The 144179-nt window shown below is 38.8% G+C and overlaps 1 protein-coding gene across 1 annotated transcript; it reads right to left on the reverse strand.

Moving 5' to 3' along the window:
• Positions 1–871: 871 nt before the first annotated feature.
• On the reverse strand, positions 872–96705 carry RAPH1 (Ras association (RalGDS/AF-6) and pleckstrin homology domains 1). The gene is given in 15 exon segments (XM_047773283.1): positions 872–8107; positions 8109–8492; positions 11084–11226; positions 13748–13868; positions 15160–15258; positions 21252–21362; positions 22195–22338; positions 24289–24354; positions 26138–26259; positions 28603–28762; positions 29205–29282; positions 55513–56021; positions 56814–56919; positions 60756–60875; positions 96246–96705. Coding segments are annotated over 14 exon segments (3795 nt in total). The 5' UTR covers positions 96246–96705; the 3' UTR covers positions 872–6475.
• Positions 96706–144179: the final 47474 nt, after the last annotated feature.

The raw sequence follows: 144179 nt of genomic DNA on the forward strand, positions 1-144179 counted from the left end.
TAAAATGGAACCGTCTTTTGCAACTTCAGACTTCTATGGAAAAGCAGTTTTTATCATATTTTGTGTCCATGCATCTTTTTCTTAACAACAGAATGGTTTACAAAAAAGGATGTAAACAATTTGTGATCTGGCCAGGTGTACTTTTAGCTCCTGGAGGGAGAGTTGATATTATGACTTGAGTAGAAACCATGTAGGAAAACTCGAGGGAGCAATCTGTTGCCAGTGATGTTGCTTGTGTGTGCCATTAAACCACCTCCAGATGAGTGGGGAACACTGACATTTTAATTTTGAAATTGTATTTGGAATTAATTGTTGCTGTGTACTAAGAACCTGACCTAAATAAAATCCTACAAAGTACAGCCAAGTGCCTCGTGAATGTATTCCTGCAAGTAACCTCTTTTCTAAGGTGATAAGTTTTAAGTGTCAGAATCCTTCCCTTTTGCTCTAAATAATTAGTTTCTATCCCCGTTTTTGCTGTAAGCGAACCCAAGGTTTGGATCACTTTCCACTAAATATATACAGTTCTCATGTAAAAAGAGCTTCTGTTCTTTTTTGCCCTAGTTTGGTCAATAACAGTTTGTAGATACATTTGAATCCACATTTGTACAGACCCTGACCTAGCACCACAACACATGATTATGATACCAAGGCCTTGTACCAGAAAGTTTCCATTTTTTTTCCATTTTTGTCCTAGTTTGTACCTAGCTGTATTTTTAAAGAAAAAAAAGGTTAACCAGTTGAACACATTAACTTGTAATTTACCTTCACACTTCATGTGCGTGTTGCACAGTCTGCTTTGCGTTACCCCAACATAAGACCAGGTTCTTTCTTAGTGGTGCCGATTCACAAACAGTCAAGTACAGCCCCAGTGTTTAAATGAAATCTATGTATTTTTATTAAGGACTGTGTAAGCTGACATAATGAAAACACGTAGCTGAAAAATTACACTGACTGGTATGACTACTGTCCTAAGCCATTACAATAGTTTACTGACAGTAACTGGCAAGAGTAACTTGGAAAATAACTTAATCCAGCAGTAGAACAAAAACATCAGTAGTACTGAATATATCTCTCGTATATATATATCTATATATATATATGTTTGCACAATCAGGGAGCAAGGCACATAATGAAATGAGAGTACATTTAAGCAGAAGAAAACAGCAACAAAACTGAAAGAAAAACCATTAACTTCATCTTTACCGAGCTGTGCATAATCATTTGAATAATTGTCCTCTATCCAGTACTTTAAAATGCAGTTCATTTTGCTTTCTTTTCCATGCTTTAAAAAGGTATATCCTACATTGTATCTATTTATTTATGGCAAAGCTCCCATAGCCTAGATGTCAATGTGAGCCTTTGCTCCATTTTTTTAAGAACTAGGAAGAGCAGGAGCAATCCCAGTTAAGTATAGTGTGCAATTTTTCTTTAAAACAGTAAACAATGTTTTTACAACATTGAGCACAAGCTAATATTTCAAATGTACATTTCTATAAAAGGAGTTTACTAGTGGCTGATAATACACAAAATCATTTGAAACATTCCAGTTAATGCTTATTTTCTAGGAGGGATTATTTACAAGTAGAGACAGAAATACAGGAGGTGATAATCAAGAAAAATGGCAGTTTTTGGTATTAGGTTACAATAAACTTAAACAATGGACAAGTCCCAAAATGCAGATCTTTTAAGTGCCGCAAGCATGTTCTGCCTAAGAGGTTGAGGCTTCAACAACTATGAGCTTGGTATTAATAGCCATCCATGATCCACACACTCACTTCTGAACCTGACCATCTTTTAAATAAGCAGTATGCACCATCACCCTGACTAGACTCACTTCCCTAAATGTCTTTGGTAGAAAGCAGCCTAACCTCGTTTAGGTAGATGAAGCCATCTCTTGTGAGACAGTCACTTTATCTTTTTCTGCACAAACTAAAACCACCTTCCTTCTCTTTCATTAGCACCTCAAAGTTTGCTTGTTGGATTTTTTTTCTTTATGCTATTCCTCCAAAAGAGTTCAAGGCACTGGGGATTATAGCAGATATTGTTTTCTCTTCTAAATGGGCTATTACTTTAACAAGCAAAGAGCAAACCAATTGGAGATTATTTCCTTCAAGTGCTTATCAAGTATATGGTGTTTCGCTTATTTTTATTCAGCAAGTTAATTCTGCAGCTAAATTTCAGATTTCTTTTATATATAAACCTTCCAAGGGCACAATTAAGAACACTTGTTTAGTGTGAGGGAGACTGGTAAAAGGGGTAGCAGTGTTCTTTGAATAATTTCCTATTTATTTAAAGGAAAATAAATCTTAAAAGATACCGAGATACTTAATTTTGTACTACTTATATCTCTCCGAGGTTCAAATCTCAACTTTGTGGGTGGTCACATATTCCTAACAATATGAATAACCTACTTATTCATGTTCAGGGATAACCTACTTTATGCAAATGATCTAAAGTGTATAAAACAAAACTCCAAGTGTATTTGCAAACCTAAAGTGATTTTTTTAGAGATAGAGGTCCTCTTCTTATCAAGTGTATAAATTCAAGTTACCAAACCTGTTTTATTTAAAGCAAGTCATTATATCTCTAATCACACTGGGTCATACAAACTTAACTGGTCTAAACTTAAGTCTGTGAGGTGACATCAGTTATAATTTGTTAGCTCTGAAGCTAACTATATGAGAACTATATGGAAAAGTTTGGTTATAATAATGTACAAAACTAGACAAAGGAAAAATAAGTGACAAAGGGTTCTGTTGGTGGCCTGTTAGTGAAATCAAAGCAATCACACCATTACCTGAAGGTTTTTTCAGGCTACTCATAACCTTATACTCTTTACATAAGCTTATTAGCCACTGTAGTCTCCCAGCTCCTGAAACTCTTAGTTGGATGCACAGTTCCTAGTAACTTTGACCTTAGAGTTGTCACTCTGTTGGAGTTACTATTCATGATCCTCCAATTCTGTTTAGACTGACTGTCTTGATAAACTCAGGATTATTTTCAGTGGCAAGTAAACTTACATAGAGGACTTCCAAGACAGTTCACAGCCCTCACCTAACAGGATATGCTGTCAGTGGGCAGGAGCACCTTGATTTTAGAGACTGAAAACATCAGCCCGTCTGCATTACTTTGAGATGGGTTCTGATGAAAACTGTTTCATCTAACTTTTCTGAAGAGTCAGTAAATTTTCTCACCTTAAAAAGCCCCAGAAATAATAATTTTAAAAAACCAATTTACAGTTCAGTGGGTACCTGTAAACCTTAAGAATATTCACTTTTTCCGAGAGAACTATAGCAGCTAAGGGGGAAAAAGTGTATTTGACCAGTGAAAGCCAAGCTTTAATACAGAAAGATCTAACATTCATATTATGAACCAGGTAGACTGTATTATTAAAAGAATAGGCTCTGCTGCCCTTCAGAATTGGTGCCAAAACTTTTAAGCATACGTTGATTCAATTTTGAAATTGTGTGGTAAAAATTAAGGTTTTAGCTAATTAACAAGTCACTAGCTCTAACAGGCACCTGTTTGCACTGCCCTCGATAGCAGGATGAGCTCATCCATGCTGTTCAGTTTTTGGTAAAGCCAAGCCAACTAACAGGGTTTTCTTCTGTGACCTGAAGAAGCACTGCTGAGTTAGGACTGCTGAGCAGAAGGCAGTGAAAGAAGGCACAGTACTAGTGTCGTCTGGCAGGAAGTGTTTTCCTTGAACACACCAGAGAAGAACAACAGTACAAAAATAAGGGTAGTCTCCAAAAATCCCCACCCCCAAAACCACATCCCAACAAAAATCCAAATTAAAAAACCCATTAGACAGTAAAACACTAGAAGTGTATCTGAAGTATCATTTTAGTTCTTTAGATTCAGTTGTTTCACATGAAGGGGAAAAAAGTTGATTTTTAGCCTTTTCTGTCTTTGGAGAAATAGAAAGGCAAACAGGTTGCTGTCAGTCAAGCCCCTGGATTCTGATAAAAATGATATTCTTCCTCTGGCCCTGCCCTCTCCTTGGTGTCCCTGGTGTTCTAAAGGATGTCTGCTCTTTCAGGAAAATGAGACAGTAGAAGCATCAGTGCAGGATGGTTACCACTGGAACTGATGGCTATCACTGGAACTAACATAAGCCAAAAGCCTTGGGAAATCCCACGCTGGAGAAAAAAAAAAGCTACATCTTAGGGCTCAAATCAGGAATGAAGGAAGATTGAGGGCACATTACTGTGTTTTTTCCCTCAGGGAAAGTTGAAGTCGTCCACCTTCATATAAAAAAGACTACCACCACAACAAAAAAAAAAAACCTAGTGATGAATTCTTTTTTATCATTGGATTCATAGTAATAACTCTTTACCCAACAAATAAGGGTGATCCTTAGACTAGAAAGCTGCAGGCAGAAAAGACTGGGAAAGCACTTCACTTGTGAGTCACAATGGAGCTTGGCAATCTGTACTCAAATGTTATCCAAACTGCTGTTATGCATGCTTAAATTAACAATGCAGATGTGTTAAAAGGTCACTTCATAAGCATAAAAATACCAAGCACACAAAACTTTGTGAACTGAAAAAAATCCAAAAGTATCTTTTAAAGAAGCAGGACTTTAACAAATGCACTATGGTGTATGTTCTTACTGCTCTATAACATGAGTATGTTGTCACATCCTAGAGATGTGTCAGTGGGGGTAGGGCTTACTCTGTTGGAGAGTGGGTTACAGGGAAATCCTGTGTACATTGTACAACCTCTGCTTATTCTTGAATTATATACTATCTCTGCCCCATTGTATTGGCATCAATTTTTCCTTATGAGGCAGTGTCAAAGATTTCTGCAGTTTGCACCAGTGATTCCTATTCACAACAGGCACAGGCATGTCACAAGGTGTGCTCATTTATCCCTGCTGGGGAGGCTAGTTTTCTCTGGTTTAAGAGCAGCTCTGAGGTTGGATTCTATTCCTAATGATAAATTTATCACCACAAATTGATGAGACAGTAGACATTTCTCTCATATACCAAGGAAAATTCACAGGGAAAAAAAAAAAAAGCGTGTAAGTATAGTGTGTCCATTAGCGCTAAGACTGCATGTTATACCAAACTCTGTATGTGTCATGTCACTTACAGTACTTGGACTACACAGCTCCATCAGAACACCTGGTAACCTGGACACATCTCTACACCAGGCTACAACAAGCAGGACCCTGGTGTGCTCCAGTAAGCTATGGATGAAGTCATCAAAAAATTAATTTTTTTCCCCTTCCTCCCTCCCTGACAGTCCTGCACTTAAAAATGAATTCTTGGTATTTCACATTACTAGCCACATACAAGCTGATTAATGACAGCTGCGCAGGGGCCAGTTTTGTTCTCTTTTCTAATCACCCATCCTTCTAGAGAGCAATACACAAAAAAGATGCATTTCAGAAGGTGATATTGTTTTTCATAACGATGCAACATACTGGACAAGGGATGTGTGTATTTGATGTAGCAATTGTCTACAGGTAGCTAATAACATCTACCTAGAGTGCACGCTTTAAGGAGGTAACTGGTGACCCAAAGACACTGGGACAGAGCATTCCAAGGGTATCATGTTGGATATTCTCTTACAATAAATCAAAGCAAGAATCATGAAGTCAAACTTGGTGAAAAGGATTCCAACAGTACAAAAAGAACTATCCAAGATTATAGTACTAAATTATCCATGTATCATAGGCGAAGAGCTTACCTGTGACAGAACACAGCCTAGATTTGGGTGGGATCATTGCAACAGGACTGCAATTAGAATGGTTTAGTTACACCATATATTTACTTTCTATGCACAACCACATACAGATAGTGTCCGTGAAAATTTCCCCATACTGTACTATTACCCGTTCAATGAAGCTGAGAGGTTTTCCTGATTTAAAGTGCCCCTTTATATATAGTAATGAAATGTCAGTCAAGCAATTCCAACTTCAGCCAACTGGGGAAAAAAACAAACACAAAATCCCGTAGATATACCAAACATTCTGGTTGTCTTCTCAAACTGAGAAATAGCACATTTATACAACTATCCTTAATATATAATACACAACATGCACAGATAGGCCGCACATGGACATTTATAAAACATCTTCTGAAGTCAGAAGTTTTTGGTCCAATCCACATGATAGACAACAGAAATCAAAAGGGACAGGACACACACCCCCTTCCATGCCTCTGTGCCCCAAATACACAAAACCCATTTTCGGATCAGGAGAGAAAAAGAATAAATAGAATCACTTTCAGCGATATATATACATATACATATGTACATATATGTATACATATATATACGTACACACACTACCTATCTATATATGTGTAGATATGTGTGTGCCCACTCATGTACACACACACATACAACTGAACACTACCTGAATAACATTACACCAGGAGGCTCTAAACACCTGAATTCATAAATGAGCAAGTGAGCTGATTGTAGAACTGATTACAGATCCCATGAAAATAAAGACCTATGGTGGCTACCAATCTCTTGAGAGCTTGGTGTTCTGGTCTCTCTTGGGGGGAGCGGGAGGCGGGCCTCTCCGCAACGTTGCATAGCCTGATATATGGCTGCCTCCGTAACCAGCTTTCTGTTGGTCAGAAAGCAGTTCGGGGGGCGGCGGGGGCAAGGCCATATCATCCATGGTGGCTGTGGGTTCTGCTCTGGACACGCGCGAGGAGGAGAGCGAGCCGTGCCGGGTGATGGACTTCCGCTGCAGGGTCCTGTTGAGGTCAGCCAGGAATCCAGGCTGGACACTAAGGCTGGATTTAGGAGAGGTGGGCACTTGTGGCACAACCGTGGCCGTCGCTGGCTGCTCTGAGACCTCGGCTTGCGTGAGGCGGGTGCTATCGTTCCGTTTGGGTCGTGTGGGCGGAGGGGCCTTCTTCACCGATGTTTTGGACCAGGGCTGCGGTTGCGGGTTAACCACAGCCACCTTCGGGGAAGTGCCTCCCGAGAACACTGCTGGGATCTCCACCGGGGGCATAGGCAGCTCTATTTCAGGAGGCGGCGGTGGGAAGTCAGAATCCGAGGGAGGAGAGGGAAATTCGACCACAGAGTCCTTGCCACGCCCACTCAGAACCGAAGCTCTTGCAGACACACACCCTGGCTGGAGAACTCCTGGAAGGTGAACTCCGGCAAGATTGAGTTTTCCGGGTTTGGGGGGCGCTGCAGGAGGCGATGGAGTCTCCTTGCTGGGAGATCCCGAGGGTTCTGCTGGCGATGCAAACTTGCTCACTAGGCTGTCTACCGAGGGTCTCTTGGGCTCAGGGTGCTCGGCACAACTGCTGGACTTAATGCTGGAGTTGCGCTGTGGGGTCGGGGGCGGTTTCTTTCCCCCGGGGCTGGAGGTCTTACTGGTCTTTTTGCCCGGAGATCCGCTTTTGTCAGGGGCAGGAGCAGCTGCGGGTGTGGGTGTGGCCGGCGGTGGCGGCGGCGGTGGCGGGGCCGGGGCCGCAGGCGGCGGCGGAGGAAACCCCAAGCTGCTCTCGGGAGGAGGTGGGGGAAAGTCCGGAGACGGGGCAGGGAGAGAGCTGGGCTGCCACTTGGGTTTTGCTTTGACAGCAGGGGGGGACTGTGGGGCGCCAGCCGCGGCAGAGGCGGGCTTTAAGGGCGGCGCCTCCGCGGGTGGAGGGGTGGGAGGGGGCGGAAACTGGCTGGCTATCTGCTTCACCACCGAGGGCACGGGAGACAGCGGAGAGGGAGGTGGCTTTACACAGAGGCTCTGCTGCTTGGGTAAGGTGGGTGGGGGAACTGGACCAGGAGGAGCAGGGGGAGAGGGTGGAATGTGAGCAACGGGAAAAGCTGACTGCTTTTTTGCTGGGGGTAGTGGAGGAGTAGGCGTAGGTGGCAGAGCTTGTGTCACAGCGGGTGGCACAGTCTTGGTGCTGGCTGGTGGGGGTAAGGTCACAAGCGGTTTGGGGGGTGCCTGAGGAGGGAGGGGTGCAGGGACCGGAGGAGGTGGGGGGGGCGCTGGAGGCGCTGCTTGTGTGACATGCTGAACGTGATGGATCTTCAGTGGAGGAGGTGGGGGGCTGAACTGCGGAAGGGAGGGGGGGCAGGGGGCGGGTTTGAGCTGGGCCATAGCTGAGCCGGGGGTGGGAGGGGGGGGGAGGGGGAGGCGGTGGGGGAACGACTCCATTAGGGGGCACCAGGATTTGAGGCTTTCCTGACTGTGAGGTCGAAGACAGAGGCTGCATCACTGATGATGGGGGAGGTTTAAAAAGGGGTCCTGAATGCTGGGAGGCGTTCTGCAGCCTAGTTATTGTGCTGTACTTAACAAACATTGTGGCTGCAGAGCCCGCAGAAGGTGCAGACTGGCTGGGCAAGGGAGGGGGTGGAGGCGGGGGAGGAGGGGGGGGAGGTGGTGGGGGCGGGGGCGGGGGCGGCAGAGGCGGGGAAGGCTGTGAGGCAGTGTAGGGGGTGACCAGCTTAGGCTGTGGGGATAAAGGGGGCATGAGTGAAGTGTAAGGTCGATTCATAGATTCCATTCTGGCCTAAAAGGAGTATAAAAGAGGTTGGGAGAGAGAAAACACAACAAACAGTTACAGAGGTAAGCTTTGACTGTCAAACTAAAAGCAAGGAATCAGAGACATGCATGAAAGGATGCAGCAGTTGGTGATCATTAAGACGGACAGTGTCAGGAAGGCTAAAATCTAACTCCCTCGGCAATAAGGGCAGAGGAAATTTTTACTTAATTCTCTCAAATGGCTAGACTGCCTAACAACCTGGGGAGAATTTCCTGCTGCAAAAGCTGTCTGAGTGGTGACGGGCTGTCTGATTTCTGACCCTGGGTTTCACACACCCTGCTCCCAATGGGAGCCCTTGGTGACAGGGACTCTGGCAATGGGAGATGTGATGGCTGGAGTTCACCTTCAGTCCAGGACTGCACCCACATCAAGCAGATGCCATAGCGGGGTTTAGGAGTGCTGGTGGAGGGCCTCTTGAAGAATGAGGATGGCTTTTTGATGCTAGTGAGCGGACACGTGAGAGTATGAGAATGTTCAGCAGGCGTGCACAGTCACACAGGAATGAATGAGCTTGACACACACACTCGTGTTCGTGTGAGACACTTGCATCCAACATGCACAGAAGTCCAGCAATGCAGGTAAAGGGGGGATATTCTTTACATTTGTTTTACTGGAAAATACATAAAGAAATGCTTTATAAACATTACAGCAAAAGATCATAAAAATATCATACAGAAAAAGCCAGAAGAAAATGAGAGGAAACTAGAGCAAAGGAAATGTATCAAGTAATAAGAGCTAGAGTTTGCCCACAACTTGCTGACCAGCCACCTGGGCACCTCTTGGCACTGCCCAAATGACATTTGGTCATTCATTTCATGGAAGACTCATGCATGAATGTGGTCTGAGTATTTCTGAAAGAGCAAAGGAAGGACCCTTCTCGAAATAACTTTGGGTACATCTTGTAGGCTCTTCGAAAGAACTGCTAGGATCTAAGGTAAACCATTTGTTTCCAATTCTGAATGACAGCTAATCAGCATTGAGAATAAGCTGGTTAGTAGACTAGAAGGCTCATTACATGGCTGAGTTCTAATGCCCATCAGAACACTCACATATTCCTTTAATAACTGCACTTCAAAGTAAAAGCATTAGTTTGCAAGATTTGGTTACAGAGAGTCACCCAGGTTAATGTGTTTCCAAAGAACAGCCCCCGACCTTAACTTGACCCTGTCTTGGCTGCTGCAGGGGTGCAGACCTTAGCTGTGCTGGCCTTCTCATTTGGCACCTGAGACTGAGGTAACAGGAGAAGAAACACACACGGGATCAAGACTCAAACACATTGTCACTGCTGTATGGCAGGGTTTGTGCTCTTGCTGAAACTATGTGCTGTGACGGACTACGCTGCTTTGACACAGACCATTTGGACCTCGGCTTTCCTTGGCCTTCCTTGTAATATTTGGGTAGTTATACAATTTAAAATGCACATGGGTAACACCATTAAAAGTTTAGAAAGGTAAAGGACTTTTCTTTAGATATCTGAGTTGTATAAACCTTGCTTCTCCACAACACTTCTCCAAAACTATGGAATATCAGAACCAGAGAGCGCTACTCCATTCAAACTGATTAACTATAGGAAGGGAAAAGGAGTATTTCTTAAAAGTTTGAGCCTCTGTTAAGGGAGTTAAACTGTGTCTCGAGAAGTTAGGTCATTAGAACCAATTGTCAAATATTTCTCAGAAAAAAGTGTTCCACCCTCACATGGGGCTCCTTTTGCCTCCTCCACCTTCCTCAAGTCTAGTTACTTAACCAATTTGCAAATAAAGGAATAAAGTGAGGGAAAATACCCTTTAATTCTCATTGGTGAATATACTTGTATAAGGCCTTCAAACCAAAAGAACAACAACAAAAAAATTAAATAACAATGGGTGAAAACAAAATGGCCAGGCCAGGTGTGCCCTCGCCTGCTGAGAGGGTGAGCACAGCTGGGACACATTCTCACCCACAGGACATCAGAGGCAGTTTGATACGGTGACTTTCAACCAGGCTAAAGAACCTCTCTTTTTTTCTAAACAGTCCCCCAATAATTATTCTTGTCCTTCAGTGTCAATGAACAATTTTCTATGCAAGGCCCAGGGATCCAAAAATCTCAAGGGGAGTAATTGGAATTTAGTCTTCCACATAAACTTTAATTTGAGAAAATTCATCGATGTACAGAGAGATGCCATAAAAGAAAAGATGATAAAGTAATGAGTCGAATAAATTACATTAATGACAAATAAGGAATCAACCATGAGCGGCTTCTCTGGAACAAAATTAGGGCATTGGCACTGGAGGGTGTTGTTGCTCCACCCAAACTGATTAAGGGTAGAAAGGAGGAAATTGTTATTTCTTAGAATTCTGATCCACCAAAGAAATTGCTAATTTTTTAGAGATCTCAAATCATCCAAGCCAATTTCCATTTCTAAGGAAAATGGAAATCATCCATATCCATTTGTGAGGAAAAGTCAAAGAAAGAATACTGAAATAAGGCCAGGAAAGATTCCTAATAAAAGAGTAAAAGAGCGACAAGCCACAGGCCCGAGCACTCCAGATTTCCCCTCCGCCCTGACCGAGCGCGTTACCTTGCTGGACTCTTCTAGCTGCGTGCCGCGCTTCCAGGCCTCGGAGAAGATAGAGCTCACGATGCTCTGGGAGCGGACATGTCCTGCCGGCTGAGTGTCAGACACTCCACTGTCGGACTGATTGGAGTGATTGGACTGAGACTCTGTTTAAAACAGATGTTCAAAAGTCAGACTAGATCAGTAGTGTGACAATATGAAATGTGTACGTTTAGATAATCTTTCACTCAGGACCACAGGCAATGAATGCAGAATGGCAGCAAATTACTCTCACTGGACTTATTTCACACAAACACAGCCCGTGTTTTCCAGCAGAAAACTTGTCTTGTGCTGGGGTGAATAGGAAATCTCGATTCTTTTTCAACAGTTCACCATGAGAGACTGACCATTACAATAAAAGGTTCCTATGACATTATTGGTATCCTAACAATCTGTCTTATAAGAACTCCTAGCAAGTAAGAGAATTAATGAACCATCAATCTGAGTGAATTTTTGTCAATCATATCTTCATTACATTAACAATCAATCTTTTTATATACCCCTGGCTCTAGGCCATCTCAGAGACTTCTCACTTACAAATTCAGATCTATACATGAGGATCAATTCCCTTTTCCCAGCAATAAATAATACTGAGAATTTGACCTCCAAGCAAAAGGTATGTTTCCTAGGGATTCAGGTACTGGCACCACAAGGCATCAGCTGTTCTATGGCCTGGTTTCCAGAAGGGCATAAAGACATCTTCAAGGCAGCTGGGAATGGCCAAGGATATCAGTGTAATCTGACTGATATCCATGTGAGGGAACTGGAAAGATTATTTCACTGGACTCCAGGTCAGGTGAGATAACCTTGCAGAAGCACCTAGCCCAATGCCTAGCATGTGGTGGAGACTCAAATGTTCAAGCTAATCTCATCCAATTATTCTGTGAGAAGTGGAAATTGTTAGATTACAGTATTAGGCAAGTCCAGCCAAGTTAATCAAAGTTTGCAAAGATAACAGCCACAAACTCCTTTGGATAAAGTTAAGACAATATCCTCAGAGTAAAAATAAAAGCAAATATAGGATAAACCTACTTCCTTCGTCTACTAATTCGTATCTAGAACAACAGTCTGTAAGACAGGAGGCTAGATCACGTGACTTCTTGAGCTCTCTTCAGCATGAATGAATTTTACAATTTACATTAAAAAAGTCTAATACTTAACAAAATGTATACAAATGGATGATGCTGGAGTAGGAAAAGGCACTATATACCACTTCATAAAATAACATGTGGAAGCATGTGAATTGTTAAGTGCTATATAATTTTTTTAAGGTTTTTTTTTTTGGCTTTTTAGGGCAGCACCAGCGATATATGGGGATTCCCAGGCTAAGGGTCCAACTGGAGCTGGCCACAGCCACATCAGATCTGAGCCGCATCTGCAATGCCAGGTTCTTAACCCACTGATCGAGGCCAGGGATCGAACCCACATCCTCATGGATACTAGTCAGGTTCATTAACCACTGAGCCACGATAGGAACTCCTATGTTCACATTCTAAATGTACTTTCATTTACTTATTTAGGGATGAGATCTAGTTGTACAGCTTTTAAATCAAGTACTTTTTTTAAAAAAGATTTTAATTTTTTCCATAACAGTTGACTTACAGTGTTCTGTCAATTTCTACTGTACAACAGTGACCCCGTCATACATATACATATTCTTTTTCTCACATTATCCTCCATTATGTTCTCTCACCAGTGACTAGATATAGTTCCCTGTGATATACAGCAGGATCTCGTATCCACTCCAAATGCAATAGTTTGCATCTATAAACCCCCAACTCCCAGTCCATCCCACTCCCTCCCCCTCCCCCTCGGGAACCACAAATCTGTTCTCTGAATCCATGAGTTTCTTTTCTGTGGAAAGGTTCATTTGTGCTGTATATTAGATTCCAGATATGAGAGATATCATATGGTATTTGTCTTTTTCTTACTTCACTTAGTAAATCAAGTACTTCTTAAAGTAATTATTTCATAACACAGGATGTTAGAACAAAGAAAAGTATGCTTTTAGATGACACAGGTATCATTTATGGAACTTTTAAAGGGAAAGAAGCATTTATCTTAAGATGCGATCAAGCATCCTTGTTTAAAGGATATAGGAATCTCAAAATAAGCACTTCTTGAGTATCACTGGATTGCCTCTGAAAACTTTAGAAAGTCTAATGACTTAAACAGCTTCATAATAACTATGATACTGAACTAATTCCAGGTGTTTCCACTCTATTGAAATGTCAGGAAACCCTTGGGGAAGGAGGGCAGTTTCATCTTGATGGCTAGTACTCTTCTCCAAGCCACTTTCTATCCTCAATTATGTGTCAAGCATTGTTTTTCAGCAAAATGATTTGAGTTTTAAATAAACTTTATAGATATATAACAAACCCCCCAGCTTTACCCCTCTATATACTGGTTTTTCCATTTTAAACACCTTTGTGAATTAGTCCATAATGTTATCTCCTCTAACAATTAAAAAAAAAATTATAAAAGCATATATACCTATTGATTGTAATTTAGAAATCAGGTATGGCTCTAGTTTTTAAAAAGTCACGCTGAGAAAACCAGGTCTACTATCAGTCTCTAGAGAGACACCTTCCCGTTACAGCAAAGAGTTCTTAGGGCATTTCAAACTACCTGGGATGCTGGAAGAACTGGATCCTGATTTAATGCTAGAGCTGGATAAGGAAGTCCAATCATAAGCCGATTCTGTTCTCTTTAAGGCTTCTTGATAGTTCATGTAGAGGTGCTTCCCATACTGAACAGAAAGCAGTAAAGGATGACATGTGAATTTTACTGAATATGATATGGATAGATGGGGTAGGAAAAGGGATGCATCTCTGTTTACTTACTCAGTTTGTATTAAAATTAATACCTAAATACTCTGAAAATTCTTTTAATACCAGTAAATTATAATCTACTCTCATATTTGTCTTCCTTTTTAGAAGAGGCAGCAAGAAGTTAACACTTGATTCTGATGGTGTTCATTATCAATATAAAGATTTTTCTCAGTTATTTTTAAAGTCACTTTGATGTTCTATCTACAATAAATTTTATTTTCAGTTACTTAACTTGAAAATAACTGATTATTCTTTCAATCATCTTTTTTTTTTCCTTTTTGCTATTTCTTTGGGCCGCTCCCGCGGCATACGGAGGTTCCCAGGCTAGGGGTCTAATCGGAGCTGTAGCCACCGGCCTACGCCAGAGCCACAGCAACATGGGATCCGAGCCGCGTCTGCAACCTATACCACAGCTCTCGGCAACGCCGGATCGTTAACCCACTGAGCAAGGCCAGGGACCGACCCCGCAACCTCATGGTTCTTAGTCAATTCGTTAACCACTGCGCCACGACGGGAACTCCATGTATAAGATGGTGTTAAAAAGAAACTTTTAAGGACTTTCTTTTTTAGAGCAGTTTTAGGCTCATGACAAAACTGAGGAAGGCAGAGATTCCCCATACCCTTGCACAGCCCCTAAACACTCACGGCCTCTCTCTCCCGTTATCAGCAACCCCCCCGCACCCAAGAGTGGGACAATGGTTACAGTGGGACAATGGTTACAGTGGATGAACCTACACTGACACATCGTCATCAAAGGCTCACTCTTGGTGTTTTTACATTCTATGGGTTTAGACAAATGTATAATGACATGTACCCACCACTATCGATATTTTCACACCCTAAAAATCCTCCATGTTCCACTTATGCTTTCCTCCCCCAACCCCAAGGCAGTTTAATTTTCAAAAAATTTATTTGGTTTAGGCTAAACTCTCCTATATAAGAATCATATAGTGCATGCTCAAAAACCAAAATAAATCACTTTGATGCTATATAACTTTTTACCAGCAGTATTATTCCTTGGATACCAACTGTTAAAAGTTTATCCCTATCACCAGTAAAAAAAAGACATTTAAAACATGAAACTTTGCCCTGAGAAAACTAGACAGTGGCCACGTTGTGAACATGAAACAAACAGAATAACTGTCATGATAACCCAAACCGTATCATTAAACACCCATCACTCCACTATCAAACCCAAGGAAAACCTACCTTTGCGATGCGAATACCATTGACCCACTGGTGCAGGGTCCTCGCATCATCACAACAAAGATATTTGATGTACTGAGATTTCTTCTGGATCTGTGGGTGCTGTAAAATAAAGGCAATATCCAACTAAGTCTGAAGAACTAAACTAAATCAACAAACACTATCAAAGTTTAAACATACCCTGACAAGGTAGAGTCATTGGAATAATCAATAATTTATAACTCTTAAACAGTCACTAGGCCAAATAAAATGGCCTTAAGTACTTTTACAAAATAGAGTGAAACCTGTGTTTAATTTTAGGTCAAGATGTTTAAGTTAAAAAAAAAAAAAAAACCTTCACATTATGGGAAACTCCAAAATATCTCTTCCACATTTCAAAGAAACAATATCTATCAAATTTAACAAAGTCAGTGGAATTCTTAATCTTTAAGACTTTAAAAAGGGAAGAGAATGTTTATTTCACTTTGAATTCACTGAATCATGGGATCAAAAGATTCCAAATGAGAGAGTTCTGGTGAAAGTTTTAGTGCTTCTCTGGAGGTGGACACCTGGGCAGGGGGAACAGGGACAGGAAGCACAGGGCACTGCACCTAGAATGCAAGTGGGCGCTCACACCTGCTTTGGTGCTGCTCCCCCTTGTGGACTGAGCACTGCTTTGCAGGCCGCTCTACCTGCAGCACCTGCTCTCCTGACAACAAGCAGCTTTTCAACAGCAACATCCGATTTAGTTTTCACAACCCAATGCACTCTTCAGTTGAGGCTTAAATGGGAACTGATCGACTTTACCTTGGCTACAAAATGCAAGTGCTAGAACAGACTTAAGGTCACAACTACTAGTTCCCCGGGAAGAAAAACCCTAAACCATACCTAGTTATGGATATAGTGATAATTACTACCCCACCTCTCTTTTCTGTTGAAAAATTTAAAAGACTATATTTTACCTGGAGAAATATTTAAATTTATGTTCATTTATAAGAAAAAGGCTGTAAAATTCTCTAACCACATTTATCGTGAAAACCCATGACATCAAAAAAATAAACTTTCAATGCAGCAGGAATAGATGGCCACCAATATGTTATCTATCTGAATTATTAAAAAGTCAATCCCGCTGGTCTACAAAGAGAGAAATGTAAATCCATTTGTTCTATTCATTGTGTTACAGAGCTCAGCTCCTATGATAAAACAGTTAATATCAAAGCCAATTTAGTTATTGAAGGCTACAGTCAAAAATTTACACAATAAACCTTCAACAATGGGAGGTTAACAAAACAATACCTAACAGTTTTCTCCCCTGATAATTCAGGCTCCACAGCCTTCTCTTTGAATATATTCCCTTGTGCTTATTTAAGTCACATTATAGTAAACCACCACAGCAATCTTGAAGGAGCAAAGAAGGACAGGTTGAGGTGTCTGTATTCTATAAAAGAAGGAAGGGGAATTTTTTTTTTTTTTTTTCTTTTTAGGGCTACACTCGTGGCATATGGAAGTTCCCAGGCTAGGGGTCAAATTGGAGCTACAGCTGCTGGCCTATGCCACAGCCACAGCCACACGGGATCCAAGCAGTGTCTGTGACCTACACCACAGCAATGCCAGATCCTCAGCCCACTGAGAGAGGCCAGGGATCGAACCTGCCTCCTCATGGATCCTGGTTGGGTTCGTTAACTGCTGAGCCACGAAGGGAACTCCGGGAAGGGGAATTTTATTTCATCCACTCATTCAACGAGTATTTCTTGGGCAAGAACTATTTGCCAGATGCTTTAAGTAGGTCTTGGGCTACAGAGAAACAAAACGTAAGAATCCACAGTTTGTGCTGAAGATAAAGTGCGATGACCGAAAAAGCTTTCTTCATTGAGGTCAATTAGGGCTTAAAGAGCTGTTCTCCATCACCTGCTTTCTTACAGCACAAGGTTCAGAGCTCAGAACAATGGCTCTCAGCCTTTATCACCATCCTCTCCCCTGTAAATGGTGATTTACAAATCATTCTCAGCTGATTCCTTCCATTTCCTGAGAGCAGGGCTACCACAAGGAGTGTCACCTACAGCAGTTGCCCTGCCTTGGGAGCATGTGTGTGTTCTAATTATTTTGCACACAGTGTTTTTATCCACACATCATCAGAGTAAATCAAAGAGAAACGATCCTCTATCCTTCTGTCTTCATCCTCTAACCTGGGAATCCAAATAATACCCTGAGGAGTACTGTGATATGACTATCAGCAGATTACCTGCTAGTTTAAAATTCATTTTAGGGCATCAAAAATTATTTTTTCAACTACCCTGTAAGAGCCTTCCAAAGCCTTCATTTTGATCATCCAGGCTCTGCACCAATACCTCAGGAGGTAACTTGTTCTGCTAAAACATTGCTATTTTATTAGAAGTGGAATTTATTGAGCACTTGGTATGTACCAAGCATTATGCTGAGTATTTCACATATATTAGCTTGTTCCACCTTAATGAAAACCCTATGAATTACATATTATCTCCATCAGAGGAAAAAAAACTGAGGCACAGAAAGGTTAAGATAGCACTCATAGTTGCTCACCAACAAGTGAAAGAACCAGGATTTGAAACCATGCCACCTCATTCCAAAGCCCACACTCCTAATTATTATGTCATACTACTGCCTTATCAGGGGTGAAACTGTTTTTTAAATGTGTTGCCTGGCTCTTCATTTTCCCACAATATTATTCTACCACTTTAACAATCACATAAGAGCTCAGAGTGAGTACAGAGGAGACATTTTTTGCTAAAAACCAGAAGCTCAACATTTAGATCCTTAAAGACTCCGAAGAGAATACATGCATACCTCATTTTATTGCACTTGGCTTTGGGACACTGTGCTTTTTACAAAATGAAGGCTCGTGGCAACCCTGTGTCAACCCTGTGTCAACGAAGTCTACTGGTGCCATTTTCCAAAGGCATTTGCTCACTTCATGCCTCTGCATCACATCTGAGTAATTCTCACAATACTTCTGCATTATTATTGTATGTGTTATGGTGATCTGTCACCAGTGATTTTTAATATCACTACCATGACTTGGAAAGGCTCAGATGAGTTAGCATTTTTTAGTAACAAAGTATTTTAAAATTAAGGTATGTACATTTTTTTCAGACACGCAGTATAGTGTAAACATAACTTTATATGCACCGGGAAACCAAAAAATTCATACGATTTGCTTTATTGGAATATTCACTTTGTTGCAGTGGTCTGGAACCAAACCCTCAGTATCTTTGAAGTATGCTTGTATATAATGAAATTGCTCCCTAAGACAAATGAACAGCTATTAAGAAAGAAAGGTTATCATCTGATTTTTAAAATTACGCTTGATTTGGAAAGTTTTCTTCTCTGATAAAAGGTAGAAAAATTGACAATTAAAAAAAATTTAAGAATACAATAAGCAATTTTAGATTACTATCATGCTATCAGATTATTTTTCTCTATTTATGCCAAAAATTAGATTGAGATAGTTCCTAAAACTCTGTAATTAGAAGTGATACTCCAAACAAGTCAGTCCAAGTGCCAAAAGAAACTACTGAGTATATATAACCCACTTATTACTCTGGAAACACAGAGAGACCTGAAAATCAATTCTCTTAACTAACACGAAAAAGCTTAAAAATAAGCCTACAACACTCCCCCCATTACTTCCATGATCATCGTGTATAGTATCTTTCTATTAATAACGGTGTTTGAGAAGTACATGTTCACATTCCATCCCTAAATCCTAACCATTTTCCTTCCCACCTAACATATTAAATTACTTTGCCTCATTTCTTAAGGAATGATAATTGAAATCTGGCTAGGCCGAGCTCTAGTCCAACAATTATAGTATATATATATATATATATATATTTTTAAAAGCATAGATTTTCTTTACAAATCTTAGTTACACACGCATACATGTGTCCCAAGTGTGTACCTCTTTCAGATAATAGGTCTATTCTATTCTATTTCTATTTATTTCTACATTGTCAAAGTTCATGAATAAGCTCTTCCCATTGTTATTATTTTTATTGCCTTAAAAAAACTCTAATTACCAAATGATGTGTTTTACTACTTCCTACACATGTATCCTACAAACCTATTTCCTGTATCCTGCATTTCACTGGAAGGACTCAGACTCAGTCATAGAGCTCAAACTGAGGAAAGTGATCAGTTTCTACCAATATTCACATTTGCATTTGTATAGATCCTGTGTGGCAGCATTTTTTTTGTTTCATTTGTCAGAACTCATATGCTCATGTGTCAATTTGTATGGATGTCTACACCTCACCTCAGAGAGTGAATTCTAGTCTAAGCCAAAAATGGTAGCTTTGGTTCTTGCTAATGATTGGTATAGAAGTGGGCATGTACTCTGGGCCAATGACCCTTAAGGGGGAGGGCTGTTGGTAGTTTCTGGGAAATATTTCTCTCCTCTTGAAAGAAGACAAACACAGGGAGAGATGGTTCCTCTTCCTCTGCTGGGTCTACATGCCAGGCAGTGGTCATTAGTGACTGATGTGTGCTGGCCTGAAAATAAGCTAATATACAGAAGATGGAACACGGAAAAGTGGAAAGAATTCAGGTTCTCACTGATAACCTTGAGCCACTAAAATAACCAATTCTTAACTGTCTCCATGTTATTATGGGGCCCCCAAATAACTTTGATTCATATTGATATCTACCTTATAGGAAATTAAAGCTGAGAAAAATTTAAATACAAGAATATACAAACACACATTCTGCTACCCAGGGAGCTAAGACATCATCACATGTCACATGTAACCTCTTGGGAAACTCCATTATACACTTGGAGAGAATGAGGGTATACAGGGCAAATAACATCTTAGCATTATTAGGAGAGTAACTTTGACATCATGGGTCCCTTGGCGGGGTCTCAGGGACTCCAGGGGACCCTGGACTTCATTTTGAAAACTGCTGGTCTAAGCTACTTTATATTGACTTTTTAAGAATTATAGAGCTATTCTCCAAGAAAAGTTACTCAATAGAAGGTTACCATGACAATACACCTGATTTTATCAAAGCAATCAAAACTTTACCCCCAAGCCCTAAACACACACTACCTCCCCAAACCCAACTAACAAGTATCAGAGAAAAGCAAAATCAAATGATGATATAAACATGCAGACCTAAGTACTTAACAGGATACTGAGATGGAACCAATAGGAAAAACTTAATCATGTCCATAATTATCCTGAACTTTTTTTTCTTTTTGCTTTTTAGGGCCACACCCATGGCATATGGAGGTTCTCAGGCTAGAGGCAGAATTGGAGCTGTAGCCACAAGCCTACACCACAGCCACAGCAATGCCAGATCCGACCTACACCACAGCTCACGGCAACACCGGATCCTTAACCCACTGAGTGAGGCCAGGGATAGAACCTACAATCTCCTGGTTCCTAGTTGGATTTGTTTCTGCTGCGCCACGATGGGAACTACTCCTGAACTTTCTTTAATGTTACCTTTTCCTAATGTTCCAAAAGATATCTAAAAATTCTCAAAAGTCAATTCTTAAAAGTACAGATATGGTGAGTGTGAGAAACTCAAAAGTTTGGATAAAGAAAAAAATAATCACTAAAAACAGCTTAGACTGGTCATAATACATGCATGAACTCTCAGGGCTATGGTTCAGGAGAGAAGAGAGACAAAAATTATTTTTGGACCAAATGAGAGCCAGTCTACTTTGAACTCAGGCACAGTGCCCTTTGATGCTTCTGCTGAGTTAGGACAGGAAAAGAACTAAAACACAAAATACCTATGTTCCCCCTACATTTGGCTCTAAGTTTTCCTAAAATAAGGCTGCTATTGAAAGTCTCATATTTATAATCTAATCCATTTCATATATTATGACTCAAATCTTCACAATCAAGTATCCATTTCTCAGTATCACCAATCTAATTAGGGCTACTTAGCTAAGAGTCAGCTGTGGAATAGCACATGCTTCTCTTCCTTACCATCCTCCACCATTCCTTTAAAAACCTACAGAGAAAAGCAAAATAGTACACTTGATGGAGATCCAAACTATTCTTTCTAAGATGGCCAATACCCCATTCTATGTCTAACATCAACCGAAATTCCTAAAAAAGATACATGTTTACCTTGAGCACCAGGCAATAGTCTGTAGGTGCTTTGTACTTGTTCCGATAATCCTGTCCATAGTAAACATTGACGTGATCCAGCTGGAGAAAGCACACCAGATCCCGGGAGACCTAAGATAAAAACACCCCAAAGACTGAATTAACAGTAATGAGTAAACAAGAAAATATCATTGGTAACAGCTTCTGAGAATCAAAATTTACCAAGTAGAAATTATCGCTCTTTCACAGAAGACAAGATAGTGAGATTCTCTATAAATGTTTCTTCTCTAATCCATAATGCAACAAAAAAGGCAGTCCATTTATATGTCTCACCATTCACAATGAACACTGACTAGCTTGGAAAGGCATTTTAAAGAGACTTTAAATATAGAATAGTACATTAAATACCATCTGGTCTAATGAGCTCGCTGGAAAGAACAACAGCTATCACATACTTCAGTGCCTCTAGTGCATATCTCAAGTACAGCAATTCTCAAGTCAGGGTTTTCTCATTGTTAAATAGGAGTGACATCATGGATCTCTCAGGATGGTGGAAAAGACTGAATGAAATGACCCTGTAAAGAGCTTTAAAAAGTGCTGGGCCCCGAGTAAGCGCAGAAGTGACAACTACCATGGGGCCCTCAGCAGAAGCAAGTTACCTAAGCAAGGCTGAAACACCTGTAATCCTAGAAAGCTATTCTCCCCAAACAATAACCAAAACCAAAATAATAAAAGCATGATTTCAAGTTTGCCAGGAAAATTGAGATGAGCCCAACTAATGAGCTGAGAGCAAACACTTTCAATTTTTCTCTTCCTTATAACAGATCAATAAAGAAAGCAATATTTTGTGTGTCCTACATAAGCTGAAACAAATCAGAGCCTGAATCACCTTGTCAGCATGCTCACTACAAATTAAAATCAATCAGCATAAAGAGGAAGCTAAAAGTCGGCAGACGGGACAAACCTTTGCTTTTCCTTTAGGGACATAGTAGATTCCAGAGGCTCGCAAGAGAAAGTAACGCTTTTTCCAGGACTTCTTGCCATCATCTTTCAACCAGAGGACTCCTTCAATTTCTGGTACAGTTACAGAACTTCCACAAAAACACTCCTAAAATAAGAAAATTATTTGGAAAGAGCCTTGTATTCTCAGAACAAGGTTGTGTTTACTTTCATGAAATGCATGACACTGTGATTAAACCAAAATGCTTTTGTGTAAAAACCATGCTGCTAATTTTAGCTCAGCAGAACTTTTTTTTTTAAATCAATGTATAGTTGATTTACAATGTGGTATTAAATCTCTTCTGCACAGCAAAGTGATTCAGTTATACATATATATATATATATATATATATATATATATATATATATTCTTTTTCTTTATAGTCTTTTCCATTATGGTTTATCATAGGACACTGAATATAGTTCGCTGTGCTATACAGAACTTTTTTTTTTTTTTGTCTTTTTTAGAGCTGCACCTGAGGCATATGGAGGTTCCCAGACTAGGGGTCCAATCGGAGATACAGCTCCCAGCCTACGCCACAGCTGCAGCAACGCCAGATCCGAGCCACCTCTGTGACCTACACCACAGCTCACGGCAACGCCAGATCCTTAACCCATTGAGCGAGTCCAGGGATCGAACCTACATCCTCATGGATGCTAGTCCAGTTCTTTAACCACTGATCCAGGACAGGAACTCCTAGAACTTTCTATTCTAAACATACCATGGCTTCATTTTGGAATACTATGGCAATCCCTATTAACTTATACCTAACACTGTTTTGGAGAAACTAAGTTGAAATGTCAGCTGAATTGCATATAACAGTACTAAAAGGCATCTGTAAACAGCATAGTTATACTAAATGTAATAAAAGCATCAGAGCTGACATAAGCATTAGACTTTATTCTTTTCCAAATAAACAACACATCTAGATTAGCTGAATGTTAAATAGGAATGTATTTTAAAAGCAACATGCTGAATGAATGATTATACTTTCACAATTTAAAACCTATCAATGTATATGATCCTAAAACAGAGCATTTATTCTTTAAATATTTAACACTAGGTTGGAAGGAATGTGAACAAACTCAAAATTTTTGATTCTTTTTTTTTTTTTTTCCAGGCTAGGGCTGATCAGAGCTGCAGCTGCCAGTCTACACCACAGCTACAGAAATGCCAGATCTGAGCCACATCCATGACCTACACTTTAGCCCATGTCAACGCTAGATCCTTAACCCACTGAGTGAGGCCAGGGATTGAACCTGCATCTTCATGGATACTACTCAGGTTTGTTCATAACCCACTGAGCCACAAGGAGAACTCCTAAAATTTTCAATTCTAATGTCTATACTTAGATAAAAATTTAATTTAAAAAACTAATCATTGTATTTGATAAAGGAAAGACAGAAATCTTCACTAAACAAGAACACTTGGATATGGGAATTAATTTTTCTCTCCCTAAAACAGAAAAATTAGGAAAGAGGATTTTTCTTAATTATAACTAGCATCCCTTTGAAAAGCTGAGTGCTGATCTTCATCTTCCTAATATCCTTGTTGTAAAATAAGAGTTTATTCAGATTTTCAAACATACATCTTTAACCTTAGTTCCCTAATAATAGCAAAAAGCAACAATTATGTTTTATTACTCTTCAAATAAGGAGATGTATATATATTTTAAAAATAATCATACGTTTTTAAAGATTACAAGATTGAGGCTAAGGCTTGAAATATATTCAAATTTCTCTCTGAGTACGCAGATAAAACAGCACCATCATATCCTTCATTGACCAGCCTTTTCTCCCACTCATCAGCTACTAAAAGCTCCTAACAATTTTTAATACAGTAGTACGCTGCTTGATAAAGTAACAGTTTTTATAGGGTTCTTCAGTGGTCCAACTTCACACAACTGAATTCTGTCAGGCTATGGAAGAATATAGGCTTCCCTAGATACGGCTATAATTATAAATACAGAGCACTGACACACAGGACTTCAGAAAAGGTGCTTAATATTTTAACATTACAATGTGCAGGAAAAGGAGAAGGGGCAGCAAAGAACCATACCTCCAATAGCACTTCTTTATTTCTATCTGCCATCTCAGCTGTTTCCTTTTTCCCCAGCAGATAATTCTGGAAAAATGAATATATGAAAGTTAGAGGCTAACTCACTAGTCCCTTGGCACAGGTGCATATATGATTTCTTCTAGAGACATAGCAACTTTGTCTATTTCTGCCTATGTAGAGCGAGGGGGAACACTGCTTGGAAAAGCAACCTATTCATGGCATCTTTATGGAAATGCTTAAATTGGCTTCCTTCTTCCTCTTTACCTTAATCCATTCTTTTTTTTTTTTTTTGGTCTTTTTAGGCCACAGTCACATCATATGGAAGTTCCCAGCTAGGGGTGGAATGGGAGCTACAGCTGCCCAGCCTACGCCACAGCAATGCTAGACAGGAGCCACGTCTATGACCTACGCCACCGCTTGTGGCAACACGGGATCCTTAACCCACTGATTGACGCCAGGGATGAAACCTGCATCCTCATGGATACTAGTGAGGTTCTCAACCTGCTGAGCCACAACAGGAACTCCACCATATCTATTTATCTTTAATTATTCCATAAACTACCCTCTCCAAAATCCCTAAGGTGATATTGCACTTAATAGCCAGCAAATATATTTCTGTGTATCTACTGAAAGCTATACTTACAGGACCTGAAAAGTTTATAAATTATAAAGTACAAGTATGGCAAATTTCCTAAGGTATGTTGAGCTTAACCGATTCAGATGAAGAAATCAGTTAATCTATGTTACGGCTTTTAAAGAAGAAATCCCAATTCTCTGAGACTTCCATGATCTCATTTTCTCAACTAAAATCTGAATTCTAATTAATAGCCTTATGAAACATTTTTTCACAATCATGTATAAAAAAAAAAAATCTGTTGGTATTCCCAAATGTGTATTCACTAAAAAGAGTAAAGACAGGTCATGATTACGCCATCTGGGGAGTTCTCATCACGGTTCAGTGGAAACGAAACTGACTAGTATCCATGAAGATGAGGGTTTGATCCCTGGCCTTGTTCAGTGGGTTAAGGATCCGGTGTTGCCACAAGCTGCGGTGTAGGTCATAGGCAGGGCTCGGATCTGGCGTTGCTGTGGCTGTGGTGTAGGCTGGCAGCTGTAGCTCCGATTTGACCCCTAGCCTGGGAATGAAAGTTTTAGGCTGCCAGTGTGACTCTAAAAAACAGCACTGGATTCTTAAAAAAAAAAAAAAAAGCCATCTGAAGAATAACTATTCAGTAACTTTAACAACACTACTATCCTTCCTCATTACTAACTTTTTATAGCGGGTTTTTTTCCCCCTCACCTACTGATTTCTATAAGATATTTAGGTATTAGGAAGGATTATCTCAAACATTATCTTGGAATAAGCAAAGATACCAAATAAATCAAGGGAACATATATTTAGAATGTGGAACCATTTTAATCAAGATTACTCAGATAGTCAAAATAATTCAAAAAAGAAATCAAAGTGTCAAGTAGATAAATGACTCTAGTAGGGAAAGTTAAATATATAAGTACTTTTCTTTGATGGATGAGAAATTCACCAAATAAACAGCTGGGCACAAAACAGCTCTGCATTAGACCAGAAACCTGGTGAGCCCTGGAGGTAATCCTGCTTCTCCAGGGGCTCACTAACCCCATCTGCCTCTAGGAGACTGGCAACCTCTTTGAGGCCTGACACCTGGGCCTCAGCAGACTTTCTACCTTAGCAGTAGTGATTACTTCTAAGGGGTTTTGCAGCCACAGTGCTCCAACTGGATGGTTGTCAGTCTTTTAACTATGAACTTAGCAGTAATAGGATTATATATTATACACATTTAAGAATTTTACCTCTGTTAAGCTATAGTCTCACCTGTGGGTTTTTGAAAAGTGCGTATTTTTCTATACGTTCCATAAATATAAGCTTGTTTTGGCTATCTCTCGTCCAATTAAGAAGATTTTCAACCAAGTTTTCATGGTCTTCAAAGATTCTCTCTGTTCCAAAATAAAATATCAGAATTTTGTTAGTATTTGTCAGAATTGCATACAAGACAAGGAATCTTGCAAAGTAACTCACAGCAGAATTGTAGAGTCTTAACTGACTTAGAGATTATCTAGTCTTCCCTCTATTTTCAAATAAGGACACACGCCCCAGGCACACTTCCTTCAAATAAGGAAGTCACACCTTCAGCAAGGTAACACAGCTGCTACATGAAGAATTAAGACTAGAATCTAAGTCTCCTGACTTGTAGGTCTTCTTCAGCCTTTTCCTATCCCACCCTTAAAAAAAAACCCTAACATGTTAGCTGCATTTCATAAATCCTCGGTATGAAGTACTTCTAAGAGTATTCAGTTCTTGTCACTTAAAAAATTTTCAAGACGGTTTCTTCTTTATGAGTTTTAATTTTAATTAATTATTTATTTCCTAATTTCCAAATTAAGAATCAAAGAACATGTCCTGTATATTGACCATATATATATTCAAAGAACATATTCTAGAGATACTGATTTTTTGAAATTTCTTGAGAGCTGCTTATGGTCTCATACTGGAATCAACTTTTGGAAATACACCATTTCTGCCTGGGAAGAATGTATATTTTCCTGTTAGTAGTATCCTAAATACATCTATATTCATTTTTGTCTTGATTACATTGATCACTTTAAAGGTTCTTAGATAAAAAGGTTCTACTATGAAGGCTGACTTGTGAATTTCTCCTGGTAGTTCTGTCAACTTTTGCTTTATACACTTTAATGCTATTATTAAAATTTAAAATGATATATCTTCTGGGTGAAAGTGTGTGTTCTCTTAATCTCTAGTAATGCATTTTGCTTAAAGTCTATTTTGTTTGATATTAACATTGTTAATATTATCTTTTGGTTAGTGTCTTTCCACATTCCTTTTCCTTTCCACCTTTTTGTATCTTTAGGTAAAAGGTCTTCTGTAAACAGCAAACAGATGCATTTTGTTTCTTCATCCTAATAATCTTTGTTGTCTATTGAATGATTTACACTTGTCATAGTTTGTTTCCACCATCTTTGGGCTCTTAGTCTCTTGTTTTCTTTTATTCATTTTTCAAATACTGAATGACCACGTATTATATTTGAATCACTGCGCTATGCATGATTAAGTGATAATTATTTAAGGCGGTCTAGTCAATTATATATAAAGTAACAGAGAAACATTTCAAATATGGATCTTTAACCCATGGCCATGGAAAAGGTCCAAAAACTAGCACCCAAACATTTTCTGTGTATGATAGTATTACATCTATTAATGTGAACCTTTCTAATTTCTCTAAGAATACAGATAATTATTATTAGAATATATGTTTATATATGTTAATAAACTTCTAACTTATGGTTTGGTTTTAGGGTTGCGTATGTGTGTTCTGAGAGGGGTTAATAATTAAATTTTTCTCTGGAAATTGCTGTGAAATATTTAAAGACATATAGGTAGTAAGAGCAATGCAAATACATTTTTTAAACAAACTAGCAAGCTGAAATTGATTAATGATCTAATAAAGTCTAATGAAATAATTATGGCAAAGTTTCTATAATCACACAGCCAATATTACAAGAAGAAAACTCTTTTTTTTTTATTATTTAATTTTGGGGGTGTTGTTGGGTAAGGGACTTGGGAATGGATGTCAAAAAGAAAACTTTTTAAAAGAGTAAAAGATGGCATAAAAAAATGAAGAACTTTTAAAATTTAGAAAAAATCATACCAAACTACAAAATATTGGAAACTAAGGCTTAGTACCTCTAGCTAAAAATAAAAAAGATGTGCTTTTTGTTTCCCCTGAAAGTCAGATGTTGTTACAAATGTGAATAAATATGAGTCATTAGCAAATGTGTCATATAGAGTTTTTATTTGAAGGGAAAAGCATTTTGTTACATTAAACACAACTTTGTTCTGGCCATAAGAAAATCTAAAGTGAACTAGAGTTTCCACTATGGCACAGTGGATTATGATTCTGACTGCAACAGCTCAGGGGTTCGAACTGTGGCCCAGTGCAATGTGTTAAAGAATCCAGTGTTGCTGCAGCTGTGGCTTAGGTTGCAGCCATGGCTCCAATTTGATCCCTGGCCTGGGAATTTGCATATGCCGCAGGTCAGCCATTAAAAAAAATTTAAAAAGAAAATCTAGAGTGAACTGGAAATGATATTCAAAGAAATCTCAAAATACTTGGGGGGCGGGGGGAGAAGATAATGTAAAAAAGCCATGGTTATATTATAGAAAAAAAAATATAAAGTTGTCTTCAAGTTGCTTTTATCAGCATGAAAACTGTTCAAATTACAGAGAAATTAAAAAGTAATTGTAGCAATGATATTACTAACCCATTTGTAACTCGGAGATGGTTTCCACCAGAGACCAGTCTAAACTATACCCACAGTGGGATTTGTCCATCAGGTTATCCAGAACTTGCCTCACTGTTTGCCTCTCGTCCACCATCATCGTTTTAGAACTATCATCAGCCATGTGGACTCTAATCACCAGCTAGAACAGGTAAGAAGGAAATTAAATATGAAGCAAAAAACTGGCATTGTAGAAAGTTCTTCCAGTATTGAGTAATGTTCTGAGTAATGTCCTTGGCTAAATATAAATTAAAGCACAAACAATGACTTCATTATGCAAGAAAAATATTCTAAAATTAGGTATTAAATAAACAAATTTGAAGCATTTTAAAAATTAAAATAACAAACAGGTAAGATTATAATGAGACTATTTTGTTTCACTCTTTTAGGAGAATTTAAAACCAGAAAGTTACTTTTTTAATAATGCACTTTATCCACAAAAATTAATGTGAAAAATGTATTAGAAAGAAAAAAACCCTCTATAGCTCTCTACATCTTAGAGCTATGTTATATAAACAAGGTAATTCTTCATAAATCTATAAAATGGATAAAAATCCCAAACTAGGACAAAGCTCAAATATCACCTTTTTCACTTGTGCCTCTTTAATTTTCTCTAGGGCAACTCTGATCTTCTCAGCTTTCAATTTTGCTGCCTGTTCCTCCTGCGAACACAAAGCATTTTAGATAAACTAATGCTAAAATAATGAGAATTTTTTGAGAAGTCTTTTATTCTTAAAGATACTGCTAGCATTGAATTTCAGGAAGAATATAACTTCACACACAGCGAACATTTTAAAAATAGCCTTGTTCACAAAGCAAGAACAGACATATTATAAAGGAACATTTTTAAGATGCAGACTTAAACATCTCTTATAATAAAACTAGATTTTCATATTCTAGTAATGTAGTAAATTGATTTAATTGTAATTTAATTCAACAGATTCTGTCAAGGTGAAGCAGATGAATTTCAGGTTTTGAGATAAGGGAAACTTGAAGGTATCTATGGACCTGCTGGTCACTCTGAATTTACACCCCCTCCAAAGTATTAGCAATATTATGCATAATTATGTTTTGTCCTGTTATACTGAAGATGTTATCACCATCATCAAAAAGCAAAAAGTATCAATTTGTTTCTTTGCAACCATGTAAAAATACTTAATAAAAAATGTACTTTGTTCTCATTAATATAAACCAATACGAGCAGGACACTGCATTATGTTCTAGGTTTTACTCTGCTTTGGGGAAAAAAAAAAAATCACACAATATATCAATGCCTCATGTCACTAAACTCAATTTTGTTTTTTACTAATTCATGGATTTTTTAAATACCAAATATAATTTTACAAATAATTAACATACAGTAATTTCTACTTTATAAAATCTAGATTACAAGTAGTAATAAAACCATACTTAAAACATTTGCCTATTTTCTCCTAAAATAACATGCAGTATTGTAATATTGGTACTTACTTGTACTTTCCAGCAATAGGCCATAGTACACCGCAGTATTAATCTCCAGTTGAAAAACTCATGTAAATAAATCTTTACTTATAATCACGGATTACTTTTTAATGCTAAGCTTTTGATTACACTAGAAAATATCTAAGAAATATATAAAATGCCATATTATATATTCCTTTATTTAATGTGACTTTTTAAAAAAGGGAGAAATCTATTTGTATCAGCCAAACTATCTGCTCTGGATTGTGATTAAAAACCACAATCCATGCATTATTCTTCATTAAAAGCTAAAATTTCCAGGGCAAACCCCCCAAAACTCAATTTATTTAATTTTATTCCCTGTTCTCCTAAATTTCGTTGGCTTTCTTATTTCTGAACTGCTTCTTTTTCCATTTCAAACTTTAGGCTGTCTTCCCTCGTTTCAAGCTTAGTATTTACTACTCTGTGGAACAGAGGAGAAAACAGTTTGCCAGAAATCTGATCCATTTCAATGGAAGCAGTCAGTAAATTAACATAATAACCAAGGTCTGGAAATACTATCTCACTGTAAACCCAATCAGATAGAGAACAAAGAACTGCATTTTAACAATGAAGAGGAGTAAGATAAGACCTGATTCTTTGGCTTTTATAGATATACTCCTTTGATTTAAACATTAAATCATCCTATTTTCTTTATGCAAATACACAAATTACAGAATTATAAAATATGCTGACTGTGTAAAAATATACAGTAGGCATAAAATATAAAATTTAGAAAACTAAACTGTCATTAGAACTCTCAGTTTCTCGAACTCTGTGTTGTAGAGAAATGAAATCTTATTAGTTAAATTACCAAACTATGTGTTTCTGATGAGTAACACACTACTCTACAGAAGAATTTCAAGAACTAGTATTTTCCAGTGGTTTTTATGAAATCAGACATTTGACCAATTGTTTTGGAAGAAAAAGGGAAGCAGTTTTATGAGTGTTTTCTCAATGGGATAATGACTATATGTTCTTCATGGCTCATTTGTCACATACTGGTATGAATGGCTGCTACAAAGAAGAAAAATTTACCAAGGCATAATTTCAAGTTCCACTCCATTATTTCTGAAATACAAATTTAAATCTCAAAGTCTGATAAGGAAAATCTGACAGAATCAATGCTTTGCGTATTTGGAATATAACATGAACTTCTAAAAGGCCATATTTTTATGATATTATAATTAATCTGCAGAAGTTAAAAAAAAGTTTAGAAGATGTCCTCAAAGCCAACAAGCATTTTTTAAGAAAAAAAGAATATTCAAGAGAATGAGAAGATAAGCCATTGACTAGGAGAAAATATTTGTAAAATATTTAACAGACATATCTGATAAAGGACTATTATCCAAAATATACAATAAACTCTTAAAACTCAACAAGAAAATGAACAACTCAATTTAAAAACCGGGTGAAAAACCTGAATACAACTCACCAAAGAAGATTACCCAGATGACAAATAGCCTGTGAAAAGATGCTCAGTATCATGTCATTAGGGAATTGCAAATTAAAACAAGGATATATCACCACACATATTAGAATGACCAAAATCCAAAACACCAAATCCTGGTGAGGATGTGGAGCAACAGGAATTCTCATTCATTGCTGGTGGGAATGCAAAATGGTTTAGAAGCCACTTTAGAAGACAGTTTGGTGATTTCTTACAAAGCTAAACCTACTTTTATGATATGATCCAGTAATTGTAATCATGCTCCTTAGCATCTATCCAAATGAGCTGAAAACTTACCTCCACCCAAAAACCTCACACAGATGCTCAGAACAGTTTTCTTTTTAATTGCCAAAACTTAGAAGCAACCAAGATATCCTTCAGTAGGTTAAGTGGATAAACTGTACTACTTCCAGCTCATATTAATACTGAATTTAAAAATACTGAGTTAATTGGTATTTTTTAAAAATGAGCTTTCAAGCCATAAAAAGACTTGAAGGAAACTTAAATGCACATTATTAAGTGAAAGAAACCAATCTGAAAAGGCCACATACTATATGCTTTCAACTAAGTGACACTTTGAAAAAGTAAAACCATGGAGACAATGAAAAGATTAATGGTTGTCAGAGGTTAGGGAGAGGGAGGGATGAAGAGATGGAGCACAGAGAATTTCTGTGGGAGTGAAACTACTCGGTATGAAACTATAATGATAGATACACATCATTTTACATTTGTCCAAACCCACAAATGTACAACACCAAGAGTGAAACCTAATGTAAACTATGGACTCTGGGTGATAATGATGTGTCAACATCTGTTGATTAATTTTAACAAATGTACCATTCTGGCGGGGGATTATAATAATGGGGAAGCTATGCATGTGTGAGGGCAGGTGGTATATGGAAAATCTCTGTGCTTCCTTTCAATTTTATTGTGAAACTAAAACCGCTCTAAAAAATGAAGTCTATTCAAAAAGGGAATATAAGAATTTAAATATGACATTCTGATATTGGTTAAAAACAATCTTTCCATAATCCTGTTTTAGTACAGTATTATTTACCAAATACAAAAGAACACAACCATTTGAAGCACTGACCAAAAAAAAAAAAAAAAAATCAGTCAATAAGATTAATTTAAACTCCCAGATCAGTTTCTGTTTCAGACTAAAAAGCTGACGCATAGGAAGAAAGGATTAAAGAAATAAAAGAAACCATCAATTAACATACATTAGACCAATTAGAGTTCCTAGCCATAAGAAACCATTTTTACAGAGAGCAGCCAGGTGGGGCCATTTTAACATCCAAATTCAGCTATTCTTCCATTTGCTGAAAATACTACTTACTCTCAATAACGACATAAACTGGTCTGTGTTACAGCTGTCTCAAATTCAAATTTAAGAGCTGAGTCCTTAATTTCAACCTAGGCAAATTTTAGTTTATTCTTCCCCTGTTTATTAGTAAGGATAATCAATCCTTTCCAAGCAGCTTTTTGAAGAAACACTTGCTCAAAATACCACTAACTTTTATAGTCTGAATATCACTAGAGCAAAATTGGAAATAAAAATATTTGTATCAAATTGTAAGATTCATAGTATTTTATACTTCCCGTGGATAATAAGCTCTTCCTCACAAAGTTTGGTTTCATCTACTATACCTAAAGCCAGAATCATTTTTTAACCATAACAACCAAGAAAAGGAAGAAAATGTTTTAAGCTCAGAGTGCCGTGCAAGAAAGCAAAGGTTAATACATCTTTGCTAATGTGTTTAGATTATATACTTAGAAGACATCTAATGGTTTATTTATTCAGGCAATGCAAATCTGTGTTCAATGTCTGCAGGCCAAGTTTAATACAAATAACAAAGCTTCATTCATCTCATGTTCTTTTCCGTTAGTTAAAGTTGACAAACTCAGGTCTTAAGTTTTCTGCCCCTTATCTTTGGACTATCGCTTTCTTCAGGCTGTGTGTCCCACAACTGCCCTAAACAGAAGTAAAAACACCTCACACATAATACAACTTAACTTCCTCTCCTACCCCTCCCCTCAAAAGGGCAGAAGACAGCCCATTTTCTACCTGAAACACTCCTGTGTGGCTATCAATAACCATCAAATGCCAAGTCTTCTCAAATTTACATAAAGGACAAAAACTTGGTGAAGATCTTATGATTAAACGAAAGCCAATGCTGTGGTTACAAAGTGTCATAGCATTCTCTTCAGTGTAAAAATTGGAATACTTAACAGAGAGAGTTACGACTGCAAAGAACTGGCTGGTGAATTCCTTCAACTAAGAAATTAAGGCCTTGTCGGTTCAAAACAAATCAGACTGAAACTAAGGGGCTTAAGAGTAGTTAGCAGTTTCTTTGTGATCAAGTTTATTTCAGATTACAACAGCAATAAAGTTATGCAAATGAAAATGATTCAAAGAAAACTTGGAGTGATAAAGTTAAATGCCCATGAAATGTTCTAGTCTATAAAACTACTTAGAACCAAAATAATAATAGTAACAACTAGTTTACTTCTCCTCTGAAGAAATCATGAAACTGTTACTCTGAGAACTAACATTAACTGAACACCTACTTGCCTCACACCAGGAGGCATGTTACACATGGTATCTCTTTTAATTGTCAATAATGCAGGGCTAACACTATTATCATATCCACTGTACTGATTAAGGCCCCAAGAAACTTACCTTTAAAGACCATACTGGCAGCTACCAAGTGACTACCTACTTGCTCTTCCCATTATAATGTCATAAACCCTTTTGTCCTTAAGGATTATAGCATAAACTTATGGAACAGCACTAAATAAAAAGTGCTTGTCAAAAATAAAAGACGTGCAGTAATACTACTATATTACATTTTCGTAACTTCTCTGAAGCAAAGAAAATGGTGGTTAAAGTACTACAATCTTTGAAACCTTGATGGTCACTAAAGAATCATTCTTTTATATACCAGATGCTTGTCTAGACTGTGCACACTTGGGTTTAAGTGCAGGGGATATGAAGTCCCTGCTCTCATGGAGCTTACATTTAACGAGAGATAAGAAAGAAGTGATAAGTCAGTTAGTGGTAAGTTCTACGGAAAAAAAATAAATAAACCAGGTTAAACGAGCAAGGAGCGACAAAGACGCATTATTAGGTCAGGACGTCAGGGAAAGCCTTTGAATGGTACCCAGAAACTTTCTCTCTCTTGTGCCCTTTTAAGGGGAGGGGTAGGACAGAAAGTTTCTTAAAGGGCATCAGATCAGCAGTGTGTCCTTTGCCCACCTACTCCTATTTATGGCAAAGCAGTCCTGTGCTGGCATTAACGCTGCTCCTAGAAGAAACAGTTTGGCATTGTTTTTGCAGAGGCTCCTGGCTTAGAACTGCACATGGGGTGGTTACTTCATTAACACTGGTATAATGCCAAGTGGATTGGTGGTGGGAAAAGAACAAAACATAAGCATTCAGTTTGCACCCTTGGCCTAAGCAGTCTTACTGCATTCATTTTACTGTGCACTAACTACATGGCATTACAAAGTCCTAGTTGCAAAAGTGCAGATCAGAGGTGGGTCAGTCGGTAACTGTGACACAATGCTTTTTGGTTAAGAAGAACCAGACTGCCACACAGGTGGTATGAAAGACATATAAATTCAATTTAGTTTCAAAACAGCCATGAGCTCTGCTACAGAAGGCACTGACATGGAGAGGCCCCTGTGGCTCTGATTATCTAGGAAATTCTGCCACCTCATCCTTGAATCCATACCCAACTCCACCCTAAATGTTTAGGTTCTATGCTACTGAGTCACCTTCCTGATCAAACTCCTGTTGAATATAATAAGCAGGGCAGCACACTTGAGGCAGCTAGAGTCAGTTGTTGGCTACATAAACCAGTAACGCCACCACTCGGCAACGGCTCTGATGCTGCAATGGGTATCAACATCTCCTGGGCATAAGGAGATGTTGCATTTATCCCAAACTTGCAAACAACTACTCTCCCTTTGGCAGGAACTCTGTTCTGTTCACTGCCATATCTCAGGGTTGTAAACAGTGCTGGCACATAATAGGTATTCGGTAAATATCTGTCGAATGGATGAAGTTATTCTCTTCAGTAGTCTCCCACTGTGTTTAGGGGGAAAAAAACAAACACAACTCCTTAGCATGCCTTCAATGACCTGGTTCCTGTCTGCCTCTCCAAATCCAAATCAAGTCACTCATATCTTCATTCAACTACTGTGGCTCCAGCAACATAGTCTTTCTTCAGCTTCTCTAACATGCCAGGTTCTTTCCTCCCTGGGCCTCTCTACTTGGAACATTACCCTTCACCATCAATCTGGCTTCTTTTTATCCTTCACACTTTAGATTAAATGCTACCCCTTTAGAGGGGCCTCTTCTAATCTTACCATCTAAAGGAAATATACCCCAGTCCTCCCTGACAACTGTTTTCTACTGCTTACCTTGTTTCCTTTATAGCACTTGACATGATTTAGAATCTGTTTACATGCCTGCTTGTAAACATTTACTCTCTATCTTCCTAAGCAGACTGTGAGCTGCTGAGGGCAGGGAGGTTGTCCACTTTATAAAATGCTGTATTCCAGCACCTAACTCAGTATATGATTGAACAAATATCTGTTGCATAAATAGGCAATGGAAACCGTAAAATGTTTTACTTCATCTGAGAGCAGGGTGCAAAATGGACTGGAGGAGGGACAGGCAAAAATATGGAGACAAGTGCAGTGGCTCTAAGAGATATGAGGCTGTTTCTGAGTGGAAATGAAATGGGTGGGTGAACTAAATCAATCCTTCAGATTCTGACAAACTTATTGGAGCGCTGAGACAGTAAGTGAGAAGAAGAAAGGCACCACAGACAGCAGAGGGCTTGAAACTGGCTAACTGGGAGAATGGCAGCATTCTAAACAAAGACAGAAGTGTCAAACAAGAAGATATAAATTGTGAGGCCCCAGGGAGAGTGTGATTAAGAAATCTGAAGACCTGCAGAACTGGAGGCACAGGTCATCTTCTAGGAATTGTCTGACAGCGATCTGGAAAGTGCCTGGCTCTCAGGGAGAGAGATCTGACCTAGAACAGAGATCCTAGCTGAAGCTGTAAGTGTGGATTTCAGGGGGAGAGTAAACAGAGAAGAAGAGCTAAGAAGAATGAAAGAACTTTGCTACGGTTATAATACATGGCTATTGCCTGTTAGATTTCTACATTGCCCTGATCTTTAAGCTACTTCCACCCTATTCCTCGATCTCCTTTAAGGAGAGAAACGAGAAAGCGTTTCATTGTTGACTTGGGTCTTCTCTTTGAGCTGCTACTCCGGGAGATTTTATTTTAGCTTTACTATCTTCTTTTGCAAGTTTATAAATTTAAGAAGTAATAATTTCTTAAAAAAAAAAAAAAACTCCACAAAACCTCAAATACAATAACCACTTAGAGACATCAACCGTAATTACTCTGTATCTTCTTCAGAAACCATCCTAGCCAAGCCTGACATACTTGAATTTAACATTATTTAAATAAAATAACTAAAGACATGACTTGAAAAGAGATAGAAAGCTATTCATCTTCTCTATTCTGTTCTTCCTGTTAATGGTAACAATGGCTAAATTATTTTAAATTGCTGTAAAATACTAGCCCAATGACAATTCAGCTGGACTGATTCAAAGCATTTTGAGGGCACAGAACTGAGAAATTTAAATTGTAGCCTTTTCTTCCAATTTGATTAAACTAATGTAAAGTAAGATTCTGTTTATATCAATACATGTTTGATTAAATGAGGCATTGATAATATAAACAAGAACTAGAAAACAAAGTCTGCTAAAGAAACTCACAGCATGGATGACCACTAGTAGTAAAAATTAAAATTAAAGCAATGATTTTTAGACTTTAAAATGAAATACAACATTAAACTAGAAAAGTACAACACACTTATTAGGCAGACTGTCAAATATTTACAAAAGTTAAATTAGTGAAAATCACTGAAAATATTTCCTACTCTCAGTATTTTCTGATAGTCACTAAGATCATTAAATAATTATCTTCAATGAGAAAAAAAATACCTCCATTAAGAACAAAGGGTCTGAAATAACAAAGCACATCTGAGAAATCTGAGAGCACAATCAAAAACAGAAATTACATTCTACCTACAAGGCAATAAATATTTACATGCAGGTGGAAGAAGTAGTATCACCTTGGTCAGCAAATGAGAAGGTTTTCCTGCAATGTTTCTCAGAAGAAGGGAGGTTTCCCTGTCCAGATAGGAGTGCTTGAGCAGAAAAAGAGAGAGAGAAACAAAAAAAGGCAAGAGAAGTCAGTGGGGGTTTTATGTGTTAAAAATATAAAGTAGACAAAACAAGAATAATTCTCTACCATTAACCTCATATTTTCCCTAAACTCAGTGAAATGTGTTCAAATTAAAGAGGGAAAAAAAAAAGAAAGAAGAAAAGGAGACGGGGGGAAAGACACCATCTATGCCAGTAGGCATGTCCTAGTCCACATCTGCAGATCCCTCACTCTGGGAAAATGGATCACACTCCACAAAGACAACAGAGTGATCTGTCCTCTAGGGCTTGTGGCACAGATAAATAAGTGTCAAAGACCAATGAGTAACCATAGTTCTTCCTCTTATTAAAGCCTATGTAAGACACCACAGCTTTAAATAGCACAATCTTATAGAAAGAAAAAAAAAAAAAGACTGCCTCACTTTTAAATTTCTCCAAATATTTCTCACCAAATCAATGACAGCCACATCGAGAAGAAAAATATCCATAAATATTTTGCTTAATAGACACTTGTTTTCAGTAAAATTTCATTAATTCATTTATATAAGAATACTAATAGTACTGTATTACTCAAGTAAAGCATTTGTATAGCAAATGAGTAATATAAACAAAATATTATGAAGTGTTTCCCTTAAATTGATTAATTCAAGCAATTAGTTTATTTTCATAAAAATGGTTTGTGAATAACATAGTCGCTAACTATCATTTTTCCCCTTAAAATATTTTTAATAATACAGTGTAAGGTATATTTATGTAACTGTATTTCAACTAATATAGTATAAACTGCAGCTGTTTTGTTATATGTGTCATATAGAACTTGCCTGTCCCTAAGTAATTCTAAGTCAGTATTTTTTAATGCTATGTAGTTAACTAACCACCATTTAAAACAATGCTTGGCACAGCTGAGTGGGGTTACAGAAAATATTCTATACTACTATATTTTAGAAATCTAAGTGTGTATCAAGTTATTCTTGAGAAATAAATTTGAGAGAAACATAAATACCAAAACAGCACCTATTCTCATAAAGATCATTGTCACAGATAATAAAACACATTACTTCAAGATTAAAATACTGTTACAGAAAATAGTATTAACTTAACCTTTGCTCATATCTATACTAGGTTGAGTTGGGTTTGCTATGTTGTATGTTACTGTCTGCATTTTTTAGCTTTGTTTTAGTTCAAGATGACCCTTACAAGTACTCCTGCCCCCTTCACTCACTCCTGTGGGTAAAAACACAAAAAACCCTAAGGTTTATAACAAAAATTGGGCATATTCATCAATATTAACACTAACAAGGTCAAAAAGTAACAAGAACAGAGAAAATTATCCCTAGGTCTTCATTTACCTAGATGGTATAATCCCCTGAAGGTAAAGATTAGTTGGCTCATCTATAAAGGTGCAAGGTAAACAGAACTTTCTGAAAATTTCAGTTTGAGATTAATAATCAGCTAAGACCAGGGAAAAAATTGAGATGGACAATTAAAAGAGCAACTGTAACTTTCATTGCTCTTATTCTCATTCATTTTTTGCCATTCACATATAACAGGGAAAATGTATTCTTACATAATTAGGTAAAATATATAGAAAAATGATCCTCCAAATGAGAATACCTATATTCAGATAATTATATTTCAAATTTTTAAAAAATATGCTTGAGGCCATCAAAACAAATTATTCTTTGGTAAATATAATTCTAGACATTAAATTCAAGTTTAAAGAAGAACTTAAAAATTTTACTTCCAATTCAAATCACCTCAAGACTTCAAATCACTAAAAACAAAAAAACAAAAACCAAAAAAAAAACAACTAAATCTCATCAGTAAGAAACGTTATCTAACTGTATTTGTTTAAAGACTCAAAAGTAGAAGTTACCCATTTCGACATACTGAAAAGTTTAAATAAATTAAAAGGGGATAATCATCATGGTTGGTGACCCAAAAATATGCCACATCTAAAAAATGAGACAATAAATAAATTAATTAATAATGAGAGCACAAACAGTAGTTGAACAAGTTCATAAATCACTTTGTGTTTGGGGCAGTCAGGCAGCCATGCACTGCTTAATCACTGGCAGGAAGGGAGGCTGGGTCTCCACGTTCCCTCTAAGCTACAAGTATTTGTAGCAATAAAACCAAAAATCTAGAAACCAGAAGTAGCAACTCCTTCCTTCAATAAATGCCTTAATTTATTTATCTTCCCCTACTGGCGCCAGTCACACATAGCTCTGTAATTCCTCAGAATGCAGGTGGGCATGCGGGAGAACTGGTTACTGGAGAAAGATGTAAGAGGGATGAGGAGAGTGGTGTGCAGGTGGAGGACTGAAAAAAATGAAAGACAGTGGTTTTGAGCATATCGTTAAATCTGCCTCAGGTGTGGCATATGTTACTGGTAACAAAAATGCACATGGCCTCTTCTAAATAGGTTTTTCTTATATTTTCTTTCATTCACCACTAATGACACAAAGTCAGCCTATTTTTAATCCATTTCCCTGGTTTATCAGCCCATTTTCTTTCTTTTTTTGTTTTTTTAGGGCCACACCCGCAGGATATGGAGGTTCCCAGGCTAGGTGTCGAATCGGAGATGTAGCCGCCAGCCTATGCCACAGCAACTCAGGATCTGAGCCACATCTGTGACCTGCGCCACAGCTCACAGCAACACCAGCTCTGTAACCCACCAAGTGAATCCAGGGATTGAACCTGCGTGCTCATGGATACTAGTCAGGTTTGTTTCCGCTGAGCCACGAAGGGAACTCCCAGGGTCCCCACTCCCACGCCCGTTTTTCATTTATTCAACTATTTATTCAACTTTGAGCCTGGAACCATGCCACGCAGTAGAGATGCAAAGGTGACCAAGACAGGCCTTCCCTGCTTTCACAGAATAGGGAGATAACTAACAACAAAAATACTGTGTTAGGTGGTACAGGAGCAAGCAGGAGGTAGACACAGTATCTCTCCCAAAGTTAGGGGCTCAGCAAAGTATTTCTGAAAAAGTCTGGAGTCTTGGAGGATGAGAGAGGGGGAGCTGTGGGTGGGGTGGAGAGCAGAGACAGAGAGCAGATGGAGATTTTAATGGTTCTCAAAGCAGGTGGTGCTTCCCTCAAGGAGGCATTTCAAGAAAATTATGGGGATATTCACAGAAGAGGAGGGGGCATTACTGGTATTTATCAGTAGGTAAGTCAGAAATGCTAGATGCCCTGTAAGCATGGAACAATGTCACATAATAACAACCAAAGTCCCACATCATACATAAATCTTTAATGTCTTTATATGGAAAACCATATAAGATGGGAATTCTGGTTTATAGCAATCTGAGTTTAGAACTCAGTAACTCCATTTTACATATAAGCACGAAGTATTTCTGTGCTTTACTACTTAATATTCAATGACTTCTAGGAATGCTATCTACCATGTAAAATAAGTTGAGGGAAGTTTGCACTTAATTTTGTTCAACATTTACCAAGAATTATTTGTTATGTTGGAAAATCATTTCACCAATGGAAAGTCAGCTTGAAGTAAGACTTTTCAATACAAAAAATGGCAGTATGCGTGTGTACTCTACCACATGCAAGAAATGACAGAAGAGATCTGAAATTCCTTTTAATAGAATTAAGAACTAAAAACTATTAAAAAATAATGAAAAGACATGAAAGGCAGGAATTTCACTGTTTCATTAATAAAAATTATTTTAAAATATTTCACTGTCTTTAAGTTATTTAAAATAGAGCACAAGAAGTCTCTTAAATTTAGTAAAAAAAAAAAAACATAAAAATCATTTCATCACTATCTCATCCCATACTACAAGGCAGGGAATGATTTTGTCACTGCAACTATGAAAAGACTCATCTTATTTGCAAGAATCTTTTACTTCCCCATTTTCTTTTCTTTGGCAACCTATAAATTGTCTCAGTACATAATCCCTACTTCAGTTAAGATTATTTTCCTTTTCTTTTTGTCTTTTTGCCATTTCTTGGGCCGCTCCTGCGCATATGAAGGTTCCCAGGCTAGGGATCCAATCAGAGCTGTAGCCGCTGGCCTGCCCCAGAACCACAGCAATGCAGGATCCAAGCCGCATCTGCGACCTACACCACAGCTCACGGCAACACCGGATCCTTAACCCACTGAGCAAGGGCAGGGATCGAACCACAACCTCATGGTTCCTAGTTGGATTCCTTAACCACTGAGCCACGACGGGAACTCCTTATTTTCCATTTCTTATTACAATATTCGGTTATGTTCTGTCTGCTATTTGTCATAACATGTTTTAATTCTGCTTTTTCCTATAAAAACGAATTCTGATTTTCTCACTTTTCTTTCTTTTTCCTTTTTTTGGTCTTTTTAGGGCCACGCTGGCAGCATATGAAGGTTCCCGGGCTAGGGGTTGAATCGGAACTGTAGCTACTGGCCTGTGCCACAGCCACTCCAGATCCGAGCCACATCTGCGACCTACACCACAGTTCACAGCAATGCCGAATCCTTAATCCACTGAGCAAGGCCAGGGATAGAACCCGCGTCCTCATGGATACTAGTTGGGTTCATTAACTGCTAGGCCATGATGGGAATTCCATTCTCACTTTTCTAAATCCAAAGTTCTTATTATAAGCAGGTGTAGGATTTGACTATATTTTACTGTATCTTTTAATATAGTTTTTAAATGGCTAATCATTTAAAAACTGAAATAGATGTTATAATATAAATTATTTTTGGCTATTTCTCCTTTCTAACAGGTATTGGGGCATGAATTTCATTTTAAAAATAGGTATGGGAGTTCCCGTCGTGGCGCAGTGGTTAACGAATCCGACTAGGAACCATGAGGTTGTGGGTTCGGTCCCTGCCCTTGCTCAGTGGGTTAACGATCTGGCGTTGCCGTGAGCTGTGGTGTAGGTTGCAGACGCGGCTCGGATCCCGCATTGCTGTGGCTCTGGCGTAGGCCGGTGGCTACAGCTCCGATTCAACCCCTAGCCTGGGAACCTCCATATGCCTCAGGAGCGGCCCAAGAAATAGCAACAACAACAACAACAACAACAACAACAACAACAAAAAGACAAAAGACAAAAAAAAATAGGTATGTAGGTAGGTTATATTATCTATGGATTTCATTTGGGATAGTAAGTAAGTGTTATAAATTATTTGTTACAAAATGGGGTATTTGTTACAAAAGGTTTGAGAACTGCTGCCTGGGCAGAAAAGACAGGTAGATGACAATGCAAATATTACACTAAGTGTGGCTGATGCTTAAAAGCGCAGGGGAGAGGCCAGAGATAAGGGTGGAGAAGTGATTTTCTCTAAGCAGGATATAATACATTAGCGGGTTGTGAAATCAATCCACTGGGTTACTACCAATGTTTTTAAAGGATAGGAAGGGAGGGAGGTAGGGGAGGAAAGGAAAAAAAAGGGCTGGGGGGAAGTCTGATTCAGTTGGGTGGGTGAGCTGGGATTTTTTTTTTTTTTTTAAGCTTCATAGATGACAATGAAGCAGAACTGTCCAAAGGAATTTTTTCTTTTTTAATAGCCATACCTGCAGCACATGCAAGTTCCTGCTTGGGCTAGGGGTTGAATCAGAGCTGCAGCGGCCAACCTACACCACAGCCACAGCAATGTGGAATCTGAGCCACATTTGCAACCTACTCCACATCTTGCAGCAATACCAGATCCTTAACCCAGTGAGCAGACCAGGGATGGAACCCACATACTCATGGATACTGGTCAGGTTCTTAACCCACTAAGCCACAATGGGAACTCCTCCAATGGAAATTGAATATGAGACAGAAATGTACAGTTTTCTAGTAACCACATTTTTAAAAAAAGTAAAAAGAAAATGGTGAAATAAACTAATATTAGTGTCTTTTATTTAACTAAAAATATCTAAAATATTATAATTTCAAAAAGTAATCAACAAAAACATTAGTGAAATATTTTATATTCTTTTTTTCATACTAAGTCTTTGAGATTAGGTATATATTTTTATCTTTATAGCACATCTCAATTTGCATTAACATTTGAAATACTTAATAGCCACACAAAGCTAGTGGCTACTGTATGGAACAGTGCAGCTTTGAAGCATCCACCTTTGTCCACCACTGACCAGAGGATACACTTTTGAAGAAATTAGGTTTTCAGCTAAGATGAGTGCAAAAGAGGCATTACACCTGATATCCCCATTCTGAAGAACAGCTTCATTTTTTAACATCTTAAGAAATTTACAGAAGCCCTTAATTTCAGAATTAAAAAAAAAAGTGTATGGTTTCAGGTTCCAACATAAAATTTCTCTGTATCAGATAAGCCACCACCAAGATAATCTTACCATAAGTACTAGTATTCAATGGTACTGTATCATACAGTTGCTCATTTGTTTTTTTGCTCATCTATTTTTTAAACTTGGTTTAATTTTTATTCAAAAATTGAGATACATGACAAGGTTTCACCATCAGGAGTTCTAAAGAATGCATTTCTCCTCATGGATATTTAAGTTTAGTCCCATGGACATGTTTATAGAACTTACAGGTGTCAGCTCAGCCTGTTCTTCTGTGAAGTCAATGTGACGCTTGGCCTGCTTGCTGGGACATCTCAGAGAAATAGCATGCTGTGAAAAATGCAGGAAGGAAGAAAATGATAGGTAAAGGAGGTGGAAAAGGGCAGTTCTCATTATCAGGCAGGAAGAGAAAAAGATCACTGAAATGAATCATTGAAAACAAAACAGTAATGAAAAGTTGCATGCACCTCATATTATGCAAAAACGGAAAAGGTAAGAACCCGATAATCCTAACCCTTGATAAGTGAAGGATAACCTTCTTCTAGTTCTGGACAGTAGAGTACTATGAGAGAACTATGCAGAAAAATTGTCCAGGACCAATTCATGCTTTGAACCTCAGCTGGGCCTTAACTGCTTTTTGGCAGTACTTAATCTTTTCTTCTAAATCATTCCCTCTAAGCTTGTTCTACGTAGTTTCCAAGCAGTTCAAGTTTCTAGTTTCACCCTTCCGCCTCTTAATCTGAGCTTATTTCCCTCCATTACTAAGAAATCATATCTTATCGTGAAGATTTTCATCCTTAAACTGCATCCTATAACTTCATCCGTATTCTCACCCTTCTCTCCAGTCCTATACGAATAAATTCTCCCTTTTCCCTGCCAGAGTTAACCATGTCCTAGAGCCCATGTACTCTCCCTCTAACATCTATTTCTGATACTCAACTGGTCCAGCTTATTGGGGATGGAAGGACAGAAAAATATGCAATTCTTCTGGGTACTCTCCTTTTCTTAAACTATCATTTTCTACTTTTCACTGCCAAGTTCCCTGAATTCAGCTACAGTGTACCTCTTACACTTACCCTTTAATTCCCTGCAATCTAGCATGCACCTTTCTTCCCCAAAGTCTTCATCCTTTGAGTTGTAATGCATTCTGTAATTAATTCTCAAAGTTATCAATGACCTTTTAACTAAGGTTTCTGTCTTTCCTACTATAGTACTTCTTTCCCTGTACTAAAGTTGCTTCTTTGGTTGTCTGTACTGAAACCCTTCTCCTCATATGATAAATTATAACCTCATGAGGACATTGTGTATTATGGTCACAGTTTTTTTTTTTTTTTTTACCCCTTATGACCCAACACAATGCCTAGGTGCCCAAATACTTATGGAATGTATGAATAACTATTTCTTCCTGGCCTTCATGCCACTTGCCCAGCCAGATCAAGACTGTTTTTGCTTTTCTTTCTCTACATTTTCTCATTCAACATATTCTACAGCACTGTGTCAATCACTGCACCCATGGGAAGACTACTATATCTGTATTGCCAGTATCCTCATGCTTAGGAAATAAAGACTTAAATATTAAGGGCTAAAAGGGCAGGATAAAGGCAACCAACTCTCAAATAGTCCAGGAAAAAAAATGTATACTTAGAAAAATAATAAAGTAAATGTGGCAAAACATTAAAAACTAGTGGATCTAAGTAGTGAGTTCTTTGTGCTACTCATTCAAATTTTTGTAAATTGACATTTCAAAATAAAAAGGTGTTAAAAATCTATTCTCTCTAGATTTAATCTCACACAATCTTCCATCATATTTCCAAATGCTTATTTTTTTTGTAAGTCAAAATCCAAAGTGTTCAACAAGAGATGGCTGCCTTTGTGTCATGCTAAACAGTATGATGGCACATTTTATTAAAATTCAATACATTCTTACCAAAGAATGAATACATGCATGTGAAATAACAAAAACAGGAAAAGTGCATATGCAAAGATCAAATATTACCTTAATAAAGATGAAAAGGGATTATGAAAATGATAGAAAGTTTATTTAATGTTAAATAGGTTCCATTTCCATAAAATATTTAAATACAACAAAAAAGTTACCTCCTTTTCTTCATCACTACTTTCATAAATGTCAAAACTGTGCTCAAAACACTTAAGAAAAGCAAATGTAAAGGTCAATTCTGCACATAAGTTTTGCTCCACACCTTCTCAGATCCAAAAACTTTCATTTGTTATAAATCTATCAAGTTCTCCATCAATCTCTCAAAAGCTCTCCACAAACCTCTGCAAAGTAAGTCATGGGTCACTACTTTCTTGAATTGAATCTGTAATGTGTCAAAATATAACTACCATTTATGAGTGAGAATCTTGTGGAGGAGGGGGTATAGAAAAGCACTGATCTGAATATGGGAGCCAAACCATAATCAAGAAATAGCCCTGTGCCAAAGTGGTGGTTATAAAATAAAACTCTTCCTTTTGATAGTTAACACCTTAGATTACAACTGCAAGAAACTGGAAGTTTGTGAGCACACATTAATGTTTCAATAAAACAGATTCACATCCATGTCTTACTGACAAGTATATGTGCTCTTCACAAATACTGCAAATAAGCAGAGCATGATGGTTAAGAATCCAGACCCTGGGGCCTGAGTGCCTGCGTTCAAGCCCCAGCTCAGCCATTTACTGTCAATGTGACTCCAGGCTTACATTTAACCTGTTTCTTCATGTGTAAAATGGTGTAACGGTAGCATTTATTTTCAAGGGCTGCTAAAATAATTAAATGAGTAATAAGAACATTACTATTATGACACGAGTGGGAAACCACCAGCCCTCATCTGAATTTTTAAGCCTCAATTCATTTAGATTAGAGCTAGTTTATAGTTGTTAAATTTTAACAATATATTCGGGATTACACTAACACACCACAAGGTGGAGATGTTACTGCATAAATCTCTTTGCCTTCTTAATACCATCCAGTTCTGCCTCTAGGTCTGGATCTGAGAAGTACTGGTCGGTCTATTCTTGCCTTACTTCCTCAATTCTGTGATGAAGCAGCAGGTACTGCTGTATGAACTCTACAATCAGACTGTCTGGGTTTAAATCATCGGGAAAGTTATCTTTCACTGTAAAATAGAGATAATGGTACCTATTCCACTATGCACTGTACAGATTCAGGGGGTTAAGTCATGTAAAGCAAAATGCCCCAAACAGACTAAGCACTCAGTAGAGCAGTTGATATTATTTTCTATTCCCCCTTCTCTTCTTTAAGACCTAAAACCAAATAAAGACGCTTTTTTTTTACTTCCTCATGGAAATATTGCACAAATTTCTAAGAAATCCACACACTAAGGAACAGGGCACACATGCCAGTATTCTCTAGGTTTTGTGTTCTGAGTGAGAACCAGGCTTTTCCTTTGGCTTTCACTGAATTCAGATCTTCTTTCATAGGATACCCATTCCTTCTATAAATCTCACTAGGCCAGTGAAATCTAGAACTAAACACCAAGTTGGTACATGTGAATAAATTTAAGTGAGATACTGCAACATGACCCTTAGAATTTTTGAATAAATGTCGCTGTAATAACTAATAGCTCCGATCTTTTAGCCCTGTAAGCCTCTTAAAGTTTCAGAAAGCCCCATGCCCCCCTCCCCAAACCTGGTTAATAGTTCAGCGCAAAAGGTTGTTTGCTAAGAATAATTTGGGACTTCAGTGCCAGTGCCACCTGATGTTACAATAAACACAATCGCCATTTTCTTTCCAATACTTCAGAATTTCTGCACACCTTAATTCTGTAACAGTTCTGAAGAGTGAAAGAAGCAAAGAAATTACACTGAAGCTATGATATGCTGTGTTGCCTACATCACAAGTTATAATGTGTGTCCATGAAAGATTTCATTAAAACAAAACAAAACAAACATGAGGGGGAAATATACAACACTGAAAAGTTTTAGTAGCTCATATACTCAGGAATATTTTCCTATTAAAAATTTATAATACAATCATCAAGTGTCCTTATAGACTCAGCAAAACTTTTTGAATCCACCATCAACTTCAGGCAAAGCATCTAAAAGCATTTTCTTTCATTGGGAAAATACAGTTTCATGTATAAAGTTCCAAATTCAGAAGAATCATTAGTTTATACCCTATGAGAAAATAAAGGTCTGTTTTGCCATTAACCTTGTAACAGTAAATTCTACTTTATATGAAGTTATAACATGAAATTACTACTTAAATTTGCAAACTGCTGTCTTATTGAAAAGTACTGTTTTATCAGTTACTGTGACTAAAGTACCAGAAAGTCAGCTGCAGCATATACCTCACTTTGCTTTAGATAATAAAGAGCCCTTATTAGAATTTACTTCAACTACAATGAATTCTAATTTTAAAAACTTGGCAAATGAACATTACTGGTGGATTTCAAAAGAATATTAACTAAAATCATTCTATAATTCATTTTTATGTTTATCCATGGAAAATATTTTTCTGCTAAAGCCTTCTTTAATATTTAGGAAATAATCATTCTTGATAATCTGCTTCAGTTTATTTTTTTTTTTTAAGATACTGATAAAAGTTGGGAGACAGATGTTGCAGTTTTGGAATTCAAACACAGACTTACCAGTTTTTTGACCTACTTAATGTCTTTTTTGGAATAATGCCCCTACCAAAGGGATAGTGGGAGGCTTAAATGAGATAACACATGTCAAGTGCCTGGAAGCAGAGTATTTCAACAAAAATCAAGGAAAAAAAGCCCAAGGGAAAAAGACATACTCTTTCTGTTGTGCAATTATACTTCTGGCTTCAGAGAGCAAGGAGGCAGAAAGATAAGCTACAGAGCTACTTTATTTTTAGATAGTTTACATATCCACATCCCCAAGATGAAATAGTACCAACCTCAAACTGATTTTTCTAATTGGTATTTCTGTCACTGAAATTTAGTGAAAGTTACTATTCTGTCCTGGGTTTCTTTAAAACAGGTATAATTATTGCCTCAAAAGAACTTAGTTGTTAAGAAAAAAAAATTTACTATCAGAGTTTTCACGTGTTACTTCATTTGTAGCACTCCATCCACCATCTTGAAAGAAAATAATTGATGATAATTTTAAAGTACAAGACTTCTAGACAAAGATGTATGGCACACATGCATATATTTAAATGTTAATTCAAATAATCTGATTGCTTCCTATGAGCCAAATAATGTTCTAGATGCTAAGGATACATTAAGAATCAAAGAAATGTTTTAAAAAACTCCTCTCCCCATGGAGCTAACATTCAAGTGGGAGAAGACAGATGAGCAGAATTTTAAAAAAGTAAAATATATAATATTTTAAAAGGTGACAAAAGTAGTAATATAAAGCAGAAAAGGTAGATAAAAAGTAAACACAGGGCAGAGGAAGAAGAGCTCAGCTTTAAAATAGGGTAATTACAGAGGCCTCGCTGGGCACATGACATTTGAGCAATCCCTAAAGGCAATTAGGGGGTCTATCCTGGGGAAGGGCATCCAGGCCAAGAGACAAGTGCAAAGGCTCCGAGGTGGGCTCTGACTTGTGGCAAAGAACAACTGAAAGGCAGTATGGCTGACAAGGTAAAGGAGGGAGAGAAGAAAGACACAGAGGGGCAGGGAATAGGAAGGTAGATTTGGTAAGGTCCTGCAGGCCACTGTAGGGATTTTGGCTTTATACCGAGTAGGATATAAAGCCTTTGGATATGAAAAGAGGAGAGGCAAGATCTGACTTATCTATAATAGGACCCCTCTGGCTGTCATGTGGATAAGAGATTGCTAATGGAATGGTAAACACAGAAAACTAAACACAGAAAACTAGCTGGAAGGCTATTGCAAAAATCTATACCAAGGTGATGTTGGATTGAAGGTAGTAAAGGCAGTGAAAAGTGATCAAATTCTGGATATAGTCTGAAGTTAAGACCGTAGAATTTGCTGCTGGATTGGAAGCAGGGTGGAAAAAGGAATAAAGACACTAGGGATTTTTGCCTGATGAACTGGAAGGACGGAATAGCCATTAACTAAGATGGAGAAGACTGTGGGAGGAATAAGTTTGGGAGAAAAGATCAGGGCTTCCATTTCAGACCAGTTAAATCTGAGCTATCTATTAAACAAGCAAATGGAGATACTGATTAGATGTATGAGCGTGGAATTCAGGGGGAGGGACACTGGCTAAAGAAACCTGTATTTCCTTGAATCTAAGATGATTTAATAGTACTTTCTTGATCTTTATCAGAAACTGTCAACGACAGCTTCATACAACACAGTATCACTGCCATTTACTAACTGTGAGTGACAGGTGCCACCTGGTTTTAGAACATGGCTTCTCAATCTTGGCACTATTTTGGGTCAGATAATTTTTTGTTATGGGGGCTGTCAGATTTTAGGATTGTAGAAGCTACCCCTGGCCTCTACCCACCAGATACCAATAGCACCCTTCTATCACTGTCAGCCAAAAATGTCTCCAGAGTGACCTCTGGGAGGCAAAAATAACTCCTAGTTGAGCACCCTGGTTTTAAAGGGACTAAAATGTAGGAGGGAAAGTATGACTTAAATGAAGTATTAAAATTTGGGAGTTGTCAGTGCGTAAGATCACAAAAGGAGTAGATGCAGACAGAAAGGTTTTCTGAGGACTGCAGCTTCAGGGCACTCCAAGGTCAAGAGATTGTAGGAGACTGAGAACAGCCAATGAGGTAGGTCCACTCCCTCTTCAAATCGCACCCAAAGACGAAGAATTTTGTTGCTGTGGTTTTAAAGACAAACTCAAGAGAAGACCTGTCAAAACTTTGGAAGCTAGACAGCATATAGTCACCTGAGTGGTAAACACTCAGAAGGCACAAGGAAAGCTGAATGCTAAGTAAGCTAGCACTGGAGAAAAGCAGAGGAGCACGCCAATTTACATTATTTGTAACCTCAAATGTCTCTAGAAGCAGCAGAAGTGAAGGTGCAACTAAAAGCAGGAGGGTTGGTTGAAAACATACTTAAGAAAGCAGTTAATTCCCAGATTTCCTCCTTTCCTGCCACCTGCAGTGATCGCAGGTTCAGACCTAGATTCATTTATAGGACCCAACAGACCAGAGCTTGGCACCAGCTTCACTTAGTTCTGCAGAAAGACAAAGACAGCCTGCTAGTATGTGACATGCTATCTTCAGAAGGGATTTATACTGCCCACCAGGGACTTTTTTTGGACTCGCCATTGTAAAAGAAAGATCATGTAACTAAGTACTGAAATCACCTGGGCTTAGGGAAACTTCACAGGAACCAGTAGTACAGTTTAACAACCAATAAATGTAAGTTCAGGGCCTTTCAATGGATATGTTCACACTCATTACAAGAGTCACACGTTGCAAAGCAGGAAGTCAAATTCAGTGTCTTTTCCTAGGCTTCTATATTGCCCACTCCCTCTTCCTGGTCCATATGCACTCATCAATCAGAGTCAATTCACAAATAAACAATATTACCAGGACACATTCTATATTAGTCAAGTTTCTAGTAAAAGAATGCCAGGAGAGGGAAAATCCACGGCCATTCCTCATGAAAAAAAAAAGGGGGGGGGGGTGTCTCAGATCTACTATTAACCCTTTCGACTTAACACAGTGATTCTCAAATGGGGGCATTTGGCCTCAGAGGGAACATGCAGCAATGTTTGGAGACAGGCCTTGTTGTTACAAGTGGAGGGGTATACACAGTACTGGCACCTAGTGTGTAGAGGCCAGGGATGCTGTTAAACATCCTATAATGCAAGGATAGTCCCCTACAAAGAATTATCTAACCCAGAATGTCAATAGTGTTGATGGGTGAGGAATCCTGATGCTGAAGGATTAAAGGAAAGATCACATTGAGGATCATTCCTTATCCCAAGTGGGCTGCTAAGCATATGCCCTCCATGCAGAAGACTGGAAGAATCTTCTCTGGAGAAGCTCGACCATCTGAGAGAAAAGACCTAAGAATGATACTAGAATAAAGACTACAAAAGACAAAGAAGAATTGTAAGAAGATGAAATCATGGAACACCAATTTTGCTTGAACCAAGAAAGAGATTTAATCAACTGAGGGAAAGTTTGGGCTTGAAACAGTGATAAAATATACAAAGAGCTATTTTAAAATCTAAAGACAAATTAATTCCAGGAAAGGCAAAATGTAATGTCCCAAAAAGGAAATGTAATAAAAATATATACAATTAGCAGTAAACTGCATGTAATACAATCATGATAATATAAACACTGAATAGTAATGCAACCAAAATATTTTGGAAGGATGGGGAACAGGAGGGGAGAAAAGAGGGGAGTTGTCTAAGGAGCACTATATCCTAATTTTCCAGAGTGAGAAGTCAGGAGATAATAGAGACAACTGGAAAAAAAAAAAATCAAGGAATAGCAATATAACTATAGATTTAATAATAAAGAGCTAAATACACTAAGTAAGAATCAGCTAAAAGAGTAGGAAGCGCTTACCTCTGGGAACAGAATACAGTGTGTATCAGTTTGTGTGTGTGCATATTCACCAGAGTTTATTTTTATAACAAGTCTCTTTAGAACTATTAACTCTATGCCTGCAAAACTATTTAAAACAGTTTTAAGAAATTGTATTTGTGTCTAAGAGCAATTTGATACATGGGTTTAGGATCTAGTAAGCCTCCTTCAGTTTTCTTGGTTTGAATCCTAACAGACTAGATCCAGAAAAAAATATATTGAAACAAGTTTTAGGTTTGTTAAACCATTTTTCTTTCCTTCTTTATTTTTCTAGGGCTGCACTTGCAGCATATGGAAGTTCCCAGGCTAGGGGACAAATTGGACCTACAGCTGCTGGCTTACACCACAACCACAGCCAGCCACAACAGATCCTTAACCCAGAGTGATGCCAGGGATTAAACCATCATGGATACTAGTTGGGTTCATTACCACTGAGCCACAACAAGAGTGCTCTGTTAAACCATTTCTCTACCCAACTGAGCGAAGCAAAAGAACAGAGTGGACAGAGAAGAGTTTATAACCCCTTTCCCTGCTTTTTTTCTGGGTTTACTTACCAAACTTTATACTGAAGTCACATTAAACATTATACCACTGAACATGGTATCCTTGCCCATGGCTATTACTAGATACCATGTGAAGTGTTCGCTGGGAGAAGACTTTTCGCTATTTACTTCATTTGCTTTTCTACCATTTAAACTTATATAATGAGTGAACTTTACAGAGTGAACTTTACAACTAGCATATTTTACAAATGGAAACACACACCTACAGCTTCTTAACTAGTTCACTGCCTGTCCTGCACCCTAACCCAACTCAAAATAATCTGATTGGAAAGAAGGATATCAACATACAAAACACAAAATAATCCAGAAAGCACATCCCTCATAAAATATTTCTCATATCCCAACAGACGAGTCTAAAAGACATTTTGATGCATGCTAAGTAACTGATAATGCTCAAGTATCACAGGGTGGAAATCAGTTTTCAAGTTCTCTATAGAATATATAGCACTTAAGTTTCATTTTAAATAAATGAAAGCTTATTCTTTGATATAATCTTTTTTCTTTCTTTTTTTTTTTTTGTCTTTTTGCTATTTCTTGGGCCGCTCCTGCAGCATATGGAGGTTCCCAGGCTAGGGGTCTAATCGGAGCTGTAGCTGCCAGCCTAGGCCAGAGCCACAGCAACGCGGGATCTGAGCTGCATCTGCAACCTACACCACAGCTCACGGCACCGGATCGTTAACCCACTGAGCAAGGGTAGGGACCGAACCCGCAACCTCATGGTTCCTAGTCGGATTCGTTAACCACTGCGCCACGATGGAAACTCCTGATATAATCTTTCTTTACAAGCAATAAAACTCAAATTTATCTCCAAACTACCATGATTCATGCATCTTTTGTAATCCATGGTGCTCAGAATGAAGCTACATACATGAGTGGATACCAAGAGTTACTGTCTGATGGAAATTAATCTAGTGAATTAAATCAATAATGTCAAGCAACAGGTCTAAATTTTAAATTTTTCTGCAATTCCTTGAACAACATTTTATAAGATTTAACCTTAGTATTAACATAAACTATTTTACTCTGTATTAGGGAACACTGTAGATACAAACTGAATGGAAGACTGGCTTTATTTTGCCCCCACTGGCTTTCTTCTTTCTTGCTTCTACCCCCTTTTTTTCCTTCCTTTTTAGGGCCACACCTGGGGCATATGGAAGTTCCCAGGCTAGGGGCAGAATCAGAGTTGCAGCTAAGACCTATGCCACAGCTATAGTAACTTGGGATCTGAGCCACATATGCAACCTATGCTGCAGCTTGCAGCAATGCCAGATTCTTAGCTCACTGAGCAAGGCCAGAGACCAAACCCACATCCTCATGGACACTAGTCGGGTTCTTAACCCACTGAGCCACAAGGGCAACTCCTCTTGCTGCCACCTTGTAACAAAATTTCCTTTTACTTGATGAAAAAAAAAATCAGTAAAGAATTCACCTTCATCAAACTCAGCTTGTGCTAAATTTTATCACAAATCCATTCCGTATCCTAATCACATCCAGAAAAATTTCATCTTTTAAAAAATGATGTACATCATTTTTGATTCTCTGAACCACAGTACAAGGAAGGTAGACCATGTACTATTAGCTCCATTTTACTTATAAGGAATTGATTGTCACAAAGACTGAATAACTCATTTAAGGTCTGGTGGGTAGTGAGTGGTAAGGAAAACACTTGGAACCAAGTTTTCTGATTCCGAGTCCAGCAGCTCTTTTCACTATACCACACTGATTCTTTGATAATAAAATGGAGTAAACTCCAAGAACCAGAATCTTGGCAAACTACAGTGGAGATACGAGTCATTTTCTCCAGTGGTTATTTTATTTATTTTTTACAACTGCACCTGCAGCATATGGAAGTTCCCGGGCTAGGGGTTGAATCAGAGCTACAGCTGGGGGCCTATGTCACAGCCACAGCAACACGGGATCCGACCCGCATCTGGAACCTACACTGCAGTTTTTGGTAGTACCTGATCCTTAACCCACTGAGCGAGGCCAGGGATCAAACCCACATCCTCATGGAGACAACATCTGGTCCTTAACCTGCTGAGCCACAGTGGGAACTCCTCAAGTGGTTACTTCATAATTAACATTTTAGAAAGCAATTAACAGCTTTCATAACTTTGCAAAATATCATCAAATATAAACCACACTGCAAGTTTTTTAATCATGTGATACAATTTACATTAATTTAAGGACTTCAAATAATCCTAAGAATAAAACTGAAGAAACTAAATCTCTTCTTAATCATCTTTGTGACAATGTCATATCTGGTAAGATATTCTTTCTGGAGTCAGATTTTAAAACTTGGCTTAGAGGTATATTCTTAAAGAATTTTAAATGTAGAAAAAACAAGAAATTTAATTAAAACTACATTTAAAAAATATTTCCTTCTATTTTAATACTGAAATACCAGGGAAGAAAGTTTCCTTACCTCAGTAATTGGCTGCCCCTGATGTGTCAAATCCAGTTCTTGAGGGCGTGTTACTTTATCAATATCCAAAGAGTCCATGCTGGAGGCTGCAGAAGTGATGCTTGAACGAGAGGAGTTACTAATAGAGCGTACTTCAGCATCACTCACTGTGCCTGCTGATGCTGTTCTCCTGTGCTGATTAGTCACTAAGGGCTTAGTATCTTCTAATACAGACTGCTGAGCAGCCTCATCCATGCTCAAGGAGGCCTGTTCTAACTGTGCGGTGATGTCATCCAGGGAGTAGTTGGCATGTGATGGTTTACTTATCCTATTAGACGAAGAAGAAGACAATCCTTTCGAGGTGCCATGTTTTGATGTATGTCGGCTAGGAGGTACTTTCTGAGGGGCTTTTGTTTCTGTCATTTGACGCTTACTATTTCCTGTACCGATACTGCTGAGCTCCTGCTCTATTGAGCAAAGATCGGCCATTAGAGCATCCAGATCCACAGTTTCTCCCTGATTCAGTGCCTCTGCAATGAACAATATGCAAGATGTTTGCAGAACACAATGAATGAATCTGAATTTATACATTCTATTATAAATCAGTTAATGAATGCAAAAGGAGAAGCAAAAAAATTCATCCCATTGGGCCTAAAGCCTATCAAATACAAGAATTCTAAGTTTTTTGTTTTAAATTCCAAGAGAGAGCCTAAGAGTCCATCTCTTAAGATTTGTAGTAGTAAGAGGGAAATAAAATTATGAGTTTAAAGATTTAAAAAAAAAATGCAAAAATTTTACTCTGCTGCATGGTTTTAACCACATTCCCTATGCAATTTTTTACCATAGGCTCCAAGTTGTCAATATGACAACTGCTGTGGTAGAGATGTTAATATCTAAAGAGCTGAAGGCATAAAAGGAGAAATGTTAAGGCCTAAAATATTACGGGTTGAAATGTCAGCACCAAAAACTATATTAAATAAAGGCTAGAGGGGCTGATTTTTAAATTACAAACAAGTTAATTTCACTGGACTTTATTCCACTGAAAATAAAGCAGAGCAATTAAGTTTGCTGTGGGATTCCACCTGAGTATGTACTTGATCAGTTATTAACAACTCAACCAAAAAACTATTTCAGTTATGTTCCAGTTTTTTTCCTGTGATCATCTGAATTAGTAATAAAATGCACAAATCAAGGAATATAAAACTCAGTCAAGTTATGAACATATAATTTTTATATTGCATTATTTGGAATTGTTGCTGCATTGCTTCCATATTATATAACTTTGTATACTATTTTACATTTTATTTCCAATTACATCTTACCATTCAAGTTGTATATGGAGAAGCGATAAGAAAAATTGGCCATGTTTGTTTCCTGGCGAAGAGGAGATCTTTTTATTGGTTCTGTGGGTTTGTCAGAATCCAAGCTCTTAAAAAAAAAAGTTTAGTAAATCATATTAAATTCATGCTTCAATTATATAAAAAGATGAATAAAGTTTATGATTAAGTCAACTGTTATGTAATAAAATCCAAGTTCTTCTAAGTAATAGCCTTAAGGAAAAGTACAACTGGTTTTCACAACATTTTGGTTACAGTTCTTTCAATTACTTGAAATGGTCATTGGTTCAGAGTAAATATTTTCCAAATACATTAAGTATAGTGACTGAGCTCATTTTACATAAATTCCCTATAAAATAAGCCAGGTACATTTATATGGGCATGGTAAGAAAAGAAATAGAAAGGAATGATGCAGAGAATTGTTATCTATTTCTTCAAAGGAATCTGTTTTTGGTCCAGCATAGCCTATTCTTGGAATGAAATACCCTGAAGATAAGGCACAATTCTGGACTCAGAAAGTGGCTACAACTTCAGACAGTGATTCAGACAGTGATGGAATATCTTTGTTCTTTTCAAGCTCTATCAAGGTGAGGCTCTAGAATTATACTGCATGTCAAGGTAAGGTGTCTTGTAATGTAAGTTAACTCACCACTATTTTTATTTTATTTTACTTTATATTTTATTTTATTTTATTGTCTTTTTGCTATTTCTTGGGGTGCTCCCGCAGCATATGGAGGTTCCCAGGCTAGGGATCGAATCGGAGCTGTAGCCACTGGCCTACACCAGAGCCACAGCAACGCAGGTTCCAAGCCGTGTCTGCAACCTACAGCTCACGGCAATGCTGGATCGTTAACCCACTGAGCAAGGGCAGGGACAGAACCCGCAACCTCATGGTTCTTAGTCGGATTCGTTAACCACTGTGCCACGACGGGAACTCCCTCACCACCTTTTTAAATGACACTTTTTTTCTCTCTAACCTTTCTACAATAAGGAAAATAAGATATTCACAATAGAGAAATTCAGGGAAAAGGTCATAGTTAAATAAACTTATAAATGTTTAAATTTATAAATAAATATTTATAAATATTAGGATTAGTCTTCTAAAACTTTAATTTCTCTCTACAGTTATCAAATAGATTTCAACTGAAAAAGAATGCTGAATAGCTAATTTATAGAACCATGGAATTAGATTAGAATGCAATCTTGTTTGTTTCAAGATGAATCCATTCAGATAATGCTCATCCAGTGTTTATTTATTTTATTTTATTTTTGTCTTTTTAGGGCAGCACCTGTGGCATATGGAGGTTCCCAGGCTAGGGGGCTAATCAGAGCTGTAGCCGCTGGCCTACGCCACAGCCACAGCCACGCCAGATCCGAGCCTTGTCTCCGACCTACACCACAGTTCACGGCAACGCTGGATCCTTAACCCACTGAGCGAGGCCATTGAACCCACAACCTTATGGTTCCTAGTCAGATTCGTTTCTGCTGCGCCACGATGGGAACTCCTCATCCAGTTTTTAAAGCCATCAGATAAAGGAGGTCCACAACCATTCAGTGTCTTATTCCAAAGTTTCATAAAACAGCTAGGAAATTCTCTTTAAACCTCAAACCTAAATCTTCTGCTACAATTCAAGGCCTAATCCTCAGGGAAAATGAAGAATACGTAGGTAATGTTTTCAGTAAAACTTGAATATAACTGACAACATATTTAAAGTCAACCCCATTTATCAGTCGAATAAACAAACAAAAAATCTGCTGTGTCCATGGTGCTAAGGCAACAAGGGAAAGTTAGAAATACTCCTTGATGCCAAGAAACTGGTAATCTAGTGGAGCGGTTTTTTAACTTTTTTTGTGTGTGTGTGAGGGGTGGGGTGTGGGTGGAGGTGGGCTATCACTGAGAATGTGATAAAAGCCATGGAGAATGAGACTTCTTCCAGAAAAATGCAAATACATACAAAATTTTACAATTTCAGAAGATTCAGAAAACACTTAACTACTTAAAACTGATTTAACATAAAAACCATTAACATTGTTTATATAATATAGGTACACAGAACTCTTTGTAGTGAACTAAAATAATGACATAAATAAGAAGTTTGAAATTTTAGCTACTAGCTTAGTAAAATATTTTGAAAATTTCTGAAGTGTTAAAAAGGAACTTGTCAACAGTGAGCCACCTTACGCAACAGTTTTAACCTGCTTTCTCCCTACACATTAAAAAAAGAAGAGTCACAGCATTAGTCTAGGAGCCAACATTTTTTGATGAATGGCTCTTCACATTTGCATGTCAGGGAATTTGAAATACAGGGAAGAATACAGGGTTTTCTTATATTCAATAGGAATTTAGTAGAATTCAGTCTACTCCACCCAGTCTAGTCCACAGTAGCTGGACTCACATCTACCTGGATTTTCTCTTTTTTGCCCCCTCCTCAGGTATGGACAATAAAACCCACAATCAAGGAGACCCAACATATGTCAGCTGGCCCTCACATACTTTCTTTCATGCATTACCATTTTCTATCCTCTTTGCTTTGCCTCCTTTTTCCTTTTTCCTTTTTCTCCTCAGCATAGAACTGCATACCCTAGTCATCATCTCTATGCCAAAATCCCTTTAAAAAAAAAAAGAATTAAACTGAAATGGTTTGGCAACTATATAAGAAAAGATCTTTATCACACAAATAATGTTATTCCTCCTGACTGGACATGAAGGGGAGGATTCTCATGAAATCCTAGTAGGAATGCATGCATTCTTCTCAATATTCAGTATTAATGGGCTATGGTCACAAACATGTCTGATTTTCAAAATGATCTAACAAGAATTACATGAAGAGTGGAGTTCCCTTCGTGGCACAGTGGAAATGAATCCAGCTAGTATCCATGAGGCTGCAGGTTCGATCCCTGGCCTAGCTCAGTGGGTCAGGGTTCCGACATTGCCGTGAGCTGTGGTAGAGGTTGCAGATGTGGCTCAGATCCCGCGTTGCTGTGGCTGTGGTATAGGCCAGCGGCTAGAGCTCTGATTCGAACCATAGCCTGGCAACCTCCATATGCCGTGGGTGCAGCCCTAGAAAGCAAAAAAAAAAAAAAAAAAAATTACATGAAGAGTTTCTCAGTTTCGATTCCAGACTTCCAAAGAAAGGGACAGAAACAAACCAGTACTTTGTTTCCACCTTACCACCTCTTTTTCTACTGGTTAAGGAAGCAATTTACACAAAATTTCTTCCCAGAGATATTATTTAAGGATGTGTGAAAGTAAATTTTGTTCTAATGTTCTCACTGTCATAAAATTAAAGTTGTTTTAATAAACACGGCTATCTTCATATACATTGAATATAATGCATTAACTAGAGTAGAAATATACTACATGCTTTTACTCTAAAAAGTGACTTGGTTTAGGGGATAAAGTCATTCCTGTTTTGTTTTTTTTTTTTAACCCAAGATCCAATAAAACAAAATGAAAAGGTTTTGCCATTGTTTTAAAACACAGCAGGGATGCAATTTTGTCAGTATTCTGAAACTATGCAATAGAAAATATCTGCATGTGAGGATACTATTTATGTTGTAAAATGTATTCATATTCACTAAGTTACGGGATAGGATTTACTAAAATTTAGATATTTACATTTTAGGCTTTAAAACTTTTTAGCCAGCAACTCAATTTATAAAATACATTTTAAGAAATCCCTCTAGATGCACAGAACCTCTGCCAAAAGCATTTTTAAAAAACTCCTTAAAATTACCACAGAAAATAATCAATTTCTTCTGTTCTTGAATTACTATTCACTCATTAATACTATGGATATTTCCCCTTTATAGCAGTATTTGAAAAGCCATAACCTATATCAATGTTCTTGTGAGTACACAGTCAAGTTTTAGCACACAAGTGATGCCTTAAAATCCTCAACCAAATTTTTAAGCACTACTTCTAACCTGAGTGAGTTTGTCCAGCTCTCCCAGCCAGGCTCCAAACATTTTGTCCAGGTCCTGATCTTCCTTGTCACTGTCTTCTTCAGCACCATGGTCAATTTCTTCATCTGATAGCTGCTCCATCTGAAATATAGATGTGTATAATGTGTATAATGAAGAGTTACAGGTTGAACTTGAAAAATTATGCAGTGTATGTTCTAACACATATTGCAACTCTCCGGAATCAAACCTTCAAAACTAGAGATTATATTATAAAAGGAAACTGGAAGTCATTAATGGAGACAAGGTTGACAAATGAGTAGAAATGAGTAATAAAAGAAATATCAAATTATAACCAGAATCACGATTAACAATAGTTTTTCAAGTGCAGCGCACTCCCATCAATCAGAGGATATTACAGTAGCACTGTTCTCTTCACTAATAGACCTATAACACCCCCAAACACCACAGAAAAATAATTTCAGAAGACTTTAATACAGCAAGTTATTTACTCTATAAAAATCTGTTCAGAAACATCTATATCATGAAAACTTTAGTCCAACAAGCATTTTAGAAAAAGACAAAGCAGGGAGTTCCTGTAGTGGCTCAGAGGTAATGAACCTGACTAGTATCCATGAGGACATGGGTTCAATCCCTGGCCTCACTCAGTGGGTTAAGGATCTGGCGTTGCTATGAGCTGTGGTGTGGGTTACAGACTCAGCTCAGATTTGGTGTGGCTGTGGCTGTGGTGTAGGCTGGCAGCCACAGCTCGGATTGGACCCCTACCCTGGGAACTTTCATATGCTGTGGGTATGACCCTAAAAAGACAAAATAAAATAAAGGCAAAGCAAAATTTTTAATTGAGTTTAATTTGTTGAATTAGTTCTTCCTTCTATCCTACCCTCACTTTCTACCCTATTTATCTTTTACTTCCTTCCCGATTAGTCCCTACAAAATCTAAGGAACCAGAACTAAAATAGAAAACTTTAGAAAACTAGAATTAAAGACATTAAATTCATATACAAAATTTCTTACATGTGGTGACTTTTCAAGTGTATGTCCCCTAAAGAAGAAATATTTTCTTTCTTCCCATCCATAAAATAATGTGATACCTGACATGGAACTTGCATATTATTTTGTAAGAGAGGATAAGATTACACAAAGTAAGATCAATGACTGACCAGATACTTAAACTTCTTAAAGTAAGATTAATCTGATTAATATAAAATATTTTAATAGGCTCTGAGAAATCTTCAATATATCTTAGGTTTGCTTAAACCAACATATTCCAAATTTATTTGACTACAAATTCTTCTCTTCAACTTATTACCTTTCCCTGGGACACAACAAATATCTTCACTGTACACCCCATGTTCTTGATTCACATTCATAGAAATACAAAGATATCCTTTATCCAGAATAAGAATTTGTATACATCTTATACCTCCAAAGCAGCAATCAACAAAATTATTTCTGTGATCCTTAAATGTAGTTAGGAGACAACAAGGAATTTATCTGATAAGGTGACATAAAGTTAAATTTTAAACATTATTTTACTGTATAAAATTGTGCAGGAGTTCCCACTGTGGCTCAGCAGAAACAAATCTGATTAATATCCATGAAGACTCAGATTTGATGATCCCTGGCCTCACTCAATGGGTTAAGGACCTGACATTGCTGTGTGCTGCTGTGTCAGGCTCAGATAACACGTTGCTGTGGCTGTGGTGTAGGCCAGTGGTTACAGCTCCGATTTGTCCCCTACCCTGGGAACCTCCATATACCACGGGTGCGGCCTTAAAAAAAAGGCAAAAAAAAATTTAATTAAATTGTGCAGAAGGAATCAAATAATTTTGCAAAATCAAAACTGAATTCAGTTCTAATGATGGTGAAAATCAGATCATATCCCATTTAATCACTTAAATTCTCATTTCTTAATTTCACTACTACGAGCATGTATAAATCAGCACATTCTACCTTGACAACAGGATATGAATCAATTAATTCTGCAATACATAAATTTGGCTTTTAAAGAGATTTGGTTTTTACAGTTCATTTGTATTAATACTCTAAGATTTTAATTCATTACTGAATTATTTATAGATCAATCTCAATAGAAACCTGATATCATACTTCATTATCTACCCATGAAAAACAAAAAGTGTAAAGAAAAACCTCATCTGGCCAGGTGACTAAATTACTCGAATAATAGTTACTAGTTTGAGGACATCTAAGAGTATTAATACCCAGTCTTCATAATGAAAGACAAGAAGCAAAAGAACTTGGAACATAATAGTTAATTTCCTCTTCCTCCCTCATCTTCAAAACTAAACACACTGGAATAACCCAGAAACAAAAATATTCTAGGAGGAATTCTGCTTTGAGATAAGGATACTTATTCCTGCACTTCCCTTCTTAGCACACACTGCAAATGCATACAAGGAAAATGCTACACTGGAAAAAAAATGAAACAATAATTTTATAGTGTAAACACAATACAATTCAAAACGAATGAGTATTTATTTATTTATCTATTTATTTATTTAATAGCCTCACTCATGGCATATGAAAGTTCCTGGACCAGGGACTCAATCTGAGCTGCAAGCTATGCTACAGCTGCTGCAGCTGTAGCAAAACTGGATACTTTTAACCTACTGTGTCAGGCCAGGGATTGAGCCCAAGCCTCTGCAGCAACCCAAGCCACTTCAGTTGGATTCCTAACCCACTGAGCCACAGTGGGAACTCCTGAATGAGTATTTTTTTCTTTTTAAGGTTGCACCAGTGGCATATGGAAATCCTGGGCTAGGGGGTCAAATCGGAGCTGCAGCTGCCAGTCTATACCACAGCCACTGTAGCTCAGGATCTGAGCTCCATGTGTGATCTACACTGAAGCTTTAACACTGGATCCTTAACTCACTGAGTGAGGCCAGGGAATGAACCCACATCTTCATGGATACTAGTCAGGTTCTTAACCCACTGAGCCACAACAGGATCTCCCTGAATGAGTGTTTTAAACTATCATGGATCCAAAGAGAACTAAAGGCTCCATACCAAAGTCCAGTGTGTTCCGTGAATTTTTTTCCTATTATTCAAAACCAGTAATTATTTGGACTTTTAAAAACCCTGTTTAAATATTTTGATAGTTTTGTTTTTATCTAGACTACTATTGACTCAAGTAAAGGAAAATATGGCTAAGGTACAATGACAGAGTCATAAAATAATGGAAATTTTGAAGCAACTCTTCAACTTTGGCCATTTATGTAACTATTGCCAATTTCGTCCTTTCTTGAATTTCTGTCATCACATGGGTTGTTTTATAAAAATGAACTTAAGACATTTTACTCAGAGACTTTTCCAATAAAAATTTAAGTCCTACAACATTTCTTAAAGGATCTATACTCTAAAACAGCACTCTCCACTCTCTAGAAGCTGGTGTTAATCCTTATCTCCTGGTAGTTTCAGTTTACTACCCACACCAATTGAAGAGTCCTCAGAAAGTTTTTTTTATAGGATCTGCACTGTCCAAAGTCAGCAGCTCTAGTAAGGCAATTCATTCTTTTATATATCAATCCTGTCTCCAATTAAATCACAATTCTAAACCTGAATCTTCCCAACATAATGCCCCTACTGGAAATAAAGACAGCAGAAAATGCAAATTAAATTATACAATAGTCAGTCCACTGTCCCTCCAGACAAAGGGGGGATTTTTTTTTTTTAAATAACTTACAGATTTTGTTTTAAAGATAACTTGGATTTAAATGGACAGCTTCTAATGTGGTGCCTTGCCTTAATGATGTGGAAATGGTCCAGGGAAACTATAACACATACTAGAACAAATACTATTAAATTACTCTATTAAATTAGGTACTTTAGCAGGAACATATTAAAATTTCACTCAAAATTCCCGGCTCCATTACACCTGAGGAAAACTATGTCCTGAAAGAACAAGTGCACCCTGCCACAAATGAAAAGGTTTACTCCTCCAAAGTTCAGACCTAACTGTATATAGAAAAAAACCCAAAGTCAATGGCAGGTTGAAAAGGCCGGAAGTTTTCCTGGCCTTCAGGGCTCTCTCTGACCTCTCTACCCACCCTCCCCTCCAGCCACACTGTCCTGCCTGCTGCTCTTCGAAGCAGGTTGGGGAAGAAAGGGTGTGGATTCTGTTCTGCATATAGATTGAGAGATGCCTAGCAAACATCCAACTGGAAAAATATGAGGAAGTTAGAACTCAGGTAATGAGACGTTTTAGTTAGACTGAATATTACTTCAAAATAATGTTGTTTTTGGTTTTCTAGCCGAACCCATGGCACACAGAAATTCCGAGGCCAGATCAAACTCGCACCACAGCTACAACCAGAGCCATAGCAGTGATGATGCCATATCCTTTATCCATTAAGCCATGAGGGAACTCCAAAATCATATGGTTTTAATAGGAAAATAACACATTACAGATAATGACTTAACTAATATTTTAAACTAGTTTACACTTATTTTATTCATGAGTTAAAAACAGAAATAATGGGGGCATGATCCATCATTGCTTATATGCCGGTTGGTTACATTTTACAGATAACAATGAAAATTTTTGCTTCAATTATACGTTAAAACTTGTAAATATATATAGTAAGCTCCACTACACATAAAAAAACTATCCATTTAGTATGCTTTAGTATGAAACAAATTATCCCCACTAAATTTTCCATTAATTATTTAGGCATATTTTTCCTATTAACCTTCCTCTTGGAAGATATTATGGTTTACTATTTAATTTCTTCACTATGAGATGGAATGGTGAACTTTATCAAGAAGATGGAGTTTAGATTAGGGCTTAAGGATTTCAATAAATATATTCCAGGTAGGGAAAATTATAAAGAGCAAGTAAGAAAGTCTGTTTTTGTGAGACTGTCATGAGACTGACTCAAACAGAACAAAAGAGAAGAATGAGATTTAAAAGTCAAGGACTCAGTTGTACACTTTTGGTGAGACTGTCATGAGATTGACTCAAACAGAACAAAAGGGAAGAGTGAGATTTAAAAGTCAAGGACTCAGTTGTACATTTATATAAATTAATACAACACTGTAAATCAACTGTACTTCAACTAAAAAAAAAAAAAAAGTCAAGGACTAAGGCAGGGACCTGGTCACAAAGGACCTTGAAAGCCAAACTTTTTTTTTTTTCTCTTCAGAAGGCAACTGGAAAGAACTAAATATCGAAGTGAGGGAGATGGGGGAGCAAGTGTATTCTAGTCAGAGGACATGGTGCTTATATAAGAGTTATTAGAGAAGGGGAAGACCATCGGAAGGCCACTGTAGATATCAGGTAGAATTATAGGTACAAATTAAAGTCTTGTGAGGAAAAACAACTTACATAGTCACATACAGTGGCAAGAAAAATATATGGTATATAGCCAGGGTGCCTTATTAATTACTAAATTATTTTTGTCCCTTTAATTCAAAAATAATTCAAAATACTTGCTTTTGGAAAAATAATTTTAAAACAACTGCTTTTTGTAAAAATAAGTATACTTAAAACCACATGAAAACTCTCAGAATACAGCATTTCTTTAGGTCTAGCAGGCTAAAAGTTCCAAAGAGGCAAAAGAAGCTTTATTTCATGTGCCAGACACTGGAGGACAGAGATCAACTTGACAGCCTCTGTCCTTAAGGAACACATAATCTAGTAGGGAGAGACCAGGAAACCAGCCATGATGAAGTGCTGTGTTAAGTGCAATAATAGAACTACGTATGTGAGTGTAGATTAACTTCATTTCAGGAAAGGTGAGCTGCTTTAATACAGACCTAAAGAATGAAGGTGCAAGGCAGGGGTTTGTAGGCAGAGGGACCAGCATGTGCCAGGATATATAAAGGGTTAGGGTTACAACATGTATGAATGGCTTAACGTTTCTGAAGCGAAAGATGTGTGGTGTAGACCTATGGAAAATGGGGCTGGAGAGGCAGAGAAGCAAAATTATGAGCCATATCGAAGTTTGGCCTTGATGCCATATGGCAATGTTTTTCCAATTGTGGTCTCCTGATGACCTATATCAAAATTACCTGGGGTGCTTCTTCTAAATTCAGTTTTAAAAGGGCCTGCCCAAGATCTGCTGAATACTAACTTCCAGAAGTGGGACATTTTTATTTTAATAAGTCTATTGCTTATGCCCACTGAAGTCTGAGAACTGCTATAGTCTGTTATAATTACTGGGAGGACTTCCAAGACAAAAATAATGCAGTTTTGCATAACCACAATTTAGTTAAAGGCAGAACAACTAGAATAAACATTCCCAAAGATCATAGAGAAACTAAGCAGCATCAGGATCTCCTAATTAACAAACTCCAATTACTCCTGCTCCGTGGAAGAAGTTTCACGCTGCTCCTCAGAGTTATTTAGAAATAAATTTCAGTTCATGTCCAGTTACGTTTCAGTTGCTCTATCACAAAAAGTTTTGAAAACACCTCCTATGCTGTTCTAATCTGATAAATAATTCTAAAGAAAAACAGGCACTAGAGAAGGGGGGATGTGAAGACTTTCAAGTTCAAGGAGTGCCCCCAACTGTGCAAAATACAACTCTTGCAAAATAAAAGAGGAAGGAAACCTTAATCAGACAAAAGAAATAAAGGGGGGAAAAAAAAACTCTGTTAAATTTAGTATGGCGCAAAAAGAGGAAGAGGATCCATCAAAAAGAGTGAGGAAGTAAGGGCAAAGAAGGAAAAAGCACAAAAAAGAATGTAAAATGAAGTGAGAATTGCGGGGGACAGAGGGCTATTAATTACTCATCTGAACAGGGCACCAAGAGGTAAGTTATTCTCTGGACTTAAGACTCTTAGTTCCGCTAAACAGTAGTATGTGTAGAATGTCCAAATGGAAACCGGGAATTTAAGATAAACCAAATGAATTAACATGAGCTCTTCAAAGAATTAAGATATTAAACATGCTGTGTGTAGGTTTATATTTCCCTTGGGTTTTATCTTTTGATTTTGTTAGACTTTTTAAAAAGATACTGCTAAACTTAAGTTAATCAAATGTACAAATGGCGAATAACATTCTTACACTTTTTTGTTCATTAAATTCTTCTCCACCCAGAAGTCAGGATACATATTTATGTAAATTTTTAGTTTTATTATTCATTTTTATGTAGTTACTGCATTTTACATAGGTAGCTTAAGTTTCACACATAATGTGAAAATGAGAACCTAACTGATTTTCCCCTAAATTCTAAATTTCCCATGCTTGATGTTTCTTTTTATTTATATATCTGTGTTTTATGTACATACTAGGTTCTTTTTTTGAGGATCTTTTTCCACTGTGAGCCTTTTCTTAAACAAACATCATTTTATAGTTTGTTATTTATAAAGCAAATGAGTTTTAAAAAAGAAATCAAAAGTTGCTTTCTGTATAACCATCATTTAAATTTTCTCTGGAAGTTAGTGGCCTCAACCAAAAAGGCCCAAGTTCTATTTGGGGTCCAACACTTCAAAATACCTTGCCTAGGGAATTACCTTCGTGGCTCAGCGGTTAACGAACCAGACTAGATCCATGAGGATGAGGGTTCGATCCCTGGCCTCGCTCAGTGGGTTAAGGACCTGGCGTTGCCTGAGCTGTGGTGTAGGCTGCAAACATGGCTCAGATTCCACATTGCTGTGGCTGTGGTGTAGACTGGTAGTTGTAGCTCTGATTCAACCCCTAGCCTGGGAACTTCCATGTGCCATGGGTTCAACCCTAAAAAGCAAACAAACAAACAAAACCAAACCTTGCCTACAAAAGCATTATGCCGGATACAAAGAAAATAAAAAGTATCTTCCATGACTTCAAACAACATTAACCTTACTATGGGAAAGGTGGTAAATATAGAGGTATCTTAATTAACAAATTCTCTAAGAACAAAGTTCCTTTTGTAGGCCTGTGCATAAAGGAAGCTATGGTCTCCTGAATGTTGAAAGAGACTAAGAAAGAAGCAAAGTACTGTGTTATCCAAAGGCTTTGCAGGAGCATGCCCAGGAAATTAACTGGCCATGAGGGAACTTGCATGCCCCAGTCCTCTGGGAATGAGTTGTCACCTGGAATTAAGTTTTGTAAAGTTTCCACATTGAGCTGAATCTCCCTAATAAATACAGAGGTGTACTATTCTTAGGCCAGCCACCATGAAACCCTCCTTAGCCAGAGGAAAGAGAAATACTAGGGGAGGTGATTCATACCCTTATGTCTTCTCTTCTATTTATGTCTCTGTTTTTTGACAACCCAGGATGTAACTAACACATCCTCTTCATTATCATGTACATTAACTGTGAGGTAACTAAAGATCACATAAAGAAACATAAAAACAAACAAGAACTCTTTTAACAGCTGATAGAGGTTATAATGCCTAAGAGCTAAAAGTCAAATCAAAGGGGATTTTGCTAATTTAGCGTTTATCAAGCACTTAAATACAGCCCCTAGCAAAGGAATTCTTTCAACAGGATGAACCATCTTCTTTTATTTGCACTGGATTTTCATAATACTGAATATTCTTAATCTACTAAACCCCAAACAGGAACTCCTTATCTAAAGGTGAAAAAAATCTTAGTTCAATGCTCTACAAAGAAACTCCTAACATTTCTAGAAATAAGAAGTTCTAACAATTAATTTTATAATTACTTATTACACAGTATATCATAAACCATAATCTGAAATCACAGAGCAACTAAAAATAAATGACAAAAATTGAAAAAACAAAGACAAAAAAATAGTAACTGTAAAATTGTTTTGTTTATACTCCAGTTTTTCTTTTTTTATAATGATTTTTATTTTTTCCACTATAGGTGGTTTACAGTGTTCTGTCAATTTTCTACTATACTGCAAGGTGACCCAGCTACACATACATGTATACATTTTTTTCTCACATTATCATGCTCCATCATAAGTGATGAGATATAGTTCCCAGCACTATACAGCAGGACCTCATTGTTTATCCAGTTTTTCAAGTTTATTTCAGAAACTGTGAGAAAATTAATTTCTGATTTTTTTTAAGCCACCCAGTGTGTCATGATTTGCTACAAGTCCTAGGAAATTAATGCAGTGTATCTGTGCGTATGTGTTTGCATGTCTATAATTCTGTGTCTGTGTGTATGTGCGTGCATGTGCGTGTGTGTGTGTGTGTGTGCGCGCGCGCGCGCGCGCGCGCGGGGGGGGGGCTTCTATGACTACTTCCAGAGATGTTCATCTTGCTCATTTTACTCTACACTTGAGACCTTTTGTGCTATACTACATAAGTATGTAGCTATCTTTGGTGACAGCTGATACTTAACTATTGATGCACTCTCCAGTAGATGCCACAACTTTAATTCTCTCTTGGATAGGAAGAATTGTCTTGAAATTTTTGAAAGCCTCATTAGGGTGGCAGTCAACTATTATTTTTCTCCCCTTTTGCCCTATTCTCTTAGAGCCAAATGCATGGCAGGAAATACGGACCTTCAAGGCAGCTCATACTTTAGGGGATAAGGGAGAGTGCCCAACAGCTGAAGCCTGCACCATAGAAGCCATCTGGATTGGATTTTGAATCATCAGAATGAATTCAATGTTTTAAACAGATAAAGGGAAGGGTAGAAATAAAGACAGATATTATGCTTATGTGTGTTTACAGGTATGTCCACTGAAAGGGCCTCATGGCCGTAACACTCCAGTAGCAATGAGCATACCTAGTTCCCAGCTTTTAGTTTCTAAATACATATTCTACCCCAAAGTAACCAGAGCCTCAGAAGGCTAGGGTAGAGAAAATAACAAGATGAGCCCCTAGAACATCTTGTGCCAGAAACTGCTCAATAAAGATGGGAGCATATCATAAAGGACACAGGAGCCAGCCTGAAAGGTGAGGGTGGGGGGATGGAGGGTGGGCAGCAAGGAGCCTATCCTGGGACAATTCAAGCATCAAAATAAATTATGAAAAGAAACAAAGTACAACGCATTAAATAAAACATGAATCTATACTGATATAAATAAATATGTGGAGAGGAAGCTCTTCCTTACAGTAGAATGCCAACTAATTACTGAGGAAGAAATGAGATTACTATTTTGCAACCACTGTGGTAAAAAACTAAGGCAAGAATCATCAATAGATACATAAACCAGTTGGTGAATATTTGATGAGATGATTTACATATTCTCAAAATATCACCCCAGAAATTACTAGAGGGACACAGCCTTAACCAATGATCAGAGTTAACATCACCAATACTGGGGCAACCAACATGATTTGTTTCCTATAATGCTGCACTAAGAAGATACATTGTCATTTTGTGATGTTTCTGGCAAAAATTCATTACCTTAATCACATCATAAGAGACATTTTAAAGATAACTGGCCTGTAGTTTTAAAAAATGTAAAGGCCAATAGCACAAAGAAAGGGTGAACATATGTTCCAGATTAAAGGAAACCCAGGGTCAGGACAACTAAATGTAATGTTTGATCCTGGAGCGGGCTGTGGACCCCAAGCACATATACAAGTATATACACATAGCTATAAAGGACAATACTGAGAATTCCTCCTATGGTGCAATGGGTTAAGAATCCAACTGCAGCAGCTCTGGTAACTGCAGAGGCATGGGATCAATCCCCAGTCAGGCTCAGTGGGTTAAAGGATCTGGCACTGCCATAGCTGAGGCTCAGATCTGATCCCTGGCCCAGGAACTTCCATATGCTGTAAAGTACAGCCATTAAAAAAAAAAAAAAAAAGTTCCTGTCATGGCTCAGTGGTTAACAAACTCGACTAGCATCCACGAGGACACAGGTTCAATCCCTAGCCTCGCTCAGTGGGTTAAAGATCCAGCATTGCAGTGAGCTGAGGTGTAGGTCTCAGATTTGGGTCAGATCCTATGTTGCTGAGGCTGAGCTGGCAGGTGAGCTCCAATTTGACCCCTAGCCTGGAAACTTCCATATGCTGCAGGTGCAGCCCTTTAAAAAAAAAAAAAGGACAATATTGGCACAACTGACAAAATCTGACTATGGATTATACATTAGATCATAACACTGTATCAGTTTTACATTTCCGGATCTTGATAACAGTATTGCCATTATATAAGCGTATCTTTGTTCTCAGAATTTAGTTATAAAGGGGCAAAATGTCTGCAACTTACTCTTTTTTTTTTTTTTTTGGCTTTTTAGGGCCACATTTGCGGCATATTTAAATTCCCAGGCTAGGCTCGGATCCCACGTTATGTGGCTGTGGTGCAGGCCAGCAACTACGGCTTTGATTCGACCCCTAGCCTGGGAACCTCCATGTGCTGTGGGTGCAGCCCTAGGAAGACAAAAAATAATAATTATAAAATAAACTTAAAGGAAAAAAAAAAGCATAGGCTGAAAACATTTCAACCAAATAAAATAATGCAGTTCAACCCAAGGACCTTATAAAACAATTGTGTATTTCTCCAACACACAGTTTTTATTATGTATACATATGTTACCTTTCCTAAACTACATTTACCTTGTCACTCACTTAATGAGGTTTTTTTTGGTCATCATAAAATTAGTTTCACTTAATGGAAATTAAGTAAGTATTTAATATCTTAGAAAAGAATTACTCATCAGATAACTCTTTCAGAGGCAAAAGACGATCATTTCCAACCTTCAGATGAAAAAAAACCAAGGAACTAAGTTTTAAAAAAAAGAGGTTAACATCATAAGTAGGTCAGGAAATCATAATTCAGTTCTAAATCAAAGACTAGTATTTCATCAAATAAGGCTAAAGCTAAACATAGACTTTAAGAATTTTTTTTTAAATGGTCACACCCATGGCATATAGAAGTTCCTGGTCCCAGGCCAGGGACTGTATCCAAGGTGCAGCTATGGCAAAGGTGGATCCTTTAACCACTGTGCTGGGCCCAGGATCAAACCCAAACCTCTGCAGGGACCCAGGGCACAGTGATGGGATTCTTAACCCACTGTACCTCAGCAGGAACTCCAAGATGAGGTTTTTTTTAAAGATGCTTTGATTCTTAAAATTTTGTTACTAAATATGAGAACAAAGGAAATTAAACAGTGAAACACTTGTACCACCCTGCATTATTCATTGACATTTTCCCTGACCTCCTGCCATCATCCAGAGACATGAAGTGCCAGAGTTGACCAAATATCCCCTGCCCAACAAAGCTTTTTGTTTCATCTACCTCATAAAAATCCTAGGAAAGACATTTATAACACATTACTGATAGAAGGCACATTCAACATAGTTCCTCATACAATCAACCAATCCATCTAAATAAAAGCAACATCACTAAACTGCAATCATAGGGCAATTGATCAGTGTCAGCACCAGGAGGCTCAACTATTTTTCTAACTCCTTGCCCTCCTTTTCATTTTGTTAACCACTCTCTTGGTTCAGATTCACACTGAATCATCCTCAGATTATTCTAGTACCTTCCTAACTGACCTCTCTTCTTTAATTCTTCACCATCAGACTAATCTTCCTTAAAAAACGCTTTTCATGTCACAATTCTGCTCAAACACCCACAAGGGTTCCCCATGACTCTGTGAATTAAGTAACAAACTCTTCATCAAATGATTTCAGATCCTCTCTGACATGGGCTCAACCTAATTTTTCAACCTTATTTTCTACCTTTCAATCAACCTAAACTACTTGGCATTCTCAAAAAACAAGTCATGCTTCCCTAACTTGGCCTTTGCTCATGTTTTCAATCTGACTAAAAACATCTCAACCTGTCAAGAGTGACAGAATACATTTCTCTCCCTCCCTAACATTCCACTGAAATGAAAGTAAATAACTACAAAATAAAATAATAAAGGCAATGAGAGCTAGAGATGGCAAAGGCATCAAAGGACCTGAGATTGGCAAATTTCCGGAAGACAGAAACAGGTAGAATCATAGTGGCAGATGAACCAGAGCAGGAGCCATAGTTCAAAGCAGGCATTTTCGCTCAACATTTATTCAATGAAGACTTATTAAGCATGTGCTACATGCCAAACACTGTTCTAAAAGCTCAGGATACAGTTTTACATGTGACAAGGGACTCACTAACAATGAACTTACATTTTAGTTAAGGGAGAGAATTAACAATAACAACAAACTCAGACCCACGACAACTGTGGTGATAATTAGAGTTGTGTGGAAAGTGTGCAAGTAGCTGTTTTAGATGTGATGACCCAGGAAGGCCTCTCTGAGTAGTGATATTTAAACTGAGATATGAATGACAAGACAGAATTAGACATGCAAAGATCAGAGAGAAAAGCATTCCAGGTAGAGGGTACAGGTTTGGTATTTAATGGAACAGAAAGATTAGTCTTATGAGGAGAGAGAGAGCCAGATCATGGAAGGATTTGTAAGCCAAGAAAAGAAGTTTGGATTGTATTCTACGGAAGCCCTAAAGACGGCAATAGAAGAGATTCCTCACAAGGCTTCAGCAGAGCTAGGACCCATCCTTGAAGGAGTCATAAAATAGAATGGGAAAAAGCACAGAGGTGGGGAAAGGATGCTCACCAGGAGGGTAGCCAGTATTCCCAACACCTGCACGTCCAGGGTCATGCCAGCATTTGCTGTCAGGGCTAAGGAAACTAGAAAAAACAACACCACAAGCCTGGTAGCAAACTTAAATGCCTTCAAGGATCAGGTGGCCAATGTAAATACCAGAGGCAACCAGATGTTAAACAGCAGGGAGTGGTGGGGCCTGAGAACCAGAGGACATGCCTCAGGTAAAAATATTCAAATTATTTTTAGTTTATATTCTAGAATTAGACGGTGAAGTTACACCACTTTATGAATATTAAAACCGCTGAAATTTACACTTTAAAAAAGAGGATATTATGTATTTGTATGTGTATTATATTAAAAAAAAAAAAACAAAAAACGTTTAACCGCTGTGCTAGTTCAACAAAAGAAGAATTAGATACCACTTCCTCTGAGAGCCCCATGAACTTTGTACCTCTCTATGGCATTTATCACTAATCAGTTTTGTATTGTGTGGTGGTTATTTATGCACTTGCCTTATCACCCTCCACACCCAGCTAGGTTGCTGGCTTCTAGAAAGAGACCATATGGTTCTCATTTTTCACCCCAGAGCAACTACCAAAGAGTCATATTCTTCATCTGAATTTCAATTTTCTTGTGCTAAATATTTGTAATTTAAGATGACTCTAAGCTAAAGGTACATTTCTTTTGTTTTTTTTTTTAAGTGGCTAATTTATCTGGCTCTCATTACATACTAATTTAAAGGAAACAACACATTTAAAATGAACTTCTCTATAAGAGATGAATGGTTTAGATAAAAAATTCCACAGTGCCCTTCAGTTTCAGTAGAATAGTTTTATATTATTTCTACAAGGCTATCAGTTTCTAGGGATACAAACTGATTCAACAGCGGTGTTATAATATGACTCTCATTAAAAGAGCAACAAATGACACATGACAGAAATCTAACTCAAACTAGTTCTAAGCAAAGAATTTATTCAATTCAAAATATAAGCAAGTTTTATCAATACATATATTACCATATATCTCTTCTCCCAAATACTTTTATCTCCCTTTCCTTCCAAAGTTGCAGTCCAAAATTATGTAATCCTGCAACCTATATCTCTTCAGACTCTCTTCATTCTGTTCCACCATTTCCCTCTCCCTACTCCAAATTCTTACACAGAAAATCCAAAATTCACACAGTTGCTTAAAAAAAAAAAAAAAGAGTTTAGAATTACCCAGAATTCTGAATAGAAACTCAAAGTTGGGGAGAAATCAGTTTACTAGTAAATTCCACATACAGCAATTCTTCCTCTATTTTTGCATATCTTGTTACTTTATTGTGGCATGAGTTAGAAAACCAACTAGAGATGGCCCATTATTTCTGATACTAACCAGCCACAAATAGAAATAGATAAGATTGATGGTCAAGATTTGTTTTGGATAAAAAGGATAGGGTCTATAAAGTTATTGAATTTTTAGAACAAGTTTGTGGGATGTTTAAACAATAGATGCTAAACATCCTTTAACATTTTAACACAAATTCTGGTTAACAAGAAAACTCAAGTAAATAAATCTTTCATTTTTATGCCTTAAATATGAATCAGTAAAAACAGAACCTTCATTATCTAATACCCCTGAAAGGGGGGTCCATTTAAGGAAAGCCTGAAAGATATTCCTAGCCTAAACCATCTGCAACTTAACAAGGAGTCTGGAGACTGGAAATTCTTATTCTGCCACCAAATAGCTGGAACTATGGGCTCAATCATTTAAATCCTTAGGCCTCATTTTCTTAATCTGCGGGGCGGTGGGGGGGGGGACTAGTTAAAACCAAAGGTCTCTCCCCACCCCCTCAACCCATTACTGTCTAAAGTTTTATTATTTAATTACTGACTTCATTCTAAATCCCTTCCAACTTATAAATCTTCTCTTTCTAATATTAATTCCAGAGGAAACATACCTGCCACTAGTTACTCTTTAGGGGAGCAGAGGCTTAGGGAGCTCTGCAGTCCAAACTCCCAAGGAAAAAAAAAAAAAGAAGTCTCAGCAGGAGTCTAGAAGTTGTTCAGGATGCTTGCCTTCTATTAACTTAATACTTTTAGGGTTTTCCTGGGTTTCGATTTTACCTTTCAGAATCTATTCATCTGTCCAAACAGTAGAAATGGTCACGATTACAAGAATTAAGTTTGACTTACTGTACAACAAAATATTCCAGGAAGTACAAAAGGTGGTTACCAGTGAGAGAATGAACAAGAGCTCCCCCCACCCCAGTGCCATATACCTAAAATTTATTTGAATTTAACTATCTTAATTTAAAATTTCACATTAATTTCACATTCTGCTCTATAAATTAAAATAACAAAAATGTTTTAAAATACCTATCAAGTAAATTAGAGCTCCAGGATAATGGTGACATTTATTCTGTGGCTTTGCATTCCCAATCCCTCTAACCCCTAGCCCTTACTTACAAAGACACACCCTGGGGGGGTCTGGAAGTACACAGCTCTAAATTGAAAAAGCAGGGTGTATAATAAGGGAACTGAAGTTCAAAGGAAGTCTCAGAAAGAGGAAAGATTAAAAATATTTACCTGTTCATTAATTTCTCAAAATTTAAACAAAATAAAATGTAATTAAAATTAAAGTAATTTAAACTTTTAAAAAATAAAAATAAAAACCAATAACTTCACTAATCTTCCTACAACTTTAAATAAATCAGTAATGACGCCTAACAATTTTAAGTTTTGGTTAGATAGCACGTTGGTTAAAAAAAGGTTTTCAAAATATCAGTGATTCTCATCTTGCCAAACTGGCCAAATAATGGTCAGATAGTGTTAAGTTTGGTGCCCTGTTTTTGATTATAACTACAAGGTTCACATGACTGGGGTCATACCCAAAATATACAAAAAAAGAAGACATTCTTGCTTGCAATTTGTCATTCTACAGATGGCTAAACTGATGTCCTTCCTTCTATCACTGTTTCATGTGCATTCCCAGCTGAAGAAAATGAATTTCTTCATTTGCTTAAGAGAGAGATTATCTGAGTCAAACACTGAACAACTCCATGAACTTGTACTAGCCCTCTTAAGTCCTCTAAACCTCTTTCTTCATCTGTAAAATCATCCCACATCATTATGGTGAAGGATACATGAAATGATCTATGTCTACATAGACTCAGCCCAGTGTCTGGCACATATGTAACATCTATGAAGGGCTTATTTTCATTGTGGCCCAGCTTCTATCAATGATGTTTTCTTCACTTCTCTAGTTGAGAGGGTGGTTGATGAAAACATTTTAAAGGGTTTGAACACCACTGGCAGATTTACTTAAAATCAGATTTAATAGGAATTCCCGCTGTGGCACAACAGGACCAGGAGCACTGTGATGCAGGTTCAATCCCCAGCCCAGCACACTGGGTTAAGGATCCAACGTTGCTGCAGTTGTGGCTTAGGTTACAATTATCACTCAGATCTGACCCCTGGCCTGGAAATTCCATATGCCATGGGATGGCCAAAACTGGGGAAAAAAAAAAAAAAAATCAGGAGTTCTCATTGTGGTTCAGTGGAAATGAATCTGACTAGTATCCATGAGGACGCAGGTTTGACCCCTGGCCTCGCTCACTGGGTTAAGGATCTGGTGTTGCCGTGGCAGTGGTGTGCAGCCCGGCAGCTGTAGCTCCAATTGGACCCCTAGCCTAGGAACCTCCATATGCTGTTGGTAACGGCCCTAAAAAGACCAAAAAAAAAAAATCAGATTTAGCAATTTGAACATAGAAATAAATGATACACTGCTACAGCAGTCTTTCAGAGGCTGTCACAGGAGGAATGCCTTTGACTTTGTTAAACCATGTGTGAAACAGATAAGCAAAAGAGAAACATCTACTATATGAAAAAGAGACCTCTTTTATATACTTTCCACAGTTGAGAGCAAAATGATCCACCCGAACATCTCCAAGATATTTGTTTAAATTATTAAAGACAATATTCCACAACCAATTGAGCAGAAGAGTTTCCCATCAATACAAAATGCATCTAAACTCCATCTATTTTTCAAGATCAAATTTACATTCACTTTCTCCATGAAAACTACCCTGATGACTTACAGCATTATCTTTTTTAAATCTCAGTTTTCTACTTACTGTCATATCACACAATTTAGTACTCCAGTATTACCATTATTTTCTGCTAAATCTTATATTTACAAAGAGAGGGAAGTTTTAAAATGCTAGTGAATCAATAGTAAAGTGGGTGGTGGTTAATGCATCTGAAGTATAGGTAGAGGCTTCAAACCTCTTTAATAGTTGCTGTGAAGCTTTTAAAACATATGCCTGAGATCCATCAAGTACATTCTAATTAATGAGAGATGGGGATGGAGTCTGTACATTTTAAAAAAGCTCCACAAACACTGATAGCAGGATTAATGATTATTTTAGCCTTCATTCTTAAAGGCAGTGGCATTTGAACATATCTGTAAAGTCCTCATCATCTGTAATAAAACTTTTTCAGGTAAAAAGAAAGTGGATAAAATCTGGTTCATCAGAATTTCAGATGGTGATCCGTAAGCCTAGCTGATATGGTAAGACAGTATTTTCCAAGATGACTACAACGATATCTCCAGTCTCACTTGCTCTTCTCACAATGATCTACCTTAACACTTCCTACTGAGAGGTAAAGTCTATGCTCCCTTCTCTAGAATCTGGGGGGAACCTATGAATTATAGACAAAGTGATGCTGAGTGATTTCTGGGACTAGATCATCAAAAGTACTAACAGCTTCTACCTGTTCCTCTTGAAAAGCTACTGTTGGAGCCCAAACATGCTATGAGAAGCCCAGGCCACACAGGAGGCTAAGTGTTTTAAAAGCAGCCCATAGCCCTGCTGAGGTCCCAGCTAACAACCAGCTTCAACCAGGAGACATGTAAGCGAGAGATCCTTTGATGGCTCCAGCTCCAGCTGCTCCTGACTGACTGCATGAGACACTCCCAATGAGAACCATATAAGCCTGGTCAACCCCCAGAATCATTCGAGATAGTAATAAAATGACTGCTGCTGTCTTCAGCCATTAAGTTCCAGGGTGATCCATTACATAGCAACAGACAATAATACTACAAGACAGTGCTACTTCTTGTGAAAAGTACATTGAAAGTAGAGGACTAGTACTCTGAGAAAGTTTTCATCATAGGATGAAAAAGGTGGCAGGTCTATAGCACTGGCTGGGAAAAGTAGCCACAGATGAGGTGCAGGGCTGTAAGACAGTGAAAGGCTATCTGTATACATCACAGGATTCCTCCGTGAACCTCCAAACTGTCAATAAAGTTACTACATTTATAGGACCCTTGGCTCCTCAAGGAAAGAGCTTTGTACCTACAAGGACTAGGAGGCAAAGACTTGAGCAGAGAGAGTGAGACCATTAAGGAAGTCAAGTCGGGGTCGTGGAGAGGGAACTGGACACCCACAGACCCCTAAATCATGCAGAGGCGTTTCAAGTCAAGTCTTGTATTATAAAGTTGGCTTTCCTTTTCAGTTATAAAGAATTTTAAAATAAAAAATGATTTTTTTAATTAAAAAAAACACTTTTTTTTTAATGTATCTGAATGCTGTCCCCTCAGAAGACCAGAAAGATCAAAGCTTAAATATTGCTATTGAAGAATAAATACTGACAGAGCTCCTGGTTCACAGAGAATTAACTCTGTGTTTATTTGTCCTAAGAGTACAGTTATTTTTCTCTTAAGATTATTACTTAACAAGAAAAATATTGTTCATTCAACAAATACTTAATGAAATACTTCATCAAGTTGGGCACTGTCAGATAAACACAGAGAATGTAGCTATTTAAAGGGTAGATGTGGTCCCTGCTCTTGGGCAGTTTTATTATAATCTCTAACAAGAGAATAGAACTTTCACATCTTTCATATTCTTTACTTTTAAAAGCAGTGTGCCTACATGTTACAGTATTTTAAATTGGAAATGTTTTTTATTATACACATATACACAGGAGGGGAGAGGGTTAGAGACGACATTGCAAGAATGATACCTTCAGCATTCCCAGAGTAAATCATTTCTACTCATATCATAAGCAGTCATCACACAGTTGTTGAAATGAAAAAAAAATACAGTTGGATATTACATTTTTACTTGACTGAAAAATTACATGATTGAAAAATTAAATATGTTCCCCAAAAAAGCTCATAGGAAGTAAAATCAGTCAAGGGTTCTATTAGCCAAATAATTATCTAAATTATCTACACAGATATCACAACATAAGAGTTAATGCATTTTAGGCAATTCTCCAATATCAAATAGTCTTATAGCCAGGATAGATAATACTTCTTTAGACAAAACACTTATACCCCCCTCTGAATAAATATAAACAATGTTTTTATTCAAAACTCTTTAAAAGTTTTGTGATTAGAAAACATTTCTTTTTTTTCTTTTTATGGTGCACCTGCTGCATATGGAAGTTCCCAGACTAGGAGTTGAATCAGAGCTGCAGATGCAAACCTACATCACAGCCATAGCAATGTGGGATCTGAGCCAGTCTTCGACCTACACCACAGCTCACAGCAATGCCAAATCCTTAACCCACTGAGCAAGGCGAGGGATCGAACCCATGTCCTCATGGATACTAGTTGGGTTCGTTAACCACTGCGCCATGATGGGAACTCCCAGAAAACATTTCTTTTTATATATATATTTTCTGGGGGGCCATATCCACAACATATGGAGGTTCCCAGGCTAGGGGTCAAATCGGAGCTACACCTGCTGGCCTACACCACAGCCATAGCAACGTGTGATCTGAGCTGCATCTGAGACCACGTCAGAGCCCATGGCAACACTTGATCCTTAACCCACTGAGCGAGGCCAGGGATCAAACCCTCATCCTCATGAATCCTACCTAGTCAGGTTCATTAACCAGTGAGCCACGAAGGGAACTCCCAGAAAACATTTCTTTATGGACATCTAAAAGAATACAATTTCCATGGATAAAAAGTTTCACTGAATATGCTACAGAACCTTGTACTACTATTCCCAATAAGAATATTTCTAGAAATGTACTAAAGAAAAAAAACTGTCCATTTCACATTCATCAAGTTGGCAAAGATAGTTAAGTCTGATAAAAGTTGGGGGCAGGGGCAGGATGTGGAACAATGAGAACACTGCTGGTAGGGACATATATTCAGGACTGCTTTGGAGAGCCTTTTGCAGATTATGTACTTTGAAATCCTGCAATACCACTTCCAAGGGTCCAAGCACTCAGAGAAATGTAAAAAGATATCACTGTGGCATCCTAACTATCCCTCAAGAAGAGAAGAGAAAAACTGGCTTATTCTGATAAAAAGAACGAACTGGATCTACAAGAACCAGAATGAATAGTTTCAAATCATATAGTTGAGTAAAAACTGCAAATTTAAAAAGAAGATAGTTTATTGTTTACATAAAATTCACAAGCACAGAAACAAGTAAAATTTTATGGACATATATGTATTAAATGCACTAAAATATGCACCAGAACAACTCAAAGTGTTAACTGGGCCGGAGGGATTTTTGCATTATCTGTTACTTCTTAAACAAATTATTTGAAGCAAAATATAAACAATTGATTACTCCTGATGATGAGTACATAGATGTCTATCCTATTTTACACTTTGGTTTAAAATTTTTCAAAACAATATTAAAAAGAAATTCAAAACACAAAGATTGTGAACAAGTATGCTTATCAAAGCCAACTATTAAACACACACGGAGGGGAGAAAGGTCAACTAAATATCCCACAATAAAAACTGGGTAAATTCAAATGTGTTTTATGGAGTTCCCATCATGGCTTAATGGAAACGAATCTGACTAGCATTCATGAGGACGCAGGTTCAATTCCTGGCCTCGATCAGTGGGTTAAGGATTTGGTGTTGCTGTGAGCTGTGGTGTAGGTTGCAGACACGGCTCGGATCTGATGTTGCTGTGGCTGTGGCGTAGTCTGGCAGCTGTATGTAGCTCCAATTTGATCCCTACCCCTAGTCTGGGAACCTCCATATGCAGTGGGCTTGGCCCTAAAAAAGGCAAAAAAAAATGTGTTTTATGCCCATCCTGGATTATAATGCAGATGTTGTAAATTATTCATAAAACATTTAATGCATGAAAATATACTAGTGATAAAAGCATTTAAGTGAAAAAAGCAGAAATTATGGATGCAATAATGAGCTACATAGCACATACACACATGAGAAAATATACCAAAAATTTTAACTGTAATCACTTCTGCGTGGCAGGATTATGTGTTATTTTCTTCTTTATACATTTCTAAGGATTGCATACTTCCATTAGTATTACTAATGGAAAGGGGAAGAAAAGAAGGCAAACTACAAAACGCAAACTCAAAATCCTCTGGTAAGAATTAACACACTAATTGATAAGATTCTGTTTTACTTCTGATTCTAAAAATACTAGAGTATGTTAATAAAGATAAGCCTCTTGAAATATTAATATCCATAACCATACAAGTCAAAAGAATTATGCCAATAACTATAAGTTGTAAACTTCTGCTTTAACGTTCCTGAAGATTATGTTTTAGTCTCCTCTATTTGTAGCACTGTCACATCAGAATAAATGTCTCCTCCATCTATGCATTAAAGTTATGAAATGGAAAAATTTTCACACCATATCTTTATTTGTATCATAAAAATGAGCATATACAATGTATGACTTGGTTGTAAAAAATGATACAAAGAGGACAGCATGTGGTGTTTATATAATACTGCTGATAAAAATTAGACTTAAATGGACAGATATATCATTTTAATGGGCTGGAAGATACAATATTGTTATATGCCAATTCTCCCCTTACTGAACTAGGTATTCAAAGTAAATTACATCCCATAGCCCAATATCTAATTTTAAAATTTATATGGAAAGGCAAATGACTTAAAATAGCCAAAACAATCTAGGAAAAGAATTTGAGGGATTTGCTTTACCTGAATTCATATTTACTACAACGCTAAGGTAATCAAGATAATGTAGTACTAGCAAGAAAGAACTGTATCAGCGTAACAGAATAGACAGTCCAGAAATAGACCCACATTTCTATTGCCAAATGTTTTCAACGAAGATGTCAAAGTAGGAAAGGAGGAAAGGAAAGAGTTTTTTCCCCACCTTTACTTACATAAAACTGACAAAAATGTGAAGCATTTTTAAATATATGATGCTGGAACAAATAGAGATAAAGGAGTACACGCATATAATTCAACTAACAACAAAGTTCTAGAACAGGCAAACAATGTACCTGTGATGAAGCAGGGGTGGTTGCAGTTGCAGAAGTAGAGAAGGTGGGGAAAGGTAAAGGGTAGAGTCATGGAAATGTTTTCTATCTGCTAGGGATTCAAGGAAAAAAAGGCTCACTCTGGACGTGGAAAAACTGTAAGTCTATCCACATTACTGAATTACTAAATTGTTAAATTAGTACTTTTAATTCACCTTGAGTAATTCCTAAAAGCATAATGCAAAATCCAAATTTAAGCTTCTAAGCCAATAATTTCTATTGCAGTTAAGAATAATTTTAATTTGTTTTGTATTAAAGCATAGTTGATTTACAATGTTGTGCCAATTTCTGCTGTACAGCAAAGTGACCCAGTCATATGTATATATAAATTCCCTTTTTCTTTTTAATTACTTAATGCATTTTATTACATTTATAGGTGTACAACAATCATCACAACCAAATTTTACAACATTTCCGTCCCAAACCCTCAGTGTATCCCCCCCACCCTCCAACCTGTCTCATTTGGAAACCATAAATTTTTCAAAATCTGTGAGTCAGTATCTGTTCTGCAAAGAATTCATTCCGTCCTTTTTTCAGATTCCACATGTCAGTGATAGCATTTGATGTTGGTGTCTCATTGTATGACTGACATCACTTAGCATGATAATTTCTAGGTCCATCCATGTTGCTAAAAATGCTGGTATTTTGTTCCTTTTAATGGCTGAGTAATATTCCATTGTGTATATGTACCACATCTTCTGGATCCACTCCTCTGTTGATGGGCATTTAGGTTGTTTCCATGTCTTGACTATTGCAAACAGTGCTGCAATGAACACTGGAGTACATGTGTCTTTTGAGTCATGGTTTTCTCTGGGTAGATGCCCAGGAGTGGGATTGCAGGATCAGATGGTAGTTATATTTTTAGTTTTCTGAGGAATCTCCACACTGTTTTCCACAGTGGTTGCACCAATTTACATTCCCACCAATAGTGTAATGGGGTTCCTTTTCCTCCACACCCTCTCCAGCACTCATTGTTTGTAGACTTTTTCATGATGGCCATTCTGGCTGGTGTGAGGGGGTACCTCATGGTGGTTTTGATTAGCATTTCTCTAATAATGAGTGATGTTGAACAACTTTTCATGTGTTTTTGGGCCATCTGTATGTCTTCTTTGAAGAATTGTGTTTAGATCTTCTGCCCATTTTTTGATGGGGTTTTTTGTTTTTTTGGTATGGAACTATACAATGTGTTTATAAATTTTGGAGATGAATCCCTTGTCAGTTGATTCATTTGCAAAGATTTTCTCCCATTCTATGGGTTGTCTTTTGGTTTTGTTTAGGGTTTCCTTTGCTGTGCACAAACTTTTAAGTTCTATTAATTCGCATTTGTTTTTGTTTTTACTGTCATTACTCTAAGAGGTGGATTTGAGATGTTGCTATGGTTTATGTCAGAGAGTATTTGGCCTATGCTTTCCTCTAAGAATTTTATAGTGTCTGGTCTTATATCTAGGTCTTTAAACCATTTTGAGTTTGTTTGTGTATGGTGGTAGGAAGTGTTCCAATTTCATTCTTTTACATGTGGCCGTCCAGTTTTCCCAGCACCATTTATTGAACAGGCTGTCTTTTCTCCATTGTATATTCTTGCCTCCTTTGCCATAGGTTAGTTGACCGTAGGTGTGTGGGTTTAATTCTGGGCTTTCTATCCTGTTCCACTGATCTATATTTCTGTCTTTGTGACAGTACCATGTGGTTTTGATGACTGTTGCTTTGTAGCATAGTCTGAAATCAGGGATCCTGATTCCTCCAGCTCCATTTTTCTTTTTCAGGATGTCTTTGGCTATTCCGGGCCTTTTGGGCTTCAAAACAAACTTTAAAATATTTTGTTCGAGTGAAAAATGTCCTTGGTAATTTGATAAGGATTGCCATTGAATCTGTAGATTGCCTGGGTGGTATAGTCATTTTGACAATATCGACTCTTTCAATCCAAGAGCATGGTATTGTCTTTCAACCTGTTTGTGTCATCTCTGATTTCTTTCATCAGCGTCTTATAGTTTTCAGAGTATAGGTCTTTTGTCTCTTTAGGTAGGTTTATTCCTAAGTATTTTCTTCTTTTTAATGTGACTGTAAATGGGATGCTTCCCTAATTTCTCTGTCTGATCTTTCATTGTTGGTATACAGAAATGCAGTCAATTTCTGTGTATTAATTTTGTATCCTGCAACTCTGCCAAATTCATGGATGAGCTCTAACAGTTTTCTGGTAGAGCCTTTAGGATTCTCTAGGTATAGGATCATGTCATCTGCAAATAGTGATAGTTTTACTTCCTCCTTTCCAATTTGGATTCACTTCTTTTTCTTCTCTGATTGCTGTGGCTAGGACTTCCAAAACTATGTTGATGAGTAGTGGTGAGCAGACATCCTTGTCTTGTTCCTGATCTCAGTGGGAATTCTTTCAGCTTTTCACCATTGAGAATGATGTTCGCTGTGGGTCTGTCATATATGGCCTTTATTATGTTGAGGTAGGTTCCTCTATGCCCACCTTCTGAAGGGTTTTTATCATAGGGAAAAAAAAAATAGGATCACCACAATATATAAGGCATCTGCTAACAACCTTAAAAGGAGAAATCAGGAGTTCCCATCGTGGCTCAGTGGTTAACGAATCCAACTAGGAACCATGAGGTTGTGGGTTCAGTCCCTGGCCTTGCTCAGTGGTTTAAGGATCCAGCATTACCGTGAACTGTGGTGTAGTTTGCAGAAGCGGCTCAAATCCCACGTTACTGTGGCTCTGGTGTAGGCTGGTGGCTACAGCTCTGATTGGACCCCTAGCCTGGGAACCTCCATATGCTGTGGGAGCAGCCCAAGAAATGGCAAAAAGACAAAAAAAAAAGAGAGAAATCAACAATAACACAATAATAGTGGGGGACTTTAGCACCCCACTTACAGCAATGGACAGATCATCCAGACAGAAAATTAACAGGAAACACAGGCCCTGAATGAAGCATTAGACCAGATGGACTTAATAGATATTTATAGGACATTCCATCCAAAAGCAACAGAATACACATTCTTCTCAAGTGCACATGGAACATTCTCTAAGATGGATCACATCCTGGGCTACAAATCAAGCCTTGGTAACTTTAAGAAAATTGAAATCATATCAAGCATCTTTTCCCACCACAACACTATAGGACTGGAAATCAACAACCAGAAAAAAAACTGCAAAAAACGTAAACCTATGGAGACTAAACAACCAATGGATCATTGAAAAAATCAAAGAGGAAATTTAAAAATACCTAGAAGCAAACGACAACAAAGAACACTCCAAAACCTAAGGATGCAGCAAAAGCAGTTCTAAGAGGGAAGTTTATAGCAATACAAGCCTACCTCAGGAAACAAGAAAAAGCTCAAATAAACAACCTAACTTCACATCTAAAGCAGCTAGAGAGAGAAGGACAGACAAGACCTAAAGTTAGTAGAAGGAAAGAAATCCTAAAGATCAGAGCAGAAATCAGTGAAATAGAAATGAAGAAAACCATAGAAAAGATCAATGAAACTAAAAGCTGGTTCTTTGAAAAGATAAATTCCCTTTCTTATATTATCTTCCATTATGGTGTATCCCAAGAGACTGTATATAGTAGTCTGTGCTATACAGTAGGAACTCATTGCATATCCATTCTAAACATAGTAATAGTTTGCATCTATTAACCCCAAACTCCCAGGCCATCCCACTCCCTCCCCTTTCCCTCTTGGCCACAAGTCTGTTCCCCTTGGCTGCCTATTTCTGTTTTATAGATAGGTTCATTTGTGTCATATTTAAGACTCTACATATAAGTGATATTATATATTTGGCTTTCTCTTTCTGACTTCACTTAATCTGATAATCTCTAGTTGCGTCCATATTGCTGATTATGTTCTTTTTTATGGCTGAGTCCTATTCCATTCTAAGTACCATATCTTCTTAATGCATTCATCTGCTGACAGACATGTGGATTGTTTCCATGTCTTGGCTATTGTGAATAGTGCTGCAATGAACACAGGGGTGCATGGCTCTTCATGAATTATAGTTTTGTCCAGATAGAGGCCCAGGAGTGGGATTGCTGGATCATAGGGTAGTTCTAGATTTAGTTTTCTGAGGTACCTGCAGACTGTTTCCAATAGTGGTTGTACCAGTTTACATTCCTACCAATGGTGTAGGAGGGCTCCCTTTTCCCCACATCTTCTCTAGCATTTGGTACTTGTAGACTTATTAATGATGGCCATTCTGACTGGTATGGGGTGGTACCTCATAGTAGTTTTGATTTGCATTTCTCTAATAATTAGTGATGTTAAACATTTTATGTGCCCACAAGCCATCCACATGTCTTCTTTGGAGAAATGTCTGTTTAGTTCTTCTGTTTATTTTTTGATTGACTGGGTTTTTTTTGTTGTTGTTGTCTGAGTTGTTTGTTCATTTTGGAGCTTAAGCCTTTGTCAGTTGCATCACTGCAACTATTTTCTCCCATTCTGTAGGTTTTTTCATTTTTTTAAATGGTTTCCTTTGCTTTGCAAAAGCTTTTATATTTGATTAGGTCCCATTTGCTTATTTTTGTTTTTATTTCTATTGCCTTGGGAGACTCGCCTAAGAAAACATTTGTATGGTTTATGTCAGAGAATGTTTTGCCTTTGTTCTCTTCTAGGAGTTTTATGATGTCATGTCTTATGTTTAAGTCTTTTGAGACATTTTGAGTTTATTTTTTGGTACATGGTATGAGGGTGTGTTCCAGTTTCCCTGATTTACATGCAGCTGCCCAATTTTCCCTGCACCACTTGCCAAAGAGACTGCCTTTTTCCCATTTTATACTCTTGCCTTCTTTGTCAAAGATTAATTGACTGCAGGTGTCTAGGTTTATTTCTGGGCTCTCCATTCTGTTCCATTGACCCGTACGTCTGTTTTTGGACTAGTACCACACTGTCTTGATTACTGTAGCTTTGTAATATTGTCTGAAGTCTGGGAGAGTTATGCCTCTTGCTTTATATCCATCAAGATTGCTTTGGCAATTCTGGGTCTTTTAAGAATACATTTTATTAAGATCTCATTTTTTTGAAATTTATCTATTTTTCTTCTACAAATATTTCTTTCCAATTAGTAAGAAAATCAGAATGTCTTGTCCCAAGTGCTTTCAAGATGGCTTCATATAAGATTACACACTATGAAATGGAACTTATTACAAAATGCTCATTATTAACAACACTAATTCAAGGAGATTGTACAGTGATTTCCAAAATGGAGGTGATTATAACCCAGGAAGTATGAGTGATGATCTGTTAGGGTAAAAGAACAACATATTAGGAGCTCTACTTATATTTCATCTTTATCTTAATATATATACATATTTTAAGTATGATGTAATATGATATGATATAATACATAGCTGTGATACAATATATGTAATATGATGTAATACAATATATCTTACTATACATTTTAACATATAAAATGACACTGGCTTCTTCATTATGGCCACCTGTCAGACAGTCACACATCATATATGTAAAGTAATCTAAATATTCTGGCACTGATTCTAAATACTTTGAGTGAAAAGTGATAGTATTTGCTAGATTCTTTTTCAAAAATTAAATAATGCACCTTTTGTAAACTATTACAAGAGACTGCTGTTCCAGAGAAGATACACTCTTACAATAGATGATTTCTTTAATAAAAACAATATTCTATGGAAAAACTGTATTATACAATCCTTCATAAAGCAGCTGCTTTGACCTCAACAAAAGAAAGCTGGGACAGAGGAAGCAAGGTTTAACTCAAAAGCAATTACTGCAGCAAAAGAGAAGTTGAAGCAGAAAGAGCACCAAGTGTTATAGGATGTTATTGATGTGGTTGAGGAGTGACCATAGTATTTTATACCAAACAGGTTTACTGGTTTTCTCATGCAAACGTATTTTTAAAAGGTGTTAATTTTAAAGATGAGTAAAGCATTTATCTTCTACCAAAAAAAAAGAAGGTCTAAATTTGCTCATTTTCTGTGATAAGTGACTGTTAGCAGCACAGTACCTAGCCATTGTTTTTTTAACAATCATGATTGCAATTCCCATTGTGGTGCAATGGAAACGAATCCAACTAGTATCCATGAGGACTCGAGTTCAATCCCTGGCCTCGCTCAGTGGGTTAAGGATCCAGCGTTGCTGTGGCTGTGGTGTAGGCCGGCAGCTGTAGCTCCGATTCAACTCCTAGCCTGGGAACTTTCATATGCCGTGAGTGTGGCCTTAAAAAGAAAAAAAAAAAAAAATCATGATTAACCTATGTGTACCTTAAAAGTAAATGACAAATTTCAAAATTTAGTAAGAAAATAACTACATTCCAAAAGAAATGTGTTATCATCTTGAAATACTCATACCTACACACTCTAAAAACAGAGAAACCATTTTCTAACTCTTTAAAATGTCTTCCATACATATAGAGTTTCTGTGGATTTTGAATTCATTTATTAAAAACATAAATGCAAGTCCTCACATTGGTTTGCACAGTAAGGGAAAACTTTACAAGCCAAATATGCATAATTGATGGACAGAAATTAAACAGTGAGCATCTCCATTTAGAAAGTACAGCCAAAGAGGTACTTATTCTTTTTGGGTATATGTTCCCACATGAGCTGCCTTTTAGCTAAGACAAGCATTAAAACCAAGTACCAAACTAAACAGACTTAAGATCCAAACTTTGGAATCTCTGTATCACTAAGCAGTAAAATGAAGGTTTTTTCAGACATAATGCACCATATTCATTACTCCTCCTTTTAAAAATATGTATTTATTTTAAAAACTTAAGAGTAAACAAAAAGGTTTTTGAGCCACTACCCAACATTTATAAAGCACACTATTCACAGATAATGGGGATCACTGATTCTCTTCACAAGTCTCTCAAGTCATTTGTTACATAATAAAACCAAATAAGCCAAGAAGGACTTATTCTTTATAAACACAATAAACATTATTAGATTTTGGTAGGTCCTTTCAGATGTAAGATCAACTATAAAGAATTCTTCAAACAATGGCTTTCATTAAAACCTTTTTTTTTACTTCATTTCTACTGTATTTAAGGGACTGAGAGGCATTTCAGATGAATAAAACTAGAATCAATACTTCAGAACTCAGGGATTTAAAACAGCATACAACTATCTACAACACAGGGCAAATAAAGGAAGGTCTAGAGGAATGAAATAGAAAGCAATGAATTCTACTTGGTATCAAATAGCTTTACAGAAGTGCATGGCAATGGAACTAGGTCTCAAAGGATGATTGAGAATTTGATTAGAAAAAATCTGGGAAAATAAAACATGCTTGGAACCATGTATAGAAGCATGTACCTCTGGGATACATAAAGAATATATTGTATTCTGAAGTCACACTGTTAGTTATTTTGCTGTACTGACATAGCTAACACTTTTCTTCACATATCAAACTTAGATTATTATAAAAGTCATTTCCAAAAAAGCAATCAATTTTCAAGTACAATTATAAAATTTTATTTATTATTGCAATTAATTAAATAATTCCAGACTCTTGTGTTTTATTTAGACTCTGCTCCCTAAATTACATTCTCTGATTCCTCATATCTTGCACTGAAACTGGAATTCTCTCTACTTTGAAAGGGAGAATACCTATCGCTTTGATTTCTCCATTATGCCTAGCTCTGCCTACAGCAATACACATTTTATTATAGCAGAATACATACTTTTTAAAAAGTTTATAAGTTATAAGTAAGGTGTTTTAAGACATCTGCCCCAAGATGTGGTAAATATTGTATCTTAAAATAACGGTGATAAACACACAAGATAAAACAGACATCATATATAATCTGGGGGTTTTCTATTTCACAACAGAACTATTCCAGAAGAAACCTTATACAGAATACCAAATATATATATAACCTCAAGAGCATTGCTAATACCACTTTATATTCAAATACATTACAATTTATTACAAACTCAAAGAGACTGAGGGTTTAGAGATGTTATAGTCCTGACACCTAAGCAGTCCATTTATTTCTGTAAAATTTTGTTTTTATTTCACTCAGAGAAGTAGGTAGCAGCTTTTATTTTGTTTGGTTAGTGGCTTTTAATGATGTGCTTTGCAGTCTTGGGATATGCTTCCGTTAAACTGACTGAAGAAATTTTTCAAATAGGAGTTCCCGTCGTGGCTCAGTGGTTAACGAACCTGACTAGTATCCATGATCCATGAGGACATGGGTTAGATCCCTGCCCTTGCTCAGTGGGTTAACGATCCAGCGTTGCCGTGAGCTGTGGTGTAGGTTGCAGACGCGGCTCGGATTCCGCGTTGCTGTGGCTCTGGTGTAGGCCGGCAGTGGCAGCTCCAATTGGATCCCTAGCCTAGGAACCTCCATATGCCATGGGTATAGCCCTAAAAAGACACATATGTACAGAAAAAATTTTAAAAATAAGAATGTTTTTCTTTCAAAATGAATAACACTACCTAAAAACTGTTCACAAGGCAAACAAGAAAAACACAAAACTTGCAATGAGCTATAAAAACATCTATAAGATGACAGAACTTAGTGTTATGTATTCATTTGCTACTAAACAAATGACTTACACAGGAGGAGTATACCCCTAAAGGAAAGGAATTGAGCAGTGCTTGTCATTTAAGTGAAAACAGTTTATGTGTCATAGCAACGTATTATTTAGGCAATTCCATATGAATAGACATGCGCAAGACTGTTTTTAAAAAATTTACTGCAATTTTCCTTACCCATTTAAAATTCGAAAATAAGCATAGATAGTAAAAAGAAGCTTTATTCTAAGGAATGGTTGCCGCCACCATACAAATTAGCCAAGTATAAACATGTAGCACTATTGTTTTCAATGTAATTAAATTTTATATATATGTACAAGAGGATGCCAAGACCATTCAATGGAGTGCTGGAAAAACTGAATATCCATAAGCAAAAGAATGAAGTTGGACCTTTACCTAAAACCGTATTCAAATACTAACTCAAAATGGACCAAAGACCTATATATAATAGCTAAAACTGTAAAACTCTTAGAACACACAGCAGACAAGCTTCATGATTTTGGATTTAGCAATGATTTCTTGGACACCAAAAGCACAGTCAAGAAAAAACAGATAAAGTGGCCATCATTAAAATGAAAAACTTTGTACATCAAAGGACTCTATCTACAGAGTGAAAAGGCAAACCACAGAATAAAATATTTGTAAATCATGTATCTGAGATTAGTATCTAGAGTCTATAAAGAATTTCTACAACTCAACAAAAAAACAGATTTTAAAAACTAGAAAAGGACTCCAATAGACATTTCTACAAAGATACACCAAATGGCCAATAAGCACATGAAAAGATGCTTGATATCACTAATCATTAGAAAAATGCAAATCAAAACCACAAAGAGATACGACTTCACAGTCACTAGGCTGTGGCTATCGACAAAAACACAAATGTGCTGAGGTGAGGATGGAGAAACTGGAACCCTTGTGCTGGTAGGAATGTAAAACACCACAACCGCTATAGAAAACAGCATGGCAGTTCCTCAAAAATCTAACACAATTACTGTATGATCCAGCAATTCCACCTCTGGGTATATACCCAAAAGAAGTGAAAGCAGGGACTTGATCAGCTAGGTATAACCAATGTCCGGAGCAGTTACAACACCAAAAGGTGGAAACAACCAAATGTCCATCTACAGATAAATAAACAAAATGTGGTATATACATACAATGGAATATTATTCAGCCTTTAAAAGGAATGAAATTCTGATTCATGCTACAACATGGATGACCTCTGAAGACATTATGCTAAGCAAAATAAGCCAGATACAAAACAAAAACAAACACTGAATAATCTCATTTATATGAAGTATCTAGAGTAGTCAAAATCATAAAGTAGAAAAGTGTTTTTCCAGGGGCCGGGTAGAAAGAGATGGGGAGTTACTGTTTAAGGGGTAGAGTTTCAGTTTAGTACGACAAAAAAGTTCTAGATGGTTAGTGATGATGGTTGCACAACAATGTGAATGTCTTAATACCACTTAAGTGTACACTTAAAAGTGGTTAAAATGGTAAATTTTATGCTGTATATTTTACCACAAAAAAAAAAATCTCACGTGCTATTGATTTTACTACAGTGACAATTAGGAATGTAGTTAAGAACACAAACTTAAGAGTTATGCTGCCTGCTTTCAAACCCAGCTCTGCCCCTTTATAGCTCTGTAGTCTGTGCCTGTTTTCTCAGATATTAAGAAAACCTATATCATAGGACAACAGCAAGGATGAAGTAGATTAACACATGTAAAGCACTTAAAACAGTGCATGTCATACAGTAGTTGCTTTTATCATGGGTTTAAAACATTTTAATAACATTTAAGTCAAACATCTGCAGAATCTATGAAGGTCCTCCTCAAAACTCAGTAAAACACAGATTGAAAACCAGTGATTTAACTGAAATTTCTCACTTTATAGGTAAAAGAATTTAGAGTCCAAAATAAATGACTTGCTTGAAGTCACATTTCTTATTTTGCTAATATTAGTTTCCCTAAAATAAGAGTTTGGGGTTAACAATACTAAGGTTGACATTCAACTACTTCAGAACCAAGGCAAAGCCATGAGATTCTATAAAATCTATGAATCGTGAGAGTCATCCACCATGCTAATCTAATAATTATGCATGGGGCGGAAACCAAAAGGTGGCAAAACCAAAAGAAGACAATGCCTAAAAACACCTCTTCCGAAAATGAAGTGTTAAAATATTTGTGAAAACAAATGTTGATCACGAGTTTGAGACACACCCAATTATGTGCCCACTACTGCACACCTTTCAGCCATTTACTCACTATATTATCTTAATGAGACCTCTGACTCTGAAAGATCAGTGGCATTTTCCACCAAACAGAGCTAATATTTATCACAAGGAAATATCTACAAATAATTCTTTATTAAATTCAAACAGAAGAGAAGAGCAATCCAAATAACACAAAATGTCTCATCCAAAAAAAAAAAACCATGTAATTGAGCTTTGTAGAGATTTCTGTACTTACTTGAATAGGCTAGATCTGGTTTCTGGATAATTCACAACACAGAAAGCAAAATAGCAGAGGCAATCTCTGAAGGTCAGACTCAACAAGAGCTAAAACGCTTTTGAGCGTCTCTAATTTTGCCCTTCCCCCATTGCTCTTCTCCTCAATTCCTCCCTCAAAGGACAGCACCACCTCTACTAGCAATGTCCTTCCCCTACCCATTTACATCAGCTGAAATCCTACCCATCACTAAAGGTTCCACTTAAATGCCTCAGCTTCCTTGAATTTTCCCTCAGTGCTCCCAATTTAGAATTATTTTATTCCTTCGCCTCTTCACTTCCCTATTTTGCACCTCTACTTCAACATTTTTATTATATAATGCATTGCATTACAACTACCTACATTCACTTCTCTCCCCCCTTCACCCCCACCTTCCCTCAAGTAAATCCCGGTAATTAACATTTGTTAAACACACTGGTGCCCTGCCAGGAGCTAGGTATTTTGCATACATTATCTTATTTAATCCATTAGACAAGCGTCTCCGGAGGTAAGCAGGTGGTGTTAGTTGTTCCCATTTTACTGACAGAGAACCATACAGTTGAGAGTTCAACAGCCTATCCAACATCGCACTGGTAGCCAATTCCAGTGCTTAAGGAGCTGCTGATTGCCTTGGCTGTGATGCTACAGTCTTGTTCACTCTGTCCTCCATCCTGCCTAACAGATAGGAGGTATTCCCTAAATACTTGCTGAATTTAATATTCCTATGGACTCACTACCACCCTTTCAATACCACGATCACGCCCCACTCCTAGCCCGTTACCTTAACTGTACCTTTACAGCGGACTTTACACACAGAGGCAGCCCTCCACATCTCCAAGGGAAATGGTGCAGACAACACCAACCCGTTTTGGGAGGCGAAGTGAAGAACCTTTCAATTCTCTCAGATTTTCCCAACTGCTCTTACAACAGAATATGAGATGCACACCAACAAGTCACATTTGATGCAATGCTTATAACCCTTCCCAAAAGCTTTTATTTCACGCTAAGCCACGTCTTCATGCCTACGAGCAATGACTTCTGCGGTTTCCAGCTCGCACTGCGGGGACACCCTAAGACGCTACCTGGATAAGAAAACCACATCTTTCAACCCGTCTTAAAACGAATCCTAATACTATTACACTGCCTTCCTTCTCCTCCCTCCACCCCCCGCATGAACTGCAGTTTGGATTTCCGGCGGGAATGCACACATACACAGAAAGATGAGATTGGGCTCGAGCAATGGACCGATTACTTACCCTGCTTAATTAGCAAGAAGACATAGAAGGTGCCCCGCCTTTCTAAATCTCTGCACTGAACTCATTTACGAAACATGGGGGGCGCCGAAACCCGGGGAACCCCAGACCCCGAATCACTGGTTTCTGCGGCTAGTAGGGGGAAGAGTCCTTTCCTGCCCACGGTCCCGGGCCACCAGCCCCGGTGCCGGGTCGGAGAAACCCAGGCGCACCCTCCCCAGGCGGCCCTGCATCTCATTGTCTCCCTCCGTGGCGGCCCCCAGGGGCGAAGGGTGCAGCCCAGGGCCCGCCGACGCCCACCCACCAGCCAGCCGCCTGCCGGCCGAGGTCCAACCGGCCCGGGCCCGGGCCCCGGCCCCAGCTGCGACCCCGCCCCAGGCTCAGCAGCCCGCACCGCACCCGGATGGCGGGGCCGGGCGCCGGGAAAATGGAGGCGGGAGCGACGGCAGCGCCTCAGAGCCCCGCGCCCGGCCAGCTCCCTCGGCCGGCCCCGAGGGCAAGGCTGAGTACTCACCGCGGCAGCAGCTAAGTCCTCCGGCGGGCTTGACTCCCGGAGCGGCCCCAGGCAGCGTAGCCGCCGCTCGCGCTTGTCCAGCCGCCGCTGCCGCTGCCGCCGCCGCCGCCTCCTCCGCAGGCGCGGCGCTCCCTCTCCCGAGACGCCTCGAGCGCCCGCAGCTCCGCGCCGCGCGCTCCGTGACTGACTGACTGACTGACCCACCGGGCGGCGGCGGCGGCGGGGGCGGGGCCGAGAGCGCGGCGGGAGGGACGGCCGCAGCGCCCAGCGGCGGCGGATCCGAGTGCGGCCGCGTCCGGCCGAGACGCAGAAGGCGGGGTTGCGGGCCGGGCAGCCGACGGGCGGACCGACTCGCGCCCGGCCGCTCGCTCCCCCCGCCCGCCGCCAGCCACTCACTTCCGGTGCAGGCAGCCGAGCCCGCCCCTCCCGGGCACCCGCCGTCCGCGCCCCCGGCCCGCGCCCCCTAGCCCGCCCCGCTCACCCCCCGCCCTAGGCGCCGGGCCGCACCCAGCCGGGGCCGCCAGCGCTCCGCCTTTCCTCCGCGCGTCCTTGTGAACCGCCTCCAGGAACCAGTGAATCAGAGAATGAATGAGTGAGGGAGGAAAATTCCGGTGCTGTCCCACCCCTGCTTGCCGTTCCTTGGAAGAAGGCTCAGCGGCCTCTGTCCAAGGGCTTTGGGACTCGCTGAAGCCTTGAGCACGTCCATCAAGGACCTATATGCATGCACCTTCCTGCTGGAGTATTCCAGGACTCCAGCAACCCGTCAGATGTGGTCTTAGGCGCTTAAAGGACCGTTGTCGCTGTAGTCTGTGAGGCCTTTTTTAGGAAATCCCATTTTGGCCAACAGCGCTCTCTGTGATTTCATGCACTATATTGGGAAGCTTCTAGAAATTGGACGTTTTCATTATTTTTGATCACTTTTAACTTTGAAATTTGCTTATTTTGAGTTATTGATTTCTGTCATCCTCCCGCCCTTATTGAAATAGTTTAGGAGTAAGGTGTTGCCATTTTTCCTTATCATCGAGCTCTAAATGACTCAGTACTGCTTATTTTAATGCAGGCTTGACCTAGGCTTTTCAATTTTAATTTATATCTTTATTTTGACCTTCTAATGTTGATCAAAGGAAGAAAAAAATGGAATTAAAATCATTTTTTCCTAGTTACATGCAGAGCAGATTTGTTGACAGCATTAAAACAATTGAAAAAAATCTGGAGTGTGACCTAGAATTAGTTGTAGTGAACATTCCGTTTTCATGTCTTCTCATCTGCTTGCTGAGTATCTGTATCTTGAATTTTCACAGATAAAGAATTAACTGTGAGTTTCTGAGATCCTAGCTCCCTTTCTAAGAACCAGTGTTCATTTCTCTGTCCTGGGGCCAAATCTTGGTTTGGTTAAAAACATTCCTACTTTCAGATATTCTTGAGGACTCTGAAGTGGTTTGGTGTCTTGCACAATCTGTTCCAAACTGGTACACAGTCTGTTTCAAACTGGTATTTAGAACCAAACAATACAGTTACTAGTTGCATTTCACACTTGAGCTATCTGTACTTTAGAAACATAACTGTAGTTTTGTGTTTTAAGTCTAGAAGGTGCTTAACTATTCTTGTGTGGAATAATGGTATAGGTTTTTTTTTTTTTTTGGCTGCGCCTATGGCAAATCGAAGTTCCCAGGCCAGGGACTGAATCCAAGCTGCAGCTGTGGCAACGCTGGACCCTTTAATACACTGTGCCTGGCTGGGGATGGAACCTGTGCCTCCACAGCAACCTGAGCCACTACAGTTGGATTCTTAAACCACTGCACCCCTGTGGGAACCCTAATGTTATGTCTTATAAATGAGGATGATGATGCCGACTAGTTCCTATAGCCTTCTGTTCCTTTCTTGTGGAATTCATCATTCATTACCTCTAATTATAATTATTTCAGTAAGTGATGATCTTTCCTAATGAGGGTAATGCAACAGTTTATTTGTCCTTATGTCTTCCATAATGTCTAGCACCCTACCTTTCCCAATAAATATTTTTAAATTAATAAATAGTTTAAACATTTTGATGAGTGATAATTCGTACAAATATGTCTATAGCTTCTCACCCCATGTCCCCCATGACCAGGTTTGCTGGGATTACACACACCTGAGTGCTATACCTAATAATACCCTGTTGTCATCAAATGCTATAACTAGGCTCTATGATACTGCCCAGAGAAGTTATTCACTTCATTGTAACCTCCTTTAAAAAATAGACCATTAAGTGCTTTGTAGACAGCTCCTAGCTCTTTTTCCTCTAGTGCTTAGGTGGGTCTAGGCTAATTTGAAAAGAAAACAGGGAGTTCCCGTCATAGCGCAGTGGTTAACGAATCCGACTAGGAACCATGAGGTTGCGGGTTCGGTCCCTGCCCTTGCTCAGTGGGTTAACGATCCAGCGTTGCCGAGAGCTGTGGTGTAGGTCGCAGACGCGGCTCGGATCCCACATTGCTGTGGCTCTGGCGTAGGCTGGCGGCTACAGCTCCGATTAGACCTCTAGCCTGGGAACCTCCATATGCCGAGGGAGCAGCCCAAGAAATGGCAAAAAGACAAAAAAAAAAGAAAGAAAAGAAAACAGTCATTTTTTTAGCCATCAAGAAAGGTGAGCAGGTTCTCATCCAAAAAAATCATTCAATTCAACCTGAGTTTTTTGAGCTCCAACTAAGGCCTAGAAATACAAGGACAAGAAAGACAAGACCAGGTTGTTCCTGCCCTTTAAAACACACAGTCTAGTCATAAAGGAGGCAAAGAAATCATAATTTGAATAGGGAGTCCATTCCCTGGTCAGGAAAGCCTTTCCAGGGCGGGGGGATTCTTGGACTGAACATTTAGGGACAGAGAGGAGCTAGCCAGAGGAAGGAGGAAACAGGCATTCCAGACAAGGGCAGGTATTGAGGCACCAAAGAGCACAATGACTTAGAGGCTCTGCAAGTAGTTCCATTTTGTCAGGACAAGTCCTGAGAAGAGTCTAAGAGGTGGGTGGAAAAGCTAGAAAGTTTGCATCAACAAAGGGGCTCGAGTGTTAAACTAAGGAGTACGAATTTGATACTTTGGGAAATATAGTAAGAAATGATACCCCCGAAGAGTCTTTGGAGTATTTTAATTAATAAATAAAAATAAAATCTTTGGAGTTTTTAAGCCCTGGATCAACTAAGTTTGTGTTTTGGAGATCAGGGAGACCAGACTGGAGGGAAAGAGTCAATTAGGAGATGAAGGCAACAGCCCAGAAGAGATATGTTGCAGGTCTCCATAGAAGCAGAGGCAGTGAGTTCTGCCTTGTCACAGTGGATTAAGAATCAGGCTGTGGAGTTCCTGATGTGGCTCAGTGATTAACAAACCCAACTAGCATCCATGAGGATGCAGGTTCGATCCCTGGCCTCGCTCAGTGGGTTAAGGATCTGGTGTTGCCGTCAGTGTAGGTCGTAGATACAGCTCAGATTCCATGTTGCTGTGGCTCTGGCGCAGGCCAGTGGCTACAGCTCTGATTCGACCCCTAGCCTGGGAACCTCCATATGCCGCTGATGCAGCCCTAAAAGACAAAAAAAAAAAAAAAAAAAAATCAGACTGCAACGGCACAGGTCACAGCTATGGCTTGGATTGAATCCCTGGCCCTGGAACTTCCATATGCCATGGTGTGGCCATAAAACTGGAAAAAGGTTAAAAAAAAAAAAATCAGAGGCAGTGAAATGGGAAGGACTACATGGGAGAAATATTAAGGAGGATTTGATGTATGATTGGATATGCAGGAATGAATGAGGGGGGATATTTAGGATGACCCTCAAGATTCTGGTTTGAGAGACAGACTGAGTGGTAGTGATGGCCTTCTCTGAAACAGAGACTCAGAAGGAAGAGCAGGTTTCAGGGGACTGGCTGAATACCTGTATTAGAAAGAGTAGTATCATAAATCCAGGCATCTCAAAGGATGATAGTCCATCATTTACCAATGTGTGTTCTTTAGAACTCTAGTTCCACAGGATTTTAGTAAGTGTGAGTCTGAAAAAATAAAAATTCCCTTTGCTCAAATAAGTGAGAAATGTTAAAGTTCAATGGGTTTCTAGATAGAGGGATTTTCAGTAGTTTTAATACATTAATATGTGCTGGGAATTTCTAAGAGGTAACTATCCTATACGTTTCTCAAATGTATTTGACCATGAAATGCCTTTTTTCAATGGAATGTCTCACAGGACATGTGTTCCATAGAAGGGGCCTTGGGGAAGGCTTATGTAAGCCAGATTTTTTAATTTATAGTAGAGAAAACAATAGACCCTAGAAATGAAGTGATTTGCCTAAAGTTAAATAGCCATTGCTGGAAGTTACTGGACTAGAATCCATATCTTCTGACCCCACTCACATGTTCTTTGCATTGCAAAATACTTTTTGAGCTACAAACTCATTCCAGTACTTTCAGCCAATCCCAGGGAGAAAAATATTATAGAAAAAATACTCAAATATCCTTTCATATGATGTTTCAAATCAGTCATTTTTAAAGCTATGCTGATTTTGAATGATTGCTACTTTAAGATGAAAAGATTTGTACATTGGAAAAGTGGGACCAATTATTTTCTTAGTGTGATCTATTTGATAATCCAGCAGATTCCTTGAAAAATTAAATCACCTAAATAAATAGGACATCCATCTAGCCACCCTAGCCTGAGGTAGCTTTAAGTAAAACTTTCAGGAGTGAGTAGAAATATTAAAACTCTCCCCAGAAAATTTATATTGATTTCCCCTCCTTCCTATTGAAGGAAAGAACAGGTTCCAAAATGTGCTGAGACTATGAAAATCCACACCAGGTTTTGACTTCCTCTCTGGCACAATTCCCCTGATTCCAAAGACTCCAACAGCTAATGGATGGGAAGGTTTTTATATCCTAATTTCATAGTCCTAGTCCCCAGAGGAGAAGCTTTAGTACTCCCTATTCTTAGAAAAATGAGACAAATTGTTTATTCCCAAGAGACTTCTTAGGACTATAGGACAGCTTTCATTTTAAGAGTAGTTTTTGTAGACATTACCTTTGAAATTAGTTATCATTGTCTTAATTCATGATTCAGTAATTTGTAAGGTATTTGCTTCATTTCTAAATGCCGCATTCATTTTTAGTGGGATGACCAACAACCATAACATGCAATATAATGAATAGTTTTTCACCTGAAAAAATCAGTAGTAATTAGGGGAAAGAATGCTACTGTTATTATATCAAAAATACTTCTCCAAGTTCCACTGTATCCTCAGCTCTGTCGAATCACTTTAAGGAGTACCAGAGAAATACAAGAAAGGGTCTATGATTTTCTAAAATGACCCCACCCATTGTTGGCAAGGGTGAAAAGAAATGTACTCTCATATCCTGCAGGTGGGAATATAAATTGTTGTAACCTTTTCCTGGAGGGCAGTTTAACACTAGACTAAAATACCTTAAAATGTGTGTGTCTTTGATCAAGCAGTTTCACTTCTATGGATTTATTCCAAGGAGTCAGAACAAAACATTAGCTAGAGTATTATGAATTATGGCAAATAATTGGAAACCCCTTAAATATCCAGCAATGAGTTTATGAAAATGACAATTCTAAAGATAGTATTTGATATGAAAAGGTGTTCACAAATGTGAATAATAAAAATTACAAACACTATATGTGATATGAAAAATGTATCATGAAAAATATATAGGAAAAATAAAAAAGGAAATATAACAAGACAAAAATGTATATTGCAGAGTGGTATGATTATGGTACTTTTTCTTATTCCTTTATCTTTTAATGATGAATGTTTATTCTTTAATTGGCAACTTAAAAGAATGAAGTAAATATTTATGAGGATAAAGAAATCTCTGAAATGAAATGTTGAGGAAGGTAACACACAAAGCATATACTATTTAATAAAAATAGTTAATTTTAATTTTAAAAAGGATCACTGCATTCCAGAAATTGTTGATGAGAAAAGACAAGAACATATGAAATAACCAGCGAACAAATGAATACTCAGCTCTAACATAGATGGTAAGTGTAATAGAAGTTAAGAGAAGAGAGAAATGGGAGTTCCCGTCGTGGCGCAGTGGTTAACGAATCCGACTAGGAACCATGAGGTTGCGGGTTCGATCCCTGCCTTGCTCAGTGGGTTAACGATCCGGCGTTGCCGTGAGCTGTGGTGTAGGTTGCAGACGCAGCTCAGATCCCGCGTTGCTGTGGCTCTGGCATAGGCTGGCAGCTACAGCTCCGATTAGACCCCTAGCCTGGGAAACTCCAAATGCCGCAGGAGCGGCCCAAGAAATAGCAAAAAAAAAAAAAAAAAAAAAAGAAAGAGAGAAATGACTGGGGTGTATTAAAATAAAGTGAGGCAAGAGCCTTGCCTGGCCCATCCTAGATCCATCTCACCCCTACCAGTCAATCATTAACAACTCCAGAACCCTTGATCTTTGCCTTTAAAGGTGTTTCTGCTTCTTTCATACAAGTAGGACTTACATGCCCTATATAAATATATAAGTAAATAGAGTATTACATATCCTTTATAATATATATTTTTGAAGTTACAGTAGATATTTTAAAAGAGTATCCCTTGGGGGGGAGGGGCTTTTTATCTGCAAAATCTGTAGAACTGGACATTCCCAGATATTTGCCTAGAACAAAAACCAACTATTATGCAAGAGCATTCATCATAACCTGCACCCTTGTGAGTGTTCTGATGTCTGCAATCAGACCACAGATGAATTCAACTAATTGGAACTCAGCAATTCTCTGATTATGCACGTTACAGAGTGCTATTTCTAAGCCAGCTTTTGAGCTCAATAACTAAACTATTGCTTGTAGCATAAACTACAGATATTAATTGAAAGAGTGACTGGCTTGGGTTTGGTGCCTAATCATAAACTAAAAAGTTATGCCCATCTCAAAAATGTCTGCAAGGGGAAAGAACAGGGCAGAACATGAATTTCCATCCAGTGTTCCTTTAGTCAGGATGGGGTCTAGAGTTGCCACTAGAGAGGGAAAAGAAGGCCAGATTTGGGGCAGAGGGGGGGTAACAATGTATCAAGCAGAAAGCAGCAGGTTACTTTTAGTAAAGAGTGGGGAAAATGGTTTCCCTAGAGCTGAAGAGGTCTATCTAGGAAAAATGAGATGAAAAAAAGATGGGTTGTGAAGGCTCTTGGCAACAAAGCAGTAGGTTTGGGAACCACTGGTGTAGCGGAAATGCATTCTTGAATGTGCCAGCCATTTTCCCAGCTCTGAGCCTTTGCAATACCATTCTCTCTCTCTGGAATATCTTGTCTCCATTCTCTGTCTGTCCTTCTCTTGTTCATTACAGTTCAACTGTCTCCTATTTTATCCCCAACTCCTCTGGAATAAAGTTATTTGCTGCAACTATGTGCTCCCCCAAAGCTTTGCACATTGGTATTAGAACTTTCTGTGTATGCATCCGACTCCTTCAAAAGTCATGAGTTCCTCAAAGGGCAGAGACAATGTTTTGTTCATAAGTGTATTCCTGTAGCATCTTGCATGGTGTCTTGTACATAGAAAAGGTCAGCAGTGTTTGTCAAATTAAAGGATGAAAGACACTATTAAGAAACATCAAGGAGTTCCCATCGTGGCTCAGCAGTTAACGAACCTGACTAGCATCCTGAGGACGAAGGTTCAATGCCTGGCCTCACTCAGTGGGTTAAGGATCCAGCATTGTGGTGAGCTGTGGTGTAGGTCGAAGATGTGGCATGGATCCTGCTTTGCTGTGGCTGTGGTGTAGGCCAGTGGCTACAACTCCAATTAGACCCTTAGCCTGGGAACCTCATATGCCACGGGTGCGGCCCTAAAAGACAAAAAGACAAAAAGAAACATCAAGAAATATCTGGCAACATTTTGAAAAACAGGTTGGAGTAAGAGGAAAAATTGGAGGGCTGGTCATGTTAATAATCCATGTGTGAAATGATGAGGAATGAAAAAGAGGGAAATGAAAATACATTTGAAAAAAATGACAGGCATAGGTAGCAGAGTGGACAAAGGTGTGAAGGGGAGGAAGAGTAGAAGAGGAATCTAGGGTTTCTTGGCTGGAAGATGTTGAAAACAGTGGTCCAATATCATCACTATATCCGAGGATAGAAACTGAGTGCCTCTCAAGTTCAAGGCATGATGCTGAGTGACAGAGAGGCCAGAGGGAATAGTTAGACCCTTTTGTGCCCTAGAAAGTAAAACCCGTTCCTACCAGGGAAGCCAAAGTTCTGGACAAGTGCATTTGAAATAAGAGTGAGACATTCAAGTGGATTTGTTGTTTAGGTTGCTGAAAATTGAGAACTAGATTGTCCTCAAACTAAGAACTGTAACTTTTCTATTGGCGAATATCTAGTCTCTGTCTTCTGTCACAGTATCTGAATCATAGTAGATTGCTGTATTAGTTTCCTAGGGCTACCACTACAAAGTGACCCACACTGGTCGGCTTAAACAGCAGAAATTAATTTTCTCACAGTACTGGAGGCTGGAGCTCCAAGAGGCTAAGACCAAGGTGTCAGCAGGCTTGGTTTCTTCTGAGGCCTCTCCTTGGTTTGCAGATGGCCCCCTTCTAGCTGTGCCTTCATGTGGTTCTGTCTGTCAATGACCTACTTTCCTCTTTTTACAAGGATACCATGAACGCTGGATTAAGGTCCGTTCTAAAGACCCCATTTTAACTTCATTACCTCTTTAAAGACCCTACCTCCAAAAATGACTGTCTGCAATAAGAAAGAACAGGGCAGACCCTAAACTTCCATCAAATGCTCCTTCAGTACAGGGTATTGCCAGGTCTAGAATTTCCATCATAAAGAGGGGAAAGTATTCCACATGAGAGAATGGTTAAGGCTTCAACACAGGAACTTCAGCAAGAGAGGGACACCATTGAGTCCATAGCAGCTGTCCAATAAATATCTGTTGAACTTAGGGACTGCATCAAAAATGAGACATCAAGGCTGAAGAGGTAAATACATACAGACCTTGTGGCCATAAAGATGGTAAACATAGCAAATAAAGACTGGAAACATTGGAATATATATATAATAAATGGCTTATTGATGTTATAATACATGATATGTTCAGTGGTATTCTATGATACAGTTAATGTGTTGCTCATTAGTAGGGTATAATTCAATGCACTGTGCAGAATTTCAATAAACATGGTGCATTCATGAGGTCTTTCCATTAACCCCTGCATATCCATCTGTGATTCTTTGCTTCAGATGATTTGTATTCTCAGAGGTAATCAGGGGTGTTCAATCCATAAAAAAATAAAACATTATCTAGGTTTCCAGACCTAATGGTCAAAATGTATATATGCACTGAATAGGAAAAAATGTGCTTTTATGGAACAATTAGAAGTATCAAAGTCCCATTATTTTACCAAAACCAATTTTCTATATGTATAAAATATTATGTATTTAACACTTTCTTGCTTTGATAATTTATCTAAGGAATTGATGAGTGAGTTAAGAAATGACTCTTTCCCTTTGCTGCCTCATGGTCATATTTGTATGATTCTTTGAACTGCTTGGGAAAAGTCATTTGAGAAATATGTCATGGAAAAACAAAAAGCAACCAGATGAACAGTTGATCACTAGAACATTTGTTCAGTTATGGGCTTTGAGGCAAGCCTATGCCAAAGAACATGACATCACTGAAGTGCTGTTACTGATTTTCATCACTTATGTTTTTCAAATGTCTCTAATTGTCCCTTCTTCACTGTTCTTTTTGCTACCATCTCTCTCTAGATTCTCATCATCTCAAACAAAGGTTTTGCAAAAGTTTGCGGGTTTGAGTCCCACTAGCCTCTCTATTGTCCCTTTGAAACACCCTGCCTAATCCTCCTAACCAGTCTCTGGTACTACCAGGACCGCTTTCACTATATCTTTTTTCTGTTAGCCCCCTCCCCCAATTAAAATTTTTTTATTTTGGAAAACATACAACACAAAACATCAAGTACTGCATGATTCTGATTTCATTGAAAACAAAAAACCCCTACCTATAGACACACACACACACATACACACACACAAACACACACACCACACTGTGTTACATATTTATCCATTGTAGTAGTTTCCTATTGCTGCTGGAACAAGTTACCATAAACTCAGTTGCTTAAAACAACACAAAATTATTTTCTTATAGCTCTAGAGATCAGAAGTCCAAAATCAGTTTCAGCTGGCTGAAATGAAGGTGTGGACAGAGCTTCATGCCTTCTGAAAGCTCTGGGGAGAATCTTATTTCCTAGCCTTTTCTAGCTTCTAGAGGCTGCCTGCATTCCTTGGCTTGTGGACCCATTTTCCATGTTCAAAGCTAGCAGAATAGCATCTTCTAATCTCTCTCTGCCTCTGACCCTCCTCACTCCCTCTTAAAACACCATTCTGATTACTTTGGGCCCACTCAGCTAATTCAGAATAATCTTACCATCTCAAGATCCTTAAACTAATAAAATCTGCAAATCCCTTTGCTACACAAGATAACATATTCACAAGTTCTGGGAATTAGGACCTGGATATCTTTCAGGGAGGAGGGACATTATTGTCTAACCAAACGATAACAGGTTGATTATCTCTAGACTAACTTCAAGTAATTTTAATTTTTACTTCTTTGTATTTGATCAAAATTGCCCAGTTTTCAAAATGACCTTGCATTACATTTTTATTCATAGAGAATGACAATAAAAACAGTAAATGTCACTATCTAAGACATTTACTATTTCCTGCCCTGTCCCCTTACCTTTCTTCCAGAGATACTATATTTCAACTCAATCTCCAACTCAACCGTGGGGTTCTAAGGACTGCTGCCAATCATGGTGCCTCCTTACACTGGTTAGAGGTGAGAGCATGTGATCCTACTGGGATAGCAAGAGGCATTTCTAACATTTTTTCCCTTCCTTTCTTTTAACTAGAATTGGGAGAAAAGTCAATCCTTCTCTGATGGGAATGGCAAATCAAAAAATGTTGGTGGCTATAATTCTAAGACCATGGAAACATGAGAGTAAAGCAGAGATGAGAACAGAGAGGGAGAATCTTAACAATACTTGCATTCTTGGTTGAGGTTGTCTGAGGACTGCAAGCTAAATTCCTCCCCTTACCTAGGTTTGGATAAATAAATCAATAGATTTCTCTTTCTGCCAAAACTGGCTGTTTCTATCATTTACAACTAGAGTTGGGTGAAAAGAGTTAGGAAAGGTTTTACGCCTACAATAATTCCCTGTTGCCTGTTACTATCTCAAATTAGCTCCTCTGACTGATTTCAAAGCTGTTCACCAACCCCCTCTTTCTCTGCCCCCACTTCTCAACATCGCTTCACTCTGGGGGGACTTCTCATCTTTCCTTACTCCCTTTATGGTGTTTGCTTTAGTGGCTTTGCTCTTGTTGTTCTCCTTGACTGGACTATCTTCACCGCCTCCCCCTGCCCATCCAAATCATGTCCAACCTTCCAAGCTACTTCTAGGACACTCCATAAAATACCTCCCAAATTAGCCAGAGAAGGCTTCCTTCTCTGAAAATTTATAACATGTAAGGTCTGCACTGTGCATTCAATACCTGTGTCCCCCCTCTTTTTAGGGCCATACCTGCAGCATAGGGAAGTTCCCAGAGTAGGGGTTGAAACGAAGCTGTAGCTGCCAGCCTACGCCACAGCCGCAGCAAAGGGGATAGGCGCTGTTTCTGTCACCTACACCACAGCTTGGGGCAATGCTGGGTCCTTAACCCAGTGAGCGAGGCCAGGGATCGAACCTGCATCCTCATGGGTACTAGTCAGGTTCGTTACTGCTGAGCCACAGTGGAATTTCCCTGTGCCCACTTTTTATGGCTCTGGGTTATTCCAAGTAAATGATAAACCCCATGAGGACAAGAACCATCCATGTTTTATAGGCAGAGCTAGCTGTTCATGTTGGAAGATTAAATTACATGTTAAGCAAATGCTCAGTGCTCTTAAGGTGCAGTCCTTCTTTGAAGAGAGCACAGTTGATACAATGAATATAAGTTAGAAATGGCCTGGTACATTGGAAAATAGTTTCACAACTCTAAGTTGTTGTCCTTATGTTGCATGTTTTCCCATCATTTCCACAAAGATAATTTAAGAATGGAAAGTAAGACCTGACAGAAAAAGATGAAGAAGGCACGATCATTTGGCCACAAGAGAAAAAAAAAATGGAAGTGAGCCTAACAACAATCTAAACATTTGTGAAAATTTGCCATAGAGAAGGTAAGGTTCTTCCTCTCTGGGAATTAAGATTGAGGCAGAAAATAAATATATACTCAAATGATGAAATTTAGGTGTGCCTAGATAGATTTTTCACTTCATAAGGATGTTAAACAAGGAAATGAATTCTGAACTTTGTATAATGTATTTTTATGGTAGTTCTAAAAAAAAAAAAAAAGTCTTTTGAAAAAGGCTTAAGGGTGATTTTGCCAAAATGTAGGTGAAGAGTAGAATAAGATGATCACAAAAAAATTCTTATTAACTTTTTTTTTTTTTGGTCTTTTTCTGGGGCCGCACCCGTGGCATATGGAGGTTCCCAGGCTAGTCAGAGCTACAGCTGCCGGCCTACACCACAGCCACAGCACTGCGGGGTCCGAGCTATGTTTGTGAACTACCCCACAGCTCACGGCAACACCAGTTCCTTAACCCATTGAGCAAGGCCAGGGATCGAACCTGCAACCTCATGGTTCCTAGTCGGATTCATTAACCATTTGAGCCACAACAGGAACTACTATAATGGTCTTTTTAAAAAAAATTTATTGAGGTAGTTGATTTACAATGTTGTGTTAGTTTCAGGTGTACATCACTGCAATTCATATATATATACTAAATGTTACCTGAGCTCAGGGAATGAATGCATGAGAGGAAGGAAATGATTTGAGTGAATATATATATATATACTTTTACAGATTCTTTTCCATTATAGGTTATTACAAAATATTGATTGTAGTTTCCTGTGCTATACAAGAGGTTGTTAGTGTCTATTTTATAAAACTAATTTTATACAGAGGAGAAAACAAATTGTAACAACATGTAAATATTATAGCTCTATATGCAGATACTTTTATTGTTTTCTCCATGGAAGGAGAATGTCTTGTTCCAAATTCATACAGAGGATAAGTTAAAAACCATTGCTTGATTTTATTCACCTGCTTTCTTTCAAGGGAAAACCTAACTATGATCAGATATAACTGTATTTCTGCCTTTGAAATTATTTCTGCCTTTTTTATTTTATTTTATTTTATTTTTGGCCTCAAGTGGAGGTGTAAATTTAAATTCCAAATCAGGTATTAAAAACTCTAGGAGTTCCCGTCGTGGCGCAGTGATTAACGAATCCCACTAGGAACCATGAGGTTGCGGGTTCGGTCCCTGCCCTTGTTAACGATCCGGCGTTGCCGTGAGCTGTGGTGTGGGTTGCAGACGCGGCTCGGATCCCGCGTTGCTGTGGCTCTGGCGTAGGCTGGCGGCCACAGCCCCGATTCAACCCCTAGCCTGGGAACCTCCATATGCCGCGGGAGCGGCCCAAGAAATGGCAAAAAGACAAAAAACAAAAAACAAACAAACAAGAAAAACTCTAGAAGTTCTCTACCTGACAATGACACCCTTCTCCCAACATTTCTTCTTCTTTTTTTTTTCTTTTTTGTCTTTTTGCCTTTTCTAGGGCCGCTCCCTCGGCAAATGGAGGTTCCTAGGCTAGGGGTCCAATAGGAGCTGCAGCCGCCAGCCTACACCATAGCCACAGCAATGCCAGATCCAAGCCGTGGCTGCAACCCACAGCACAGCTCAAGGCAATGCCAGATCCTTTAACCCACTGAGCAAGGCCAGGGATCGAACCCACAACCTCATGGTTCCTAGTCGGATTTGTTAACCACTGAGCCACGACGGGAACTCCGTCTCCCAACATTTCTAACATGAGTACAAAACAGCCCAGTTCCACGTAGTACTATCCATCAGCACCAGCACCAGCACCAACAATATGCCCATCATCAGGCTAAGAGGTGATTCTAGGGGGAGGGAGGGATGAGTAGGTGGAGCACAGGACATTTTTAGGGCAATACAACTATTCTGGATGATATTATAACGGTGGATACATGTCATTATACACTTGTCAAAACCCATAGGTGCGTAACACAAAGCGTCCATGCTAACATAAAACTATAGACTTTGGTTAACAATGTGGCCTCATCAACTGTAACACAAGTGCCACAGTAAGGTAAGATGCTAATAATAGGGCAATGGGCGATGGGGAGATGGTAAAGGGGAATGTATGGGAATTTGTACTTTACAGTTACATTTTATGTAAACTTAAAACACCTCTTGAAATTATCTTTATTTAAAAAAATGATTCCAACCACCTAAATTGGTCCTTAATTAGGGGGAAATAAGTAAGCATAAAATAGCTATACTGCTATCTTTTAAGAGCATTACACATATGGACATAGTCTATGTCTATAATAAATTGTCTCCTCAATCTTTTAAACACCCAGGAAAATCCTGTTGTTCTAAAGATCATTTAAAAGAGTCTCACTGAAAATAAGTTAAATTTGAAGCCATGAACATTGCTTTGCGGCTTTGCTTACTCACTATAAACCAAGATTAGGGAGAATACCCAATTGTCCTCCATAAGTAACTGAAAGTTCTAGCGACAAACTTCCCCTTTCCTTTTCTATCTCGGCAATCCATTTTGGCCTTAATTTTTTTTTGGGGGGGAAGGCATATGGGCATCAATGCTGCCCATCATGGATAGAGAGTAGTTAGTATTTTCATTCACTCTTCTAGTCCTTATACTGCATTTTATCTTGTTTTAGTTTATCTTGTTTTAGTTTATCTTGTTTTAGTTTATTTTGTTTTATTTGGGGCTGCTCATGAAGCATATGGAAGTTCCCAGGCTGGGGGCCAAATCGGAGCTGCAGCTGCTGTTCTACGCCACAGCCACAGCAACTCAGGACCAGAGCCGCTTCTGTGACCTACACTACAGCTCACAGCAATGCCAGATCCTTAACCCACTGAGTGAGGCCAGGGATTGAACCTGCATCCTCATGGATACTAGTTGGATTCATTTCCAGTGAGCCAGGATGCAAATTCCCATTACACTGCATTTTAGAAGTTGAACATACAATGGGGATACCAATCCTCCAGAAAGAATAGTTCCTTTCCAAACTCTTTCTCTTATAGACTTCATAGCCTGGACACTGAATATCATTAGGGGTAAGTAAAAGGGTATATGGGAGCACATAACAGGGTATGTATAGGAAATGAATGCTGCCTGAGCTCAGGGAATGAATGAATGAGAGGAAGGAAATGATGATTTGAGTGAATGGAGAAGCTTTGAGCAACGATAAGGACTGTATATTTAAATGTACACTGCTTTACCAAATGCTTCATATATGTTTCAAGATCACATTCTCAAAGGAACACAGCTAGTTCTTATGCATGATCCACTGCAGTAAACCAAACTAGATTTTTTCCTAAAGACTATCAGTTGTTGGTGAAAGAAACCACGGCTCTTTTTCAGTTGAGGAAGGAAGTGTCTCTTCCTTTTTGTGCTTTTTAGCAGCCATATTCAATTGTTCTGGCTATTAATCTTGATCAACACAAATGTGCAAAAATATCATGTGTCTTGGTTTTCTTGAGTTAGCTTTGACCTAGAATCTCCCCTTCCACAATGTAGGCCAGAAATTCAACCTCATTTCTTGGGGCTCCCCTCCTCTGTGCTTCCCCACCCCTGCCAAGGCAGTACAGAGGTCTCACGCCGCCTCTGAGCATGGAGAGGCCCCTTCCATCCTCAGCCCACGCTTTAGTTCTGAATCCCCCAGATTTCATTCAACCCTTGGGTACTTGAGTCTTTAGTCAGCTGGAAACGTGTGGCCACATCCTCAGGTTACTCAAAGGGGAAAACAGGGCAGTGTGCACAGACATCTCTCATTTTCCTTAAGGAAAATACCCCTTTCCCTCAGAGGCAAACCCAGTTCTCTTTTTCCCTTCAGAGAATCCAGCAGAGACTTCTAGAGGGGGTTAGGCATTTGCAAACACCAAAAGGGAAGTATCTTGCAGGCAACTTCTGCTTTTTTCCTTAAGACATGTGAATACTGCCTCGAGGCAAAGAAGCACGGGGCCTACTACCTTCCTGAATTTAGAATGCAAAAAGAGGAAAATACTTGAGGAAGCCATAAATACATATCTGGAAAGCCTCATCCTCCCACACAGTCAGATTGCCCAAGCTTGCCTGGCTGACCGAGAATTTTTTTGCCTGAAGCCTTAAAGCAAACAGGCCAATCACTAGTAAGCTGCGTGATATCTATCCTCTTTTACAAATTCAGTCAAAAACTCTGACTGAGAAGAAAAAGCCAAAGACCAGAGACATGAGGAAATGGAATGCATGGAATCCTTTCCATAGTTTGCATTTACTAATACGAGATTAATCCCAGCAGGTAAAAAGTTAGAAGGATGAGCACCTATAATGTAGGTCAATGGATAAATTTAGGAAATTTCGGTAGTGATTTATTCCTCTGAGAGCCTGATTCGCCCATAAAAAATGTTGATGAGAATGTGATTTCGATAGGGATTTGTACGAAATCCCCTCACATGGGTTTACCTTTAACTCATTCATTGATTTATTTTTCCTCCTAAAATAATTTGGTAAAGAGGGAGGCAAGTCACTGCCAGGAGTTTCTTCACTGATATGTTTGCAACCTCGGTGGTAACTTTTGTTGTATAATTACTGTTTTTCTTTTTCCTAGAAGCACATGAGTTGACAAAAGGAAACACAGGAGTTTCCATTTTGTCTGGAGATTTCATAGTCTCTGTTCCTCTGCTCCAGTCTTGGATACATTTATGCATGTGATAGCAATGCTAAGTAAAAGTTATAATTAGAATATCATGGTAATGTAGCTTGAGTAGTATACAGATACACATATATATATACTCCACAGATTTTTTGCTGTTACCACAACAAATAATGGGGAAACCACAAGTGCCTTTTACGCATTTTTCTATTTGAAGGGCTGTCCATGTAGAATATTTGTCAAAACTCTAAGTGAAACATTTTTTTCCCTAAATACTTTCATTTTACCATCTTTCCTATTTATATTTTATGCTTCTACAAAATCTTTCTTCCTTTAAGTATTGTCTATAGATCATGGCTCAGAGAATTGGAGACATTAAAACTGCATGCATGGAAGGCCAACAAAAAAACTTACTTGCTCTCAGTGTAATGTAAGGATGTGTGTGTGATTCTTTCTGTAAGTCTCTAAGCAGGAGGAGAACATTTTTTTTCCTCCAGCATTTGCTAAGCAATATAGTAACTGAAAAACAAATCTACATGTAAATTTTTATCACAGAGAAACTTGGAGTTCCTGCTTCAAGTGGGTTAAAAATCTGACTGCAGTGGCTCTGGTCACTGTGGAGGGATGGGTTTGGTCCCCAGCTGCACAGTGGGTTAAAAAAGATCCAGCGTTGCCACAGTTGCAACACGGTTGCTGCTGTGGCTCAGATTCAATCCCTGGCCCAGGAACTTCCATATGCTGCAGGTGCGGCCATAAAATTAAAAAAGAAAAAAGAAAAACAAAAACATGTACTTCTAGAGTCTCTTATATAACAAAGAATTATTGTAGATGATTACAAATGGATTTCTGGCTTTGCCTAACATTCTCTCACTCTAATCCATGTCTATCTAGACATTCATTCAGGAAAAACAAAAACAAAAACAAAAACAAACTTTTATTGAGGGCCTACCTTGTATTGGGTATATTCCTAGAAACATAAACGCAAAGTCAGTCTGAGACTGAAATGTTAAACTGTCTCTGAGGGTCAGGATGGGAGCTCAGCCCTGCCACCTAGCTGGGCTTAAGGGATGAGGAGGGTGCGGGGCTCAGACCAAGCATCTGGCATAAAGTGGGTGCTTGGAGGATGAATGAGGCGAGCTAAGGTGATGATGGGAAGCTGTTCAGTCAAACAGTCTTCTGAGAGTGACAGCCATGCAGTCACGTTGGAGTGATGAGTGGAACCCCAGGAAAACGGTCAGCGGGAGGGAGGGCTGGAAGCACATTGCACTGACCTGGTTATGGGCCTGGGCATCAAGTAACTCTTCTAGTTCTGAAGAAGAAAGGAGCAAGATGGATCCCAGGCCTGGAATAGTAATGTAGATCCCTAGAGTGGGGGCCAGAAAAGATACTGTTTCTTGCTATCCCAAACCATCCCCAGCTTCCCTCCCTGGTAGCAGGGGGTGGCTGTGTGATCCAGTTCCTAAGCAAGACACATTGTGGGGTGTCTGTTGGGAGAAAGGGGCAAGCTTTTGGGAAATATTTGGCTTTCTTGATAATTAAGGATAAGCATTACTGCCAAGAACCTTTTCTTCGTTTTGTTTTCCAGCCTTGAATACAAGCACACTGCAGGCTGCATCAGCATGCAGTGATCAAAGACAACATGCTAAGGATGGTGGAATAAGAAGTGAGACGCTGGGTCTTTGATATTGCGCAGCCACTGTCCCAGCTCTGGATACCCTGCCTCCGGATTCCTTGTAATTAAAACAAACAAAAATAGTTAAACACAAAAAAACACACTTGTTTAATTAAACCACCTTTGGGATTTCTGCTTCTTACAACTTTTGAACTGAAATACACAGAGTCAAATACATTTTGAACTGAAAAAGAAACCAAGGTGGATATTCCATGGAAAATAAGGGGTGGAGGTGGGGATTTAGCTGTTGAAGTGGGGTAAGAAATGGGAGATCGATCCCTAGACAGGAAACTAGGTCAAAACTCAGTGATTAGAAGCAGGGACAAAAAAAAAAAAAAAAAAAGGAGTTCCCGTTGTGGTGCAGTGGTTAACGAATCCGACTAGGAACCATGAGGTTGCGGGTTCGGTCCCTGCCCTTGCTCAGTGGGTTAACGATCCGGCGTTGCTGTGAGCTGTGGTGTAGGTTGCAGACGCGGCTCAGATCCCGCGTTGCTGTGGCTCTGGTGTAGGCCAGTGGCTACAGCTCCGATTCGACCCCTAGCCTGGGAACCTCCATATGCCGCGGGAGCGGCCCAAGAAATAGCAAAAAGACAAAAAAAAAAAAAAAAAGAAGCAGGGAATGTGTCCAGACAGAGCATAACTAGCTGAAGGTTGATGTTCAGGCTCTTAAATCCTCCACAGCCAAGCAGGATTGAACTCAGAACCTAGGATGGGTTTAAGGGGTCTAGATTAGGGCCTGGAGAGTTTGGAGGAGCATGGAAGACAGGAAGTATCAGAGTCTATGTCTTTCATCGTCAAATTCCTCTTAAAATTTCATCTCATTGTTTAAAAGCCCCAAGATAATGTCTCTCACATTATCTTGAACCAACCCCCCCAAAAGCCCCCCCCCCCAAAATCCACTATTTTGCTAGAGATCCTGGAAAATGACATTTATTCTCCCATCGATAAGTTTAAGATGTCTATTAAAGTGATTGATCTAAATAAATTACAAAAATAAACGTCGAGATCTACTTATGAAATCTACATTACAAGATGAACATCTATGAAGACTTTTTCTCAGTATAAAAAGTATAATAATTAGGTAAATATATCATATTAGCAAATGAAATGTCATTTAAAGACAGCTAAAACCTTGATTGTTAAGAGGTAGAAATAGTACAGAAGGTACAAGATGTAGGAAAATAAGATTTGTGGCCTAAGTATATAATTAAATTCTAACTGGAATTAGAGAAAACATTCTGGGAGTCCATGATTTATATCTGGGAGTCCTGGGAAAAAGAAAGGAAGGGGTAAATGTAGGGTCTAAAGCTGAGGACAGAGCTGTGTTGGAGGGAGCAGGGAGAAATTCTGGGAGACAGAGGGGCCCTGAGGAGAGACTTGGCTCCATCTTGGACATTAGTGGTGAAAATGAGATTCCTGCTCCTCTGATCTTATTATCTTCTGGGAACAGAATTCCAGGAGCTAAAGTCCAGCATCCTTCCCGAGGAGGGCAGAAAGCCATTCAAGGAGAAGAAAGTCATCATTGCTGACACCTCCCTATTCTCAGACTGGTAGGAAAGTGGCTAGGGAATAGTACCAGACACAGGTAGGAGCAGAGTAGTAGCATAAAAGGCCAGGAGTTGGTTGAGGCAGCAGGAGGCATAATGGTTACCTGATGTCAGGCCAGGTAGAGGTTGGGCATGGCAGTGGTTTTAGAGTTTAACTGTGGATTGGGGCAAATGTCCGCTTGCCTGACTTTGGATATTCCAGATGTCAAAGTTCCAAGTCCATCCAAAGAAAGCTCTGCTCCACTGGATAATGTAGCACATCATCCAGAAAGAGTCTGATGCACTGGATAGAGCCTAGGGTGTGAATTGTCTCTAAGAAAGTATAAAGTCCAACCGAGGTCTCTTTCCTAGAAAACCTGAGACCATTGTTGGCTTTGCACTGATGCAGAGCCATTTTGCTCTTCAAAAGACCCTACATTCCATTTCAGACATGATTCCTAAGGCTGTTCCCCTGAGAACCGAGTAATTTGGTTGAAAAGACATGTCTTCCACCTAGCAGGGGAATCCTTCTCAGTCCCAAACACTTGTTTCTTCAAGTCCGGGAAGAAGGATTCAGCCTAACAGGGACTCTGCCACACTGAACATACAGGAAAATAACCAATCCTTCATTCAGGGTGGCATAAGTGATTCCAGAGTCTTCCTGACCTCTCCAAAAATCTCTTTACCTGCTCAATTGTGCCTGAAATTCCTTTTCTTCACAAGTCCTTTTATGGACAATTAGAGATAAAGACAAATGCCTAGCTGAGGAGATACATGAATGGAAACTCATTCCTACCAGGGTAATAGACAATTAATCAACAAGACTAAGGGACTGATTTGAGGGAAACTATTGGGTCCTTGGAGTGGGTGATGAGGTGGAGAGAGGCCTGCATGGGGCAGGATGACTGAGATATGTCTTTTTAAGAAGGGGAAGATGAAGATTTTAAAGGCAAATGTCATTTATTCCATTCAAGAATATTGCTTTTGAGTTGCACAAATCACACTTCTCATTATATAGAAGGATGTGTGCGTGTGTGTGATGTAAATGTGTCCAGCTTTACTATAAAGGAATTTTGGGAGTTTCCTTTGTGGTGCAGTGGAAATGAATCTGACTAGTATCCATGAGGATGCAGGTCCAATCCCTGGCCTTGGTCAGTGAGTCAGGGATCTGGCATTGCCCTGAGCTGTGTTGTGAGTTGCATATTCGGCTCAGATTCAACCCCTAGCCTGGGAACTTCCATATGCTTCGGGTGTGGCCCTAAAAAGCAAAAACAACAAACAAACAACAACAAAAAAGCAGTTTCGTTCTAGACAAAAGAGTTTCCATAGGAAGCTATTATTTAATCATGTGAGTTACTATTTTTGTTAAGGGGGATAATAATGATGACAACACAAACATATCTGTGACCACAGGTTACTTATGATAGAAACACGCAAAATTGATGAATTCTAGTGATTCACCCAAAATGTTGGTGCAACCTCTTTCTCAGATAAGAAGCTGAAATCCTATTATCCCTCCTCATATGTATGATGTCCTGTCTCCAATTACTCACACTTCTTAGGAATGCACCTCTAACGCCAACTCAGGAGTTTTATTTTCCTTTTTAATCTCTGAGTAAATGATTTTTAAAATATCGCCTAAAGTATTTATTTCATCAGAAAATTATTGCATTATGAATATGCTTAAAGAAGTTGTACAAAATTCTGACCGAGTGTTCCATATGAATTAAATTGGAATTTGGCCGATATTATTATTTCTACTGTACATTCAACATATACTGTGGGCATGGTATAAAACACTTTTTTTTTTAATAGGGAAAAAAACTAGAAAAAACTGCTAGGCTATTTTTTTGTTAACATTGAATGTTTATTTTTAGAGTGTCTAGAAAAAAAATTCTATGATCCTTGAATCATTTTAAATCACGTTGAAAGTATGACATGTGGAAATTAAGGCATAGCAAAAGCGAAAGGAAACTATGAGAAAAGAGAGTCCTAAAATAATTTTGTTTTATTTTCCCAGTTAAAGTACATTTAGAGTCCTGAGGAGAATGACAATTTGATTTTGTGAGAGGTCTGAAACTGAGACTAAACATGTTTTTTAAAACTGTTTTCAATTGCTGTGGCAGAGATGGCCAGCTGTCTGCCAAAATTCGTTGTCCCTTTTACGGTCAGAGCTGTGGCTGGAACACGGCTGCTGAGCTGGGGTCTAGATTTCCCAGCCTCTCTGGCCTCTCGATGTGATCCTGAGATGGTTCTGGCTGATAGAATGTGAGCAGGAGTGACTTTTGTTATTTTTGGGCCAAGTCTTCAAAGAAGCAAGTGTGTCTTTCTATCTACAATTTCCTCCTCCATTTCCTCTTTGTCCTCCTCCATTTGGCTGGAGGCACCTGACAATGGGGGGCTATTGGAGGTGAAGCCACAGATGAATTGAACCTGGGTCCCCAAGTCACCACCTAGAAGAAACCTGCCTGCCAGCCAGGAGTACTACATGAGCAAGAAATAAGCCTCAACATGTGTAAGAGCAGTAAGCTAATAGCAAGTTTATTTGTTACAACAGCTAGTGATACCCCAGCCATACATGTACCCTTGCTACTGTCATTTACTGGAAATTTCCAATAAGAGATTTGCTGGATTTACTTTAATGAATAGATGAGACTCACCGGCAACTAGCAGACAGTTTGGACACAGATTTTTTTTTTTTTTGTTAAATTGTGAAAAACACATAACATGAATTGACCCTCTTAATTTTTAAGTGTACATTATAGTATTATTCACTATATAAACATTGTTGTGTACAAGATCTCTAGAACTTTTTCATCTTGCATGACTGAAACTTTGTACCCATTGAACAACAGCTGGACACCTATTTTAAAAGTCTTTAATCACAGTTTATGTTCCTTAGGAGGTAAAATATTTTCTTGGTTTTAATTTCAGTACAAGCACAGAGTATCATTTAACATGGTACAGTCATTGCTATGTGCTAGGTGCTGTTATAAATGCTTTTTTTTTTGCATTTTTTTACAATATTCCAAAATATTTGCCTATATTCCCTGTGTTGTACAATACATCCTTGTTGCCTATCTTACACCCAATAGTTTGTACCTCCCACTCTTCTACCCCTATAATGCCCCTCCCCACCTAAGTGCTTTTCATATAATATCTCAATCTGAGACTGAGATTTTTAAAAAATGTAAGACTTCTATTGGAGGAAAAGAAAAATTGTATTGAGAGGCCAAACTCTTTTTCATATATCAAACTCATCACAGATTTCAAATTAATGAATCTGAGATAATATAGTTTAGTATCAAGAAGGATATTTTAAAGAATTACAAGATGATTCACTGCAAATATGAATGTTCATTAAAATAGATACACAAACATGATGTGTTTCTTGTATTTCTGGTGTTTGCTTGTGGTGATAACTGCCCTGATTTTTCTTACTGAGATGCTTTTCTTAGCCTGGGCTGTTAATGTTAATGTTTCTGCCCTAGACCCAGGCATTCTATTAAAAGAGTTGGTGAATGGAGTGATTATAACCTAGGATCAATCCTCATCCGGAAAGCATACCAAAGGGCTGTTAATGGACCTTGAACTAGAATAGGAGTTTTATCCTTTGCTGTGTTGACTCTAGCACTACTGTCCAGAGCTACAAGTAAACATAGAAAAATACCAGGTTTGCCTCTACCTACAAGAAGTGAACCATTACCATTATTTGGAACACACGGCAAACCACACAAAAATGCTTACTCTAAATACACTACAACTGCTGTCGACTTGGTCACATTTTCCAAATCAGTTGTGTGGGATGAGGAACCTTCAACTCTGCAGTTTAAATTTAGATCAAGCTCCCCTATCAAATTCCCACACTACCTCTTTATTTTAACCTCCCAGAATAATGCTCTCTTTAATCCGTTGCTGTCCTTCCTGCTTATCTGCTTTCATTTTTCTTATATCCTAATCCACTTTATAAGATCCGTTCAGGCTCTTCTCAAGGCTAATGCTTTAGTTTCCTCCTTGCACTTAGCAATCTCCTCTCTTTTGGTCCTAACAGCTGGGATCCTGAAGCCCTCCTTCTTAGGCTCAGTCTTACATTTCTTTTTGGGAACAGCTCTGGAGCAATTTAAAGAGCCCTAGGCTAACATCTGGACAACTCAGCCTTGGATCAGTCTGTCTGATGATGTCATTTGAACATCTGCCAGTATTTATTCGACACTTACCCCCCACACCATTCATTCCTATCATGTGCCAGGCACTGTGTAAAGCAGTGGAGACCTGACAAATACTGAGACGTAGTCCTTATCTTGAGGGTCTTGCAATTTTGAAGTGAAGATGGACAAGTTCACCAGCAATCACAGTAGAGTGGTAAGTGCTGTGACAGGGTCAAGTGCAGATTGTGGTGAGATCCCCTGAGGGAGGCACCAACCTTGGGAGAAAGGGGTGGGTATGGAAAGGAGAGTCAGGAAAAAACTTCCCAGAACAGTTGATTTCTTTTCCTTTTTGTCTTTTTGCCATTTCTTGGGCCACTCCCTCGGCATATGGGAGGTTCCCAGGCTAGGGGTCTAATTGAAGCTGTAGCTGCCAGCCTAGGCCACAGCCACAGCAACGCGGGATCCCAGCCGCGTCTGCAATCTACACCACAGCTCTCGGCAATGCTGGATCGTTAACCCACTGAGCAAGGGCAGGGATCGAACCCGCAACCTCATGGTTCCTAGTCAGATTCGTTAACCACTTCGCCATGACAGGAACTCCCCAGAACAGCTGATTTCTGTATGAAGATCTGAAGGATTAGTAGGAATTACCTAGGCATGTAGAGAAGTGTGTGTTATTGATCTATCCATCTACCCACCCATCCATCTGTCTATATATTGAGAAAAGCCAGAGGATAAGCAGAGAATAGCGTGTTCCAGGGACTCTAGGTATCTGTTTGGCAGTAAAACTTGGTGGTTAAGATCATGATCTCAAAACCAGACCACATGGGTTTGAATTTTGACTGCTGCTGTGTCACCTTGGACAAGATGCTTAGTTTCGTTTTCCCTTGGTTTCCTCATCCATAAAATAGAAATAATAATCGAACCTGCCTTACAGGAATTTTGTGAGGAGTAATAAACTAAATATGTTCAGGTACTTAGAATGATTTCAGGCAGAGGACACAATAATTAGGATTTGCTATGATTTAGCTATAGTATGATATGAAATATAGGGAGTGACCAAAGAAAACCCTTCTGTGCCATGGTAAGAAGTTTGGACTTTAAAAACATTTCCTGACTCTCTGTTGCCTTCAGGGTAAACAGGGAACTTAAGCATCAGGTTGCTACTCTTAAAGATCACTCTGCTGCAGTGTAGACATCTATTTGGAGGGGTCCAGCCAGAGAGAGTCTGCTCTGCCCAAACCCCTTGCTGGGAAGGTGTGGAGCTTCTCACTGCATCCTCTGCTCCACTGAGTGGCCACTGGGAAAGGCCACTAAGGAAACAGGATGGGCTGAGAAAATAATGAGTTCACATGTAGGCTTTGAAGTGCTTGTGGAAGTAAGTGTAAATGTCTCTTGAGCAGCTGGATATTTAGTTTTGAAGACAAGATTTGAAAGCAGTCAGCACTACAAGGGTACTTACAAACCTGGAAGTAGAGTTGAGATTATCCAGGGAGGCTGAGTAGATGGAGAAAAAGAGAGGTTCCAAGAACACCGAGAAAGACCATCATTGAAGAGACGCAAGCACAAGAAGGGCCCTTGAGGGATACTGAGAAGGAATAACTGGAGAGGCAGGAGAAAATCTGTGTCTAGTTTATATAAGCAAAAGGGGAAAATCACTTCAGAAGGCAGGAGTGATCAACAAAGGCTGCTAAGAAACTTCACAAGCTAAGAAGGGAAAATAGTCCTTTTGCAATAGGGAGGACTTTGGCAAGAAGGATTTAGAGGGATGTTTGGCAGAAGCCAGGTTGCAGTGGACCAGAGGCCAATGGGAGGTGAGGAGGGTAGTTGGACTTGAGGTGGGAAGATTCAAGAGGACAGTGATATCAGGAGGCTAGTGGACTCAAGAAATTTGGAGGTAGAATGAGAGAGATGGAGCATGGTAAGTAGAGACACCTGCAAAGTTGAAGGGTGAGCTGTTGAAAGGCTGGTGGTAGGGAGCCTGCAGAGCAAGATGAAAGGAGTGATAACTGAAGAGGGAAAACAGTCCCTCGGGTGGGTGAGATAGCATCTCTGGGGAGGGGTCGACCTTGGATAGGACTTTTCCTGCAATGGGGTTGAAGAGAAAGAAACAGGGATGGATATGAAAACAGGAAGATGGGGAGACTGACATTGAGGGAATTCTGGCGGTCCTCATTGTCTTGGGAAGTAGGAGGCTTAGTCTTTGGTTCAAATGTGGGGGCAACAGAGATGGAGTAGGAAGTTGGAAGAGAGGGAGGAAACTGAAAGAGTGAGAGAGGGGTTAACTGGAGGAAACTGTAGGTTTGATTGATGTCCTGCCTTTTTTTTTTTTTTTTTTTTTGAGACCATATTTTTCCCAATGGTTTAACACAGTAGAAGCTTACTTTATGCTTATACAACTTTTCAAAAGGGCTGAGCAGGTGGAGTGCCTATATTTTAACAACATCCAGTATGCACAGCATGTCTTTCCCCCAGCAATCCCTTGTAGCTTGAATATAAGAGTAGAGAAAACAGGATTGGGATTTTATTAGACAGGCAAAATGAAAGGCAGCCGTGCCAGAGAATTGCAAGGATTGAGTGAAGTGATGAACTGTGGATGAAAATGAAGAAGGCGGAGTGCAGGAGGGATTTGCTCGGGGCAGGGAGGGGACGTGTGGCCTAATACCAAGTATGCTAGTGCCTTGTGATGGTGTCCCCCCAGACAGTGTGCAACCTACTCAGCCTTTTGTGGCAGCCCTGCGTGATAGGCCTGGTGAGATTAGCTGTCCACAAGCTCTCTAAAACAAGGGCAAGGGGCAAGAGGAGAAAAGCAGATTGTGACTTTCAGAAAAGGGCCCAGCATGACCTAGACTGATTATCTGCTAAGGGGACCCAAGATAGATTGGTTTGTTCCCAAGTCCTTTATTGTGTGTTGGCAACAGTAATTGTTCTGGGTGTCCTAGACCTTGGGATGGAGTTGGTTAATGTAGGACCTCCAAATTTTTGTCCTAGTGACTGGACGTCCCCCTTGTTAATTGCATTATATTTATAGAATAATATCATATATGTGTAATATAATAAATTGATATAAGGTAATAAATATAATACATAAAGCATGGAATGCATATAATGTAATATGATGTAAATAAGTAAATGATACTTATTGTTATTAGGCCCCAGACTGGTTCCCTTTTGTCCATGTCCTTGACTTGAGACTCAACCGTCTCTGGGGTTGGAGTCCTACCTTACTCACTAGGACTTCTGGGCCTAAACTTCTGGCCCTTGTCTCCACCCCCCTAGCAGAGATTGGTACCTGCCAAGACCACTCTCTTTCTGATGGCCATGTACCTCCAGCTCTAGCCTGCTCCTGGATTCCTTGAAGGAAAACTCACAAGCTGATACAACCTTTTGGCCATGTCCTCTGGAACTTACACTCACTAGTTCGCCTTAATGGTAACTGACCTTAAACATGTTTTACCCCTGACAGACCTCATGCAAAAATTGATATTTCTAATAATTTGAAGCAGTTTGTGTGGTGGAAAGAACACTGGAATTAGAGTTAGATGTTCTGCTTTAAGCAGCACTTACCCTCTGGGGCTTAGTTTTCTCATCTGTAAAATGGGGGTGACTCTTACCTCTTTGATGGGGTTGTGATTAGGATTAAATGAGATACATATAAAAGCTGTGTATATATATGTAAGAGTTGTTTGCAAAGGGCTATACATAATTTATTTTTCTGAATGCATAATTTAACGAGTGGCAGAAAACCATGATGGCAGCATAAAATATGTACTTAAGGCATCACAATCAGAAGTTCAAGTTTATTTTTCATTTTTTTAGACAACATTCCTTCTTTGGCAGGGAACAATAATGTTGACCCAAATTCAAATAACAAAACAATCTCACATTTTTCAAACTTAAGTTTTCAGCAGACTGTAGGGCACTATTGTGTTTCTGTTCCCTTCCTCCCAAATTACAGTTACATTTACAATCTAAATCTTGAGGAAGGCAGCAGTCAATGTCCCTCCAACTAGGCTATGCATTTACTTGTGTAAAGGGAATATTAAACAAACAATATCTTCAATGTTTATTTCAAGAGAAAGCTATTTGTAAGAATCGGATTGTTTTATATATTGGACACTAAAATGTTTACTAGAACCAATTGAATTGCCCCACATAAATCCTAATTTGAAAGTCAAATGTGATTAGAAGAAAAGAAAATGGTCAGAAGAATGTAACCCTCTGAATTAGAGAATCTGTTCTTCATTGAAAAGGAATTCACACATTCCTTCCTTCTCTGGGAAGGCAGTATTCTCACCATATATGCTGCTCTGAGTTTATTAAACCCTGGGGGCCTACTGTGGGATCTATCCTGTGACACTGCTCTACTTGAATCATTAGTTAACAAGTTTCAACACAATGGAAACTGTAAAAACAGTATAAAAAAACCTAGAAAGTTTTTCAGCTATTCTGCCTTCTGAGAGAAATGGCTTGTTATAAGGAAAAATATCTTAGTCCTATTTCCAAAGCTGCACATTAAACCACGCAGATTTTCATTTAAATCCAGGAGCTTTATTAACATGGAAAGACATGAAAGAATTACCCAGGGTAAAAGTCATATTTCCACTGATTTATTGCAATTAGCTAATTGAACTAACTCTCTTTCTTTCTCTTTTTAGGGCTGCACCCATGTCATATGGAAGTTCCCGGATAGGGGTTGAATTGGAGCTGTACCTGCTGGCCTATGCCACAGCCACAGCAATGCCACATCCAAGCAGACTCTGTACTGACACCGCAGCTCACAGCAAAGTCAGATCCTTAACCCACTGATCGGGGTCAGGGATCGAACCCACATCCTCATGTATCCTAGTCAGGTTCGTTATCACTAAGCCACGATGGCAATTCCATGGACTCTTTTTCTACTGAAGGAAGAGAGGTTCTCTGTGAGTTTGGAGAGGAACTGAGTGAGAGATCATCGTTTTACAGATGAAGAATCTTGGGTAATTTTTTTAATACAGAATTTAATTATACCTTGTTCTGAGGCATCATTCCTTACTGTAAATGTGGAAAGAGAATTTCTTTAGGTGTGCTATTGTCTAACTTAGGGAATCAACCATTTCTTTTATATAGAATTCTAGTTACAGTAAAGAACAATGTCAATATTTAGTCGTCTTTCTCCGTTTGTAAGTAGAAGAACTCTTAATCCTTTATTTACAAAAAAGAAAGATTTCCCCTGCTATGTTGGAAAATGCTAATATCCAATGTCTATTTCTTTTCTGCAGTTATTTCTTGTAACATATTTCTAAACATCTGAATTTAAAATTATATCTTTGGGAAAGGAAAATGCTTCTTTTATTTACTTTCCAAATAATGAAATGGACTCAGGAAAATAGCCGTGGCCCTAGTTGGAAACCCCACGAGTAAAAAAATCAGACATAATTTGTCCAACCTTGAAGTTTGGAGCTTCTTGTGGAAACTCCTGCCATCAACCCCTCCAACTCGATCAAATTCAAGTTTGTTAGCATCCCTGCTGGCTGTGTGACTTCAGTGAAGGCAGGCAAAGAAATGAAAGGCAGTGTTGGTCACAGGCAGCACTGTTACCTATAATTCCCATCATTTGGGATTCATGCCTTTGAAATCAAATATTTCATTCCAGGAGGGGAGTGTTAGAATTCAGAAGCCGCTGGATCAAATGCAACATTGGACTATTGTTTGCTATTAGCACTTCTTTCATTTTGGGTCACATTAGGAGACTTAAGAACAGGAGGCCACAGATGGAGTAGAACACCCGCTGCTCTAAGGACATCAAAACTCTAATTACCGCTCTGCTAATCACTAGCTGTGTGACTTTGAGCAGATCACACCCCATCCCCAGCCTCTCTCTCCACACTGGTAGAATGAGAGAGTCGTTCAGCTCCAATTTCTACAACTCTCTGAAGGCAGAGAAGGCAGAGTGAGGTAGAAACGGGTGAGGGAACAATGAATCTGTTGTCCCTGACACTTCTGTCTCTGCAAAGCTGGAGAACTTGAAGGCCCAGTCCAGAAGCAGCTTCCCAATTCTTGTTCAGCTCTGTGCTCAAGCTTGTGTTGTCTCAGGTGGACGGTGTTTCCAAACCAGGGAGCAATGGTCCAGTGGTCAGATTTGCCCCACTCCGAGCCCCACCCAGCCGGGCTTATACTCAGCTTAAAATTTTTTTTTTTAGCAGAGCTGTGAGTCCACTCTTTAGCGACAATGCTCCTCGTGTTGAGCATGAAATAACCCTAAATGACTCAATTTCTTCTTCTCTATTGAACCCTAAGTCCCTGATTTACTCTCTCCTTTCTTTTCAGAATCGGTCAGAATTGCCTTTTAAAGAGAATGCATCGAAATTTACCAAGGCTGACTCTGACTCATTCAGAATCCTTTCAATGAGAGGACCTCCCCCCTAAAAAAACCATCTAGCCTCTTACAAAATCCAGATAGTGTGTTCTTTCTAATTTTTGGAAATCATTAGGTAAATGTGAGTAACCATCTTTTCTTGTTTCCTTCTGTTCCTTCACACTGGATGTTTCTTTTCATAGGAGAAAAGAAACACATCCAGAATCTGTATTGGAATGGAGTTGTTCCTGATCAAAGCAGCAATAGGATAAAATGGACTTGGAGAGCTTGGAGAACTTGACACCCAAGCTACCCCTACTCTTTTCAAATTTAAAACCTAACAAGTGTAAATTTCTATGTCTGTTAAGATAGGGGTGGGGGAGGGATAAATTAGGAGTTTGGGGTTAACATATATATAGACTACTATCTATAAAATAGCTAACCAGCAATGACCTACTATATAGCATAGGGAACTATATTTTGTAATAACCTATAGGGGAAAAGAATCTGAAAAAAGAATACATGTATAACTGAGTTACTGTGCTGTACACCTGAAACTAACACAACATTGTAAAACAATTATACTTCAGTTAAAAAAAATAATAATATGCGACCAAAGCAAATAATACAAAATAGATAAGATCTATGAGGACCCATCTAAAGTTTTCAATGAATACAAACATACCTACAAATATTTCCCTTCTCTTTCCCTTCCCCTCCTTCCCTCGTTCTCTCTCTCTTTTTTTTTCCCCCTCAGGCCACACCGTGACACACAGAAGTTCCCAGGCTAGAGGTCTAAACAGAGCTCTAGCTGCCAGGCTACGCCACAGCCACAGCAACGTCACATCCCGAGCCATGTCTGCGACCTACACCACAGCTCATGGCAACTCTGGATCCTTAACCCACTTGAGTGAGGTCAGGGATCAAGCCCACAACCTCAAGGTTCCTAGTCAGATTTGTTTCCACTGCACCACAAGGGAACTCCATCTCTCTCTTTTTCTTTTCTTTTCCTTTTTTTTTTTTGTCTTTTTGCCATTTCTTGGGCCGCTCCCTCGGCATATGGAGGTTCCCAGGCTAGGGGTCGAATCGGAGCTGTAGCCACCGGCCTACACCAGAGCCACAGCAACTCGGGATCCGAGCCGCGTCTGCAACCTACACCACAGCTCACGGCAACGCCGGATCGTTAACCCACTGAGCAAGGGCAGGGATTGAACCCCCAACCTCATGGTTCCTAGTCGGATTCGTTAACCACTGCGCCACGACGGGAGCTCCCTCTCTCTTTTTCTTGATGGAAACCAAGAGAGATCTCTCACCAGAGCTGTTCTTATTTATTTATTTATATTTTCCCAGCTTTATTGAGATATAACTGATGTAGAACAGTGTCAGGTTGAAGGTATGCAGTGTAGTGACTTGCCATACGTGCATATTGTAAAATGATCACCACATTAAATTTAACATATTTGATATGTATGTGGTGATAACTTTTAAGAATCTCCTCTCTTCGCTTTCTATTTTCTTTCTTTCTCTCTTTCGTCTTTTCCTATGACCTCACTCTATCCATCTACTTCTGCTTTCTTTTCTATGATCATATAAAATCTCAGTATGCTGTAATACATTGAACCAGTCCACAACTGACAGACGTTTTAACTCTGCTTTTTGATTTGCTAGTTGGATAAATCAGAGAGTGTAGATAGAGACCACACTCTTTAGAGAAGTCTGCTTTGTAAGATTAATTTGGGGTAGAAAGTATGTCTTCCTCAGGACAGAGACCCCTTTGTGTGTTTCTCCATAAGTAGTAGGCACAGTCTCTACAGGCAGAGTGTTGCTAAGCTGCCACATCTACATGATACATGGACAGCTGCTTGTATTACCTGTGCCTGACATTTGTTAATTGGTGATAATTACTATTTTATTTTTTTGAATTTTTGTCTTTTTTAGGGCCGTACCTGCGGCACATGGAGGTTCTCAGGCTAGGGGTCTAATCGGAGCTGTTGCCGATGGCCTATGCCAGAGCCACAGCAATGCCAGATCCAAGCCACCTCTGTGACCTACACCACAGCTCATGGCAATGCTGGATCCTTAACCCACCGAGTGAGGCCAGAGATCGAACCCACAACCTCATGGTTCCTAGTCGGATTCATTTCTGCTGTGTCATGACGGGAACTCCCTATTTCATTTTAGAGGTAAGAAGAGAGTTCCTGAGAGATCAAGCTGCAGGACAATGGGAGTGGGCCAAGAGCCAATGCTTAACTCTAGAACTTGCTCTTCATTCATGAAGTGTTTCTCGTTATTTCAAGGACAGATATTAACACTACCATTAAAACAGCTGATTTTGAGCCAGCAGGTATAAATCCAGACAAGAAGATGATATATCTCCAGACACAAAAATGTTTAAAACACACAAGAAATCCATGTCAGAAAGTCAGAAATGAACTATTTTTTTTTGTCTTTTGTCTTTTTTTTTTTGTTGTTGTTATTGTTGTTGTTGTTGCTATTTCTTGGGCCGCTCCCATGGCATATGGAGGTTCCCAGGCTAGGGGTCGAATCGGAGCTGTAGCCACCGGCCTACACCAGAGCCACAGCAACGCGGGATCCGAGCCGCGTCTGCAACCTACACCACAGCTCACGGCAACGCCGGATCGTTAACCCACTGAGCAAGGGCAGGGACCGAACCCGCAACCTCATGGTTCCTAGTCGGATTCGTTAACCACTGCGCCACGACGGGAACTCCTTTTTTTTGTTTTGTTTTGTTTTTTTGAGAAATGAACTATTATTGTTACCGGCATTGTGATGTGAACTGAAGGGAAGTGATAAAAATTGCATTGTCCTTAATTTATATACGGAAAATGATTGGAAACTGTGCCTCACAGGATTGTTCTTCAGGATGAGCACAACTACAGTTTTATGCAGGATAATGCTCTATTCTTAAGTGCCTCTTCTGTAATTCCAGGAAGATATGATTTGCAATGCACTGAGCAATGCCAATTACCACGTTTCTCTTGTGGGCTGCAGCTAATGCTTGTCCTCACCATCCTTCTCACTAAGAGGTGCAGCAGACATCAATCATCATTACCGCACAGCCTGTCTGCATCCTTAATTAGGACAAAACACACAGCAGAACTTAGTGGCAGAGTAGGCAATATTTTGCATTTAAAACATTGTTTGTGGTAAGAGGCCATCCCCAATAAATTGCACAAGAGCTTGTGTACTGTGAGCTCAGGACACCACAAGGTCTTGGGAGCCAAAACCATTTGTCTGATAAAATTTCAAGTATCTGATTGAACATACCCTGGTTGCCTAAGCAATTTGCCATTCTGCTTTTGACTGCAAGTAGGAATATTTTCAGAGTTATTCCTTGTATTTTTATGGTAGCTTTCCAGGTTAATTTACCTTGCCATGGTTGCTTCGTGCTGTTTCCTTGGCTCTTTATTTGGCATGTGATGCAATTAGCTGTTACTACTGGATGGGAAAGCACCACGACTTAGGTCTTATCCTTGATTTACTGCTTTGTTGTTTCATCATTGCCTCATGTTTTATCTTAGGTATTATTGGGCAAGAGAAGAGTGGATGTGATATCTGATTTAAGGAAAATAAAGACATTTAAAACTGCAGCAGAGAAGGAAAAAGGAGTTAAGTATGTACTGAGTACCTACTGTGTTCTAGGCAGTGCTTCAAGAGCATTTTCTTGTTTTACCCTCACTCTACCCCGTGAGGTCTTTATTATTATCTCTACTTCACAAATGAAAAAAATTGAAATTCAGAATTCAGTCAAAAGCAGGGGAGCCAGGATTGGAATCTAAGTTTTTCTAACTCATAATTCTGCTTCTTCAAAAGATGATAATACCTTCTATTTGCATAGAACTCTATAGTTTCCAATGCACTTTCCCACATGTTATTGCCTTAATTTTCCAACAGCTCTGTGAGGTCTACACTATTACGACATTTTACAGATGGAGAGAATGAAGCTCATGGAGCCTGTGACTTGCCCAAGGTCAAACACATAATGAATAGCAGGGCTAGGACTTGGAGTCTTAGAAATGTAAGATCATCACTTTTTCTGTGACACTGCTGAAGCCCCAGAGTAAATCGATTCCTGTTTAGAAGAACGCAGGTTGTTTTGCACATGTGTGTTTATCTGTAACTCTATATATTTCTATATCCCATGCAGTTGGAAAAATAATTTGTGAGAAATCACAGCTTAAGACATAGATGTTGTTATACAATTAAAACCCAGTAGTGAATTACTGAATTAGAAAACCTAGGCTTTTGTGCACACATTTGCAGTTGTGCATAAAAGTAGAAGTTAGAACTGGGGTCATGCGCAAATGGAAGCATCTTCTCACCTTAGCATGGATGAGGCAATTAGATGCTTTTCAGTCTTATTTAATAAAGGACTCTCTTGCCGAGGAAGATGACTCATTAAAAAGTTGGAGTGAAGTGGGAAAGTAGTTGGGGGAGCAACAGGAATCTTTCTCTGTTTTCTTAGTTCAATTTTCTAATTATTTTTATTTTTAGGGCCACACCTACGGCATAAGGAGATTCCCAGGCTAGGGGTTTAATTGGAGTTACAGCTGCTGGCCTACGACACAGCCACAGCAACACCAGATCTGAGCCACATCTGCGACCTACACCACAGCTCAGGGCAATGCCAAATCCTTAACCCACTAAGTAAGACCAGGGATCAAACTCGCAACCTCATGGTTCCTAGTCAGATTCATTTCCGCTGCACCACGATGGGAACTCCTTAGTTCAATTTTCTAATTCTCCACTCCCTTCTCTTTGACCCCCCCCCCGCCCCTCCCAAAGATGTTTACCTAATAAAAGCATTGGCACCAAGATGTGAATGACTGCCATCTCACCTCTTCAAGGAGAGACCTATTAACACAATTGGACCTCCAAGATTTAGAAGGTCTCTGAAATGTTCTTTTGAGTAGGGGCAGTTTCTGTTGCTCTATGATTACCTCAGGAAGCCTCATTCCTAAATTTTTCCATACTCCCCTCAAAATACTCTTTCGTCATGCTTGTAGCAACAAATATTTATTGGGTACAATTTAAAAATATATAATCGTTATTTGTATTGAGGTGTAATTGATGTATAATATCATATGTTTCAAGTGTATAACAGAGTGATTCACAATTTTTAAAGGTTATATTCTATTTAGAGTTATTATAAAACATTGTCACTATTCCCTGAGTTGTACACTACATCCTTGAGCCTATCTTATACCCAATAGTCATACCCCTTGCTTCCCGACCCCTATATTGCCCCTCCCATTTCCCACTGATAACCTCTAGTTTGTTCTCTGTATCTGTGAGTCTGTTGCTATATTTTTGAGATTCCATATACAAGTGGTATTATACAGTACTTGTCTTTCTCTGTCTGACTTATTTCACTTAGCGTAATGCCCTCCAAGTCCATCCATGTTCCTGCAAATGACAAAATTCCATAATTTTTCATGGCTGAATACTATTCCATTGTGTGTGTGTGTGCATGTGTGCACGTGTGTGTGTGTGTGTGTGTGTGTGTGTGTGTGTTCATCTCTTCATGGATACTAGGTTGCTTCCATATCTTGGCAGTTGCAAATAATGCTGCTATGAACACTGGAGTGCATGTGAGTGCACGTGTCTTTTGGAATTAGTGTTTTCACTTTTTTTCAGATAAATAGCCAGGAATTGCTAAGGCATGTGGTAGTTCTATTGTTCAGTTTTTTGAGAAATCTCCATACTGTTTTTCATAGTGGCTACATCAATTTACATTCAATGTATGAGAGTTATATTTTCTGTACATCCTTGACAAAATTTATTATTTGTGTTCTTTTTGATGATAGTCATTCGGGACACGTGTGAGGTGATATCTTATTGTGGTTTTAATTTGCATTTGTTGATGATTAACGATGTTGAGCATATTTTCATGTGCCTGTTGGCCATCTGTATGTCTTCTTTGCAAAACATCTATCCAGGTCCTCTGTACCTTTTTAAAGTCAGGGGTTTTTTTTGGATGTTGAATTGTATGAGCTATTTATATATATTTTGGATAATAACTTCTTATCATTATCCTGTTTGCAAATATTTTGTCCAATTCAGTTGACTGTTTTTTCATTTTGTTTCCTTTGCTGCACAAAAGCTTTTAAGTTATTTAGGCCCCATTTGTTTATTTTTGCTTTGATTTCTTATGCTTTAGGAGACAGATCAAAAAATATTGCTACAGGGTGTTCCCATCATAGCTCAGTGGAAATGAATCTGACTAGCATCCATGAGGATGCAGGTTTGACCCCTGGCCTTGCTCAGTGGGTTAAGGATCTAGTGTTGCCATGAACTGTGATATAGGTCAAAGATGGATCTTGCATTGCTATGGCTGTGGTGTAGGCCAGCAGCTACAGCTCTGATTCAACCCCTAGCCTGGGAATCTCCATATGCTGCAAGTGCAGACCTAAAAAGACCAAAAAAAAAAAAAAAATCACAACAGTTTATGTAAAAGAGTATTCTGTCTATGTTTTCTTCAGGAATTTTATGGTTTGTGGTCTTACATTTAGGTCTTTAATCCATTTTGAGTTTATTTTGTGTATGATGTTAGAGAATGTTCTAACTTCATTTTTTTACATGTAGCTGTCCAGCATTCCCAGCACCACTTATTGAAGATACTATCTTTTTTTCACTGTATATTCTTGCTCCCGTTGTGGTAGGTTAATTGACTAAAAGCATGGGTTTATTTTGGGGATTTCTGTCCTGTTCCATTGATATACAGCTCTGTTTTTGTGCCAGTAGCACACTCTTTTGATTATTGTAGCTTTCTAGAATAGTCTGAAGTAAGGGAGCCCAATTTCTCTAGCTCTTTTCTTTCTCAAATTGCTTTTGTCTATTTGGGTTCTTTAGTTTCCATACAGTTTTAAAATTATTTATTCTAGTTCTCTGAAAGATGGATTGGACACAATTTGTGACAGGCTCTATGCTAAGTGCTTGGGATATGTTAATAAGAAAAAAAAGATTCACTCTCTTAAAAAATATAAGCTTCAGGAGGGCAGGGACTACATTATATAGAGTTAGCATTGTTTTGTACCAGCTGCTACTTTCTTGTCACTTTAGCAAATAACTGTGTACTCCCTTGGGCTCAGTAAAAAGAGATCTAATAACATGTAATGGGCTATCAGTTTATAGATGGAATCATTGAAACCATGAATAGAGTATCTGAAATATTATGTTGTAATACCTAATTCCTTTTTTCTCCTTCCTTCCCTTCTGTCTTCCCTTCCTTCCTCCTAGCCTCTTTTTCTTCCTTTTTCCTTCCTTCCTCCCTCCCTTCCTTCCTTCTTTTCTTCTTTCATTTTATTCTTTCTCTTATCACCACTTAAATTATTCTTGAAAACTGAGATTATAGAAATTAGATTCCAGGGAAGATCTGCATTTTGGGTCTAGCCACACAGCATAGACCTTGCCCATTTACTATCTCTGAGGTTCATTTGTTCCACCTGTCAAGTGAGGACAGTTAATCGCTACGTTAAAGAATGCACTACATGCACATAATAGGTGCTCAGTAAATGCAGCTATCATAACCGCATCTATTTAATTGTTGGAACTAATTTACTATTAGAAATCTTCATTAAGTAATGTATAGCTTTTATGATATTGGAAGCGTTTTCTTTTCTTTTTTTGTCTTTTTATTTTTTTTTAGGGGTGCACCTGTGGAATACGGAAGTTCCCAACCTAGGGGTGAAATCTGAGCCACAGCTGCTGGCTTACATCACAGCCACAGCAACACCAGATCTGAGCAGTGTCTGCGACTTACAGCTCAGCTCACAGCAATGCCAGATCCTTAACCCACTGAACACGGCCAGGGATCGAACCCATGTCCTCAGGTATACTAGTCGGGCTTATCACTGCTAAGCCACAACAGGAACTCCTGGAAGTGTTTTCTTAAGGCATTATTTATAGAAAGATGATATTTATACTAATAATTATTAACATTTCCAATTGCAATGTATTACTTGCAGGACTTTTATTTAGCATATTCATAGATTGTTTTGATCATCCTAGGTAGGTTCTTTATTTGGTAGTGGTGAGTCAGTTAAGCAGTTAAAGGGTCAAAAGGTATTTGTAACACATGTAATACTTGCAAAATACACATTTACATGACATAGAAAACTGGGTCTACTTTACTACCATTGTTCCTTGATCATTTTTCCCCCCATGATACAATATAATGTGACCAAATTGTGTGCCCAGCTGTGCTCTTTAATACCCTATGGAGTCCAATGTGCCATCTTAAAGCCCCCAAGTTCAAGTGCAGCTAAATTTCCAGTGCTTATGTACCAAGTTTGGAGAGTGTCTGCAGGGATGCATAACCTCCATGTTTGGAGGCCCTAATTCATTAAGCTTTTGGCGTGATTTAGAAAAACAGAGATCCTATAGTATCCAAACCAAATTAAGCTTTATCATAAGAAAATTAAAATTTGCAGATCATTCTCCAAAAACTACACAGTCGTGAGATGTGTTAGAAGGTTTTGTTGAGGAGTTCCTGTTGTAGCTCAGTGGTAATGAACCTGACTAGTATCAGTGAGGACATGGGTTCCATCCCTGGCCATGCTCAGTGGGTTAAGGGTCTAACGTTGCCGTGAACTGTGATGTAGGTCACAGATGCAGCTCAGCTCCTGTGTTGCTGTGGCATAGCCAGCAGCTGCAGCTCTGATTCAACCCCTAGCCTAGGAATTTACATATGCCATGGGTGTGGCTCTAAAAAGAGAAAAAAAGAGAGATCGTTTCCCTGAGTCCAATTTGGCCCTCAGACTCAAGTTTTGGTTCACACATAAATTAATTTTCACCAGAAGAATGTGTTATTAACTGAATACTTTCTTTAAAAGGTGATATGCAGAAATGCAAGGAAAAAAAATCCCAATTTCTATATGTCTTTTGTAGTTCTTTTGGGAAACATATTATGTGTGACTGTACAATAAATATGTTTAAGTACATTCTAAGTTTTTTTCCTCTTCTCAGTAAGATTATACATTTGCTCAAATAATGCTGCTTTTGTTCAAAATATGTTTAGACCAGGCTTTAAGGCCCCTAGCATTTTCTTTGAAATGTCCTTGGTTGTAGAAAATCTTCATCTTTCAAAGATGAAGGTTATTCGGAGCCAGGTCTGGTAATCAAGCTGCACAATTCCATTTGAGGTTAAAACAAAAAAAAAAGTGATAAATATGTTAAAATATGATAAGAGATTATGATAAATGTGGAAAAGCAATTGACTTTAAAAACAAATCACTTCTAAAGTGCTAAAATAATTTTAGGCAATGCCAACATCGTTGGAATTACATTGCCTTCCAAGGTGACTGCTTTAAACATCTAACTACAGATTCCTTTGTGAAAACTTAGTTTTGTAACTTATTGCTGACACTTCATGCCATTGTGGTCTGACTCAGAAGGAAATTCCAAGAACTCAGGGACTGATTTCAACCATTAAGTACCTTTTTACTCAAGTGCTTAGTATGATGCCAGACATTCTGTGGCAACTGAACAAACAGTAGACGTTGAGGATGGCTGGCTTTGATATCAATGGAGTTGATAATGTAAGAACACTTGGCAAGACTTAAGTGACCACAGCCTGGCAGCTTCAGGATGGCTGGTGTTGGCTTAGAATAGAAAGTGTAATAGTGCTACTTACTGGTAATTTTTTTTTGCTCCTTTTCATGTCAAGTTATAAAACGTGCCTCCTACTTGTGTTTAACACAGCTTATGGAAGCTGTGTCATGAAGCCTCTATTTGTTGAAAAACAGCCACTGACCATGGAAGAGCTTGAGCTTGCCACCGAACAAACATGCAGTGGCTCATTTTGAGGCCATGCTGGTCATACTGATGACTGTTAGCCCCCGGGAAGGCCTCATAGATTGATGACCCACAAAGTCAAGTCAAGCCACTAACAGCTATCCATTCGGATTTACACCTTGAAAAGTATTCGTGTTTTTACTCCAAGGTATATTAATGGACCCCTACATGTAAAAATTGTAGCATATGCTCTAAATGTTTTCCTGAGAGAGTTTACATGTTGGTAGGGGAGATCAGGATAGGCAGAAATAATTTAAAAATGCAAAGGAGGAAGTGACATGAATTATTTGAGAGGCATAGATAAAGTGAGACATTTGGAGGAAGGAGGGTCAAGGAATGCTCATGGAGGAAGTAGCATTGGAACTGAGATTTGAGAGAGATCAGAGGAGACATCAATGATGTAGAAGCAAAACTCCAGGAGCTGGTACAGGGGAGGAGTGAGGTGTTTGACTGGCTGGAATGTGGGAGTCTAAAGAAAGGGGCTGAGAACAGGTAGAAGTAGATGAGACTTAGAGTGTAGGGAGTGGGGAAAGGGAATAGATGGATGATAGGTTATGAACTTTGTTTTCTTCAAAACAATCTGGCAACACTGTTTCAGGGAGAGACCTATTTTCAGCTAATGTTCAACCATCCACTAATGTGCAAACATCAGCTTGAGATGCTGTCAACCATTGTTAGATGTGAACCAAACTTGAGTTGTAAATGCATTTTTAATTCTGTGGTTGTAGCCTTCCTGATTGATCTAGTAAATTAAACTTTTCACACATGAATGGTGTCAGTGTATGTGTGTTAGCTTTGTACTGTCCACTAGCCAGACCAAAAAAGAAAAATTAACTGTTGGATGAAGTGCTCTTGAACATGCAGGTTCAAGCATTAACTGCCTATTTTTTTTTTCTATGAAATGATGAATCTGGGAACATACTTCAGGAAGAGGTAGAACTCTGTCAGTGTGCCTGTTTATAGCCCTTTAAGTAAGAAGAGACCAGTGGAATGATTTGTTCTGATTTTCTTAAACATTTGTGTGTGTCAGAGAGCAAGTTGGTGCAAGCTTCTTTTCAGTTCCCCAGGCTATAATAAACCCAACATCCAGCCATGCATCTGGCATTGGAATGCTGGCCAGGATGTCAGAGAGCTTGACCACATTATTTTCTATTATCCTGCTTATTCTGTTATCAAACAAAACAAAACCCAGCCCCCTAAACCTAAAACTTGTGATTTCTGCTCAGTTACCACCAAACCCGGAGCTGGTGAAGTGATCAGCCAAAAGAGGATCGTGGGCATCTTTACAATGTCGAGTCACCCTCAGAGGTGCATGCTTTGACTGAATTAACGTTGCAGTGTTTTGAGTGTAGCTTTTAACAATATTGAGCTCTCATAACCAAGCGTGGGAGTAATAACAGAACAAGCAAATTATAGGGAACTGGAGAAGGGATTCCACTACCAAAGAAGCAAACCAAAGGGATAGCTTTTGTGTGCGATGTGAATTTGGTTCCCTATACATTCCAGTGTCCCTTCCAAAAATAAAAATATGTCTTTTTTTCATATGGAACCAAAGCCTGAAATTGTGGTCTGCACGCACAATCAATTCAGTACAGCAAGAACGCTGCATCTTGTGGTGTTGTTTAGCAGGTTTCTTTGATAGTTTTCCTCAGAGTACTGAGGCTAAGTATAATTTTAATTCAGTGCTCTTGCCTGTAGATGACAAAGGACAGTGGAGCATGGGAATAAAATGTATCAATGAACGCTCAGGGTTACTTTTTCAACTAAATATACCTACTGTATGCCAGACTCTGCGCTCGACTCTGCAGGGTATACAAAGTTTAGGAAAGCATGGCCTTTTTCTCAAGGAGGTTATATCTAGTAGGGGACATAAGGTAAATGTCCAACTGACCAAATTAAAAGGAAGGATATGTTAGAGGCCATAAGTGAGTTTACAAGCAATAGCCATGATGGCTTGAAGCAGAAAAATGTCCAGGAAAAGGTAAATGAAGGTTATAGGTGTGAATCTCTAAGAATCTGGGTGACTGGAAAGTGGGCCACCTCATTCATGGGAATATGGAAGTCAGGAGAAAGAGTAGGCTTGCCTGTGAATGTGTTGAGTTTGAGCGGTGGCTGGAAGCCCATCAAGAGAGAATCTGAGAGCAGGAGTGTGGGTGGACATGCAGAGATTGAAGTAAAAGTTGTGGAGGTGATCAGATCCTTAGGAAAAGCTACATTAAGAGAATAAAGAAGAGCACTGGGAGCTTTTAGGGAAAATCTGATTTTAGGAGACAGTAGGAAGAAGAGGAAGTGGTAAGATACTGAAGGAATGAGCCAGGCAGTAGATGGACCTGGGGAATGCAGGGTGATAAAATGCAAGAGAGGATTTCAGGGAGAAGTTGAGCAACTCTGAGGATGGTAAGCGGGGACTCAAGGAAGATGCAGACAAAGAAGAACTGGGATTTAGTGATTAGATGGCGATTGATGCCCTTTAAGAGAGTGGTTTCAGTAGAATGATGGGGCCAGACACCACATTAATCATTAAAAATTTGCTGAAGTATACAAAACAAATTACGCAAAGATCACAAATTTTCCTGTTAGGGCAACTTCTCGGTCCTTTAATGTCAGGGAAATAGTGCAAGAGCTAGAGGAAATTATTTCGCAATGGATTAAGCGTTAAAAAAAAAATCACCCTTTGGTGAGGTTATCTGAGTCTTCCTCACACATGCTAATGTAAACCCTTTGTTGAGATAATTGAGTGGCTTGGCTTCTGTATCATTCACACTTGTTAATACCACCAATGGAAACTACGCATATTAAGGCACTGAAGTGGGGCATGTCTGGAGTAGGTGATGGAAAATAGCAGAAAAGATTCCACTTCAAAGGGCTTAGCATGTGAAACCACTTGAGTCATTGATTTTTCCCTATCTTAGAGCACTGATTTCTCTTTACTTGTGTGCTTCCTTTTGGATCCCAGGCTTTTTTCTTTAATGGTGCTTTGAGTGTTGCAGACTAAGCAATAGGACTATGGTTACACAATTAACTGGCAAACCTCCCTTTTGCTCTCTTTAGTAGGATGAAGAGATGAGCTGATGATTATGGAAATAACAGTCAGATTGCAAACAACATCTATCATTTTTGTATTGCCATCTACCTACATACCCTATTTGCATACATGCTCCCGTTTGACCTCTGATCATTTCTCCTGGGGATAAACAAAGATCTTTTGGATGCGAATAAAGGGAGAGAGGGAATATATGATTTGTTTATTGACCATTTTCAGCACCATCGTATCTCTATTTTTGAAAAGTTATCTTCTCTGGTTAAATGGAACGTACATAGAGAGGCCATATTTCTGTATCATTATTTTTAAAAAGCTGATGGCGTTCATAGAGATTGGGTAATTGGATATAATCCCTGACATCTAAGAGAGTAAAACATCCCATATTGCTACCCTTTGTAAAAGAGTAAACAATAGAAACAGCGTTGAAATAAAATTAGGTAATATTTTTATTTATTGAAATTAATACTGAAAGTGGAAAAAACACATCCAACCGTGTATGGGGTTGGAGTAAGGTAATTTGACCTTATCTTATTCCTAAAGAATCTTCCCCCCTTTCAATTTCACAATTCTTCTACAAAACCTGTTATAGTTTATGGATAAAAGTTAGATGAGTATAGAGGTAAAGAAAGGATATTCAAGAGGATTGAGTTTAACGGGGTGGATGTTACAGAGAAGGAAAACCATTCGTTTGTGCATTCTTTCCTTCATTCAACATTTATTGATATCCCTTTACACCAGCTGTCATCCTGGGCCTGGGATGCAGTTGCTCTGCTGAAGGACATAATATTCCTTTAAGAGGTAAATTTCTCCTGAAAGCCTTAAAACGACTTGGTGTTCGAGAAGAGTTTGCTGGCAATCAGTGGCAACAGGAGTGGAGGAGGAAGGGAAGGTTGACAGTGAAATTCCTGAACAACATGAGGCTGCCACAGCCAACTTCTTTTCTTTCAATTAGGAATCTTGTTGAACCTTAGAAGAAAGGCTGGTTCCAGAAGGAGGAGACTTGGAGAACCCCCCAGACAGAGTTTTGAGTTGAGGCTCTGCTGGGCTTCAGTAAGTGGCTGAGGAACTGGGCTCTGGTTATTTTGCACCAAAGAGACTTCACAATAGGGTTGAAGATGGAAAGTCAAGAGCAGCTGCTAATTAGTAGCTATAAGAAAATTTAAGAATGAATTGTTATCTTTTTTTATCATATTCCTTTAGTGAGCATCTTTGTGTTTTCACAAAATCAAAATATGTCAGGGCTGGAGGGTCATGTTTCAACGGGTGTGTTGATTTAATTCCTACTCAGGAAAGAAAATTGCCACTTGGATCATCAACCCCGGTTTCTGTGGAATTAGATTTTTTTCCCCTCTCTTCGGGAGCTCTTACATAAGAATTGTCCAGAGTTAAATGAGGGGTGACAAGGTCATAGCCCAGAAGGAACATTGTGTCTCTGGGCTATCAAAACACTGATGGTCTGGCTTGCCATTTAGCAAGGATTCCCTGGAAAATCTTTGGCTTCTAATGAACAGTAGAAATATGTGAATGGGAAGACTAGATTTGGAAAGCCATCTATATGAGATGAAAGAGCACTGATGACAGAACACAGATGTGTACCCTGTGAGTTGGCAGAAGTGTGATTACACTGACTCTGTTGACAGTTGACAGAGTCTAGGACATAATGTCTTTGAGCAACTGCTGTGAAGGTGGGTTTTTTTGCTCCTCCTCCTGGGACAGGGAGGGATTTTGGTGGTAGCGATGGCCTATTCCATACTGATAAGAAAGACATGGCCTCTCTAGAGTTCACGACTTTGGCTAGCTCCCTCTTTGGCTGCTGAAGGAAGCTGGAATGGCTGGTCCTACTGGCAGTTATCTGAGCCAGTCTGCACAGGTCTCCAATGGCTGTGTGAGGTTCCACAGGCAAGCAGGAACCAGAAATACTGGTTTCTACCCACTCTTGGAGTCCTAAGGACTGGTGTGACTAACTGACTATAATAGCAGCTTCAAATCCGTTCTGGGAAGAGTCAGGGTTTGTAAATAAACAGAAAACAAATACGACTGACTCAAACTGAAATTTGTGCCTTGGTTTGATGTGGTGGATGTATTCAAACTGGCCTAAGAGAGAAAACTGGAGTCTATATAAATGCAATCACTGTTTAACAATGTCTCAAGCAATCAGCTACAGTGTTGAAAACTTGTAATAAACACCTGATTAATAGAATGATTATTATAGTGCTCTGCAAATGAGAATATGAATTGATAGTGAATGGAGAAGAGTATTAGCCATTTTAACAAAATAAGAACATGCTAATAATAGTAATTAGAGTATTAAATACTCATTGCATGTTTCCAAATTCTGTTTTCAATTGTAAATAATCTAACATTAATTATGTTATTTCTTCTTCATCTTTTCCTCTGCTCAAAACTAAAAATTCTTCTCTAGAAGAGCCAAGCCTCTCTGCAATGAATCTCCTTTACTTTAAAAGAGAATAGAAGCAGCAAGAGCTGAATAAAATACATTTTTTTACATTTCAAACAATCCTCATTTAAAAGATGTACAAAAGTGTATGCATTTGCGGGTTGTCATCTTTACTCTTTTCTTTTTTTTTTTTTTGAATTATAAACTCATTGACAGCCCTGGGGCCTGGAGTTGGTGCTGTTTATTTCCCAGGCTGATACAGCAGAGGTTGTAGTTCCATGCATGGCCCTTTGATTCATGGGATTAGAAATATAAAAGCTGATCTGCGGGGGGAAGGGGAGTTTTCAGGAGGCACGTGCAGCTGCTGCAGGAGCACGACTGCACACTGGCCAATCTGACAGTGGCACTGATGTCCCCTCTCAGGTTTTCATGTGGAGGCAAATAGAAATGGATGCTGCTGTAAGGCACACCCCTCATTCTACTGCACATATAGAAGGGAAAAGCCAGAGGTTCTGATGTCATTGTGCTCCCAGAGGCTCTTTTTTCCTGGATCATTAGTTGCCAAGATCTGGGGTAATCACGAATTAACCCCTGGAAGGCACCAGATACCTACTTTATTTTGAACATAAGTAAATAAGCCCTTCTTAAAGATGCCTGCTCCCCCCACCCATCTTCTTTTTATGGTGTAGGAACATGCAGATTTCAGTGAGTGGTTTTTCTCTTTGTGTCCTGTCTTGATAGTCTTTTCCATTTCTAGAAGAGACTCCCGTATAAATAAAAATCAAACATTGTTTTGCTATTCCCAATGCCTTTAATACCATCTATTATTTTAATTGGCCTAGTCACTTCAGAATTAAAACAGTAAATGTTCAGTGAAGCTTGCATAAGGGATGCCTGACTCTTGGGAACCTAGAAAAAAGACAAATTCAAATCCATGTAGATTTATCCAAATCACTCATATACTAGCCTAGGTCAGATGCCTTACATTTAACCTCATCCAGTGTTTCATAAAGCTGCCAGTTCACCTGCATGTCATCCAGATGTCTTATTTTGGTCTACCAAGGTTCAGAATTGGGTCTGTAAATACTCGCTAATATTTTCTTTAAAACTTTAGCAGATGTTACTGGTAGTCAAAGGACGTCAGCAATAACAGGATGGTCCTTATTACTAACTAGACAACTGGAGTCATCCAGCAGCAGAAGCCAGCCAGTGACTGGGAAGTAACTCACCTAAGGCCCTTTCCCTGGTCTTGCCAGTGGCAGGCCAGAGGAACACAGGCAGACTGGGAATTTCCTCTGGGTGGTGTCACAGAAAACCTGGGAGGATTTGCAAGCTGTGGCAGGAGGTGCTGGTTAAGTGGAGATATTAAACGGAGTCACTGTTTAAGTAATTGTGATAAGAACATGCTTTTAGAGAACAATCAAATCTTTCCAGCTTCCAGTAGGATATTTGATCTGCTTCCCCACTTCTCTGTTCCCCATTTGAAGAGGGGGCTGGATCTCTGGTTGGGAAGGCCTCCTCCCTGAATTTCAGAAGCGCCAAAATAACAAGCAGTGTCAGGCTGGGTGATTTTCCACGTTTGCCCTGTTTAAAGGAAGAAGCTTGTTCTACCGTAAACAGTCATGGGAACTGTTTGCTTTGGATGGGCTTGGTCCGCAAGGGCGGAGCAGGGCCTTCTTACTCTGGTTCCTTGCCAAGATGGAAATCTGGTGCCAAGGGCTTCCTAGTCTTGCTGAGGCATTCTCTAATTTAAATAAGTTCGGTCTGAAGTAAGTGTGTTGGGGAGCCGGGGGACAGTAATAGTGGCTTGAAATAAAAATAGTCACTTAAAATAGCAGCTTGTGCTAACCTAGCGTGGAACAGAATTCATGGTCATATCTTGGATGGATTATTTCCTGGATCTGTTTGTGCTCCGCCAACGATTAGCGAAGGCTCTATCCTGAGACTGTACTGTCCATCTATGGAATTCTTTGGGATGTTTCTACTCTCTTACCTCTATTAAACCTAGAGGATAAGCATTCTGGGTGATTCAGCATAGTCAGGAGCAAATATGCAGTCCATAGTCTCCAAATGGGTATTCAAAGGTGAAGTGGGTGGGGTGGCTGCTAGAAGCCAGTTTTCCATTCCAGTCATTCCATTACTCACTCTATTCAGAGTGGATGATCTGTAGAGCTGTGGTTCTAAGTACTGCCTTGAGTTTGAACCCTGCCTTTACCAATTATTTGCCATGTG

The sequence above is a fragment of the Phacochoerus africanus genome, chromosome 3 (genome assembly GCF_016906955.1).
Source record: "Phacochoerus africanus isolate WHEZ1 chromosome 3, ROS_Pafr_v1, whole genome shotgun sequence".
NCBI lineage: Eukaryota > Metazoa > Chordata > Mammalia > Artiodactyla > Suidae > Phacochoerus > Phacochoerus africanus.